The sequence below is a fragment of the Hoplias malabaricus genome, chromosome 7 (genome assembly GCF_029633855.1).
Source record: "Hoplias malabaricus isolate fHopMal1 chromosome 7, fHopMal1.hap1, whole genome shotgun sequence".
NCBI lineage: Eukaryota > Metazoa > Chordata > Actinopteri > Characiformes > Erythrinidae > Hoplias > Hoplias malabaricus.
This window is the reverse complement of record NC_089806.1, coordinates 16849064-16960801: the sequence shown is the minus strand read 5'-3', so window position 1 is coordinate 16960801 and position 111738 is coordinate 16849064. Positions and strand designations below refer to the sequence as shown.

Genomic DNA, 111738 nt, shown 5'->3' with positions numbered 1-111738 from the left:
TAGTAATAAAAGCACAATTTAAAATAAAGTTTATCAAAAAGATTAAATGTACAGTGATGTTTTAAAATTTAATTTCTGACAACAAAGACAATTACCAAAACGGTCCCCAGGTAATCAGTACAATTTCATCTCTTGCTTCTGATTTGAAAAATGCTATTCACCTTCTCATTGGGAGAGTTAAAATAAAAAATGCTTGTGTTTATTTGGACTTTGAGAGGAATGACTTGCCTCGAGCATCTATAAATCTAAACTTTGGGGTTGTTGAAAATTTATATGCATTTTTTTAATTTAAAATCTGACAGCAAGTCTCTAGAAAAGATTTATATCTGTATTTGTATACTTGACCTTGTGTCAAGCAGTTTTCTAATTTCTGACGCAAACAATGAAATACACCCAGTGTTGCACAGTAGGTTTTTTTTTTAAGTTGGTTGATTCAACTTTTTTAGGACTCTGAGGCACCTCTCGCTGTTTATTAACTTGTCTCAGGAGAGTGTGGGGTTAGAGACAGTGCGCTGTGTTACCGTTGGCATGACACGCCTCAATGCGAGGAGAAGTGACGGACTGAAGTTATAAAGGGTGGTGTTCGTTATTTACAAATAGACAGCGCTTGGAAACAACAACAGGCGCGGTTGTGATTGGTCGGCGGCGGTATGGAGCTCGGCGCGGGCGCCTCGCTATTGGTGCGGATGAAGTTGTGTGCAAATCGGCGAAGCAGGAAGAGGACTGCGCCCCCCCCCCTTCACATACACGCACGCACACACACCTCCGAGAGAACACGGGCTTTTCTATTTAAACTAATAAACCCAACTCTTTCGACGGACGCCGGGATAACGGCTGTGACCGTGAGTATGACTGCGGTGGGTGCGTGAAAATGCGACTTGAAAACAGTGCTTGTTTTTGTTTTGGTTCCTACGGAAGGCGATCAGGACGAATTGTCGTTCTCTCTTTTGGTGAAAACATTAGCGGTGAGGAGGGCGGGTTTCGCTGGCGACTGGAGGGAGTTGTGGAGGCTGAGGGAGTGTGAAGGGCTGCTGGGTTTAAGGTGGACGTGTGTGTTCGTGTCTCGGTCTTGTGTAAAGTGCTGTTATTCCTGCAGCAGTCCTCACTGCACCGAGGACCACAGGCTGTTATTTCTTTCTCCCTGTCTGATGTAGGCTGACGTCAAGCCAACTGTGTCAGGCTCAGAGAGGAGGAGGAGGAGGAGGAAGAGGAGGACACTGTACTAAACATCGCCAAAAACATCGCTACTGCCTCAACAAAACTTAGTTTTACCGATTAAACCTGCAGCTGGTCGACAGCAGCAGCGCTCATATGTGACAAATCTCACCTTTAATTGACTAAAACACGTCTTTTCAAGAGTTGTGTAGGATTAGGGCATAAGTGGATGTGAAGTGTTTCTGCGGGTTGATTCTGTGCTTAGTGAAATGTCTGGTTTGTTTTGGGGTTATTCAGAATATTAATTTAAGTCTACTTATCCCGTTTAAAATGCTTTCTTTTTTTACACGATTTATAGAGCCATTTTAACAGTGCATGGCTGTTATTTTGGATGGATGGATAATCAATGGTTGTCCTTCACTTCCTTTGGTTGTAATTGTACGTATGTTATTAACTCTGTCAGAAACTGTTAAGCTGTTTTACTGTCAAAACCAGCTAAATATTCAGTGTCTGACTTAGCACGTAGTATATGGTGTGATTACCAAAGGAGTATATCACAGCAAATTACTGTTTTTGCTAATGATATTTGTAGTAGAAGGATCCTGCTCTTGCTTTTATTAATGCCACCTGAAGTAAAATTTTCACCTCAATTTCTTTTTTTTTCATGCTTTGGCATAATTTGAAACATCCTACTCTGTTTTAAACTCTAGTAGAATATTCATGATAAACCAACTAATAGAAAATATTCAGAATTGGTTGGAATATAGGCCAATACCTTTACACTGCCTTGCATTAACCCCCCCACCTGCAAATTTACCCCTTTTGAGTTTGTGCAGCAGAGACGTGTAACTGTGGTCTTTCTGGAGCAGATGCCCTTGCCCACTGCTCTGGTTTATTATTCGCCTGAACTCCCTGATGCTCCAGTTCCTCGCTCTTTTTTAGCAGTGTTGTGTGTGATGAGCCGGTGCTTTGTGGCAGATGCACAGAACTGGTGTAAGAACATTAATGAGGTCAGGTTCTGACGGAGGATGATTAGTTCTGGATCGCAAGCACAACTCCGACTCATTGTAAAGGTAGTCGGCGGCGCTCCTACATTCCACGGTTCAGCAGATGGATAGCTTTGGTATGAATTTTGAGGAATGTTCATGCAGTTGAACACATGTGTCCTGAGTCAATGGATACATCTTAATGTACCTCCAGTTTCTTATGAATAGAAGTGTGTACAAGCGTTTGGAGGGATGTGTGTGTGGATCTGTGATGAACTCGAGCAGACCCAGAGTATAATTATTGCATTTGTAAGCTAATGTAGGGTGAACAAGAGATTAGAAGTGGCATTGCATGGGGGTTGCACAATGTACCTTGTTCATTAAAGTAGACCTCTGACAGAAACAAAGGGGAATATTTTTAAATGTGAGGCACCTCACTCACTCTCTTGCTCATTCTTTCATACTTACATACTGCACGGTCAACCTAAAGCCCTTCACACACTAGTGGTTCTCACATTTGTGATCTTGAGACCAAATGCACTTTGTGTTGGTTTTGTGCTGGTTTTTACCTTTTTCTTTTCTCGTTCTTACCCGAGCAAGCTCGTTCAGAGTTAGTTTTATGTCAGACCTTATTTTACATCTATTATACCTATTTGTTTAACAATTATGTGTTATCCTGGTAACGTTTGTGGCATTAAATACTTTAAACATCTGGTTCCTATATCCACCATTTTGACTAAGTCAGACTCAGTAAATTTGCCTAGCATTTCACATCAAAACAGGAAATATCCTTGGAATTTGGAAGAATTTCCTCTTTAATATGCTTTAACGTCTGACTTTTGCTTCTTTGTCGTATTCATCACAGAGCATTAGATTAAAAAAATAAAAAATAATTTTAAAATGTGCACACAGTGATTATGATTGTGACTCTCCATGATCAGATGAGGAGCTCTGTGATTAGGGAGGAGCTCAGAGTAGAGTCACTGCTCCTTTGCATTGAGAGGAGTCAGTTGAGGTGGTTCGGGCATCTGATAAGAATGTCTCCTGGATGCATCCCACTGGAGGTATACCAAGTATGTACAACTGGAAGGAGGCCCCGGGGTAGACCCAGGACACGCTGGAGGGATTATATCTCCCGGCCGGCCTGGGAATGCCTGGGATTCCCCAGGAGGAGCTGGTGGAAGTTGCAGGGGACAGAAATGTCTGGGCTTCTTTGCTCGCCCTGTTGCCACCACGACCCTGAAATAGATTAAGTGGAAAAGATGATGATGATGACTGACTATGATAAGGTTGTGGAAGAGTATGTCTGAAAGACTGGTGGTCTTCAGTGGCTTGTTCAGTCATTATGGTTTCATATAATAATTGGAAACTTTTTAAGGCAAATTTAGTAAGTAAGTAAAATTTAGATGTATAGGACTTTGTGAAAACAGAGATAGAAATGCTTTACAACAAACGTTAAAACATTTAATATAATAAAAAAGGAAAATAGTGCCTTAAAAATTAAGGGCAGTTTTACTTGGATTTTTGACAGTTTTACAGGACGTGACTGGACTTTGAACAGATTTTGATCTATAAATCACAGAATGCAGAGACTTTAACTTGCATTATGAAGAAAGATAGACTGAAGAGTTAAATTTTAAAAATAAAAGTTATATGGCCATTGCTCAGTGTACACTATTTGTATGATATTAATTAATGTATGTAATTATTCACATGTTTTAAAGAGAATTAGTTCAAAAATAGCTAGAGATAAAGTGGTCAGTTGAAATGTCACTAATAAGAAACTTTGTTGGAAGAGCAGGAATATCCTCTGTTTAGAAGCTACACAGCAAATTCCCCAGTGTTAAATCAACACTATTGGTGTTAAATTAACACTGTTAGTGTAATAATTTAACACTCAGTGTTAAGTTAACACTAATAGTGTTGATTTAACACTGGTGAATTTGCTGTGTATAAACTACACACGGTGTGGGGCAGTGCAGTTGGAAACTTCATTCATTCATTCATTGTCTGTAACCGCTTATCCAGTTCAGGGTCGCGGTGAGTCCGGGGCCTAACCGGAATCATTGGGCGCTAGGCAGGAACACTCCCTGAAGGGAGCGCCAGTCCTTCACAGGGCACCCCACACACCCTTTTGAGTTACCAATCCACCTACCAACATGGTTTTTTTAGACAGTGGGAATGTTTTTTTTTCTCTTTAACTTCCTCTTTTTGCTCACATAAACCTGCCATATAAGTAAGTTGCAGCACAAAATCACTTGTTTTATTCCATGATTTCAGATTTAAGCAGACCACAAGAATTGACCAGGTTGTTTAGTTTCAGTTTGTGGTTTGGTAGGAGATCCAGATCCACAAATTAATGCGCTTAAGCCTTCAGAAATATATATTTATTTTCATTTGTCCTCTTTAAAATGACTTTGCTCTTCAAAATTTCATAGAATCAGGATTCTAAGTGAAGTTGTGTGCAATGTACCACAATATATCATTGTCTGGTTGAGTCCCCTTGCCATTGCCGATCAATAATTGTGGAGAGCATGTGGTGGCAAGATTAATAAAGTCATTCCCTGTTACATCTGTAACAATCAATACAAATCATCTTACACATTTACACAGATTTGCTATTGATGTTGAGTGGGTTGGTAAATGGTACAAAATACTGTAAATGATGCAGAATGACCTGCGAATAAAATGTGTCCACATGCATTTTCTAGTGCAAGGCAACTGGTGTTTGGCAGGTAGCCTGCAGAATAAGTTAATAATAAAAGCACAAATATATAGATAATTGGATAATCAGTTCATTAATAGCCTACTGCATTTATTAACATGTATAGTAATTAGCCTGTAAGCGTACATTAATGTACAAATAATAAAACATATGATACAGATATTTACATATATATTTACAAGGCAAAATTAGGGGACTAGACCATGCAATTAAGCAACCTGGAGTGATTTACTAACATGAAGTGACTAAAAAAACATGAAAGTGCAATTAACTGCTAACAAGCAGGCTTGTCTTTAAAAATAATTTCCTAGATTATTTTTCTACTTTTGTATGAACTCCTTCCATAGAAAATGTGTGTTTTGCAAATATGTTTGAATATGTATGACAATAGCAAATTTATTTCGTTTTTTGAATGAGGGAGGGTGGCAGGTGGCTCAGCAGTTAATGTACATTCCAGTCACCCCAGTAGTCCCCTGTCAAGTGACCTTCGGAGTGAATTTGGCCATCTTAATTGAGATTCCATACCATAGGTAGTGAAAGGGAACTTCAAACTTTGTAGATAGAATAATGGTTTCATCCTGTTTTATGTCCATATAATCACATGTATTTTCATATAACATACACAATATGACACATTTCTGTAGTTTATTAGTTTAAAAAGCAATAATTGCCGTCAACATGATCACGCTGTCTTTTACCTTGACGTAGCTGGGCATTCCAAATGAATGGCTCTAAAAAACCGAAGTGTCCTTAGCCATTATCATGTGTTCAGTTACAAGGGAATACCAAGACATTGCTTAGGGACTCTGTGGAAAGTCGCCAGGGTCCTAGGGATGTGGGTTCAGTCCTTCGCTCTGGCAATCTCTGTGGGAAGATTGTTGTGTTCTCCCTTTGTCAGCATGAGTTTCCTCCAGGTGCTTCTGTTTCCTCCCACAATCCAAAAACACCTGTTGTTAGGTGGATTGGCTGTGAGAAATTGCCTAAAGTTGTGAGCGTGTGATGCACTGTGATGGACAGGCACTCTGTCCAGGATGTGTTTCTGTGTTGCGAGCAATGATTCCAGGTAGGCTCTGGACCAACTTGCTTGCAGGTATTTAATACATGGAGTGAATGAATAAAGATCTGTATGTTCTGTTTATGACATAGTTAATATTATTATTAATAAGTTTGCAGTACTTGGTTGGCAGTCACCCTACCTAGCCTTTTAGGCTTGTTTTAATTTTATCTGACATTTGTCAAATTTTATGTTTTCTTTTTTCCCTTTAGATTTTTTTCTGAAAGCATGTGATGACCCAAGCTCGGAAAAAGGGTTCCCTGAGCCAGTGCCGTGGTGAGGGCCGTGACTATGTAGACGGTTGGTCCCATGGTAAGACCATGGGAAGAGCTTGGCCTGAGAATTGTTCGAAAGAGGGCAAGACTCTGAAGGGTGTGACTAAAAAATACAAAAAGCAAAAGGGGCAAGAGCACAAGAGATGCATCCACGATGCACTCCAGAGCAGAACCAGACTAGAGAATTTCCCTAAAAAGAACAGAACAAAGAAAAATGTTGCTAAGAAAGGCAAAGCAAAAGTGTCCAAGAAGTTGAGGGAAGAGCGGAACAGGAAGCTTTACCCACTACGAGGACGGGGTAGCACCCCAGAGACTGAGGCCTTGAGCTGCCATGTTCTACTCACTCGCTTGGAGGAGGATGCTTTGGAACAGGGAAATGACTTGCCTGAGCAGGATCCAAACATGTTTCGAGGAAGAAATCCACAGAAAAAACGCATCAGATGTAACAAAAAGCTAGAAAAAGCCAAGAATTCATTGCATTCACAATTGAACACAAAGTCCAAATCAGCTATTGATAAAATCCTAGCTCAGGAGCCTCGTAAGCGTCGGCTTGCCTCTCTCAATGCTGAGGCGGTCAATAGCCTGCTGCTGGAAAAAACAGATGCACCACTAAGCAGCAAACTCTCCAAAAAACAGCAGCATGAGGCACCACCTGTTGATGTTGCAGAAGATAATGCAAAGATATGCTCCTTTTCCAAAAGGTCTGCAAAAGCCCACAAGACTGAACCGTGCCAAAGCCACAAACAGTCCAAGAAAAGAAAGTCGGAGGAGAAAGATGACAGTGTGCTGAATCTGTATACTCCCACTCCTAGACGCCTCGCTGGACTAAATGCTGCTGCCCTGTTGAAGCTCACCAGCTCCTCTACGGGAAATAAGCAGCGAGTAAAGGATAGTAAGGAAGTTGTTATTCCAGGGAAGCAGACAGTACGGTCTAATACCAGAGTGCGACAGCCTAAGAAGCAAGGCATGAAACAAGCTTCGGTACGAGGTGGCTGTGCGGTGTGCAAGAGCAGAGGGTCGCTGGAGTCCAAGCTGAAGTGGGATGGGGCCACACATCATCACCGCCTCATCAAATCAGGGTATCAGTCTCGCAGTATGATGGGATATCCACTTAAGATGGTGAAAGAAGAAGAAATGGAGACAGACGTCAGTCCTTCTTATTTCTGTTGTGCTCCAGAGGGGTCAGTGGAATACTGCCACCGGTTGGCACTGTTCCTGGGGCAGAAAGCCTTTAGTGATACAGAAGAACACCCTGTGCCCTCTGTGAAGCACGAATGCCTGGTTCCTCAGTCTTCACTGGCACACCCCACCCTCGCTCTTAGTGCTCACCCATGCCTGTGTACAGACCCTTGCTACTCTAGTTACTACGTTCACATTGCTCATCCTGGGCCTCCTTCTGCTAGCCTAGGTGCGCAGCCTCTACCTTGTGCACACAGCTCCCTTTGTGCCCGAAGAGTCCCCGCGTCCAAACTGCTGTCCTCTTCTGTATCCCATGCCTCAGGAATTCCACACCCTGCCTTCTGCAACTCGGTGGGGTCACCCTGCTACACTGATGGCTGCAGGGTCGGCAGCTATGCCTTCAGTGCTATGCAGCCAGTCACCAGCAGGGCATGTACTTATGCCACAGGCTGCTCCAACTGTAGCCATCCAATCAAAACAGGTAAGAGATGACAAAAAAGCAAAAGAAATTAGATCAGCTTTATACTTGACCTATTATACTCTATTTAGTTCTCTGTTAACTTACTATTAACTAATCTCAAATATTATTTGTATGTTCTTATGCTAATCTGGTAATATTTAATTGAAATACAGTGGATTGCAAATGTCAGAGACCACTTTTCCGTTTGGTAATTATCCGTATTGTTATTATTATGTTATTCATTATTCAGTGTCAAATGCAGAAAATGTATTTAGCAAAAATTACACAGAAGAGTTATAAAAGAATATTTGTGTTAACCATGTCCACTTTTCAGCTTCCATTTTTGTTTTCGGTAAGGCTTGACTTCAAAGGAGTCTGCAGGGATAATTTTCCATGCTGTCCAAGTTTCATCTTAGAAGATTGTAACCCTAACCCTGTTTTTCATAATCCAACTGATACCAACTTAATGTGTTTGGGTCGCTGCTAGTGTGAATGGTAGTGCCACTTTAAAGTGTAACAGTTGGTGTCATAAACAACTCAAATCTTTTAAATCGTAATGCATCTAAAGATTTACCATTTTCTACATTTGGGAACAGCTTTTTTGAAGGGTGATAGTTAATGTTGCGTTAGGTGCATAAAAGCATATTAGTGCTGATAGATATGATGTTATAGGTTTTTCTGTAATTTTCACTAAAATATATTTATGCTGCTCTACAGAATAATGACTAAGACTTTCTCAATAGACACTTTGACTGGTGTAAGTAAACACAAAAGGTGGTATCTCTGATTAGCAAAGGACTGCATTTAAATGATCCATCATAGCTGTGTCTTCCTATTAAATTTATTACAGTATTTACATTAGATTTTTCATTTATTTATCTTACTAGTGTATCTCTCACAAACCAGGTAGAACCATTTTGGAGATTTTTGTGGAGGCCTTTGTCGTGGTGCTCAGTAGTATCTTATAGTTGTGACTGGAACCCGTTTACCTAATCAAACGTCTTTACAATGTCATATATTTGTTACTATCAACATATTTATAGACACAATATTACTTGTTTTTGAGTTTGCAAGTCTATACTATAAAAATACTGTTTTAATGTTTCTGCAGAAGACTGCTCTTCACCTCAAGAGGATCACAAGCCCTCGCTGCTTGTGCCGCCTGCCTTGCCCCTCTCTGGTTGCCCATTGCCCAGGGTAACCCCATCCTCCACAGTTCGACCACGTCTCCTGTCGACCCTCTCAGATAACAGACAGACAGAGGTCAGGCTTCAGACAGAGGTCAGGCTTCAAGGGCCTAAACAATGTCCTCAAAGCACCAAACCATCCAACGTCTCTGTTGCTAGGGGGCGCTCAAAACTGTCTCAGAAGCAGCCAGTGCCCAGCCCTGTAAGTGCCAAGCAACAGAAAAGGGTGAATCGCCACCGAACGACAAATGGTTGGCGCCCTTTTGGAGAACCCACAGAAAAAGAAGTCTTTATTGCGGTGAGCTTTATTTTCCTACTGGTTATCACAATATGCCACATACAAACTTTCCTATATGTAAATGTGTTATCTTGCAGGGAGAAGACGAGACTGCCCTACGACAGTGTTATGAAGGAGTAGAGCGAGACGGAGAAGTAATTCGGGTCAGAGATACTGTGTTGTTGCGCTCTGGACCAAGAAAGAAATCCTTACCATATGTGGCCAAGATCTCAGCTTTGTGGGATGACCCTAAGACAGGTTAAATATATTTAAATACCGCTGATTTTAAGGAATGACAATTTGAAAATTTTTTTATATTATTGTGGTAAATTTTCTGAGCATACTGTAAAAATGGTCAGCACGGAAGTGCACCGGCCCACTGCATGTTCCTAAGAGAAGATTAGAGAGACTAAGAGAGCATAAAAGGTTGGTTAACTGAATTTAGTGCAGCACAATATGTAAAACTAGTGTTGTTTTTGATTATATTATTTGTTACCACTTTTGTTTCAGTTCAAGTTTTTGCAGTTCTCAGAAAAACTAAATATTGTGATGCATATAATGGATTGCGAAAACATCTATCATGAAGTTATTTTTGTCTTATCAACACTCATACAGTTAATGGAGTTTTTCCAGTGCTACAGTTCCTGTAAGACTTGTACAAGTGGTATGTAGGTTTTACAAGCTTGGGTTTGCTCATGTATATTTCATAGTATATATATATATATATATATATATACTTGTGGAGGACTTGAAAGATTGTTAATCTTTTTCTTTTTTTTTTTTTTTTAATTGTTCTCCATAAGCCATATGTTTATGAACTGAAGATCTACAGTAAATCATAGAGACATAGGGTCTTTTTCCAGACATGTCTATAAATTGCTGCTTTTGTCTTTTGTCTTTTTTGGTTCTGTTGTGTACTTCCGTTGTGTGCATCTGTGGTTCAGTTGCGCTGTCTGTAGTTAATTCATGATACTGGTTTTATCTTGTGTTTGAGAATGGTTAAAGGTCACTGTGCTTGATATTTGCTACTCTTGAACGTAGTGTCACAGACAGTAATGGCTGGGCTTGTGTAAGCCAGTTGATTATGTATTTTATCTGGTCTTGGTTTATTTGTTCACATATTTTGTCTATTCTTTTCCAAAGGTTTTTTTTTTACGTCAGTAGGCTACTGGTTAACGTATATGCTATGTTATGCATCCCTGGAATGTTGCGACCATAATCATAGACTGTTGGGTCTAGTATATGGTCACACCACTTGTCAGAACCACTTTTAAATGACTTGCACAAATTATGTGTTGTGTAACTGTCATTATTGTTTTGGTATTTCTTGTAAGCTTTATATTCTCTTTATTTTTTTTCTTTGTTTTTATATTCTCAAAAATGAAGAATTTAACTAACAAATCATTCTTAATTTTTTTTGTTAGTCAAACAACAAACCAGATTTTATAATACTCTTATGAAGATTTTTAAAGTGTTCTCAAGGGCTGCCTCTGACCTTTTCATTACTCTCTTCCAGGAGAGCTGATGATGAGTCTGTTCTGGTACTATCGACCAGAACACACACAGGGAGGCAGAGATCCCAGCATGCACTGTGAGGTGAGACATTCCCTCATTCCAGATGACCCTGATGTGCAGCTCACAGATGCAGCCCATGTAACACTGCACATTAATATGCATCCTCTTTTACATCACTCTCCAAGTTCCTCTCCTGTAGAACTGTAACAGTAAATGGATTGACAATAAGAGGCCAAACCAGGTTCTGAAACAAAAAGTAGAAGTCAGTCATTTTGTCCAACCATTCCTGTTAACATTACGAAACAGGACTTGTACTGACACCTAGGGCTTATTTTAAACATGAGCGCCTTCATTTGAGGGACCAACTCAGTAACTGGTTTACTCAGGACCTACAAACACGTTTGATTCTTCACTTTATAAAAATGGGAAAAATGATTGTCACATTCATTTCATGTTGTTTATTACCAATTGGTGATGAAAATGATGCATTGCTCCTTCAAGATGAAAGCTTTCAAACATTGAATAGAATATGTAATTTTTGTGTGGCCATAGCTAGTCTTTCTCATGTTGCTGTCACAAGTTAGCAGTCACTAATTTAACAATTATCACTAAAGTAAAAACTAAAGTTTGAATTACACACGAGGAGAAACATTTTATATAGAGTTTATTTGAACTTTGATATCAGTTTGACTTTTCTCTCTGCAATTAGCATTGTTTTATGTCCTTATTTTAGAATGAAATATTCGCCTCTCGGCATCAAGACGAAAACAGTGTGGCCTGTATCGAGGACAGATGCTATGTTTTGCCGTTAGCACAGTACTGTAGGTAAGACATGTCATTCCTGAATTTGGTATATGTCAAAACTGGGACAGTAAACAGCTTAAAATAAGTATAAACCTGGACAAATATAATGAGTGTTTTAAATGATTTTAAAGCTTGCATTATCACTAATGTTAAATTGAAAAATGGCCCCATCCAAATTAATGGGATTTCTTTATTTCCCTAAAGCCATTGTTGAGTGTGTGCTTCAGGGCTATGAGCCAGTTTAACAGAGAACAAAATGTGGTTGTTTAATAGTCAATTGTCTGTGTTTTAGATTTTGTGCCTTGGTAAAGCGCCGATCGGAGGGTGTGTCTGACAACACCTCAGTGGTGCCCTGCCCCTCCGACAGTGCCATCCCCTCTCACCGACTTGTGCCCGATGATGTTGACCCTGAGCTGGTTTACCTTTGTCGCCACGTCTACGACTTCCGTTATGGCCGCATACTGAAGAACCTGCAGTAAAGTGGCAAAACTGCATCTCACAAACCATATAGAGCCTCCATACTGAGAGGATCCCTGTGAAACCTACTAGCCTGTTTTGTTTGAATCAGTTTAATTTATTGTTGTGAAGAGAATATTTAATTTTCTTTCAAACAAATCTGAGGTTAGAAGAGGGGGTCAACATCCCCCATATCATTACAAAAGTGGCAAAAAGGGCTGCTTGGCTTTTTTTTTTTTTATATTTGGTTTTTCATAGAAGTTGAACGTTTTTAAAACACTCTTCGTTTGTAGACGTTTGTAGACACCTCTTCTAATAAAAGGTGCATCCATCTATTTTCAGATGTACGTATTGCTGACACAGCAGTTCACCTGCACATACGCTGTATTATCTCCAAGAAAAAAATTCACCAATCCAAAGAGACGTTCTACAACAGTGGCACATGAGCCTGAGATTATCATTCTTAAAATTAAGCTTTAGTTAGATTGGTTTAAAACCCCTGAGAATGAGGTTTTACAGAAGTGGATCTGTGTTTTCTGGAGTAACAGATCACAATAGAATAACAACTGTATGAGTTTAAATGATGTTCTTATCCAAAACTACTCATCCAACAAAAATACCTGACCTCACTGATGCTCTTGCAACTGAGCACCATCCAGTCTTTATAAAACGCTTCAATGTCTAATATAGAGCCTTGCAGGAGGAACAGAGGATGGTCTTCCTTTTGGAAGAACTTTGATAGTCTACAACTCTACAGACGTCTACAAACCTTTGTCCATATAGCTCTTCATTGATATGTCTTGTACACTGGACTGTGACACTGGCAGAGAGAGGTAGATGAATGTTCTGGATCATTATCAGATATTCTTTATTTAATGTGTAATTAAAAGGGGAACAAGTTTAGATAAATTTCAATTGGAGTTTGAAAAAAAATGCAGAACTCTGACATAGTAGAATCTGTATTTTGGCTTTTTATGTCAGAAGAACAAGAGGAAGTTGTTGCTTTAGAGGCAGATGTGTGTTGGTCATCTTTTCCTTTTCCCTGTAGGAGAGTGGAGTTTTACTGTTCTACAATTTAATGCAGTAGTACAGAAGTGGAGCTCAAGTTCATTATGAAATGTCATTTAGTGGAGTTGTCCTCCCTGTTAATTCTTCTGAGTGTTTTGCCTTATTACTTGCAGGTAGCTCTGTAGGCAGCTAGTTCGATCCAATCCTCTAAGAACATGACTCCGGTAATAAACCAAAGGTCAGCATAGTGTTATTCACTGTTCTCTCACTTGGTAATCCCTTCAGAATCTGCAGTATCTGCCTGTGCTCTCTAAAATGACATAGATTAGAGGAAATGATTCATGTTTGTTGTTAATTGGTTTAGTTTCTTAGAAGGCTTTTTCTATTATATTCTATTGTATTGAGACACTCGACATTTAATGACTATATTTTTAATATTTATTTGGCAATATCCTGCCTGTACCCCTTTCCCCTTGCTTCTAGTAACCCTAGTGAAATTGCACTAATCCAGTCGTCTGCTATATTGTTTTTTTTTTTCTTTACTTTATTAATCTCATTTGCTCTGCTGCTCGTTTTACTTTACATTGGCCCGTAGCTCTGATTCTATCAACACCCTTCATGGCAGTGATTTAATCAGGAAGGAAAATGTCTTGCAGCTCGCTTTTTGTGAAGAGCAGATTAAAAGTAGACAATAATAAATGATTAAATCTCAACATGATTTGGCCTTGCCATTTAGCTATGCAGCAGATTACACAGTTCACGACTCTCATGTTATCTGCACAAAACATGGAACATGTAGGGGCTGAACTGATGTCTCAGATCATTTCTTTGATACTCAGTATTCTGCAAATCTATTGCATTCTTCATATATATCTCTACATTTATCTTGGCATTTCTTATGAGATTGTTGTAAGAATATTATAAAGATAAGCCTCTTCTAGGCATTTTTTTTTATCCTTTTTTAAATTATTTAGTCCAATTCCCCAAATGTAGAATAAGCCGAAGTCTAGACAAAGTGTTACCATTGACATTGAAACTTAGTCAAATGTAACTCAGTCCATATCTGGAGAACCAGCAACCAGCTGTTTTAGATGCAAAGCACCTCAGCTGGCTTGTAACTCACTCTCTTATTTACATACGCATGTTTAGGAACTGCTCTACAAAGGGCACTATTGAGTGCATCACGTCAATGATAGTTTCCTTGTTATCTAGATAAAGTGTCTTATTCTGATGCAGATCATTTTACATGTTACATGACTTAGTACAAATGATCTGCCATTGGAACAAGACACTATCACTACATACAAAGTTATTGAAATAGATTAAATAATCTCACTTTTTTTTAACAATAATCTCATAGTGGGAAAGTGACTACATTTCAGATATTTTCACTTGCCAAGATATTTTCTGCAGTGACTAATTCTCTACATTTACATTCTACAGATACTCTTTCCATAACATATTTTATGCCATCACGTGGCGTTTTTCATACTTAAGACAAATCTTATCAATATAGTCTTCTTATGGAAGCTACACAATACATTAGCTCATTTTTTTCGTCTATGCATTTAAATCCTCTGTAGTACCTTTTGTAGTCTAGATTTGCCAGTTATATAATATTGTTGTCTCAAACAGTCAAATTTACACCCTTAAAGTAGCTTTCATAATCAGCTCCATAAGTGAATAATGGCCTTGAATTATAATGAGTTTATAAAGTTATGAATTGTGTTGACTGAATCAAGGCCAGTGCTTCAACATGGAACCGTGCCGAGTTTCTATAACAAAATCAACCAATTCAAGCTCTGAATGAAAGAGTGATAATTAATCAGCTCTCGTCTAGTAAATATTGCACCTTCTGTATCTGTGTACTCTGCAATCATAGCAAGACCCCAGGCCATTAGAATTTTTTTTCCATGATTGAAATCTACCCCAATGCTCTTGAATAGATTTTGTGTATTAAACCACTAACCATATATCATATCCATACTCAAATATTAACTACTCAAACGTTGAAATGGTGTCCAGTGGTACTAGAATTTTGTCTTTAAGGTAGATTAGAAGGCTTTCCAGTGTGTGTGTGTGTGTGTGTGTGTGTTTAATGTATGCAGAATACCCAGAACTTGTTTCATTCCTTTGCATCATTGACACAGATGTTGCAGCGGTTATACCTTGATCAGCAGGTCTTCTCAACAAAAGAAAAGAAAAAAAAAAGAAAAAAGAAAAAAAAAAAGGAAAAAAAATTCTAATGATAATATTGTGGATGAAATTAAATGAGATGTTTTTGATCCCATATTTGTAAACAAAAAATGTTTTCTCTGTTTTTCAATTTGTCCTGGAAACATGAGATATTTTATTAAGTCTATTTCTAAAGGTAGAATATGCAATATATTTTTGGGACTATTTTTGAGGAATCTATTTAAATCAAAGTCCTTATATTGTTTTGATGGATTAAAAATTGTTTTTGATGTGGATCATAAATTAAAAATAATAATAACCAAAATGGACGTGAGCTAACAACATGGAAAGTGTTTAATTTTATAATTTTATTAGGTTAGAATTCCAAAGTTATAGAGTACATGGGAGCCATCAATGGAAAAATAATGATATGTACATATATTGATTATTTAAATATCAATAGACCATCTTTCAAATGAGATAAAATGTTGCACAAAATGTTTTTAGTACTTATGAGACATGTAACTATTTAAAGAAGTTATTTAACATTTGAGTATAAAAACTATATAGATGATATATCTATATTTCAAGTAACAAGTCATTTTAGTTCAAAAAGTGTTTTAAAGTGCTGTTGCAATACTTGTGATCAACGAGCGCCGTAGATTTTCTTTCTTCAGTTGTTGATAATTGATTGGTTTTGCTTTTGTATTTAAGTTATGAAGTCTTCAGTAAAAGAATTCAAAGTTACAGTTGTTGTATTTAAGACTTTTGGCATCAAGGGGTAAAGACCAAAGCACACTCTTCTTCGGGTGCCCCGTTTGTGTGTGTATATTGCATAAAAGGTGGGGCAGCCATAGCAACTAGTAACAGTACAGTACTGCTGCTGTCACTGCAGAAGGACGTCTGTCAGCAGACCTTAGTCAGATAGAGGTACTTGAATTATCAGTTGCTGTGAATCTGTTTCATAGTATCACGTAATGTGCATTTACATGTGGCCTTTCCCATTCACTGTAAGCTGTCTTGGTTTGGTTTGAGGAAATAAGCCAAATATCAATTCATTGCTATTGTACATGTTAGAAAAACTGTATTCTACCTACACTCTGTGTCTAAAAGTTTGTGGACACTCCTTCTGGGTGAATTCAGGTACTACATCTTCTATAATGTCCAGTACGTGGAGCATTTCAGAGCAGTTGCGCATGAGCTTAAGGTCATCAGCCCAATGCCATGTGTCAGCTAGAAGGTTATAAAACTCCCCAGCAATGGATTGTGGAGTAGTTGAACTGTATTCTCTGGAGTGATGGAGCTCCATCCCGTATTTTTGGCACGAGTGGAGTATTTGATCGTGGTAAAGCCTCTTGGTTGATTGCAGTTCATTCCCCTCTGTAATGTTCTAAGGCCATTTACTGTTAATTCAGCTAACGGGGGACAGACCAGGTGCCTACAAACATTTAGCCACGTAGCGTACTGATTTGACCAAGAACAGCAGGTGACAACAAATGTCACTCTACAACACTGGTTATTTGTTCATAGAGGGAAACTGCGTCTGCTGTTTTGCTGTGCTGTTTTCTTAATTTTTCCATATTGCATAAAGAAACTTTCGCGTATTTTATATGTGATACTGGTTGATTAAGTACAGATAATTGTCTGTGTTATTTGAGGCTTGTTGGGCACTATGACCAACATGTGCCAGGAAGACCTTCAGAGCTAAACGGCTCTTTATAGAGGGGTTTTTGATCTAATCTTCTATAGATCTTTAAAGTCTAATTTTAAACAGGTCTCTTCTCATAAGGACTCAGATCCTAGGTGTTTACGAGGAGCCTTTTAGATTGGTGAAATTTTGCATAGTTGTATAAACACTTACGGTCATTAAACCCCTCTGTATCATGGAGCTCGACCACATCCCAACTCTGAAATTTCTTGATGTGGGTTTATATGGTTCAGAATACATGGTTAACCACAAACACAATGACCAAAATCAAGAGATGTTTAGGCTTCTTGGGACTCATCTTGATCTTGACCAATGCTAAGATTTCCTTTGCTTTCTGTGTTGTTATTTAGTGCATATTGCAAACATATATTTTGATAGAGTGGGAGAATGAATTAAAAGTTATTTTTGAATGGGGACCGGGGGATATGTTTTAATCTGTTCAGATTTTGTCACTTTGTCATGCACTCTGTTTCCTGTTTGTTTGTTTTTGTTTTTTAAATGACAAGAATCCCTGCTGATTATTGTTCAAATGAAAGAGTATTTATAAAAACATTCTTTTGTTAAAACCAGGCTGAAGTGTTTTTTTTATTGATTTATTGTGTTCCACAAGTGCCATTAAATATGAAATCTGGGTAAGAGTTACAGATAAAATATGTTTTTAACCAGCAGAGGTCATCAGTTGCTTTTGAAATCAGAATAATTTAAAGGCCTCATATCAAAGAAAACCACATTTTTATCATAGGATTAAGAAACTAGGATTTAAAAACAAATACCCATCTCCAGGCAATTTCACACAATAAGGGATTATTACAATGGTGAAAAAAGATCTAATTCTGTAGGCAAGGTTTGTGATGTCACAAAAAACACATTTACATATGTCAGCCTACGGCATGTTAACCCTGCCCATTGCCAAAAATATTTATTAGCTTCACCATTTAGGTAAAGTTAAGCCTGATTTATACTCGCCTTTTATTCTAGGTTGTGTTTTGAGAGAATAGAGAGAAACCAGAACAGAGGTGTTTTAATAACCAAAACGCTATGTTCTATTTCTGTTATTTCTATTGGTTCTTTAATTCTGTTACACTAAGAGATATAGAGAAGTTGCAAAATGGTCATACAACTGACTTCGGTGAATAAATCACAGACGGGGTGAGGGGGCATGAAAAAATATATGATGCCTTTATTTTTACTTGAGAATGACATAAGGCTTCCTTCTGGATTGAAATGTCTTAAAATCTTGCTCATGTTGCGCTTGGAGTGAATGTTTGCCCATGATGCTATATATGCACTGATTACATGCACATTTTTTGCATGTGTAATGAAAATACAGTTTGTCTGGAAGTTGGGATCTTTGAGTGTAAAATGTACTGTGCCTTTGGAATGCACTGTGTATACAGTCATATACAGCAGTTTTGGAGCCCTTGGAGAAATACATTGTTTGCTGATATTCTAAATCAAAAATTGCACACCTACAACGAACACATTTATGCCCATTCAGCACATAATTACTGCTTATTTGCTGAACTGAACTCATTCAGGTATATTGCCCTGTGAAGGACTGGCGCCCCCTCCAGGGTGTATTCCCGCCTTGGTTCTGGGTAGGCTCTGGATCCACCGTGACCCTGAACTGGATTAGCGGTTACAGATAATAAATAAATAAATTAATGTATATATATATATATATATATATATATATATATATATATATATATATTACCATTTAGGTCAGAAAATACATGTTTGTTTTAAATTAAAAAATGGCAAGTATACATTTGTTCCCTGTAGATTATTTTGTTAACTTTTTTTCATTAGAATTTCTGCAAAACCTGTGATTTCACTAGAGGTATCCTGACTTTTTGCACTTGACTGTTAAGCTGTGTCCCCACTGCATTATAAAGTGATTTGTTTGCATGTGCATTTCAATGTGTGTGGTTTGTTCTCAATCTGAACTGAATGCTGGATAGTATTCACCTCTTCTTATAGTGACCAGGAGCTGCGAATGGTTTTTGTGTGGCCTGAAACCTACATTGGTTTATCTCATGCTTGTGCAGTAGTACAGCCTGTTGTCCTTGTGTATATCTCTTGCCCCTGGGGGTGGATTCAGCTTTGGATTCTCTGATCCTCTTTAAAGTTATTAGCTGTGTGGAGCTGTGCTGTCTTGTTGTGGAAGGCCCCCAGCAGCAGGGAAGCATATTAAGACATAGTGACAGAATTGCATTTATGAAAAAAAGCACCAGGATGATCCTCTGTATACAGTATCACTTACAAAAAAATAATAAGTTAATTCAGGTTAAGCCCAGGTTAAAGGCACCATCTATGATTGTGGGGAAATGATGTTCTTTCTGGTTTGTTTACATTCAGTAGCTCTGGGTATTATAAAGTGGACTGGTATGTTAGAGGAAGATTGTTGTACGTGGCAGAAGTTTAAATTGTAAGTGAATGGTGGGGACCTGTGAATCTACCATTACCCACCTGTTTTTTGTTTTGTTTTGTATATGTTTTGTTTTTTTTCCCTTTGCTTTTCCCTTTGCTCTGTGATAAAATGTGATGACAAACTGACAATTGGCAGTTTGTTGTGCAGTTAATTTCCAAACCATGTTATTCATAGCTACAGATGATTTTAGCCGGCTGTTATTATGATGGACTCATTTCATTAGCGAACTTGACTTTAAGTGACTTACACATTTCTTTGAAAAATAGCTCATGTCCACCATCTACTCTTTTGCTGTCATCCTCACTAGCTTTTGACACCCATGTGTCACCCACAATGCACAATGCCTTGCACAGTACTCGCTTATGACTGGAAAGTTTTCCTTCCAGTTTTGGCGCTGCTAACAACAAAACTACAGAGACTCGCAGAAAGGCACAGCCAGTCACACTGGTCATATGTGTTACTAGGGAAGTAGGACTGTTTCTGCAGCTCTAGGTTAATGAGACGTTGACAGATCAGATTTTTTTGGAGGGGATTTAATTATTGGTGGGGACAATTCAATAATCACTGGATATTGGTGGGAACATGTCACCTCCATTCACGCTAATTCAACGCCCTTGATTTATTTACTAAATTACTAGAGAAACTCATTTGGTACTCGTGTTTAGTTTTGTAGCACTTTTGGTCTATGTTTACTTTTAGGCAATTAGCGCTCTCTCTAATTTAGAGTCTGTTCAATCTACATCAAAATTAAGTCAGTATTACCACCTATGGAGTAGGAATACAGACATTTCCACATCTTGGTGCATGCTTTTCAATGTTTGGAGGCTTCTTCCTTGTCTAAAAACCTCCTAATGCCGAGAGAAAGCCTTGCATACCAAACCGAGACCCTTTTTTTTTTTGGCTGACATTAGGGATTTCGTAAAAACATTAGACCAGTTTTTAGCACAAAAACAGACTGGATAATAGGCTGGTTTTTTTTTTAGTAAAACCTTTATTGAAATAGTGAATGCCTTAAAAACGTGTATATATATTTTTTAACACTTTGAAATTAGTCACTATTGTAGAGACAGGGTTTTCCCCCAGTACACCCCCACCCCATTATATCCCATCCCCATGCACTAACTGGATCTCCCCTACACACATTATGCTGCCCAGTTAGAAGGTAAAGGCAAGCACCACAGGATCTTTTTGAACTGTCACAGCATCATTCCACAGCTCAAACCACTTGGAGAAAAATACTAAATGCTGTTGCTGCTCTGTCAACTGATAACCATCTGATTTGGGGAGGAGGGAGAGCCAGTGCTTACAAGCCTAATGCTAGATGGCTGCACAACACAGGAGCCCTGCTTAAAGGATTTTAATAAACACTTGAGTAGAGTGAGTAGAGTGATAATAGTGGGAAGCTGACCTGAACACCTCTGGTTAATAATTATCCCAAGAACTGTAATCATGCTATGTCGGTGTGTGTTGAGCTTGTGTTTCCAGGAAGGCATTCTAAAGGGGTCTTTGGTGCTCTGTCAAAGCTGTATTTGTTCACACCTGGCCTTTTCTATTAACTAAACTCCCTTTGATGAGTTAATAACATATGTTTGGCCCCCTTCTGCCAATTCTTGTCTTCTTTGGGTTATAGAGCATGGTCAATTCACAGCACAAGCATGTGCCTCCCACCCCCCACCACCACCAGACACACACAGTTTAGAGATCTATGATATGTCTTATTTTTCTGCACTCATTTTCATTTCATACACACACTTAAATCAAATACATTCAACACATTCATTTTCTGTGTACATGGGGAACATCTGTTTTTATGAACCAATCCATTGGATGCAAGATAAACAGAATGAGAGCTTACCGAGGATACCATTACTTCACCACACTCTCATCTCTCCTGCCCCCTTGCTGTCTGCTTGGAGGCAATTAACTTCCAGAGCTTACTGAGATTTTAATGAATTCTCTTAAGCAGGTTTGCTACCTAATAAGCCCTTGGTTTGCATAAGCAGAATGTTCATCGCAGTCTTATTGAGCAGTTCTGGGTTACACATAAAGGGCTTTGGACCTCTAATAACCACCCTCCCAAAAAATAAATATATAAATAAATAAATACGTAAATAAATATAAATAAAAGCACACACTTTTTCCACTAATTTATATTGATAATAAATCAGTACATTATGAATTAACTTGGAAATAAACCGAATGAAAGGGAGAACAGATAACCCCCATTATAATGTATCATTTTACTCCATTTTCATGTACATCTTTAACTTAGTTTATTCCCAGTAAAATTTTGTATAATACACAGAGTGACCCTATTTGTATGAAACTCATGAATTTCAGTGAAGGAGGAGATAAATTGCCTCTTGAAAATGAATTCCCCACTCTGGTTTGAGTAGCCAGATTGAGAAGAATTCCTGCGCATTTCAGTATGCTTTAACATGCCCTCATCCACTTGGCTTTGCTATTTCTCCTCTGGGACGCTCTGATGCCATTTAAAGGGTTGTTCTATAGCTTTATGAGCTCCAGTGAAGTGTGTTGGATGATACCTTGGAGGGTATAACTGAGTGAATATAAGTGTCAACTACAGCATCAGAAATCATTGGGATTTGGCACACCGTTTTCCTTTTTTAACCGTGAAAACATGGAAGACAAAGCTGTTTATAACCCACAGCACTTTAAAATGCCTAATAAATAGAAATCACAACATTCAGTTTTCCAGGCATTATGTGGGTTTTACTGCAAGCTTAAAAAGCTACGAAAAGTCCACACACAACAAAAGGAAATGTAATGCACCATGGTTATAATTGAGAAAGTATTAAGATAAGTATTCAGTTACTGAAGCTGATTACTACACAAAGGCAAACAGAGCTAAGGGCAAATGGATTCAGACTGAACCATATTCTGTTCACTGTCCCCTCCTCCCCTTGTGCTGTGATCGGACACTTGGGTAAAATTTTGCATGTTTAAAAATATATAGAATCTGGTTGCAATACATTCTCAACTACATAGAATACATTAGATTAAATATAGAACAGCAACAGAATTAAATCAGTCTAACTTTTAAAAGTCATTTTTGCTGTATGAAAAGCATCATTCAGAGTTCCTCAATGATGCCTCTGTGACAAGCCAATTATATTTTTGGCCAAAATAGCAAAAGGTTTACAGGTCTCTGTCAACACCCAGGACATGCACCACCCCCCATGGCTGAGCTCTTCAGATGGCTTATTACAGACTGTAATCTGGGAGCAGTGACATCACCCGTTTCAAGATGTGTATGGGTGTATGTGTCCCTGTGGATTAAGAAGGTCACACAGTGAAGAGGAGAGTGCACTTGTGTGGCCCACCAGACAGTCTCCTACACACACAGTCACTTGAGAAGGAGCTGCTTTCTCACATGGAGGGAAGCATGGCGGTGGCAGGAGTAGACGATCACATGAATGAGCTACTAGAGGACTCTGGATCAATGGCGGCAGAAGTTCGAGGAGCTCATCTGAGAGAGCCATATCCCGTTGATGTACTTCTGGTTCCTGAAGCTGATTTCATAGGTCAGTGAGCGCTTCTTCCATCCTCTCAGTGAATACACTTTTAAATCAGGGGTTAAAATTAAGTCTAGGTCACTTACATGTGTGTGTGTCTATATATATATATATATATATATATATATATATATATATATATATATACATAAGCCATTCACTTACGATTTACTATTTAATCATTTTTTTGTTGGTATGAAACAGATGTGTAATATGTGACAATCAATAGCCAAAGATTTTTTTCTGCACTGACTTCATCCATCTTGTCATCCATGAAATAAATGAATAAAACATATGCGGAGTCAGTTTCTCCAGAGACCCTACGTGTAAATCAAGAAACCCATTTTGGGTCTTGACCCATACATTGAAAATTTGACATAAAAACCTGAGTGGCTACTTTCATAACTGCTGATATGAACTGGCTAATACTGCTTTGACCAATAATTCACAAACTGGAGCTCAGGGACCCCTTCATGGTCACAATATTTGTTCAATTCTAGCTACCATTGTATATAAATAAAGAAAAAACTGGATTGCCTTGGAAGCTATATGAAGCAGTTTGAATATTTGTGGCTTAAAGCATTAAAGCTACATGAAAATGAGGGACTTTAATGCTGAAAATTTCTGTAGAAACTCTGAGAATTCGGAAAGACAAGCACATTCTTCTTCTTTTTTTTGCATTAAATAAGAAAATACCCCCAGCCTGACCACTGCTATATAACCTAATACTGTATATTAAAGTTTGGATCTATTTAAGATATATCAAAAAGAGAATCAAACAGAATACAAATCCTTAAAGAGACAAAAAGTCTGCTGATATTAAACTTGCCCTGGAATTGGTGAACTGGCATTTCATGAGGAATCAATTAGTTCCTAATTATTCACTTATTAATTTGATTGAATCCTCATGTAGTGTTTGTTTTTACTACTACAATCTACATAAAAAATAAACCAACAAAAATGAATAAAATGATTTCCAGTAATATTTAAGAATAGGAGAAAAAGAGAAAAGTGATAACAAATGAAAATGGGAACTAGCTGTTTTAATTTCATAGAGCCCACACTATTGTATTGAATTCTGTTTATACCCCTTTTATTAGTTTGGACAGTTAACACATTGTTTTTTTAAGCATTAAAAAGTATTGTTCATGCTGCTGTATTTCTGAGACTGTCAGTTGCTGGTGATGTTCAGTTAATATAACGTGTACATGAATTTACTGACATGAAAATAAATAGCTTTTAAATTTGATTGCTTTGGTATGTGATGTTAAATATATTAGCAACTTCTATAACTTGATTTCTGTGTGATGAGGCACTGTAGCTGCTGTACATGGCACCTTTTGTTGCTCTGTTAATGTTATATACGTTGAGTGAACGCAAGGAAATCTTTTCTACTCCAACGGGATGCTAATTCTGTTTTACTGACCTGGGATTAAGTGCTATTCTAATCTCAAAATCCATAAGGGTTTTCTGAAGGTAGCACAGGCCTGTTCCTGGGTTTACTGCTGGAGAAAGGAATGGAGGAAACAACATATATATATATTGTTGTGAAATGTGAAAATACATTTTGTGATGTTAGACAGCTGTCAATACTGCTGTAGATTTTAGAATGCTCTGCTGTGTCAGACTCTCTTAAAGAGAAGTGATTAGTATGGGTTTCAATTAAAGCTATTGTGTGGGCCAGTTGGACCAGTATAAAGTTCCTCGGCTTATGGAAATTGAGCAGTGAAACTGTGTTTTTCAAAGTGATGGAGCTTCATTCAATACCTATGACTCTGTAAAATATTAGAAACCCTCTGGGTAAACAAGTCCTTTAAGGTTCTGTGAATGTCCCTTTACAGCATACAATTAGTTTTAAAGGGTACATTGTGTTTACTTTCCTAAGTTTATTTATTGTAACTGTGTTTATGTTGTGGGTTCGATTCCCGTTCCGGGTGATTGACTGTGAGGAGTTGGTGTGTTCTCCCTGTGTCTGTGTAGGTTTCCTTCGGGTGCTCCGGTTTCCTCCCACAGTCCAAAAACACACATTGGTAGGTGGATTGGTGACTCCAAAGTGTCCGTAGGTGTGAGTGAATGTGTGTGTGTGTGTCTGTGCTGCCCTGTGAAGGACTGGCGCCCCCTCCAGGGTGTATTCCCCGCCTTGCGCCCAATGATTCCAGGTAGGCTCTGGACCCACCGCGACCCTGAATGGGATAAGCTGTTACAGATAATGAATGAATGAATGAATGTGTTTATGTTAAAGCTATATTCAAAGAGAACTTGATAATATAAGTGTCTTCACCTTATGGAATCAGGATTGTTTCAAAGTCATTGAACATCATTTCTAAAGATTTCACAGCAATAAAAAGTTAGAAATTGGTACATTAAACTTGGGACTTATTTTCTTTTACAAAAAAAAGAGCATAGATCAACAACAGGCCCATAAGTTGGTAACACAGGTATAAATCCTTTCAAATCGTAACATTTTACCTGCACAGGTGACATTAATATATAAGGAAATCTGATGTGGTGCAACTTATTCCACCAAAACTGACCTGACAGCTCTGAGAGTAAAATGACTATTTGAGGCACAGCAAGAGGACAAAATATTGGCATTCCTTTATATCAACCCCCTTTTTAAACATGACCCAGACAGATAAATATGTTTTCAGTTAGGAACATTTTCATTGAGATCTTCCTCTGTGTGTTCAGACGACCATGGCTCAGCTCACAGCAATATGGAGGTGGCTGACCGGCTCACATACCTTGAGCAACGCATCCAGATGCAGGAGGATGAGATCCAGCTACTGAAGATGGCTCTGGCAGATGTGCTTAAGAGACTCAACATATCAGAAGAGCAAACTGCTGCACTCACAAAAAGAGGGTCTGCTAATGGTAACAGTAAGACAAACACACACACACACACACACACACACACACATACACAAGTGTTCTGCTTGGTGCAGTTTTGTTCCAGCTGAGTTAAAACATAATACTAATGTTTCTGATTGGTTTAAGAGATTTACTGTGTAGTTGAATGTAACCATAATCTTTTTGGTTACATAAATTGTCCATAATTTCATTTTTATCATTTGTGTTATTTTGTTAAAAATCTAGCCCCATGACCAAAATCCTAGGTCTAACATAAATGAAGAGATTGAAAACTTTTTTTTTTTTTTTTTACCTCATAATCAGTTTAAATATGAGATATGTGAACATGTACACTCATCTGTATCCTTGGGAAATAATAAGTGAAGATATGGAAATGAAAAAATTAGCATAGCTTAAAGTTAGGAATGTTTATTTGCTTCTCCTGTAAATGTATCACTCTTAAGATACAATCTTCATGATTACAGTAACAGTTTATGCCTAACTGCTCTAATACAGTCTCTCTCAATGGTTACCCTACAGCAAGACCTTTATCTTTGGCCCTGCCAATACGATCAGGCAGCAGTACTGCTTCGACACTAAAGAAGAGCGCCAGCTCCACACTGCCCTCCTCCACATCCTTCAGGAACTACAGCCCCTCACCCAGCAGTAAAAGGTAACATTGGCAAAAAGTTCACAATACCCTGGCTTTCACATTAACAGCAGATTACTGAACTAATCTTGTTTGTCTCAATTCAGAGCATCTATGGAATCGTTTATATGAATGAATTTTTTTTTCCTGGCAGTGCAAAAGATAATCCGAGTGTTCCTGCAGGCAGACGCACTCCAGCCCTTGTCACCACCGTGAGCACTTGTAAGAAACAGCAAGAGAGGTCAGTCTGCTCACAATAACGCATACAATAAATGGAAAATGTTTTCTGTTGGTACCATATTGCCTTTTAAGAGGTTCTTTAAACAGCAGTTGTAGTACATCCACAGAAATGCTTGAGCAATTAGGTAATATTTATCTACACTGCTAGTTACTTTGTCTTCTCTATCAGTCCATAAATCATACCTATTAGAAGTGTTAGATAGTGAAAGTGATAGTTGACATTTATATGCTATAAAATGAATTAATTTTTAACCTATGACCAGTCACATATAAACTCATCCATTTATCAACCATGTGTAAGGGTTGTCCACTTGCTCATGGTAATCAGTCATATGCTACTTGCTAAACTTCACACTGAAACACATGATGTTCACTTTCATTCAATAGCAAATCAAAAGAGGCCAGTGCCAGTGTTATAGGTAAGTGAAACATATGAAAAACACTGCATTATTGCTCATTTGCTCATTAGTAGCTCTAGTAATGTGTAATGTTTCATTAGCACCGTAGGATTTTTGATTACTAACTGAAATATGTATTGCCTATATATTAATATGAAAAACTGATTTTAAAAAAAGCTTTGTTTGTCTTTTACGGTCTTTTAGGAATACGCCGCGTGACACACTGCAAAGGTATGAGTCACGCCACTGTGCTATTTATTTATATACTATTAATTCTTTAGTTTATATCTTAATTCTTTAGTTTAATATTTTTATTTAAAAACTGTGTAACAATCACTGTAAAGCCTAACCTTATGAGACTTTATTTTTTGTATTCCTGTCTAACGACGCTATCTTCTTAACCCACTCCTTAACCCTTGATATTCCCCACCACCCCATACCGGCCTGTGTCCCATCATCATGTGCCCCCTTCACTTAGTGACTATGCAGATTTATCTGAGCCCCCTAGCAAAAAGGACTGGGTCCACTAAGACAGAAGTGGCCACAGCTATGCAGCCGAACGTGTACCCACCTGCCAGCGGACCCCCGAATAAAACAGCCCCAGAGAAGATTAAAGCAGGAAAGAGCCCTGTTGTCCCCCTGAAACAGAAGAGCCCATGTCAAAGCCCTTTTTCACCCACTAACACACCCAGCTACAAAAGCCCCATCAAATCCCCCAGCCACTACTTCCAGATCTGCTACTAAAGAACATTGGAAGTTCTTTGACTAAATCAGTGGTCATCAGGCCTAGACCTCCCCTGGACTTCCTCAGATTTTACCTCTAAACCTTTTCTAACACCTCATTATGATAATGGATCATCACTGTCACAAAATAACATTCAAGTGTCATAATTATCAAACAAAGAAATTAACTACATAATGTAATAGATCTTTTGGAGCTCTGTATGAAAAACTAATTTATCATTTTCCACCCAAATTCTCATTACTGCAATCAACCCAAATGTTTCTCTCTAACAATACAGTAAATCTTTGTTGAAACTTTACTTTAATCGCGGATTCATTTTAATTTAAACATTTCATTCAATACTGTAAGGAAGTGAATTAAAATAACAAAAAATTACGGAAAAAAATATGCATTTTTAAAGCCTCAGTTGCTGTGTTCTGTAAAATTTATGTGTCTTATTTTTTAGTTTTTAAATATAACATTTTTGAATTTTTATGAATGGATTACAACAACCAAAGTATTGACAAATTAATATTCACCCCAGCATTATTGTTGGTAAATTTGAAAGAAGAAATCCCTGGGTTTAGTCATTTTAATATCAAAGAGGAACCTTCTCAGGGGTATAGAATTTTAGAGGCAGGGTTGATGACCACTGCTTTATTGCATGCAATGTTTTCGCTTTTGGTGGAGTAAAAAATTGTCGTTTTCTGAGTGTTCATGTGAAATGTATGAATTAGTTTTTGTTGGATGAAAATAAATACAGAATATGGTTTGAATTGATAAGTAGGTTTTAGATTATAAGAACATGTACATCTATGTTTACCTGTCTTTTCCTTTGACACACTTTGTCAACTGTCTTCTTCTGTTGTTAGCATTTCGTACAAATAGCTCTTGTATCAGGTGGCATGTCTCTGAAAATAAAAATCCATTAATTGTTTTTTTTTTGGCTCTATGTACTTTATAAATATTTCAGACATTTTATGTTACATAAAGGTTACATGAATGCACCAATACACTCCCAGGATTAAGCAGTACATCATCAGTGACTGTGTGAGTGTGTGATGCCCTCAGTTCCTGCCTTGTGCCCAGTGATTCCATGTAGACTCCGGACCCACCGTGACCCTGATTAAGATTACAAAACCAAATTAATGAAATTCATTTAAATTGTTTGCTCCAGATATGACTGGAAGAGTCAGTGTGTCCTTTCAGAACGTAATAAACATTTTTACCCTGCTCTGAACTGTTTTCTCAGAATTGTGGGATAAATGTAACACAGAGGATGTTCTGGGTCCACACTACGGTTTGATGTCATCTACTGGGCAAAGATTAATTGAGCCTAAACATGGCTAATCACTGTATTTCTGAAAGAACTAGATTTCCTGTGTCCAAAAGTTCTGTGCTCTGAAAACAAAGTGGTTCCAGTGAAACAGCTCATTATTTTTAATTACAGGATAGGACAATAATATAAAGATAAACTATAAAGCTTTACTGTGATGGACTGGCATGCCATCCAGTGTGATCCTGCCTTGCGTCCAGTGATTCCGGGAAGGCGCTGGACCCAATGCGACCCTGTAAAAGATGAAGTAGTTACAGAGTATGAATGAATATAAATGATATAAACATTTGTATATCATTGAAGTGTGGGCCTCCACACTTTGATTTTTTCAGTTTTGCAACACTGTCCTAAAAGATCCAGTTCAGGATCACTGTGAGAATTCATTCAATGTTTTGGACAGTTCTTTTGGTCCATCCGTTGTGAACCTTTCTCAAAATTATACATGGTTCTTTGGACAGAAGCAATCTCCACAGTAGTTACAGATTCATTCAAAGTAATTACTGAAGTAATCACTCCAGATTAATAGCAGTCCTAATAAGATTAACCAAATAAGTCTGAAGATTAACTGAATAATTAGTGGTGGTGTCCCATCAAATATTCAAGCAATCAATAGGCTGGCCAGTAAGACCAGTAACAGACTGATGCAAATATACAAAGTTAAAATAAACAATGACATATTACCTCTACTATGAGATCATTAATTTTCTGTTGTATCCTACATGTAATCCTATTGCCAGGCTAATTTCTAGCTGCTGAGCTAAGTGTAGTGCTATACTGTACATTATGCTCTGTCATGTTTTTCACTGTGTTTAGCCCTGTGATTATGGATAGTTATTCATAACTGGTGATTAAGTTGCAGCTTGGAAAATCATTACATAACACATACTCCAAGGACAAAAATTAAGTACAGTGGTCAATGTCTCCTTAATTTCTCTGTATTTTCTCTAAGACAACAGTAAGATCAGATGCAAAGACAAAGGAGATTCCTGTATACTCAGAAAAAAGGCTACAGTAGAGGTACTTTATTGTCACTAAAGTTATAAACAGTGTAAATGTAGCTTTAATGGTACAACAGTGGTGTTAAAATCCCTCCTCGGGTTTGATTATGTCAGAAATAATCAATTTTAGATGAAGCTAATCCAAATGTGTCACCTGATACTTAGTCCTAACTTCTCAGTATATTAGTTGAAGATGTAGACTGTCAAACCCTCTTTCATCAGTGTAAGCAGTGGTGTTAATTAATAAATTATTTAAGGCAGATATATACTTCTTTGAAGATGCATGTAAACGTATCTGGAACGTCACTGAGAAACGTTGTGCAGGTAAACGTTCTTGAGGTCATGATATGTGTTACACTAAGCTCATTTTGACTAGCTACCTGGTGGTGTTGTGTGCATTATGAAATCCAAACCTTAACCTCAAACCATTTGCTTCACCTCAACTTGCACCTCACAAGAAAGATCAAGCAGAAATGATGCAGACACTCTGGGCATTGTTGAGGACCAGTTAGAGAAATGACACAATACTCAATCAGAACTAATGCAAAATCAAAACAGTGTATAATACTGATCTGAGGACTGTTAAATAATACCCATACAATGATACATATCATGTATCATAAAAGGTTTTTGGGTCAATGCCCCCTTCTGCAATTCAGGTATGTTAGCAGACCATTAGACAAACATCTGCATATGTTCACAGATTATTTGCATGAATGTAACCTTAATAAATAAGTCATAAAAATGTTTCAAACCCTTCCAAAAGCACTGGAGAGGCAGAGATTACAATTTCATTGAGATTCTGAGATTCCACCCCTGATATCCCATGGATGCGCTAAAAATAATCCTGAAGTTCATTAATTCACTCATTTTCTGCAACAGCTTATCCAGTTCAGGGTTGCCGTGGGTCCAGATCCTCCCTGGAATCATGGGCACAAGGCAGGAACACACCCTGGATGGGGCAACAGTCCATCACAAGGAACCACTTACATATACACACCTCTGGACACTTTTGTGTAGACAGTTCACCCACCAACATTTCATGTTCTTGGACTATGGGAGGGAACCGGAGCACCCGGAGGAAACCCTCGCAGACAAGGGGAGAACACACCAAAATGCTCACAGTGTCTTGGAGCAGGGCTCGTATAATGGGTTAATCAAATAGAACTTGAACTCATGCCTATAAGCCAAAAACTTTAGACTGGGACTATGACTCCATATGACACGTGAGGTGTTGTATTATTCAACACTGGTCTAAGATCAAGCCTGGCCAATTTAATCCTGATCACTGCTTTATAACAGACATCCTTATTCAGCATTAATATTCTGAGAATTGTGATAAATATGGGTCATTGGATATGGTCTGAGTAATGCTTTAGTAATTAATGCTCTTGTTTCGTAATAAATGCAAGGTCAAATCTGATCCACAGTTCTGTGTGGATGTAAGACGTTGCTGAGGATGACACTCGACCCCTCTATCTTTTTCTTTCCTCTGCACTCATCCCTTCCCCTTCCTCTCTCTCTCTCTCTCACACACAACCCACTCGAACTCTCTCCCACCTCTCTCTCCGTGTGGAAACATGGCCCCTGAGCAGCAGCCCTCAGTCTCGGTGTTCAGGGGTCTGAAAGACGCTGAGCGGACACGGTTTCTGTGAAATGGAAGTGAAGAGAGTGAAGAGGGCGGACAGTGAAGTGCGGGGCTTTTTTATATTACACCAAGAACAGAGGGGTCGTTCTGTCGTCTTTCCCCCCCTCTCTAGCATCTGTACATCTCTCTCAGGCTGCAGTGAGTGTCCTAGGGTAGTAGCAGCACCGTGCTGCTGAGGGAGGAACGGGAGACATAAAGAGAGAAGGCAGAAAAGACCGCAGCGGTGTTTGGCGCAGTCCTGCCCGAGGACACAGGAGACATGAGGTAAGGACCAAGCGCAGAAAACACAAAGCGAAAAGGCTGAAAGACAGACACGCGCCGCTCGGGAACCCTCGTGCACAATGCGCTGCAGCGGGATTTAGGAGCTGTGGCTTTAATAGGATTAGCTGACCGCATCTGTCTCACTGCCCCGTCTTTTATTTTTGACTTCTCGTAAAGCAGTTTTGACCGTTTGACAGTGTGCTCTGGTTTTGACCGGTGTTTCTACCCCCTGCAGCGGGCCGCCGAGGCGGGGCAGCGGCTCATCCCCGGCACCGTAGACTTGAGCTTACAAATGTTCCGTTCCACCTTAAATATTGCAGCAGTTACATACCTGGCTTAGCCGCCAGATTAACTGCCGCACAGTTTAAGGAGGAACGGAACAAGAGTCCAGTTCCGCTTTATCCGGGAGAGGGACATTAATAGCGCCCGAGGCGAACTGAATCACACGGGCACGGTTATGGACGTTTAACCGATACAAAACGTAAACGAATTCGTTTGCGTTCGGACGGGAACTCGCACGCAGGCCGAGCGGAGGGCGTGGCTTGGGTGGAACGGTGCTGTTGTCATAGCAACGAGACGGCACGTGCGTAACATGGTGATTAGAGCTTTCATTGAGGGAGCTGAGAGCGCGCGGGTGACAGCAGGCGGCGCAGTATATCGAGTTAACATCGCTTTATCGACATTACGATAATAGCCCTTTCAGAAGACTACATTATTTAAATGAACCCTGCCAGTTCTAGATAAAAATATATATATAAAGAGAGAGAGAGACTGGCTTAATCCACATTTATTTATTATAAATTTGTTGAAGCTGGAATATGAAGCTATATAGCTATATTGTCTGAACTGTGAACTGCAATCTGCGATTTTCTCAATTTAAGCTAATGGGTCCAAGCTTCGTTATGTTTGATGTTAATTCTTCCTGATTTTTTTTACTCAATAAATTGTGAGATTTTTCAAATATCATAAAAATGACTCTGAAATGTAATAAGATAGTAAAAAGGATGGTTTCCTAACCAGTTTGTCATTTTTGCCATGCATTTATTTGTTTTATTTCCATTCCAAAAAAAAATAAAAAAAAAAAAATCTAGGAAATACCACCATTTAAACTTGCAATTAATCATGATTAATCACAGAATGTTATTGTGAATAACTTGATTACATTTTTTTAATCAATTGACAGCACTAAAACACACATATTGGGTCTCAGTGATATGGACAAATTTGATATCCCAATAAAAATATATCACAAACACTACATAATTTTATATATTTCATGATAATTATCAATACTGATCAATATGTGACTGAGCTCACAGGTACATCCTACTGTGTCCTGTTACTTAATCCCTGTGTTTGTTTTCTGGGTTTGTCATTTATTCGTATTAGTTCTTCATGTAATTTGTGTGTCAGGGTTCTTTGTTTTAGTCTTTAAATTATGTTTTTAGTGGTTAGTGATCCCCATGGTTGTGAGAAATACTGTCCTCCTCTGTGTGACAATGGCAAGGCAAAGCAGCAGAAGCTTTTTGCAGGAAAGGAAAATTGTGGCACAAATATCTTAAATATTGGTTCTGTCATTTAGAGATTGCAAATTTGTTCCCATGAGAACCAAACAGCCATCTGTGGCCAGGAATCCAATAGAGCATGATTGGCCTTGCTCTCCTTAGGTTGGTACAAGGGCCGTCCTCCACCCGAGCATGATTCTAGCCAATGGAGGTCTATTAGCTAACATGCTAGCCTTCACAATGCTTTGTAGCACTTTGTGATGAGGGAAACCTAATATGGTGTGGTATTAGCAGATTACAGATACATTTCGATTAAAAAACAATATATAGATATACATTTCTGACTTTTAAAATCAAAATTAATTTTTTTGATAATGTGCAAGGTTTATTTCACTTGAACTACTAATATTTTGTTCAGGTTATGTACAGGCTCCTGCAATATCAGAAGGAAACACCCCCCATGCAGCCATAGTCTTGGCCAAAACCTCTTAATGAGATAGCATGATATTCCTGCCTGAGCTGAGAAATGTTATGTTGTTGGAAACTCTGTATCCCAGCTAGACTTGATGAAGTAAGCTGTCAGATCAAAAGTCTTTCAGAATGTTGTGTTTGGAGCTGTTATATGTTTTATATTAGACTGAAAAATCTATTCAAACTCTGAATAGATAAATCAAAATGACCTGAGGACACTGTGAAGTTACATCCCCCTTACTCACCCTTGCAATGTTTTCAATTCACCTCCAGCGCCAGATACAGCAGGTCTCTCCTGAGTGCCATGCTGAGGCCAATTGGTGCTGGCAGATCCTGTAACAGGCGGTGTGAAGATTCACTGCTCCCCCAAGGTCAGGGACAGTGGCTGCCAAGTCTGCCTGCCTCACTGTCCAGCCGGCCAGTCTACTCACTTTGGCAGGACTGGCTAAGGTTACAGGCTCATAGACATTCATATAAAAATGTTTCAATTGTATTTTATATATCCTGTACTGTAAGACTGAAAGATTAATATTTTATTGAAAATGCAATTAGGCATAATGCCATTTTCAAATCATAAGAGTCTTTTTTACAAGTTGCTTGGTCAGACATGCTAGGCCTCCTCTATCTTTGCTCATGGTAGAAAAACAGCAAAGACCCTCCAAACATTGAAAATCGTGAACCTAGATATTGTTATATATATAATCATGAAAAGAGTATATTGTTTTATTCTTGCTCCATAGTTAGGTAATATTTACTTATTCTGAACGTAATACTCTTCTGAACGTAAACATACCAGAGAGAACTGCAGCTCCCCACAATAGAAGATATTCCCTTTAGAAATCTGCATAAAGTTATTAATAATAATGACTAATGCAGGTTTTACTAATAGATGGAGATAATACATTTGAATGCAGATATATTACTGCATACCATCCACCCACCTCCAAATGCAGACATCTTTTCTGCAAACACAGACTCAGACTTTGCAGGATGAATGTGTCTGTTTTGAATGACCTGCTTCTATCTCTGGATGAGGGGTTTGTATATGTCTGTGTGACTGTGTGTTTAGTGTGTCACCCCTGGTCTACATAGATCTGACCTGTCTGCATGGAATGTATCAATAACCCTATTCATGTAATCAGACTAAGCCTGGAACATTACTAGGTCAGGGACATGTCAAATGAATCTGACTTACAAGAACAGGAGCTTGCAATATTTGGGTTATTCTATAATTTTTTTTCCTATTATATTTAAAACACATATTAAACATTTATTGGCCATACACCACACATCTGTTTCTCTGGATACTTTCATACCCCCATTTCACCCTGTTTTTCAATAGTCAGGACCCCACAGAATCCCCACAGAGCAGGTATGATTTGGGTGGTGAATATTTCTCAGCACTGCACCACCAGTGGTGGTGGTGCATTAGTGTGTGTTGTGTTGGTATGAGCAGATCAGACACAGCAGTGCTGTTGGAGTTTTTAAACCCATTAGTGTCACTGCTGAACTGAGAATGGTCCACCAGTCAGACATGTCCAGCCAACAGCGTCCTGTGTCCACTGATAAAGGACAAGAGGAGGATCCACACAAACTGTGCAGCACCAGATGAGCTACTGTCTTCAAGGTGTATCTATAAGGTGGATCAATGAGGTAGGTGTGTCTAACGGTGGACAATGAGTGGACACAGTGTTTAAAAACTCCAGCAGCACTGCTGTGCTTGATCCACTCATACAGGCACAACACACATTAACACGTCATCATCAAGTCAGCATTGCTGCAGAGCTGAGAATGATCCACCACCCCAGTCATACCTACGCTGTGGTGATCCTATGTGGGTCCTGACCATTGAAGGACTGGGTGAAAGGTAGACAGTGCAATAAATGGACTATAGTTACAAAGTGCATCTGTAATATATAAAAGAAGCAGACAGATGTCAGAATCATTGGGTTAACACATTCATTCATCAACTCCAGACAAAAAAAAAACAATACCACTCTCACAGACTGTGGTGATCCTGACTCTTCTGAAACCCTGTGGTATTGTTATGGTTAGCCTGTAAGTGTTGAATAAATGTGTTAACCAAATATTTCTGACATCTGTCTGCTTCCTGCTGCTAATCTGGGATTAAGTTTCATTTGGGATGTCTTTTCAGAGATTAATGTGTGTGTGCAGTATAGGGCAACCATTTGTTTGAGAATAAATTAGCTTATGTGTCCTTTGAGGCATGTTGTGAAATTTATTTCACCACTTCTGCGTAATGTTTTATATGCTCAGATACACAGTACGATTGAAGTTTCTCTTTTTTGAAGACTGTAAAAAAGCCAATGGACATGAAAGCTTGTGTTTACAAGGCACTTAACACATTGCTAATGATTCCACTCTAATGAAACATCTAAAAAAGTCTTGCAGCAGTAACAACACAAGAATTTTATTGACCTCATTTAAAACCAGTGGGGCCATACTACAATTAAGTGTTCTGATTTCACTTGGCGGTAGAGCACACAGTCTAAGCAGTTACAGGGCTATTTTAATTCCTCTCAGAGTCGCTGACTCAGACACCCTTTCACTCCCTCACACTTGCACCACTTCAGTGACTTGAATTAGTCAGATAGTGCTGTAGTATGGCTTGTAGGCCTGACATGTTTATCAAAATATATTTTCTTGTCGTGTACTTGTACTGAGCAATGGCAGTAATTGAATCTATCTGTCTAACACATAAAGATAACAGCAGGCAGCTAGTGGTGTCTTTTTTATTTGAGCCCTTGCAACGAAAAACAATACATCAGCCTAACATTTGCACTTTTTATAGTAGCACTTCTTGTCCAGTCTTGGCAGTGGAGATACAGAGTTTGATGGGCAGGATGAGCATGCATTAAAATAATAAGGTCAAAATGACGACTTACTTTTAAATAGAAGGCAACTAACAATGTCATTCCTGACGTGAGAGGTTTTCAAAAAAATATATATACATACAGTATATACAGCAGTCATAAAACTAGCATCATGTATATGTCCAAATATTTGTAAAAGTACCCATTTTTTGGTGCATGCATCTCCATAGAAAATGGAAAAGCATGGAAATCTTATGCTCTATGCATACAATATAAAGCCTCTTAGCATTCCTTTTCAGAGCAGTGGAACAGCGTTCGCTGGAGTGTTGGATCTCCACCCAATAACTTTAGGATAAGCTTGAGTGCCAGATCTTGGTCCAGAACAAATCACCTATCATCAGTGACTGATCTCATTATTGCTCTTGTTGCTGAATGCCGTCAGGCCTTCACAAATGTTATCCAGTTATCCAGTGTTAAGCTTTCCTAGAGGAGAATGGGCTGTCACTACAGCAAGTAGAGGCCCCTAATGTACCCCTGTAAGTGCCCCCGTTTGCTCCCACAGGAGTTACACTGAAGTCAGGCTTTAGTGGTGCAGGGCTTATAAACAGATGGTCCTGAAAGCGGAGAAGAGTGTCTCAAATTAGAAATGGACTAAAGATTTTATTTAAAAAACAAAGAGAATAGAGCATGCACATTAATGGAGTATAAGATTTGTGAAATGCTAATGTGTATTTTGTTTCAAAACTAACCATGCTTGCTGAACAAGAAAGAGGTACATATCATTGCTTTGAATCTCCATATCATCTACAATTCAGACAGCACTGGGAATGCTTTTATCTTTATTTAAGCAGACTCAGTTGTAAGACCTGTGTTGAGAGGTGTATTGCAAGCTGACCTCTTCTTGCCCAGACCGTTTGGTCATAACCCGAAAGGCTCAGTGCAAAACAGGAGATTGACCTGCATGCATTTCAATGATTGCTTTCACAGTGCAACGGAACATTGAACATGCACAGGGCTCTTGCTGCTAAAATATCTTTTAACATCAAGGCACTAAAAGCATGATGCCAGTAGACTCACGTGAGTGCATATTGATCCTGGCCAGTGTGTATGGATCTCTGTGATGTTGCTTGCCTGGTTGGCCCACATATGAGTTTGAAATAGAACAGCTCGTGCTGAATTCTCAGGCCCTGGTGACCAGACATGGCTTCAAAGACAAAGGAACCTGCTGATAATAGTGTGGAGGAATCTTCTGACCTAGGAGAGTATGCTGTATCAGTCTCTCTGCCAATGTACTTTCTGAGGTAACATATATGTCTGATTCTGGAAGGAGCCACTTGGTTGGTTTTGTTAGAGAAAAATCTACAAAGAATATCTTGAAATGAAATGGGATAAATATAAATATAAATATGACAAATGAAAAGTGTTGGCTAGAGGGGTATAAAACCCTTAGAGAACTGGGCTGTGGAGCAGTGAAACCATGCTCTCTGAAGTAATGGACCAGCATTATACGTTTGGAATGAGTTTTTTAAAGTCACCATGTTGGAAGTCAAGGGTTTATATTTTGTTTGTTGTTTTGACAGTGATGATTTAGGAAGAGTTTATTTCAATATTTTACACCTGTGATTATAAATACCTTTAGATTAAAATAATAATAATTTATTATTTTATTTCATTTATTTCTCTAATACAGTTACACTAATACTAATACACTCAGAGCCTGTCCTAACCTTTCTGGGACCCTTAGAGAAGTTCTGCTAAGGGGACCCCTTATCTGACCTTTGACCCATGCAAAGCATTTGCCAGTACCATAGTCAACATCATCAACTTAACTCCACTGTTATTTGTTAATATAGAACTGTGGGAAAACACGTGTTTTTACCTGATTGCTGTTTCCACGGGTCACTTTCTTTGTGTTTTTTTCTCTTTTCATGTTCAGAAAGATAGCTCTGCTTCATATAAATCAATGTAGCAGTGATATTTCTTGTATAAATTATGGATACAGTATTCTGGTATTTTACTGTATGTTATTTTTGGGAAATGACCAGAATGACCAGCCAAATATTATTTGGTTAGAGGTTTTACATCTAGAAGTATGCTTAGGCTTAGCCTTCAAAATATCTTATTTCACATACGTGCTTTCATATATACGTACATATTTTGTGTCCTGAGATTTTACAAACTCAAGCGTGTGTGTGTTCTTGGTGGGCAGGGCCCCATTTTGTCACTTATGGCCACTCAATCCTTTTAGAGGATGAGCTGAGAGACAAGGAAGTATACCACATGATCTTCAGCTTCAATCAGTCTCTCTCTCTCTCTCTCTCTCGCTCACTCTCTCTCTTTCTCCCTCTCTCTCTCTCTCACACACACACACACACTCTATCTCTCCTTCCCGCTATATGTCAGTATTCATGTAGAAGTGATGAGTGGACAACGTCTACTGGCTACACTAACAGTCATTTTACCCTCCACCCCCCGCCCCCCCTCTATCTCTCTCTTCTTTTCTTGCTCTCTCTCTCTCTCTCTCTCTCTCTCTCTCTCTCTCTCTCTCTCTCTCTCACTCTCTCTCTCTCTCAATCTCTTGTTCCTTTCCTCTCCTCCCCCATTTCCCTCCCTCTCATCGTATTAAGGATCTCTTTATCCTTGGCCATGCATGCAGTTGATGAGTTTGGGTAAGACTCTCACTCTCTTTCTGGTTGGTAGCCTTTTTTTTCTTCTGTAAGTGGCTTTCGACAGTTTTATGTAAAAATGTAACGGATTAATTTCTGTTTGATTCTGTTAACACTATAAAATGTGCAAAGTTAAATTCAACAAACACTCATCCATTAAAACATGCAGAAGTGTTTTCTCTGTAGAGAATGTGTGGTTATTTTCACTTAAACATTATTATTATTAAAAAAATACATAAAATAGGATCTTGATCAAAATTCCTAGAACTTCTTTACATTGCTTTAAGATGGTGTTTATATTTTAGAAATACAAGTTAAAGTGACGTTGTGTTGTATAGAGCTATGAAAGAGTTGGCGTCATTTTCAGTAAAGCTTTGCTTATACAGAGCCAGCGACTTGTGACACAGTGAGAGTATGAGGGTGAATACATTTGCTGTGTTATGGAGTGCATATGTTCGCTTTGGAGGCTGAAGTATTTTGGAAGTGTGCCACTCTCCCAATCCTGTGTCTGTTTGGTCACGGTGAGGACTTTTCTGTAAAGCTTTGAGGAAGAATCTGTCATTTTCCTCAATGAATCTTCTTCATGCTGTGACACAGCCCGTGTACTTCAGGTAAACTGTAGGTGTCTGCAGTTCTGTACAAAATCTATTTTATACATAGACGCCTCCATGTGGGAAATTGCTCCTAGAGCATAAAGCATTTGGGACTACAAACAATTTGATACTTATGTGGCTTAGAAAATGTATAAATGGTAAATAATTACTTTCATACATATTGGCGACTATGAGGGTGTAAAAGGATGTGTATTTCTTTATTGGTAGCCGTGGTCTCAGTAGAATGTAGCTTAATTTGCTTGTTGTAATAATGCCATGTACTGCAAGTTGAGCTCGCTGTCCTGGGAAAAACATGCATGTTATAATGAATATACACAGTGTGTTACAGTGTCTTTTGGTGACTGAGCTTCAGTAGCTATCACACCCTCATCCTTTAAATCCATGATTTCACTCTTTCTCCACCACTTCCTCAGCAAGTAAGTACAACAGAGTTTTAGGGCCACGGCATTGAAAAAGAAAAGATTTTGAGAATAAAGTCAGAATTCTCAAAATAATCTCTGAATAATTTTGAGAATAATCTTGGAATAATTCGCTGCATGTAGATGGTACAGATGTCAAGAATAAACACTCAGTTCTCTTCCACATCAGGACCAGATTGTGATTAGTTTAAACCCTGAATCGGTGAAAGAACCCGTTTATTCAGAAGAGGGCACGTAGTTTCACAGGATACAATAATGATCACGAAAATGATCGACCCCAGAGTGCTCATGAGACTTCATCGTATTAAGGCTTGTACAATAAACTATAGCCACATCGCAGTCAGGGGCTGCACTGACGGGGTTTAGTCGTCATGTCGTGTGGATGCATTTAATAAAGAATTCTGTTCACTTCACTGACTGCTTCTTTCACAACTCACTAATGGCGCATGACTGTGAGTCTGTCTGTCTACATATTACAATAAATAATAACCCAGTCAGAATAATAGTCCGAATGTTTTCTCTAAACATTCTGACTATATTCTCAGAATTATAGGGACCATTTTTACTCAATTATTCAGAGATTTTTCTCAGAATTATTCAGATTTTTCTCAGAACTATTCTGAGATTATTCTAAGAATTCTGACTTTATTGTAGGAATCTTATTTATTTATTTATATATTTTCAATGCTGTGGTCCTAAAACTGCCGTAAGTAAGGGACAAGTTGAATATGTTTATTGCTGTTAGCTTGTAGTCAGCCTGATTGGCTGCAGTTGCCAGTCTGACCTTGGGGAAGTACCACTCAACCTGAACAGAGATCGGCCTCAGAGACAGCTGTCAGCCTCCATCTCTCCCTCCCTCCCTCTCCCTCTCTCTCTCTCTCTCTCTCTCTCTCTCTCTTTCTCACTCTCTCTCTCTCTATTTATATCTCTGTCTCTATGTTGTATTTCTCACTTTTACATCTTTTTCTCTTTCTCTCTGTCTCTCTCACTCATGGTATCCCTCAGTTTCTAATATCTCTCACTAGACGTTGTCTCACATCTTTGTCTTACATTATCTCTGTCTCTCTCTCTCTCTCTCTCTCTCTCTCTCTCTCTCTCTCTCTCATCCTTTCATATATTTCTAAAATTGCTCTTTCTTCCTAACAGCTCTGCCTCTCACACCTATCTGTCTCTTAGTCTTATCTCCATCTCCAACATTGCTGTCTCTCCCTCACACACTGTTAACACAGTTTCATCATCCTCTTATTCTCAGCCAGTTTTTCCTACGTTCTTCCTCCTTCCTGCTCTACTTTATCCCTGCTCATTCCTCTGCGTCATTCAATTTTTTACTGCTCCCCTTCAGAATGAACAGTTATATTTGAAGGCTCCTGTTTCATTCATGTGCTTACTTAATTTCCTCTGCCTTCAATTTGTCCATCTTTATTTTTCATTAACATGAGTCTCAATGCAGTGGTCCTGCACTGATGGCAATGGATATTTATACAGTTAACCCTTTTGGCTGAGCACCACTAGAGGTGTTCTCCTTTAAGGATTAAACTGCAGTCTGCAGCTAGGCACCTGAGAGAGAGAGAGATATATGATGGGGATGGTGGTGGGGGAGGGGTTGCATGTACTGCTTCCTTAGCAGCCTCTACTCCTCCATCTCTATATGTCTGTCTACCTGTCAGTTCCTCAGTCCGCATGTCTGGTATGGTTTATGTTTGTCACTGTCTAGTGTTTTATTCATTTCCTGTCATTCAGCTGCGCATATAGAGTTTATATAGTTGTACACTGTATCTGTGGGTGATTATGAATTATTTATATATTTTTTCTGTAATGTGATTTTCAACTTACATGTGATGAAGAATCAAATTGTAGTCTCTTAACGAACTAGTTTAAGTTCCATCGTGTGGGTTCTCCACATGGGGGCAGCCATGTGTAAACAGGTGTTAGAACAGGATCTATTTGATACAGGCACATACTGAGATTGCTTTTCAGTTTTTATGAATACCTTGGTGGTGCAATAGTGTGGCTGCTACACTGCTCCAGGGTCCCGAGTTTAAGCCTCGGGTCACTGTCTGTAAGGAGTTTGGTGTGTTCTCCCCATATCTGCCTAGGTTTCCTTTGGTTTCTTCCCCTAATCTGAGAGCTCATATTGGCAGGTCCACTGGATGTTTGAAACTTTCCACAGTGAGAGTGTTTGAGTGTTTGAGTGACTGGGTAAGTGTGCAATGCCATGGACTGGTGCCCTTTACGAGGTGCGTTTCTTGCCTTGCGGTTTCACCTCTCTACCAAATAGCTGATGTGTGGTGAACATAATAGAGCGGGATACCTGCTGTTACATCATCCAGGTGGATGCTGCACACCGGTGTTGGTTTAATTGATGGCCCAAAGTATGTAATGCTCTTTGTGAATTAAAAATATTTACAATAAATAAAGGATAGGTTAGCAATGACCAAATTTAAATGATCTTTAATTATCACCAAACTCAAAGCAGGCTGGGGAACTAAAATAAAGGAAAGATATAGAGAGAACAGATCTGTGGCTAATCTGCAGCACAGGCCTGAGAGAATTAGATCATACATTAAATTTTCCATAATTCATACAATCTCCTTTGACCAAAATAAGCAAATATGTTCACTGACCCAGTACTAATGTAAAAGAAGGGAGATTGAATAGATTGAAATTCAGAATTTCTGCCCTTGTTTTCACTGGATCTAATGTAATTGTTGCAGTTTAATCTTTGATCAGTGTGTGATGTAGGCCTGCTGAGATAATGCCACAATAATAAACCACACATAAGCCACAGAACTATTGTTTTGGTGCCAGCGCTTTGATTCCTGATAAACTTGACTGATGTCAGGTGTTAACCACATGTTAATTGCATTTAGCTTAATTTTAAGAGAAGATCCGGATGAAGCAGTTAAATCACAACTAGCAGTGTAAGACTTGTAGTGACACACAGAGTGAGTAACACTTTACTGAAGGTCATCATACATAAGACATACATGACAGCATCTGTTGTCATTAAAGCTGCTTTATTCAGTTTCACCCCAGGGAGAGTTATGATATCTGAAGTCTATTAGTAGGACGAATTACAGAAGGTTTTTATTATGTCACCTGTGATGAAAGGATTATGTAGGTGTCAAGAAATTCATATTTGTACTTTGTGCTTGATGTCTATTTTACATACATTAGCTATCTGGGTTTTTCTAACAGTCAGAGAGAGAGTGACTCATTTCGATTCCCTGTAGTAGATACATGTTTCATCAATGACCAAACAGGACCCTGAATGAGAATGACATTTCCTTATTCTCTAGAGGTGGAACAATTCACAAAATCAGTAATTTGGTTCGATATAGTATGTTAGTGCACTTCATATATTGTGGCTGTCCAATGAAAATCATATTATATATATATAATTACTACTGATTTTTAAACGTAGTATTATCCCGTTTTGCCTGATCCACGCAGGCTGGATTCTAACCCCCCGTTCACACTAGCAGGTGAAAAAGCGACAAGCATCTAGTCATTTCCTATGGTTTTAGCTGCGATTCAGCGACATGGAGACAGCGACAAGCGACAAATCAAATTCAGATTTTCTCAACTTTATGCAAATGAGTTATGATGCGGGGGAAGCAACATTCTAAATGATTGACTGCAAGAAATAATTTGAACCAATCATAATATAGGGTCCAAAGTTTGCCCAGTTTCTGCTCTCTGAACCGCCCACCCCCCGAGACAACAGAAGACTTTATAACAAAGAAATAATCAAATAGCATTTTTATTTGAGGCAAAAGTTTTAAAAAAAGCTGTGTGAAAAGAATATTTCCACATCCAACTGTCTGTTTTAAATTCATAAATAATTTATTATTGAATTTTATTAAGTCTCTTTTGATTTGCGTATGTCGTGTTACTTTGATGTGTTACACATGTTTAGTAGCCAGTGACTGACTAGATGCCGATCTGAAATTACAGCCAAAAATCAAACGAGAAGCTTTTGCTCCTTTACACCTTACTGTTAGAGACAAGTATCTCAGGATGACTCCGTGAAAATTTATGAATGTAAAACGCAAAATTGATCATTTAATTTGGAAATAATTTTGTTAACTAAACAAGTGCTCTTCTAGTTTTGTTTCTTTCTATTTTACTGTTGTTCTAAATCCTTAGAGTTTTGCCTGATTCACTCAGACTAGTTTATTATAGCTATAAAGGAAAACTAAAAAATGTAACTTAAAAGAGACTTACTTTTCCATCGCATGGGTCTGGCTCTACACGACTCGACTCGGCTCAGCTCGCTTAAAAACGTCGAAAAACCCCATCTCTAACAGGAATCGCTAACTTTGAAACCACAACAATGTCGGCAGTAAAGTTAGGTGCTGTTTACTCATTGTGTATTCGCGTGTTGTTTTTGTTTTTTGGACTAAATACGGCTCTGCACCTCAGTTCTCACAGATTAGATTTACTAGTTGCATGATCGACTTTCACTGGAAATTTTCATCAGCCATCGACCGAGGGAGCACGTAAACCTCTTTAAAACACCTCAAGGTAAAGTTACGAGCTGCCGTTGGGAGTCTGATAAAAATAAATGTGAAAGCTGCTGTAACTTTCACTGGATTTGAATGAGCTCTGCATTTCGTGGTGATTGACATGGCTCTGGCCAATCAGCATTCTGCAGGGTTTACACATCACCATCTAGTACCTATTCAGCACGGTTGGAACCCCGAGTGAGCTGGGACTGAAAACTTACCTGGTTCCAGGGGCCAGGTACCAGATTTGGCCATTGCAAAAGCAAAAGAGCCGTGCCAAGCTGAGTAGAGTCGTGTAGGTTCCATGCAGAGGAAAAGGACCAACAGCCACAGGCTACTATGCCACAGGCTATATGCTAATATAACAAGCTCACAAGCCAGACTGAGGGACAGATTCAGGACTGGTTTTGAGGGTTTGTGCAATTTACGTAGGAACATATGTAGAAAAGAAGTTAGATAGAGGAGGAGTGGTTAGATTCAGCAAGAAAGAGAATCAGAGAAAGAGACGGGAAATGGTAAAAGAGGTGGTAATGAGCAAAGGAAACAGAGAGAGAATGCAGCACAGAGGGGAAGAAAAAAGCAGAGAGAAAAGAAAAGACTCGTCAAAAGAAAGAGGCAAAGAGAAATTTATGATGAAGGAGGAAGAACGAGAGAATGAAACAAGAAAAAGAATAGATGGAGAAAGAGTGAAGCAAGTGGGAATAGATGGAATTATATAGAGTGGGAGAGAAAGAGGGAGGAGCCATGAGCAGTGGTATGGGGGAGGGTTTTTTTGGCCTATGGGGCTGGCAGACCATCTCTCATGTCACAGCTGGAAGGGGAGGAGGAGTGAAGGATAGAGGGAAGGAGGGAGGGTAGGATGGAGAGATAGAGGGTTGGGGGAGGGAGCTGGTAATCCACTAGATGAAGCGAGAGAGAGAGCGAGGCAGAGTCAGTGTGAGGTTGATGCCTCATAGCAAGCATCATTCCATTCAGCTGAGGATTGCGCTCTCTCTCTCTCTCTCTCTCTCTCTCTCTCTCTCTCTCTCTCTCTCTCTCTCTCTCTCTCTCTCTCTCTCTCCTCTCCTACTCTCACTGATGCTCTTCTTCAGTGTTGCCTTGTCTGCCGTCTCACCAAGGATGAGATTTCATATTATATTTCTGAGAACTGCTTAGAATTTGATTTTAAATTAATTTTTAATTCTCTACCACTGGCTTCAAGGACTCATTCCAGGAGTGTGTGATTGGACGATGAAGTCTGGCCTTTCATTGACTCCCGCTGTGGATGAGGCTGCTGAGATGCTCTTCCAGTTCCTGAACCTTTAACATTACACGCTACAGGGGCGAACAGAGGGAAGGGGGAGGGAAAGAGGGGATTCGTGTGAGAAAACGAGGGAACGAAGCAAGTGCAGAAGAAGAAGAAGAAGAGAGAGTGCAACCTGTTCCACTCTGCTATGACCTGAAGTGATGGATATTAACCTCCAGTCACACCGTTTCTACTTCCCCCAGATCTACTGTGATGCTGGTGCTCAGGTCACTGAGTATAAGATCAGGTAGGTTCTGCTGTTGTGCCTCGTCCTCTGTAGCTCGTGCGAGGTGTGGAGTGGAATTCTAATTGAGTCGCTTTTATGAAAACGAGGAGGCTGGAGGATGCCTGATTTATGGTTTCCGCAGCAGCCTGGTGCGCTCTAAAGCTCTTAGCGCGATTGAAGCCTAGTGACTGGCTCTTTTGTTCTTTCCGGGTCTCACTCTGTCTTTCTCATGAAGGTGATTCCTCAGAGGCCTTGAGAAGCTGCATCAGCAAGATTCTCACAGCTAAAGCCACTGTATGGTTTTGAAAGGTCAGCTACACAGCTACTATTCCCAAGCAAGGTTGTTGTTGTCTGAGACAGAGCTTTGCTTTCTGGAGAAGATGCACTTTTCAAATAGAGCATTAGTTATGGGCTGTAAGTCTGTGTGTTATAGGATATTGTGATAAATTAGACCCTATCAAGGTTTTTCTGAGCAAAACAGGAACACGTATCGTACATTGACTGCATGATTTATTACAAAGGGAGCATTATTAGAAATTTCAAAACCTCCATCCTGGTATTATTGTCATATTATCACCCATCTCTAGCCAATATTAGCTTATTTAGCTTTGGCTGATGTATTTTCTATGCCCCAAAATGTATTGTCAGTACCACTTTCTTTTTAAATTGAAGCACTTTGCTTAGGATGAGCATGTAGTAATAAAATATCACAGTGAAACCACTGAAGTGCCATTGGTGTGATGTCTCTCTCTAACCTAAGAATGTTTCTGAAAGGCTTTGTTACAGCATTTGATTCATTCTTCATTTCCCTCTGATATCTGATCTTTCTGCTCATAAATGTTCTGCTGACAGTGATGGTTTGAAATGTTTCTTTACACCATTTGAAAACATCAGCTGCTCTTGACATTGTTGGAACAGTTTGTGATGAATAGATCTATAAAAAAAGGCCACAGTTGTGTGAAGATGCCTGTCTAAAACTTACGTTATTGCATGTTAAATAGCTATTTTTATTTAATTTAGTTTACTACTATTTTCATTTAGGTTTTTTTATGAAAACCAATGACATATCCAACTTACTCCTATTATAGCTTTGCTAGAAGGAAAAGTTTGAGAGCTGAGGTTGTGACCCTGCATTACAAGGAGAGACTTTACTGCTCTCAGTTGAACACTGATCAGATTCTGATCTCAGATTCCTCTCAGTTCTGGATTAAACTGAAGTGGATTTTTGTGGAACCCAGTGAGCTGGAACCATGACTTCTGTTCCCAATACCCCTGTGTTTTTCAGAGCCAACCTGAGTTTATCTCTCCATTTCTCCACTTATCCATCGTTTCAGATTTCATCTTGTCCTCTAATCTCTTGTCTCTCGGCAGGATTCGTCTATTTTTTCTCCCAATCGCGCGATTAGAGACGATTTAAAGACTCTGGCTGTATTTTTGGTTCTAATCAGATTTTATTTCTGTGATGGCTCAATCCTTCCATGTGGGTTGTTAAAGAAAACACACCCACACACACACTCACACACACAAAGTGGACCACTGGATTTTGAGTTTGGCGCGGTCACTCGCTTGTTCTTCCAGAAAGTGTTTGATTCGGGTCCACTGTCTCTTTTCTCTGGTTTGGGAGATAATCTCTGCGTGTGTGTTTGACTTGGACATGGAGCTGGTGGTTGTTCCTGCCGAGTGAGGATTGTATTACCGGCTCCAAATCCTCTGTCCTCTCAGAGAGGAATGAGGGCCAGAGAGAGGAGAGCTGGTATTTTTTGTGTATCCAGAGGGACACTGATTTTAGTACAGAACCTATTTTAACCAATCCAGCCACACACACATTTTTGAAAGAGAAGTTGTTTGGAAATTTGCTGAAAGAGTATGGTCTATAAAGAAAGGCATTGTTGTCTGCTTGGATTTTAAAATTTAGGACCACAAGTTAGTCATTCTTACATGTACTTGGACCTGTATTTTAGATGGAAAAGTGGTGATAATACTGTTAATGATATGATGAACTGTATAGACATAATATTTATGTCATTATAGATGAACAACACCAGAAAACCCACTGAGCAGTTGTTTTTAAGAGTAAAGCAGACAAGTGAATGCTGACCTTGGCGAAGCTGCAGGGTTTGTGGTGAGGGTTTACTGGCTGTTTCCACTGCTCTGGGGCCCTGTGTGCTGGGGCTATTGAAGTGATAATGCTGATCAGCTGGACTTAGTGTGACAGAAAAACCACAGCTTCAGAAAAATGTTGCACATGTGCACTGGTGTACTGTAGGATCAATAATGTTATTAGTGCAGAGGGAGAGGGGAAACAAAGAGGAGGGAAAGAGATGGTCAGGAAAGATGATGGAGAGAGAGTTAAAAGCCAGATCAAGTAATAAATATCTGTTGGAGTATTAGCATACTGCCTTGTCCCAGTGGATTTTCCACATAGGACACGGATACAGGTATTACCATTAGTAAACTGAAAGGCCAAGCTATAATGGTGCAATAAGTTGTTGCTCTCCAACGAACACCCGCCCCCCCACTCACCCCAACATTCAAGGTCAAAAGGCTCTTAACGTGTAATGTAATTTCATGAAAGAGACTAATTTCCAAGTAATAAGGGAGCATTTCCTTTGGTCTGTAGCTTGTGGAATTTTCACACAACATGATGATGTAAATCCAAATTGATTCATTTTTATGTTTACAGCTTTGATGTGTTTTCTGTGTAGACTTGATGTGAACATTTGAAATGAGTTCCATTGCCTTTCCACCATGAAAGGGACCTATATGTGAATTAAAATAATGCAAGAATGATTTAAATAAGAAGAGAGAGAAAGAGAGAGAGAGAGAGAGCAATAAATGCTTGTGTGTATGTGTAATATCTGACACTGGAAATTAGGGTTTGACTGGAAAAAGAATGGATGGGTGTGTGTATGCTGAGCAGTGGATGCTACAGAAAAGCCTTTGTGTTTGCAGAAAGCCTTCTGGATACCATGGAGACATGGTGCTTCCCAATATCCCATAATACAGCCAGGCAAAACACCATGGCAACCACGCCACAGGAGAACACTCGGTGGATCCTGTCAGTTCTGATAGTGAGGGGCTGCGAGACCAAACGTAACCTTTTCTTAAGTGTGAATGTCTGTGTGTGCATTTCTGCAAAAAGAAGAGAAGCTTTCAAGCTGTTCTGGGTTTATATTTTCCAGACCAGACTTCAGAGTGTCTGCTCCATATTTTCAAATTTAAAAATAAGTAAATAAAATGTAACTGAACAGAGGCAACAGAAAAAGAAAAAAATAGGTTAAAACTGCTTAAGGTATTGCCTTAGATAAATAAATAAAAACAATAAATAATCCCCATTTATATATCTCTATATATATATTGCTACTCATTTTGTGGTAAAAAAGACTGCTTTCACTGTTATATACTGTTATCCAGTGTAAATATATAAAGAATTTGGTACCTTTCTGCTGTTTTGTAAAGCTGGAAAGGACCCATGTTTCTGTATCTGATGCCTGTAGGTTTCCTGATAAAATAAGGCCAGAGTAAAACCGTAGGGCAAAACAGATTGAAAGCTTGCATACTTTCAGGGTGATTGAACTCCAACAGCAAAATCACTCCACTTTATGACAGAAGTGTTAGATTAGCTGCTCAAATATTTCTTTGCTCACAGTACTGAGCAGAAAACAAGAGTCAATCTGCCCCTCTTTCCCATTATTTAGGTACATCTCTGTTATTACATGAGATTTTCTGTCTCTGAAAATAAGCCTCTCTGAGCTACATATATCCCTGGCCATTACATAGATGACATTCCTTGGAAAGCAATACTTCTCCAGGGTTTAGTGTCTGAATGACTTTGTTCATCAAATGAATGCCCTACGGCAGATATATATTTATTTATTTTTAATTTCAAAGACCATGCTGAAAATAGTGTTGACTTTCAAAAGAATAAAACAGACTATGCTGTATGCCAAATGCTGATCTTAATTCCTGTATGTAAGATATATATATGAAATATGCTTGATGCCGTGTGCAGTTCTGTGACTGGCATTAGCAGATGTCCAATGGCCGTACTAGTAATTTCTTATTTCCATATTGTGTAATCCCTCAGATTATTGCACAGGCTCTTGAGATTTTTCATAATGGAAATATTATTTGGGGGTTGTGTAAGTATTGAAGGTCAGTGATGGTGGCATAGATTTTTAGATGCTAGATGAAGTAAAATAATACAAACAGGCCACCTAGTCTTATTTAGTTAAACACTCCCTGAAATTCCCATTAAACTGAGCTACATGACAATCTGAAGCATACCACTGTTTATTGTTTGTGGATAAGTATAAGATCACTTGTGGCAAGAAGGAAAAAGAAAACGTGGGTATGAAATGTATTCATGTAATCCCAGTAATCACACAGACTTGAGAAAGGAAGAAACGTCTGATTGTTTTAAATTCGTGTGCAATAATTTATGCCAAACTGCTTTTTTGAACCAAGTGTATTTTGTGTCAGAAACTTTGTCACCAATAAACAGACACTATTGTGTACCCAGCTGTAACTGTTGAATAACTAAATATTCAGTGTCCAGCTCATACCTTTGGCAGATTAGAGACTTTACACTGCATGAATTATTTGATAGTAGAGTGAAGGTTTGAAGCTGTGTTGCTTACTACAACATCACAAAGCTCATTCATTCTTTTTCTTTTCAGCATTTCTTTCTAGGCCAGGCACATATTCCACTCCAGTTGTCATGCCAACAGATTAGTGCGTTCTTGTAGTCTATGCAGTGAAGTGAGTAAGCACGAGGGTGCCTCTGAGACTCCAGACTTCACACACACACACACACACACACACACACATACTCATTTATGCACTTGCAGGTAAAATGCTCTGTCTCACAAGCTCTTGACTAGAAGCGATAAAAGGGAAATGCAATGTGAAGTGAACACAGCTAAGGAGCCTCTTCCTGTTGTTGCCTACAGACTACTGTTCTTTAACAGTTTATTATATTGTACCATCTTATCTTGACTAGTGTGATATTTTGAGGGTAATGTAACACTAAATGTTAACAAAATATTGTAGAAATTTTCTCTTCCAATATTTCTGGAATTGTGGCAATTAATATTAACAAAAACAGTCTGCACTCTTCTGGAAAAGCTTAAAGCTTTCCAGGTAGGTCAGAGCTGCAGACAGGTTATGGAGGTATGAGTGGATATAGAGGCAGAAGCCTTCTCAGGCATAGATCTGCACATACTGAATGAAGGCACAGGTGCTGATTAATATCTTAACAGCTAAGGCATTGTTGGGATTTGTTTCTTCTAAATCTGTAATTTTCTGAACAGAAATTAATTTTTAGGGGTTTAATCAATAGCCCGAAGAGGAACTTAACTCAAGATGCTGGAAAATATCTATGAGGGTTTGGTTGATTTAACTGTGAGAGCATTAGTGAGGTCAGGTACTGGTGTTGGGTGATTAGTTCTGGATCACAGACACCACTCCAAATCATCCCAAACATATTGGATAGGGCCTCATCATTCCTAAGAACACAGTCACCACAAAGTAAGATCACACTGCTCCACAATCCAGTGCTGGTGTTTTAAACCCCAGTAGCTGACTTTTGGCATTGGGCCTCGTGACATGATGACAGACTCATGTGTAGTTGCTTCATAATATTCTTTTGCATGGAGATTATACAAACTGCATGTGCAGTTGAATTCCCATGTCAGCGGTGGGTGCACCTTAAAATAGTTGTTGTGTTAAATGGTTTTGACATATAGTGTAGCTTGGGGTAATAGATTAGGACACAATAAAGCACAGCTTTTGTTAAACACTGTATTTTTGACCTGTAATGAACTATTACCTTGTCCAGGGTGTGTTCTTGCCTTGCACCCAGTGATTTAGAGTAAGGTCTGGACACTGCGACTCTGAACAGGATGAAGCGGTTACAGAAGATGACTGACTGAATAATAGAATGAATGAACCATACGTTTGTATGCTGAAGGTCCTCATAAACCTGAAATTAACAATGTACTGAAAGAGCTACAGAGTTCATTTTTTACATTTATACCTAATGTACATATTGGCATCATGTTGGAAAAATGTGCGTACAGATTTTGAGGAGAAAATGGCCAAGAGCTTAATTTGTAGAAAACAATGGGGGTATGAATTGGTCCAGAAAAAAACACAGATAAACACTTTCAACTAATTGTTCAGCCCTGGTATCAGTGCTTTACTCAGGAGATTACACAAGCTGTGTTTGCACCACTCAGTGTCTAGACCAGCAATAAACCTTAAAGAAGCTAGATTGACTAATTAGAAGTGGTCGGTTTTGCTTAGTGGATAATACTACTGCATTCCACATGGCAGACTGGGGCTTGATTCCCAGCTTGGGCATTAACATCACAATATACCGATAATAGTCCTTTGGCAAGACTCCCTAAATAAAAGTGTCAGGCACCAAATAATGGAAATTTAATTATGAGAGGTGTCCTGATACTTTTGGACAATGAGTGTTATCTTATTGTAAAAAAAGCAGACTGCTCTCAGGGATGAGGAAGCATCTTTAATGAGAGGAATTCAGAAATCACTTCAAGATCCATCCCTCGGAGAACATCCGCTCAGAGTGTAAATTATTTCACACAGCTGAACCATCAGCTCTTTCTGTTTCTGTGTCAGGACGTTTGAATTCTCTCCATCTGAGCCGAGAGGACTTTCTTCCCCTTCCTGCCACCAAACCTCAAATGCGCAGCCGAGCGAGCTGCTTATGTAACATTCACCCAAAAAAAGCCTGACTCATAATTTTTGACTGCTCATTTCTTCATGCTGGAAAGCTCCGGCCTGAACTGTTTTCCTTGGCAGTAGATGCTGCCCCTCATCTCCAAATCTAAACCTTTTCAAACACTGAACTGTAGCTCAGAACAGTCTCTCGCTGCATTTAAATCTGCCAGACGTCTGCTGCGGTTCTGCTGAGCTCAGCTCTCTGCTCCCACCAGCTCAAATACGCCACCTTTGTGCTGGAATGTCCTGAACATTATCACTCTTGGAACAAAGTGTCTTATTTCCATTTTTGCCATTTCCATTATTTGACTTAGTATGAAAACACCAGCTGCCGTTACGTAAAGATAAGCAGACTAATAGAAGCAGCCCACACCTTTAATGAACTAATTATTTGCTGACAAAGCACACTATTGTTAGCCCATCACAGGCCATCTCCCACTCACTCAGTCAGTCACAAACTGTGGAGAATTTCACATTTTCATTTCACCTACTGACATGTGTGAACAACGTAAAACACTGGAAGGGAATGCAAACTGCCCAGGTCTGTCACATCAGCTGAAAAATGCCCATGCTGGATAGCGCTGGGAGTAGAAAGGTGAGAGTGAGGCAAATTTTGCTCTTTAGGACTCCTGGTTTTGGATGGCTGAGGCATTACCAGGGATTGAACTAACAGTCTCCTTATGAGAGGGACAAAAAACACTAAACACTTCTCCACTGTATTTTTTCATGTGGATAGTATAGTGTTTTGTAAGATGGTTTCAAGAATGGTTGTTTTTAAAAAAAACACTTATCTAGTCTGAAAAGGGAAAGGGTTTTCTCCTTTTGGAGCCTTTTTTTCGTGGAGGCTAAAATGTTTGGCAGGTCCTCACATTGAAAATGTGTTTTTTGTTTGTGTCCTTGTGTTTCCACAGTTTAAATTTGAATTACACATTGAATTACACACATTTCACTATTTAGCTGAAGGAATTAAGATATTAATGTAAATATCCCACAAAGACAATACAGGTGAGTGTGTGTGTGTGTGTGTGTGTGTGTGTGTGTGTATGAAATGTGCCATGTCCTGAGTGTACAGATATAGTGTGGTGGCTGTGTTCTCTCTGGAGAATGTGGCCCCATAGGGAGCAAAATTTTGGTGCTAAACTGGCTCTGTGTAAGATATTTATCCTCACTAGAGATTTAACGTGCTGGTGTGTGTGTGTGTGTGTGTGTGCGCACACGCATGCATGTGTACACAAAACTGCCAGATGTGATGTGATATAACCGTTATCATTGCATGGCAATGATTTTCTGAATAAATGAATGTTTTACTGCATTTCAAGCTTTAAAGCTCTGTTCAGCTACACTTCACTTGACCAAACACTTACTTTTGGAAATGGTCATATGTTCAAATCAAGTTGCATGAAATCCACCCCCTGCTGTGTGGAATTAATGCATGGCTTTAGCAGTTTGAGCAAAACATGTATAAGATTACAGACAGTTGCTTTAATAAACCATCTTGCAGTCAGGAATGGTGGTGGATGATGGCGTGATATCATTATTAATAAGGTAGATTGTGGTGTGTTGGCGATTAAAATCAAGCAGGCAAGCTCAAGCACTCTTGCAGATAATACACTTGTGTGCAGGTTCATTCACTGCACTGCAGTCTTCATCATCTCACTCTAAATATAGCCTTATATGTATCGTATGCATTATCATATCCACATGAGTCATCACTCATTCCAGTGGTGCTGAGAATGTTTAACTTGTGTTTTCATGAAGTGAAAGCATCTCGCTTATTTTATCATAGCTGAGTGCGATCACATTATCCCAGCAGTGGTCCAACACCTAGTGATTTGGTATTTTAACAAGACAATGTATATGCAAAATTTACATTAATTTGAAGTATAAACAGCACCCCAAATTTTGATTTATGCACTTAATAACTGGTCTAAATGTTTTTTTAAGAAGATCCCCCAGTATGTGCTACTTTAAAAATTGCACTATGATGAAACTGATCAGAATCATGGTAACACAGCGTTATGTAAAACATATCTCAGATTTTAGCTCTGGGCTGAATTCTACATTGTGCACATGGCTGAGGCACTGTTTTCAGAATGGTTCGGATGGCTCTGTTGCACTATTCTGTACAGGACTGTGTAGTATCTCACGGTGAGAAGAGATGCTCCCTGACAACGCTGTCTCATCTGTTTGTGTGTTTGTGGCTCTGTAAATGCGTCATCCGCTCTGCCCACTCACCTCACTGAGCCATGCTTTAATTCTCAAAAGCTGACTGTGAGACTGCAGCATTACACAGCTAATAGTGCAGTGGAATTAGGACGCCTGTGTGTAACTCACTGCTGTGAGATCATTAGCTCATGGCGGTGGAGGCACTGATGGAGGTGTGTCTTCTCAAAAAAGTCAAAAAGCCTAGAGCAGGAGAAAAAAAAATACAGAATGTAAATATGGACAATGTGGCAAAAAAAACAACAACATATTTTCACAATAACTTTGAACAGCAGTTAAGTTTAGCAGGGCCATATGTGATTGGTTTAGCATAGTGGTTAACATCACTGACATGTTGTTCCATTTCTAACTCAGACTGAAACACCAAGCTGAACAAATAAGAAAACCCTGTGCTTTCTCTGTATGAGAATATCTGCCAATTGCCACAAAAATTAAAAGTAATAATTTGAAACAGATTCTCAAAATTATTAATATAATTACTATTATTTAATGCTTCATATGTCTGTCCAATCAAAAATATGTGTCTCCCAAAATAGCAACTTTAAAGGAGAAGGAAAAAACTTCCTTAATTTTAATGGAAGTCAATGTAAAAATATTTTGGAGCATTTCTATTATATGATACATTTTCACAATGTGAAGTGCAGGTGTTAAGTTTCAATGATGTAGTAAAATAAAAATTTACATAAGTGGATATACATGTTTTTGATTGGACCGCGAAGATATACTGTGCTGAACTGTTTGTATTAAAGGCCTAATTTTGCTCTTTTTATTAAAACATATTCACAGAAAACTGCCAAAATGTAATTTATTCAAATAACAATCAACATTTTCACATTACTCATCCCTAAACCAGACTATGGAGCAATCACCCAATTAATAATGATGAAGATCTGTAAGCCTGGAGGGGATCTTGACTGACTTTATTGCTTGTCTTTTGTGTCTTTATTCTAAAGATTTATTACTTTTTATAAAATCACTGATTTTTTTTTGTTTGGTTTTATTTTATGTTTTTATCATTTGAAGTACAATTAATTTGAAGTGAGATTGCTGTGCTGTGTGAGCGCTGTCCAGTGGTGATGTGTGCAGTGTATGTAGCGCAGGGCAAATGAGATGAAAACAAAGCGAGTGATTATTGTGATGTGTTCAGTCAGCTGTGATGCAGTGGGAGAGTGAAAGAGAAAGGGGAGGGAGAGAGAGAGAGAGAGAGAGAGAGAGAGAGAGAAAGAGATGCAGATGCTTCCAGAGCATTTCAGATTTCAGTCACCACATGCTTTCACTAGATGCAAAGAAACAAACCCACACATTAACCTGGCTAAGCCTGTCACCTGCCCCACTGCTAAACCCTGTCTGTTTACTGGAACTGCAGAATATGGTAGCACTTGCGCACACATACACATGCACACACAAAGCTGTACACTCACTCATTTTGAAACATGATCCAGACGTCTATGCTTTGGTGTAAACAACACAAAGCCAAAGAGCATGCTATCTGGTGAGTTCATTTAATTATATTAAATTACATGACTATGGTTTTATTGACCCAAGCACGTGTAAAAATAAATTTACAGTGAATTCATTTCCAGTTCATAGGACTGTCAGCCTTTATAGAGACATCAGTGTAAATGTATCTCAATGATGAAGTCTTTTAGGAAGTGATTTATTGTATCATGTCAATGTCATGGGTAAAAAGACACTTACTCCATGTTACTTCACTCATCCATTTAACAACACTTAATAGTTTAGAGATTGAAAACATAATTCAGTTTGGTTGCCCTGACATTGTCACCTGAACATTTGTCTCGTCAGACCACAGCATGCCCACTGTGTGTTGGCCCGGTGTTAACTCATGGCTTCTGCTGTGCATTATACAGCTAAATCTTGCATCTGTGATTGATGTGATGAATTGAGAAGAGTTGGTAAATGCTCTGGTGATGTTTGTCACAGTAGGATGCCTGTTTTTAAGGCAGTGGTGTCTGAGGGATTGAAGGTTTTGATAGACTGGGATTGACCTGCTTGTTTTTAGTATCATTATCAGGACAGTCCACATCACCAAAGAGACTATGAAGAGTGGTGAGAGGTATGGTAGAGGATGTCAGGGTTTCTGAGAGCTGCAAAGACGTCCTAAAGCTCTATATCCTGCTTGTGCTTCCAGGAGTGAGATATTGAAAAGGGGTTAGAGGAACGAAGCATGTGTCTGAGGGGCCAGGGGGTTGGGGTGAGAGTGGCCTGAAAGAAGGATGAGAGGATGGTACAGAGAGAGAGAGAGGGAAGAGGAGAGATGTGTGCATTGACATTAACATCAGGCCAGCTGAATTATCCATGAGAGGTGCAGGCATGCAGCTGGGCAGAGCAGCTTCAGAAGCAGCTCGTGATCTTCAGGGGGTCTGACAGGCCGCCTGCTGGCTGCACTCACACTGCTTCCCCCACCCCCTCCGCACAATTACACACTGGGAGCTTAAAAAAGGAATGCAGTCGTCTTAAATCTGATTTTTTTTCGGATGTAAAATTGAAAAATATTGAAACAGAAACTGAACTGATATTATTGACCAAGTAAGCGTATATGATATGTAATATTCATCAGTATTTGTACATTTACATTATACCTTCTACTCAGATTTAACAGGTTTGTCTGGATAGTTAAAAGATAGTAATGTGACATTTCATGTGTGTGTGTGTGTGTGTAGAGCAGAGATAGAAATGCTCTGGATTCCTCACTTGAACCCTTTCTATCTTTATTTAGTCTTCTGTCAGGGTGCATTCCAAACTGTGATTTATTCATATTTCACACAAATTTTTTAATTTTTCAGAGAGAGAAAGAAGCACTGTTCACCATCCTTCTGTGATTTTTCTTTCTCCTGTTTTTTCTGTTCCGCTCTCTCTCTCTCTCTCTCTCTCTTTCTCTTGTGCTGATGCTATTTCCCTCTGATTGCCAGAGCTTTAAAAAATTAAAACCAAGTCTGAGGAAATAAATGAAGCAGCTCTGCACTCACTTTTCACATTGGACGATTTAACAGCTATTTGGAGGAGCGCTGCTAATGTATTGTGAGTGTTGTATTAGTCTCTAGGCCTCAGATGTGGTTATTTTTAACTAGGGGACATGTGTGGAGCTGGAAGATGCAGAGTACAGAAATAAGTAATCATAGTCTTCATTCTCTTCTTCTCTTTAAAATGAACAGGACTGTATTTTAAAACATGAAAGAGAAGACCTGTAACACTTGGCATGGCATTGGGTTTCATGTCCTTTAACAGTTTTCAATATATGAAAGTACGAGAATATAATAGAAGGTGTGTTTTGCCCTTCGTTTAATCTTCACTTTTTACTAATTTTAAAGTGCACCTATTGATGACTCCATAGAAAAGCACTGATTATAGAATAGGTCGCCATTCCCATTACAGTCCTTTCCATTTTCCCCCCAGTGCTGGCCTGTGGAGCAGTGGAACTGTGTTCTCTGGGCTCTTGGACCTACATCTAATGGGATAAATTAGAATGGTGTTTATGATCCAGACCTAATCTACTAACATTAGTTCATGACCACTCTAATGTTTATGTTACAACAGCAATAAGAGCACATACTTCATATTAATACCTTTAATTTCAGACAAAAACCTTGGGCAAGCCAGTCTCTGTAAACTCTTAACACCCTACTAGCTTACTCTTGGTACTGGGAATGTTGAACTTAGATACTTGTGTAGCTGCACCCCTGATCGTCATATTCTGCCAGTTCTTTCCTATGGAAGTTGCATAAACAGTTAAAACCTGTGTCAGCAATACGTTCCTTTTAAAGGTAGCTGGATTCACTACTGAAAAAAGAAGCTTCAATCATTGCATGAATATTCACATGCAGCCTTCTGTGGAATAATAGTGAGACTATAAATATGGTTCTAAAATTAGTCCCAGAGTTGTAATTATTTTTGGAATACCTCAGAGTGTGTGTCAACAGCTGTGACTGGAGGTCAGAGGGTGTTCTCCATGACACTGGAGCACTGAAACCAGTGGGTAGATCTCACTTCTCTAATTCCTGCCGCTTGATTCCTCTGTTCTACCTACCCCAGCCAGTGCTCGGATCACACTTTACCATCTTTAAGGACGGGTCAATCCTCTAAATGTCAGAGAAATTGAAGAGAGAAGAGGCTTCCTGAGCGAGGAAACACAGCTGTATCCTATGCAGGAGATTTCCTTTTGGACACTTGTCTGATCCATTCATACCATCACAACACGCTAGTGTCACTGCAGCTCTAAGAATGATCCATCACCCAAATTAGTTCTGTGGTCCTGCTGGGGTCCTGACCATTAAAAAACATGGTGAAAGGGGGGAAAACAAAGTGTGCAAAACAACATACGGACTACAGTCTGTAATAGTAGAAATACAAAGTGCTCCTGTCTGGTCAGTGGAGCTCAGAGAAACACCTCGCTTCCTAAAGATGAGAGAAAAGGAGACACAGGAAGATATTTTAAAGAAATTAACACAACTCAGCAAATTTCTGTCCACGTTGTAAGTTTAGAGAGAAAGATTCCAATGGAAAAATTATGCTCTATTCCCATGTTTTTTCTCAATACTTATTCAGTGCCTGAAAAACAATGGGAGAAAATTTCTAATTGAAATGCTAATGATCAGTATTGGGCGGCATAGTGGCGCAGCAGGTAGTGGGTTCGATTCCCGCTCCGGGTGACTGTCTGTGAGGAGTTTGGTGTGTTCTCCCCGTGTCCGCGTGGGTTTCCTCCGGATGCTCCGGTTTCCTCCCACAGTCCAAAAACACACATTGGTAGGTGGATTGGCGACTCAAAAGTGTCCGTAGGTGTGAGTGAATATGTGAGTGTGTGTGTGTTGCCCTGTGAAGGACTGGCGCCTCCTCCAGGGTGTATTCCTGCCTAGTGCCCAGTGATTCCAGGTAGGCTCTGGACCCACCGCGACCCTGAATTGGATAAGCGGTTACAGATAATGAATGAATGAATGATCAGTATTGCATGATTATTTTCCATAAAGATACATCCAGCGGCCACTTGCATAAAACATTTTAATATCATGCTTTGCTTATTGTTATCAAAAGAGAGGAACATCAAATCTTAGTTTTCCAGCCTGAATTCTGAACCTGTTCCTAGGCTGTATTATGTTATGTTTAATATATATTACAAATGCATTGATATTATATTTTCCTTATGTGAAATAGTGTAACATTTAAAATAAATAACAGCTCAATTTGTTTGAAAATGCCTCTTGGATTACATTTGTGATTTCAGTATAAAAACAATGAATCATTCAGTTGTAACAATGTGTTCATATCTGTACTCACACACTTCTTCATCTCTCTTTCTCATATAAAACATGACATTTCCAAAAAAGTGCAGTGAGCAACGTCCCTATTATTTTCAGCACTTTACTAAACATTCTGCCATTCTTTTTTGCAAGCACAGTAATGCATCAGGGAGGCAGTTTCACATGTTGGTCTGTGTGTTGTTGAGCATGGTGGACAATTCTAAAGAGCAGGAGGGAAGGCCATTCTTCCCCTGTTCTATGATGTTCTTACAGAGCCCTTTATTGATGTTTTGTTAAAGGAGCGCTAGGTAGTATTTTTACAGTTTACAGTTTCAAAATTATTGTGATGCTTCACTGACCTGTAACATGAAGAATAGGCTCAGCACTGCAGAAACGGCATTATCTAAAGCTGTTTTCAATTACGAACTGCAGAGAAACATGTAAAAATCAGGTCTGGAGATTTTCAGCAGTTGTCCCTTCATACATGCTGTGCATAGCGGGAGATTTTCTGTGTCAGGTGCATTCTTGCAGCTGAGGGAGCCCAGGAGCAAAAATACCAAATCTTACCTAGTATTACTTTGAAGTTTTTTTTTTTAACACATTGTACATTTGTTTGTGTGTGTTGCAGTGAACAGAGCATTTGCCAGGCACGTGCCTCGGTGATGGTCTACGATGACACTAGTAAGAAGTGGGTGCCAATCAAGCCAGGCCAACAAGGCTTCAGCCGAATCAACATCTATCACAACACTGCCAACAACACCTTCCGTGTGGTGGGGGTCAAACTGCAGGACCAGCAGGTAAAACCTTTGTCCATATTGATTACATACACCGTACTACACTACAATGCATTTCTTAGAGTCACTGGACCCATCTCTAATGACACCCTTAGCCCTGTAGCCCTTCCAAATGAGATTTTGGTGATGTCAGCAACATTTAGATATTCAGGGTAGAGAGGGTTCAGAGTTTTTTGATATACGCACCATCCAAATATGGTAAAAAAAAAAAAAAAATAGTATTTAGTGCTTTCAGAGTTAATGTATGTGATTAATCTGGAAACTTTAACATGTTGATTTTTTAAACATATCGGGCGGGGCAGTGGCACAGCAGGTAGTGTCGCAGTCACACAGCTCCAGGGACCTGGAGGTTGTGGGTTTGAGTCCCGCTCCAAATTACTGTCTGTGAGGAGTTTGGTGTGTTCTCCTTGTGTCCGCGTGGGTTTCCTCCGGGTGCTCCAGTTTCCTCGAATGGTCCAAAAACACATGTTGGTAGGTGGATTGGCAACTCAAAAGTGTCCGTAGTTGTGAGTGTATGTGTGAGTGTGCGTTGCCCTGTGAAGGTCTGGCGCCCCCTCCAGGGTGAGTTCCTGCCTTGTGCCCAGTGATTCCAGGTAGGCTTTGGACCCACTGCGACCCTGAACTGGATAAGAGGTTACAGGCAATGAATGAAATTAATCATATTACCGTATTTCCTTCCATAATTCACACGATTTACAGAGTCTAGTGATTTAGTGGTTTTATTAGGAGACGCTATTATTGAGTTCAGAAGGTAAATTACATTATTTTTATGCTGAAATATGGATTAAATATCATCTCTCTCACACTCTCTCTCTCCCCCTCCCTCATGTGTGAACACAAACAGATGAGATGATGCGACTCATGCCTGGCTTAATCCACACATTTATCTCATATAAAGTTGTTGAAGCTGAATATGGAAGTTTTATTTTCTGAGCTGTGAGCTGTGCACTTCAGTTTTCTCAATTAAAGCTTGTGTCTGAGCTTCTTTGTTTTTGATGTTAACTCTCTCCCTGAAACTTTTACTAAGCAATTTAAAAGATTCTAAATAAATTATTACAAAACCTACTCTGAATTGTTATTATAAAGGAAAAAAGTATGGTTTCCCTCTAACTTGTTTGTAGTGCATACCACTCTACACATTTATCTCCCTTCAAGAAAAAGGGAAACACTAACATTTTAACTTGTGATTAATCGTGATTTATTGCAACTTCACACTTAACGGAAAAGCCATGTAATGAAAATGGCTTGCTAATTTGGCAGATATTTATAACTAAATTAGGAGTGGCATGGCAGACCTTGCTGCAAAAATTACACTGTACACAATCAGTTTTGTATATCTGCAGAACTCCCGAAGGCCACATTTACTGATTGTTGATTGCTCCCTCAGGTGGTCATTAACTACTCCATCGTAAAGGGGTTGAAGTACAATCAGGCGACTCCTACTTTTCACCAATGGCGCGATGCCAGGCAGGTGTACGGACTCAACTTTGCCAGTAAAGAGGAGGCCACCACCTTCTCCAACGCCATGCTTTTCGCCCTCAACGTGCTCAGCACCCAGGATGGAGGTGAGCACATTTTTATGACCCACCTTTGACCCTGTTGGTCTTGTTTCACAACTAATACAGGAAAGATATAAGATGTAACACACACGGAATTAAGGTGCATTACCAGTTCATCTCAAGGGCATTTCTAGAAAACGCTTACTGGTTAATCTCTAATTTGAGCCAAAGGGAATACAGCTACAGTCCCTGAGGACAAAGCAAGCCAAAGCACACACATTATAAACTACACATGCACTAAATCCCACTGTTAACATTATATAACCAGTCTGTCTGCTCTTGTCTTTTGAACTCAAACTACCCAGAGAGACAAGAATAGCCACAAATCAAAACACATCAACAAAAAACATTCATGTCAGAGGACATGTTTTTCATGTTTTGATGTAGTGAAATAGTGTAAGAGGAAGAATTGGACTTTTTCTGCTGGCTGTTCTAAAACTCGTGTAATATGGGTAATGAGATAAGTCTGTGGAGGCTGACAGACGGTGGAGGCAGCTGGGGACAGGGGCAGGGCCGTGGGGATTAAACCCTCTACTCTAATCAAACCATCAACTCAGGGTCTCACATACATCACAGCAAACATCAACAGTCAACATGAAACGTAATAATAATAATAATAATAATAATAATAATTTATGCATGCACCGTGAAGGCTACACTGTATGTAACTTATATCATCGCTGGCAGAACAAAGCCTTATTTTAACATAATTAAATGAAAATTTCATATAATTTAAATGGGGAAATTTTCATGCAGAATGGGCCGATAGATACGCGTGAACATTGCTTGTAATTTTTCCATTAACTTCGTCAATGTATTGAAGTCAGTGTAAGATGTTATTCCAAGTCATTTTGGAGCATTTCTATTGGTCCATTCTGCATGAAAATTTCACTCAATATTAAGGACATCTGCTGTTTTCAAATGATGTAGTAAACTAAAAAAGCGTGAAAAATGGAAATGCATAGACAATACACAAAACACATAATTATATAATTGTAGTAATAATTAAAGGGAATGTCTACAGTTGTGGGGAAATGTGGCTCTAAGCTCAGCTTCTTTTAAGGTGGAATGGTATGTTTGATGGAAAATAATGACTGTTGCTTGTGACTGAAGTTTAAGTTGCCTGTAATTACTTTTCACTGTTTGAATTACCACTGAAAATTCAAAAATAGAAAAAGGAGCAAGTAAGTTTTTACCAAAATGTTAGGATGGGAGCAGAATTTGTGTATTTGCACTCAAACAAAATAAATAACCGAATGAAACATTTGGTGTTGACCCAGGACGTGCTGGCGGAACCCGGATTAGTGGGAGACGATGGCGATAACCACTTGTGTTCATGTACAGTGGTACTCCAAAAAGCAGTTCCTTTCATCTGAAAAGCTTTGCAGTCCCAGGCGTTCATTATGGCAAAGATGATGGTGTGCCAGAAGATGTAAATGTACCAGTGGAGCGATTTCATCGGGAAATCCACACCACCCATGTATTTATTGTAGGCACTGACGATGTAAGGCCTCTTACCTCTGTGTAGAATTTAGTGGCTTTGTTCCAACCTTGAATCTTAGTAACAGAATCTGGGCCTGCAAAGGATGGCACAAGGGTGACTGCCCTGTTGTCGTACCATCTCACAGCACAGATGTTGTGGTTTGCCTCCACCCTAACATCAAAGCTTCCTCTCCCCTTTTTCTTCAAGCTCTTCTCGTGCCTGGCTGTTCCCACATAATGCAATCCGTGATCGAGGAGCTGAACTACTAATGAGACAGAGGTGAAGTAGTTCTCAGCGTAGATTTTATAGTTCTGATCGTCTGGAAGCATAGAGGCAAGCTTCATTACAACATCACCCGACATTCCAAGTTCAGATCTGGCTTGTCTTCCGTCGATGATGCCTTGGTACACATTAATGTCACAAAGGATGCCAGAGGACCCAGTTCTCACCCACAATTTGAAGCCTCATTGGTGGGGATTGCCTCTCATATATTGCTTTATGCCGTTAAATCTCCCCTTGAATGGAACCATCATCTCATCAACTGAGTTGTGCTCTTCAGGGACCACCAGCAGGCATTTCTCTCTAAAGGAAGCTAGCCATGGTCTGAGTTTCCAGAGTTGGTCTTTCTATTGTGCCTCTGACACTGTGAGGTTGTTGACAAAATGCAAAGATGTTAACAGAGATTGGAATCTATTGTGTGACATCATATCCCAAACGGGGGTGTACCGTGTCTGTCTCCCAAAACATGGACTCCAGACATTTGCATCAGGCCCATCTTCAGGTATATGGCAATCATTTGCTCAGTTTCCTTGTTATTGGTATTGGAAGCTGTACTTATTTTTGTTTTCTGTCAGAGCCTGGATCATGTCTTTTGACACAAACCTCTGGAAGTACTCTAGTGGTGTGTGGAGGGAAATATCACCACTGGTGACATCTGGACCAGAGAAATCGGTGCATGGACTAGTGAAATCCTTTTTCAGCCAGTGATATTGGTCCCTGGGCATAGTTCGATTAGTTGTTAGGGTTTTGTTTGGTTGCCTTCAACAATCGGTTGGCCAATCAATGGGTGTCTGATTCTGTTTGTCCACTGGACCTGCATCCTCATCCACCTCCTTGTCACTTGATTACATTTCAAAGTCACTCTCTATTTGGACAGCTTCAATGATGTCTTTCACAGTGGAAACATGTTTCCTTGAACCTTTCCAAGGTGCATATTCCTTTTTGACTACCATCCTTACCCAAAGTTGTAAAACAACAGCAAAGATATAACAGGCTGAGAATCTAAGTTGGTGCATGCATTCAACAAAAAAAATTGTAGTTACATGTTCTAGACATACTAATAATCACAAACAACAACAAAAAAAAATTTTACTTATATCAGCTTTGAGATATCTACTTCAAAGAGGGAGATGTGCGTCTTGGAAAGTTGTATGACTTCATGGCCTGATGGTCAGACCTATTTACACACACCTATTTTACAACAGTGGGCCTTACAGGAATATGAAGGACATCTGCTGTTTTCAGATGATGTAGTAAACTAAAAAGCGTTGAAAATGGAAATACATAGACAATACACAAAACACATAAAAACACACAAATGTTGGTTGTTATAATTAAAGGGAATGTCTACAGTTGTGGGGAAACATGGCTCTAAGCTCAGCTTCTTTTAAGATGGAATGGTATGTTTTTGGTGGAAAATAACGACTGTTGCTTGTACATGACTTAAGTTTAAGTTGTATGTAATGTTTTTTTTCTGTTTGAATTACCACAGAAGCTTATTTGTAATTTGAGTTGTTCAGTTTTGTAGCACTTTCGGTAATGCAGTTTGCCATCTCCAGAGTTTTGAGAAAGTCCACTTTAAGTAATCCGAAACAGCAAAAAAAAAGGGGGAAATTCTCATTTCGGTTTGTGCTTTCCATGTTTGGAGTTCTTTCCATTGACTAAAACAAGAAGATTAGGGATTACAATTGTAAACTATGCCTTTAAAAAGGCAGTGGTTTTAGAACTAGACCTAAGATGTTTTCCACTGGGGGTAGTCAGTAACAGGCTCTTCATTTTAATTTGAAAACATCTTTTTAAACATTTAATTTAAAGTTCATAGACAGAAACATGAGGTAGGCTAATTAGTCCCAAATTACCACAACTCTCCCTGCAGCCTTGCCTCTTTGTGATCATGTTTCGTTGCTCATCTAATGTTCTTTCCCCGTGAGTGCTGTAGAAGAAGTTGTTCTGAACACTTTGAACCCAAACAGATCCACTCAGAAATTCATCGTTTGTATCTGTGGTTAAGTGTTGAGCAATGAGAGCATTGCAACTGAGCCATTGTCTGGGGCCCCGAGCCTGTGAGGTCATATGGGGATTGCCGCGCCCTCTAATGGTCGCCACTTAGCACTGCATTACCACTGCTCACTGCACACCAACACTTGGAGCCTGCCAGAATATCTTACATGACCAAAGGTTTGTAGACAGCCTTTAAAGTGAATTCAAATTAGGAACATCCATGTTTTTATATTAAGCCCTCCAGCTAAAGGAGTATAACCCCCACCCCACCCCCAGCATTGGACTGTGAAACAATGGAACTGTGTTCTCTAGAGTGATGCAGCTCCATCCAGTACCTCTGGGAATGAGTTTATGAATCTATCAACTGTTTTTCAGTTAATCAAAAAGTCTGCTGATTATGTTCCTGTTTCACTGCTATTCAATTTAAATAATGCCAAAAGAAAACATGAATCTCCAAAACAGTAACTTTATAGAAGAAGGACAAAACCTTAAATTTCAGTAGATGTCTATATAAAAAGTTTTTATTCCAAGTAATTATGGAGTGTTTCGATTGGTCCATTCATCATGAAAGTTTCACACAATGTGAAGACAAGCTGCATTGTTGCAATGATGTGGTAAACTGACATATGTTGAGATAAATGTTTTTCTTAGGTCAGTAACGATATATATTTTATTCCTGATTTCTTAATTCCAGCACTTGGGAAATATGTATTTCTCATTTAGGTCTCATTTATGATTCTGAGATTAGTATTACAGCCTAGGTGACACTGAACACTGGCTAAAGAGAGACCTACTTTACATAGAAGTATGTTTATGGCTGGCACAAAGAATTTTCACATACAGGATTTTATGGTTAGGGTTAATGCATGTGACATTACAAGCCTAAATTATTATCCCAGCCATTATTTTGATCCCTCTTGTCCCTCTAAAACTTGAGTCATTAACTGATAGCTTTTTCATATTTTGCCCCCTTGGTGTAGACATTGTTTATGATTTTTGAGCAGTTACATTGCATGATGCACGGGGTTGATAGTAGTCATGATGTCCCAGTGTGAAGAGTGTATGGAAATCTGAAGTCAGAATGAATCTATAGATATCTGGAGTAGATATGAAATCCTAGACTCATACACTTTTAATAGAACTCATTGAAACTAAAGTAATGGCTCATTGCCTTCTATTTTCAGTCTTTTATATTGTCTGTTTTTCTATCCTTTAAAGCAGCACTATGTCACAATTCACTTTATAATTACAGCTTCAAAATAATTGTGATACTCCACAGACCTGAAATATGGGAGAATTATGCCTCTATCATTGATACTTGCACAGTGTAACTTTGCTGTATATATGAAATACACTTTGCAGCTGAGGGGGATCCCAGGAGCATAAATACTAAACCTTACCTAGTGGTCCTTTAATTTTTTTGTCCATGGAACTCAACTATATGTTTCAGATAGACATTGGGTTAAAAATACAGTATTGTTTCTTTAAGATTATTTGTAAATATATACATTTTCTGGGATTTACATCAGAATTTATAATTTCATTCATGACCATACATCACCCCACACACCCACATTAATTGCATGAACACAACTCCCTCAATGACATGTAATGAGAGAGACAGAAGCACAGAGAGCATATGTACGGAGGTAAATGAGACTCTGAGCTTCTAAGTTATTAACCGAGAAATGTGTTCCCAGTACAATGCTAATCTTAATTAAACTCAGTCGTTGAGGAGTGCTCCCTCGGGGTCTGTACTAGAGCATGACTCTCCAGTTTTCCTTTCTATGGTTGAAAAAGAATGACAAAGAGAGATAAAGAAGCACAGAATAAGGAGAGGGAGAGAGAGAGAGAACAAAGACGGCTCGTCAGCCGCTGGTGCTGTGCTCTCTGTGTTTCTGAATAGCAAATGGCGCAGAGTTTAATGAGTTCAGGGAAGCCGAGGACATGGCACAGTATGAAAATTTGGTTTGGTTAGTGTTTCAAATACAGTTGATCAGTCAAGATGTCTTGTTTTCTTTGGTTTTCTAGTGCACCTGTGCAGCTAATCAGTAAATTGTTTTGTCTGTTTCATATAAACTACAGGACCGACAGATTGTTGACACTCACATGCCCGGTATTAATGGGAAATTAGCTCCTGTGAGTTGCAGTAACATATCTACCTTTCTGAGAATGCCATGCACTAGATGTTAAAGCATTACTATCAGGATTTCATTACATTCAGCCACATTAATGTTAGTGACAACCTGAAGAGTATGAAGAGATTACCGAAGATGAATGAATGAATGAATATTTGCCAAATAATCACAACTCATAGACTGGTGACTGCATTGGACTGTTTGTCTTGTTACGCCTTTTCATTTGAGTGACCTGTAGGCTGCTAAGTTAAGGTCTTTGTAGGACCCACTCTTGTTCATCTGCATCCTAGTTTTTGGGCTGCACCTGTTGTTACTTACGCATAGCTCTGCTCTTCTGCTATATAACTGCTAATAGCTCCTGTTTGTTGAGAATTACTGTCTGCTAAAGATGTGAAAGTGTGTGAGTGAGTGAACTACAAGCCAGATCCATTAAGTGCTTCACATCTTAAAAAAGTCATAGTGACCCCTGTTGTCTTGGAGGTGTAATCGGCCATGCAAAAAATAAAAAAACACATGGGGCATCTGTGAGAAACCTGAGCTTCTGAGGGCTTGCTAGCCTGCTGCTTCCCTGCAGGTATGGGGTTACCCTACAGAGAAACAGGAGACCAGCAGGGAGGAGTGTGAAGGAGTACTAGAACAGGAGGAGAAAGACAGAGAGAAAAAAAAGAGAGAAGGGATGAAGGGCCCGGAAACGCTATGATCAGCAGAGAGTGGGTCTGCCACTGTCTCTGTATCTGCCACAGCCGGATCCTCTTCTTCAAGATGTCCTGTAGGTACTGCTTGCTCGTCCTTTTTTCTCGCCTCCCTTTCCATCCCTTTGATCATTATAGCCTTCAGATAGTCATCATACAAACAGTTAAAAGGACCTTTAGATCAAGTGGGTGTAGTTATGATGACAACAGGTGCAGGGTCAGTGTAGAGCAGCCCAGGCTTCCGTTTATGGCAGTTTTAGCCAGAAAGCATATTTCTGGTCACAGAATAAGCTTTTTGCACCAATGTTTTGGAAAAGGTCTATCTTTGTTCTGCTCCTTTGTGCCAATTTTTTTTGTTATTCTAATGCAATTAAAATTATAATGTTAAAGCTGAGATGTAATAAAATGAATACTTATGAAAAGTTACATATACAACTAGAATCTGGATAACGTGCATATCTGCTATAGTCAGGATTAGGGGCGCACAAGTTATGAATTGTATGGATCAGACAGAAATGTTGGCTGATGATCAGACTGTGAAATAATGAGTAATGCATATAGGTGTAGCAGCAGTATTCCAGTACAGTGCGAATGAACTCAATCATATCATTTGTAAAGAAATTGCAACATAGATCAGCCACAATGTATTTAAAATATATATTGATTATCAATAACAATGCATTTGAAGAATGGGCAAATTCAGGTGTTGGCTGATTCTGATCTTGGCCAGTTTTGATTGTTCATCCCAATAATAGACTACAAATATCTGTGAACAGAAGCTAAACTATACAGACATTTTCCATGAAATACCAGCAGTATAGAAACCACTGTTGATTCAAATAGTGATAGAAGTTAATGTTATACTTTCAGCTAGCAGTGAGGAACACCAGCATGAAACCACAAACACTACCCTCAGAAACAAAGGTACAAAGCTTTGGTATCCCTCAGGGCTCACACTCCTTCAGCACCTTTAGTTAGAAAATAACATCATGGAATATACCTTTCATGGTTCACACACTTCATACGACTTGTCATGACTCCACCTGAAATGCACATTTCTCCTGGGACAAAAATCTTTTTAAGCTTGAGGAAAATTTATTAAACAAATAATTTTTTTTTTAATATTTGAACAGCACCAATGTTTTTTTTGCTGTTGTTGTTTTTTTTTTTTTTTTTTTTTTTTTTTTTTGGAGAGAGTATAGTCACTCAGGACCGTTCATGTCAGAGTAGTGCACATTGAGTACTTTTGTTTACTGAATTAAAGTCAGCTCTGATTGTAGTATTGGGCTGGATTAGTTGTCATATTTCACAAGGATTACACAATTTTCTTTTTCATCTGTGTTTGTTTGCTTGTATATGTATATGTGTGTGTGTGTGTGTATTTCCACTCCTTGTGTAAATTAACAATGAAAAATGAGTCAGAGCTGTGGTGTCTGGCCCTGAGAGATCAGATCAGGTTCTGCTGTGTGTTATGCGTCAGTTTAGGGAGCTGATATTTGAGCTGAAGGAAACACTAGTGCCCCTTATTACATCTTTACACCTAAACACGATCAAATCATTAGTTTTGTTTTTCTTTTGCTAACCACACAAACAACACAGATATTTTAGATTAATATTTTATACTTATTTCCTCGTGTAGGTTTAATGTTCCTGTTTTTGGTTCAAATATTCAGAATGGCTGGCCATAGGTGTTGTCAGTGTGTAGCAGTAACGAGGTGTGTTACTGTCATTGCTCTGAGTGTTCATTTACACTTCTGATGTTTCTGTTTCCCTCTTCTCCCCAACACATGAGTTTCAAGCCAAATTTTTGTCTGTCTACATCTGACTATCTGCTGAGCTTCTTGTCTATTTCAGTCTTCTTTAGCAACCCTTCAGCACTTTACTGGCTGTGAATTATTCAGCCTGCATGTTTTACTTGTCAAATTGTCCACTTAAATTGGATGTGGGAAGATTCATCTTATCTTTCAAGACAGGTTTGGAAATAATCTGATAATTAACTAGATATCAGTAATTTCACACAGACTTTAGACAGTGTATGATACCTTGTGGAAAAGAATAACAGCACATTACAACCATCAGAAGCCATACGCTATGGATGAATTTCTGCCAAGCCTAGATCTTTATCCTGCCATACAGTGTGACAGCCAGAGGGCACACCACGGTCTACAAGACGCTGAAATATAATAGCTAACCATCTTTAACTCTGTCTTAGGACACACAACAGGTCATTAGAAAAAAGGAATGAGTGGCTTAAAAAAGATACAACTGAGTACAACTGAAACTTTACAAATGTATCAAAACCATACAGACCATTAAAACAGTTTCGTCATATATAAAAATGTTGAAGTGTACAGTACAGTTCAGTACACACACACATACGCGTGCCTGCGTATGTGTGTAAAAAACACATTGAACATGATAAAGTTTTCTTCTCAAACAATACAGGCTATGTTAACCAGGGGACGATATGATATTATCATAATATGATAAACGTCTCTGCTAGGTTAGTCTCTTTGTTTCTTGTTTTGTATTTTTACTGAACCATGAAGTCCAAATTATGATTCTAAATGAACTGTGAATTTTTTTTTCTTTTTTGTACTGTTACAACCCTACATTTACATACTGCCTACAAACCTCATCAACTGTAATGACATGGTATTGGTATTTGCATTCTATAGCAGTAATCATAGTTTCAATTTAAAGAATTCAAATGGCATAATAGAACAGCTTATTCCACTGTTTCAGAAATAGCATGATACAAGTGTCTTGTGTGGCATCTGTTAGGCTTGTGAAGGGGCAGGAGCTCAGGTGTGTCCTGCCTGGATAGAACCGTGTAATGCATGTCTCAGTGGAAGTTAATGGAATTAAGAAGGCTGACAGATAGTATATCATAGCTTCAAGTGGTGCACAGAGGCACCCAGTCATGCAGCACACTAATGGCCTTTAGACCTATCAAAGATCAGCAGTTCAATCTAAATTAAAATAGTTGTTTAAGCGTTTATTTTATTCTGTACTTAGTTCAATGTTCAAGCAGATACCTTAAACACATAAATCATTATTGCATTAATTAGCTTTTGTACCACAGAAGAGTGCCAACATCACCAAATGTATTTTTTCTAATAAATATTAGTCTGAATAAATTAAGATATAATTGATATTAATATAATATTAATAAATACATGCTTTAAATAAATGAATGTAAATGGTTAACTTTTGAGAGAGTTTCATAGAAAAATTTTGAAAGCCTTTGGGGTGTGAATCCTATTGAATTCAAATTTTGATTGATTTTGAATTCCATATGCATTTATGCTGCAAGTTAATGTTATGATGCTCTTTACATTTACATTGTGTACATTTGGGTCTGCACTTCCCTTTTTTATTTTTTAATATTCAAGATACATAAAAAAGCTTAAATGTATGATATTTTTTGTTTTTAATGTCTATATCCTCTTCTATCCTCCTCGATTTACAGGTTCAGTGTAATAATCGATTTAACAGACTTTTGAAATGGCTCTTTTTATTCATGCACAGGTCCAGCTGTTCAGCGGCAGGTACAGAATGGACCCACCACAGATGAATTGGAGGCACAAAGAAGGTAAGCTCAGGCCTTAAAGACTCAGTGTTTGATGATCATGAGAATAAAATGATAACGTTTTTTGATAATGTTGTCAACATACAATTCTGTTAGGGTTAAGGTGGTAGGGTTGTGTTAGGTTAGATATTCACACTTTATGGATCTACACAGTGTCAAGGCTCAGAAAATAAATTTTAATAGTACAGGCCTGGAAAGTTTGTGAAGACAAGCTACCCCTTGTGGTAAAAAGATGGAGTGGCCTATATCTAAATTACCCACAGTGCATTGTCTGCTGTGTCAGCTGTTCTTCAACAGCATGGAACTGGAAAATTCCACCTCTCTCTTCTCTCTCTCTCTCTCTCTCTCTCTCTCTCTCTCTCTCTCTCTCTCTCTCTCTCTCTCTCTCTAAGATATGGATCATGTTTTTCCTCACTGAGGCTTAGGATTTCATGCAGTATGAAAGTACATCATGTCATCAGTACATTTATAAGTGCCCATGATACAGCAGCTACATTCCAAAATCTGTGTTGCAGCCAAAAAAGACAAGCACACAAAACAGTCTGATAAGGCTACATGTACCTGCAGTTTGTGGATTGTGAAAATATAGACACTGGCTTCATAGAATTATGAATAAATGAACAACGAACAAAACAATATTTATGATAACATCATTCATTTGAACATGATTTCCCCAGATCTGAAAGGCATTGTTTTTACTTAATATGATAGGTAATACCATTTTGACATTCATAGTAGCATTATAAAACCCAATATGTATATATTAATTAGTAGGCACTTAATCGTATTGATGAATTCAGCCAGAGCTCCAGCAATGGGCTGTGAGACAATGGCACCATGCTTTCAATAATGATACAGCACCATCCAACACCACAAGGCTGACTTTGAGTAACAACTGTGATTCAGAATATCCAGCATCAGTACTTGTCCCTAGAATTGCTTTTGTCACAGAATACATTCGACTCGTTTTTAATTCACTAATGTTCCAAAGAAGGCAGGATGGTGGCGCAGTAGGTAGTGTCTCAGTCACACAGCTCCAGGAACCTGGAGGTTGTGGGTTCAAGTCCCGCTCCAGGTGACTGTCTGTGAGGAGTTCGGTGTGTTCTCCCTGTGTCTGCTTGGGTTTCCTCCAGGTGCTCCGGTTTCCACCCACGGTCCAAAAACACATGTTAGTAGGTGGATTGGCGACTCACAAATGTCCGTTAGTATGAATGTGTGAGTGTGTGTCGCCCTGTGAAAGACTGGTGCCCCCTCCAGGGTGTATCCCTGCCTTGTGCCCAGTGATTCCGGGTAGGCTCCGTACCCACCGCGACCCAGAACTGCATAAGCGGTTACAGACAATAAATGAATGAATAATGTTCCAAGGTTTAGTTTAAAGCTTTTGCAGATGATCATGAAAGCAAAACACAAAAAGATAAGAGTATAGTGAGCCATTCTGTGTGTAGACGATAAAAGCATCTCACGTTTAGTCACGGTGACACTCCACATTGTTATTGATACCACCTGGAATCACTGCCATTCCACAGTACCATTAACAAACTGTTGTAGTAGTAGTAGAAGTGTCACTTTTCAAGCATCTGCTCCTTGGAGCTGTGCTGAGAGCGTTCACTGTGTTTCTGTTGATTGCATGACAGTAATGGCATGGTAATGATCATGCTTGTGTGAAGGAAATTATACAGCCTGTTCTCTGAATGTGTGTATTGTTGTGCACTCTGCAGGCAGATGGAGATGCAGCAGCAACAGCAACAACAGCAGCAGCAAATGCAGGCTCATATTGAAAGAGAGCGTCGATCATCCAACTCAGGTAAGAACTTAACACTTGAACTTACCATGGATGCATTAACCCTCTTGGAATAGTTAATAAATTACTGTGCAAAATAATTATGTTTCTTGTCACTTCAGATTCGAAACACTATTATTATTATTATTATTATTATTATTATTATTATTATTAATGTGACTGTGTGTTTTTTACTACACTGGTACCTATCAGTTTTTCTGTTAAGTGACTGTTCTTGTCTGTATATCATTTGTAAGCACCATAAATAGTAACTGTGCGTTCACATTAGCAGGCGACAATTTGCTTATGTTGCCCCAAGTTTGTCTCTTGTGTGTGTGTGTGTCAAGACTGCTCCTGTTGACCTGGGGGGTGGGCGGTTCAGAGACCAGAAGCTGGCCAAACTTTGGACCCTGTGTCTACAATTGGTTCCAAGAATTTCTTGCAGCCAATCATGTAGAATGTTGCATCACCACATCATAACTCATTTGCATAAATCTGAGAAACTTGGTTTGTCGCTTGTCGCCTTCCAGTGTGAACGGGGGTGAGATTCATCCTTTCTGATTCTCATTTGTTCATGATGTGTCTTTTTCTCCCTCTGATCTTTCTGTCTCTTTCCTGTCCTGGGGTAGGTTCCCCGTTTCAGGGTCACCCCGCCGTACTCTCCGTGGCACCTCCAAATGTAGCTCCACCTCCTATGTCAATGGGATTACAATGCCCACCTCCCCCTCCTCCTCCTGCACCTCCTGGACCTCCTGGGCCTCCTCCTCCTTCAGCAGGAGCGCCTCCTCCACCCCCACCCCCACTGCCTGTGGTTGGAGGGGGTTATGGGGGCCACGGTGTGCATCATGAGGAAGCACAGGCACCCACCGGCCTTGCTGCTATGATTGCCGGAGCCAAATTGCGCAGAGTGCAAAGGGTTTGTTTCATATTCTCACCTCAGTGTCAGACATCATTGTTCAAACGGCATGTTTAAGTCATAACACACTTACCTCTAGCTGTGTTAAATTGTTAAAGGGCTGCTCACACAAACAAACAAACAAACGTTGCTACAGCTGTTGTAAATATGCCTACTCTCACATCTTACAACAGTACCATAGTAGTCTCTGGAGGGATATTTTCTGCCAAAAGACTAGGAAAACTCTTCTGTTTACGAAAGGTGAGAGAAAAATCAGTGTGTTTGTGGTGGATTTTTAAAAGTGGTGAATAGAGGAGGAATGCAGGAATATCTGAGTAGAAGAAAAAGAAGAAACATCTTTATAGATCCCCTTTGGGAAATTTCTTATCTGCATTTGACCCATCCGTGGTAATGAACACACAAACACACACTAGTGAGCAATTCTTTACAAACACTAGGGGCAGGGGGCTGCCAACCACCTCAGTGCCCAGGAAAGAGCTTCAGGTTTAGGTGCCTTGCTCAAGGGCACTTCAGCTGTGAATTAATTTTTCGCTCCTGTTCCACAGAATTTAACCAGCGACCCTCTGGCCTCAAGCTTGTTTTTCTAATCTCAAGGCCACGGCTGTACAGAAGACTTTGATTTGATTCCGAAGTAACCTGTGCTACACCAATATACCTATTAGCCACAAAGTTAAAACCACTGGCAGTTGAAGTGAATAACATGGATAGCTGTCAAGATGTAGGATTCATGGAAGTAGAAAATATGGCAACACATTACGGAACTTTGACTGGCCAGATTGTTGTGCTGTTATTGTCCTCAGCATCTCCAGAATGGCAAATCTTGAGGATTGGTCCCAGAATACAGTGGTTAGTGCTTACAAATATTGGTCCAAGGAAGGACAACCCATGAACCCATGGGACAGGGACATGGGTACCCAAGGCACATTGATGCACAAGGAATCAGAAGGGTCAGCTTTAACCTCCAGCCCTATACGCAACAGGCTGTGATGCAATTCTACCTTATTCCGCATATTTTCTGCAGTTTTTTTTGCTCTTCTGTCTGAGCCTTTGCACTCTAAGTGCATCAGTGATCATTTTAAAGATTTTCCTTTGACTGTAATTACTATTTTACAGATCATTTGCTTGACGAGCAGTCAGGATTGGATTACACCACAGCAGTGTAATTATATACACAGAGTTTTTATTATGTTTTTACTTAAGGCATGATGTCAGAAAAATTATGAAAAAGTTCTGACTCAAAAAATCAATAAAGAGAAAAATATAAATGTATTAAAACAGTAATAGTGTTTGTGCACTTTTGTCTGTTTTTGTAGTTAACACTGTAACATGGCACTTTTTAACAATACATTCTAGTATTTTTGAGATTACTCTACAAACCGGAATTTCATGGCAAGTGTGTAGTCATTTGGGCATGCAATTTTAAAGAGTAATTAGTAGTGTATTATCTGTTGTTTATTAGTGACATTAGCTTCTTGGCTCCAGTGGAAAATGAAAGATTTGTAATGATGTACATGCCATGCTCAGAGTACCCAAACTTCATCCTTTGTCCTTGACCTCAATATAAAATATGTAAAAACTAAAATGCTCCAGTGTTATATATAGATAGACATATATAGATAGAGCTTGGAGCAGATGTAAAATATATACATTTTCTCAGACCTGCTTGTCTGTAGACGGCAGCACAGTAGTGTCGCAGTCACACAAATCCTGGAGGTTGTGGGTTCAAATCCCGATCCGGGTGACTGTCTGTGAGGAGTTCACAGTCCAAAAAGCACACGTTGGCATGTGGATTGACGACTCAAAAGTGTCCATGGGTGTGTGTGTCACCCTGTGAAGGACTGGCACCATCCTCCAGGGTGTGTTCCTGCCTTGTGCCCAGTAATTCCAGATAGGCTCCAGACCCACTGCGACCCTGAACTGGATAAGTGGTTAAAGACAATGAATGAATGAATGCTTGTCTGTAGAATGAATGAATGTGTCCTCTTTCTGACTGGCCCATGTGTCCACAGCCTGAGGACAATTCAGCATCTGGAGCCAAAAACGATGCTAACCGGACGAGTGGAGGCAGCGGTGGCCTGATGGAGGAGATGAATGCACTGCTGGCACGAAGGTCAGCACTTCTGAGCTTTTGAGGAAGAACAAGGCTATGTCAAGTTTCTTTAGGAAACTACTGTTGACTGTGGAGCAGACTTGGGATCTGTTTGTGTTGGTCACACTGCAGTATCAGCATCAATGACATATAATCACTTCATCTTTTTCACTCTTATCTCTAGGCGAAAAGCTGCAAACCAGTCTGAAGAAAAGAAAGATGGAGACAGCCAAAATGTAAGTACTGGGAATATATACGACATGAAATTCATTTAGAAGAAAACATACTTATTTTTTATGTACATGATCATTATTGGCAAATATGGGCCATTTTTGTTTAGTTTCATTCATCACAAAATGTTCACACAATTTCTAGACCAAGAGCTGTGTTCTAATAATGTCCAAATGGATTATATAATAAACAAGATTTTACATTTAAATTTCCTCATAATTTTATGAGTGGATGGTGAGAATGAATTCAAAAGCCTAATGTATTTATATATTTCAGGATGATCCAAATTCCCCTTCTCCCATGTCTAGAGGACAGAATGCCTCAGGTAACACTTCAGCTCTTTCTTTATTTAATGGAACAAACCGAATAACCAAATTACCTTAATGATATTAGCATTATTAGTAATGCCTTGTCTGATTCGTCTTTTACATAAGTTCATTTAAGTTCAAACATTAAGACACAGTGTGAAGGGTTCTGTTTTCAGAAGTCATCATAATCAACCATTGTGCTTCCGTGTTGGAAAAAAAGCTGTTGTTTTTATTCTCCCCGGCAGATGGCGCAAAGAAACCATGGGATCGAGCCAACTCTGCCGAGAGATCATCACTAGTATCTAAGTAAGATTCTCATATTTTTTTAAACGTATTTTTGTGCTGCATTCTCTCATGCAGTTAGTGTTGCCACACGTCCTGGTTTTCCCTGGATTGTTCTCTTTTTTTACTGTCTGTCCGGAAAATTAATCATCCCTCTCGGGACGCCTATTGTCCCGGCTTTTCGTGAAAACGCACTTCCATTCACATATTCATTCACATTTAAATAAACATATATTCTGCTGTCGCATCAGTGTTCTCTTCCTACATAGGCGTGGCGTACTGGTTTCTGTGACGTTGTAGCGGACGGATGCTTTTATTTGATTGGTTGTTATGTAGGACGGATGTTTTTATTTGATTGGTTGTTATGTTGTTTACGTAGTGAAAGTCGCTCCCTAGACAGCTAGGGTTAGTCTCCAACCTCTACCCCGTGACCTCTATCCTACACCCCCCCCCCCTCACCACCACCACCACCAGGCGTCCTGGTTTCTCACTACTCAGATGTGTGCAGTATACTACAGAACGTCTCTGCAATCACAATTTCATATTTCAGCAATTCAAAACAGTTTGTGAAATGTGGTAAAGTGCTGAGAGATATCATGAGTCATGGACTCTAACACTTATTGGTTAATTTAACTGACATCACTTTAGTCTAGTGCTGGATATTGTGATAAAAATCTTAGTTTCATCTGTTATATATTCCATGACTAGGCATAATTTCTATCAGGGAAACCAAACAGTCTTACCAAAAACTTTGAAACTTCTGTTTATAATATATAGCTTATTGTTGGTTTCATATTTTTTCTAAGACGTGTATAGCATTTACTGTTACTGAATAATAATAATAATAATAATAATAATAATAATAATAATAATAATAATAATAATGATTGTGAGTACTGTATAGTAACACTAAAGTTTGAAGGAGAGGTTTGGGTTTTTCCCGGATATGTGGTAAACTTAATCTAATAGATTTAATTATGAAAAGAAAATTACTATCTGTTTTAATATGTAGTCAAGAGTTATATTTAATCTAGGCCTGGATAACTGGCCCTAAAATGATTACACATCTGAACACAAGTACTGTACATCAGAATAGTTATGTTAGTCACTTTGTTATTATTATCTGCTGCCAAAATGACACATTTTACACATGTAACACAGTTCAGGGAATTTTCACAATAAAAGTATATACTGTAATTTTCAAAAGAAAATCAGGTATGTGTAAATGTGTTTCACCTGTTTTTTTTTTTGTTTTTTTTTCTTAGGGTTCGACCTGTGGGAAGTGGTAGTGACACAGACGCCTTAGACTTTGACAGAATGAAACAGGTAAGTTAAACCTTGTTAAACTGATATAGAGATGTATAGAAAGGCGGTTTTTATTTATTTTTATTTGGTTAATCTTTTCTGTTAACTATTTATTACCTGTTTGAATTCTTAGGAAATCTTGGAAGAAGTTGTTCGTGAATTGCACAAGGTGAAGGATGAAATCATTGATGGTATGTTCATTAATTTTCTACATGTTTCCCAGTATACAATGTGGACATATTTTATACTGTATAATGTAGGGTATTATTATTGTACAATGTATCACAGGAGGCCCACTGCTCTGAATCTTTTAGTGTTTTCTCTGCTCCCAACTCCCCAGATTCAACTGGAAAGCTCATTAACAAGTTCTTACTATGATAAAGGGGATGTACACAAATATAATAAAATATGCAGGATTTTAAGTTTCCTGGAGCAGGAATGGGAAACACTTTACAACAAATTACATCCAGAAGACCACACATTCCAAGATCATACTAAAGCCTAATGAAACGCAATAATGATAAGTGTATAATGTTGAAAGTTATAATTGGAGATATGTGACCTTACTTAATGCTAAATGAACCATGATTTATTAGATGATCCACTAATACATGTTTCTCTCTCTTCCAGCCATTAGACATGAACTTAGTAGAATTAGCACGACATAATCTCCTAGACCCATGTGACCCATCTTTTATGAGACCCAAACCCCTGCAGGATCTGCTGTAGCTGAAGAGAGGATGAAGCCTCTGCAACGTTACCACCATGTTAAAGCAAACAGCGCTACTTGCTCTAACATGAAGAGTACATGTGCTAACCCTCAGATATGAAAAATGATGGAGGACACTTGCACTGATCTCTTTGTTTTTTGGGTTTAAGTTAATACTTGGCAACTGTCTTTTCAAAGTCTGTAGAGAAAAAAAATGTTTATATGATTTAATTATTTTTTTGTTCATTATTATTATTATTATTATTATTACTGTTATCATCATCATCATTATTATTAGTGGTGGTAGTGGTGTTCATGTAAGTGGTAGTAGGTTAGTGATAAAATGGTAAAAAATTATAAATAATAATGATGATGATGATAATGATGTCACTGATCATTGCACATGTCTAAATGTTAGCATTTTATATTTTTATTTACCTTTATTTTCCCTTTTCTTGTGTTAAAACATTTATTATAAGTATCTGCACACAAACACTACCAGTTTATTGTTCAACTATCTTTTTTTAAGATTTTTTTAAGAATCCTTTTGGCAACACAAATGTGTATGTAATCACGGACAGTACGATTTTTAAAACAAGGTGGAACCAATGATGTGGAGACAACAGACGAACTATTGCTTTTCGAATATTGGAGTCTTATGAAAAATTAAAAAAAAATCATTACACCAGAGTATTTGTGACCATGTTGTTAATAAAATGTTTATTGGCTGCAAGGATATGAAGTATTTTTGTTTTTGTTTTTTGTTTTTTTCCCAAGTGCTTCCTGGTTTGGAGGAAAACAACATATACATTACATTTAAAAAGAACTGAAATAAAACTGAAAAAATGTCTTGGATAAATGAGGCAGTGTGTTTCCTTGTGAGAGACTTTTATACTAAAGAGGCAATAAGACATTATCTCCAATGAATTCTTCTCCAATGATGCACCAAAGATTCTGTACTAAATGTATTTTTAATATGGCCACCTCCGAATATGGGACCCACTGTGTGGAGCATAAATTAGTTGATTTGTGGGCTACAAAGCAAATTGATTTTAGGTGCAATACACAGAAATATATGTAAATAAATAAGTAAAAAACATATATAAAATAAATTACTTTTATAAACACCATTTTCTACTTTGTGGTGGTTAAAATGACTGATTGTCCATTTAATCTTCCCATTCAATGATTAAGTATAACACCATCTAGGGGCAGTAGCTAGCAAGTTCAAACGGTTTAGATCATTGTATTTATTCCATACCCTGTTCACCAAAAACAATAATTTACAATAATCTTAATTTTATTTTAATCCAGCATACATAAATCAGCAAAAGTGTTATAACAACTAAACCTATATACTTAAAACTATTGTAAAAGTGTCAGATCTTTATTAGAAGCATTTTAAATACTATGGTTTATTTTGATTTTTTGATTTACATATTGCCCTGTGAAGGACTGGCGCCCCCTCCAGGGTGTATTCCCACCTTGCGCCCAATGATTCCAGGTAGGCTCTGGACCCACCGCGACCCTGAATTGGATAAGCGGTTACAGATAATGAATGAATGAATGATTTACATATTATTCTCCTTTAATATGAGGACTTTTTAAATAAATAAATACAAATAATTGCATAAACTTGTATCCATCCATCCATTATCTGTAACCGCTTATCCAATTTAGGGTCGCCTGGAGCTGTGTGACTGCGACACCTGCTGCGCCACCGTGCTGCCCATAAACTTGTATAATAAAGCTGTCTGCATATCAGTAGAAAAATAAATGTGACCAATTAGAAAATTACATATGTACGTAAAGCATAAATCCCATACAAATTAAGAGAAAAATATAGATATAGAAGATATAGAATACAAGATTTTTCAATATCTGCTTAAATCCTCAGAGAGTTTTTTTTTTTTTCAATCTAGTCAGTAGACATACTGAGCCAAGGCTTACAATTTAGAATAGCAGGCTTGGGACTATAAGGTCAGCAGTACAATAATTTGGACCAGCAGAAAAATGGGGGTGTGGGAGTGAAATGAATAGCACTTTTCCCTCCCTCAACATTACCAACTGCAATGTACTTGAGCAAAGCACATAACCCCCAAATGGGTGGCTGTAAATTGAGTGTAAATTTATGTTTAACGTTTAATTTTAAATGTATGTATTTCTATATTCCATCAATAACTTTGCAATAAATATTTTCATAATTAAATATTTTGCAATTATTATTATTAATTTATATAATACATATGAAATATGTCAGAGTGTTGCTGTCACAGATCCTGGGGTTGTGGGTACAAGCCCTGCTCCAGCTGACTGTGAGGAGTTTGATGTGTTATCCCTGTGTCCGTATAGGTTTCCTCTGGGTGCACTGGTTTCCTCTCACGGTCCAAAAATACACAGTGGTTGGTAGGTTGGCTACTCAAAAGTGTCCCTAGGTGTGCGTGTCAGGGGTCACCACAGCGGATCAACTGATCCATTATCGATTTGGCACAGTTTAACGCCGGATGCCCTTCCTGACACAACCCTTCCTATTTATCCGGGCTTTGGGACCACCACTACAACATGATGCTTTCCAGTGGCTAAGTACACACTCACACCATGGGCACATTTGAGTCGCCAATCCACCTACCAATGTGTGTTTTTGGACCACAGGAGGAAACCGGAGCACCCGGAGGAAACCCACACGGACCTGTGGAGAACACACCAAACACTTTGTTTTTTCCAAAACAGTCACCGGGGCTTGACCCTACAATCCAGAGAAAGCTGAACCTGTGTGACAGCAACATTACCTGTTGCGCCACCATGCCGCCCAGATAATGAATTAATGAATATTAAATATTCACAAACAATATATAGCATTAAGTTGAGGTATATGAGTCAAATGTTATAATCATACACAATATAAGATGTAATATATTCTATGACAATCCATTAGAGTTTCACATTGGGCATACCTCACTCTCTTCCTACTGGTAGCCACACAACTCCACTGTTTCAAAGCTACAGCTAGACCCTAAGGCTGCTGTGGCCGTTTATGATCCGATCAGCAACCAGCTACCCTTAACAAATACAGTTACTCATTGAGCCCATCACATGAGTACCCAAACCACCCACCATATCACTAGCTGTTCACAAGGATCATCAGGTTGGCACCTTCCCTTGTCAGTATTTTGTTGAATTAAGCCCATGACACCTCCAGAAGGCTCAACAGTGAAGTCTGGCATTCCAGAACCACCCCACTCCAAGCCAGCTTTACAGTCCTACCTTACACTTAAGCATCAACAACCCTAAATCCACACTGGCCTCCCTGGTGACTAAAGCTGTACCTAGTCCCACTGGCACTGTTAAAGCAGTGCCACCAGTTTTGTGTGATCTTTATTTGCTACATCACCAACCACCACAACAGCACCTCTGCAGTGCATTTCCCCAACTGGTCTGTGTTCTCCTTATCCACAACCACTGGCTAGACTTTTCAGCTGTTTCTGATAACTCTTTCACAGCTGTCCTTAGTTTCTGTCCCCTGATGCCAAACTGCACAAGCAGGGAATGTGGCAGATTTGGCTATAAATCCCCTAACACCTATCTACACAGGTCTTACATGTGCCTGCCACTCACGTTCCCTCACCTCAGCTGCCAAGTCTGCCTGCTTCTACTACTTACTTTTGAATTCTTCATTTACTGCATCCTCAAATGGAACTGTTAACTCTATGAAATAAACTATATGTTTACTTTTATTGTAAACCATATCTGGCCTCAGTTTAGTTAACACAATGCACTCTGGGACCTGCAGTTGTTGTTTTTTTTTACCTATGTCCACCAGCAATTTCCAATCTTATGCTTCATCCCATCTACCAATATTTATAGCCGGTGCACTCTCTCTAATATGTTTTTAAGAAATGTTTTATTTATTTTTACAGCATTTATAATATTAATGGAACTGAGTGTCCTGGGACATTTTATGTTTTCCAAAACCATACTAAAGCCAAATTATATGAAATAATGTATATGTTGCAATTTACAATAGGCAATATATGACCTTAGTTAGTGCTAAATGAAACATAATTCATTAAATGTAAATTAAATATCGCCCTTTGACGAGCGCGTGCGTGTATTCGCATACCCCAGCTTCCCGGTGATCTCGCGAGAAGTGAAACCGGAGCGTAGTGGCGACGTGAGCGCGTGGAGTTATTTTGTTTTATCGGAGAGGGAGGCAGTAGCAGCTATCACTTCAGAGAAGGGGGTGTGTTTCTGGGGAAGCGAGCCCAAGAGAGAGCCAGGGAGAGTGTTTTTGTTTGTGTGTGTGTATGAGCAAGAAAGCGAAGCAAAGCTGGCGGAGTTCAATATGGCATCCGGCGAGACGCTGTACATAGAGACGGACGGCTCGGAAATGCCGGCGGAGATCGTGGAGCTCCACGAGATCGAAGTGGAGACGATCCCTGTGGAGACGATAGAGACGACCGTGGTCGGGGACGACGACGACGACGACGACGAGCAGCCTATGATCGCACTGCAGCCGCTGGTTCCGGACGACCCGCAGATCCATCACCACCACCACCACCAGGAGGTGATTCTCGTGCAGACCCGCGAAGAGGTGGTCGGTGGAGACGAGTCCGACCTCCGAACCGACGACGGCTTCGAGGACCAGATCCTGATCCCGGTCCCCGCGCCCGGAGCCGAAGACGAATACATCGGTCAGACCCTACTCACGGTGGCGGGGAAGAGCTCCGTGGGGCGGATAAAGAAGGGCACGGGTAGCGGCAAGAAAGCGGGGAAGAAAAGCTACCTAAGCGCAGCCGAGGCCACGGGCAGAAAATGGGAACAGAAACAGGTTCAGATAAAGACTCTGGAGGGAGAGTTCTCCGTCACCATGTGGGCGTCAGGTGAGTGAGATGAACTTGGGCTTCATACTTGAACTCTCAATTTCCACCTTAAAACTGCAAGCGGCTGCACCATTTAAGGTGGTAATAGAAAAGCAATTAAGAAACCACAGCCATTAATACAAGGCTGCGCCTTTGAAGATGACACGGAAGAGTCCAGTTAAACCGTAGTATATGAACAGAAGCACGGTTGCAGCTCTTCGGGGCATCTCGGTGTCAGATTGTTGCTGTATGGGTTTGTGTATAGTTTTCTCCCGGAGGGTCGGTGGACCGACACAAAGCGGGGCCTGGAGGGCGTTGTCCGCCGCGGCGTCTCCTCCGAGAGCAAGTCCCGCAGCCCGCGACACCTTGCTCCCACTGAAAACACCGTGCGCATAAATGTCAAGCTGTTAGACTGGTGTGTTTTTGTTTTGAAGGGAGGCCATGTTTTCGGCTCTCTCTGGGCGCCGCCATATTCGCCGAGTCCAGTATGGCGCCGTAAAGATGGCGAAGATGGTAGAAGAGCGCGCCGCGGCTCGCGCTACAGACAGGCCGCGGAGAGTGCTAACGGACTCATACCGCTGCTTAGGAAACTTTAAAATGAACAAAAGGCGTCCTAGCCCGCGCTGTTACTGTAGAAATGCGCACAAGCGTTGGTTTGATCTTGTAAGGCGTCAATTCGTGTGAATTTTTATGTTGTTAATGTGTTTTTCTTCAACTAGTTGAGCATTAGCTTAACGAGCTAATGTACAGGGTTTGTTGTGTTTTGACATGTTGGCCGTGATTCAGGAACAACTGAGCCATCGACATTAGATTTATATCAACACAGCTCTGTGGCTACTGACCCCTTAAAATGTAGGATGCTTAGTGTGATGGCTATATTTCTTAATCCTGAGGAATTCCTGCATTTACTATTTAGGCCTAGTTAAGGTATCGATTCAAAGAGTCGATTCCAAAGTGTGGGTGGGTGGGGGAGCTCAACTGTCAACTGAAGTTTAAGCTTTTGGAGTCGACTCTCCCTAATCGTCTGTCAACGATTACCAAGAGAATTGATTCTCTTTTAGCTTCGATTCCCAGCTCTTTGGTAAAAGTTGTTGGGATTTGTAGAACAACTCAGTGATACCACTGTGATTATTCATTCATTGTAACCACTTTTCCAGTTCAGGGTCGCTATAGGTCCGGAGTATACCCTTAATCGCTGGGCGCAAGGCGGGAACACACCCTGGAGGGGGCGACAGTCCTTCACAGGGCGCCACTGTGATTCATTTAAACATTTGTAGTATCTGACGTCAGTAGCGATTTTATTAAGTCCAGCCATAATATCAGCAAAACGATTAGAGTTGGAAATTCCTTATTTATTTTAATCCTACATAGACCATATTTACCAAGTTAGTCAAAGCCAAGGGCACTCCATTTCTGAGGAGGGTTTTCCTGACTGGAAATAATTGCATCGTTACCTGTTCCGATCCTAATTCTGTAAAGCTGCTTTGTGACAACGTCAGTTGTAAAAAGCTCTATTTCAATAAATTTTTAAGTTAAGTTTTTTTTATTTTTTTTTTTTATTGTTTGACAGAAAATACATTGTAAATAATGTGTTACCACTGCATTTCTTTCCTATACAACTTGGTGTTGGTTATCAAAAACTAATCATCCTATATTAGCACATACATATCTAATGCCATTAAATCATCAAAAGAAAGTTTCAGCACTTGAGTTCTTGACCTGATTATATAAGAGACGAGAGAAAGGGAGGACAGGGCCCGGAAAAATGTATGATTCAGAAGCATTTAACACTGCTGCATTAAGATTTATGTGACGGAATCTCATCATGTCATTACAGCAGTGTTACAACATCGAGCGTGTCTAGCAGGTGTCCAAAACTCTTGTCCATGTAGTGCAGATGTGAACATCAGCCTGCAGTAAAGCTTTGTCTCTTGTTGCACTAAAACGAGTGCATTAACGTGACAACAAAACACAAAACCTATAATGGCAGACATCCAGTTTCAGCTGTCTTGTTAGGTTTGTAAGCATGACAGATCATAGCATAAGCTCATACTTGCACAGTATTCATGCTCATGATATCTTCCTTAATAGACATGCCTGCTGACAAACCCAGTGACTAAACTGACAGAAAGCAGGCATATGCAATCCCAACACGTCATTGGCTGAAGCAGTTGAATACCTGAGATGAAAAGGAAATGCGTTTATTAAATGAGATTTTTGTGTGTCTAGAAGGAAACATGATTTGTTTATTCATTTCTTGCTTTCTGCTCCAATCACATACCCAATGCCAAACTTGTTCTTCAAACTTTGTCATTATCTGACACATTGAATCTAGGATTGGTTTTTTTTTTTTATTTAATACATCAACTGATACAGCATCTGTTTTTCATAAAGTTATATATAACTTTATACAAGCACCACACTTTCTGAAAGACATTCGATTAAATATATATATATAATCGTAGGTGCATAAGACATCTATATTGTTTATATTATAAGCAAATTCATAGTACATGTGTTTAATTTAGTGCTTGTTGGATCTGGCATGTTTTCATTTGTCAAACACTGACAAAAAATTTGTGTGGAATGTCATGCAGTGATATTCATTACACAATTTAATTTCAGATGACAAAAAGGACATTGACCATGAAACTGTGGTGGAGGAACAGATTATTGGAGAGAACTCTCCTCCAGACTACTCTGAATACATGACTGGAAAGAAGCTCCCTCCTGGCGGCATCCCGGGGATTGACCTCTCAGATCCAAAACAGCTTGCAGAGTTTGCCAGGTGTGACCCTCCCTCTTTCACACACTTATTGTTTACGGAGAATATGACAAATAATGGGTATGAATTGCCATTTTCTGATTTTACTGAATCTTTATTTAAAATATGTTCACAAGGACTTTTAAGTGCTGTTTAGTTAGACTATTTTTCAACAGATGTTTTTCCCTGCATGAAATCCTGTTAAAAATCAGGCACTGGGTGGAATAATTAAGCATCATTCCAAAAATGTATTTATTTTTTTCCCCCCCATTTAGATTTGCCAAAAAAAATAAAAAAGGAAATAATAATAATTATGTCACAAGCTGCTGTAGAAATGATATTATTTAAATTGCATAGATTTAATAATTAAATGTAAGTAAGTTTTCTGAGGAGAGGAACTATAGAACTCTGTAGTATATGGTTTGAGTGCAGTTGTCTCTGCTAAGTGTTTCCACAGTATGTGTTGTATTTTGTTCCTCTCCATCAAACAGTGGTTATTTGTATATATTGTATATTATTTTATGTCCAAAAATCCAACAAGATCTTTGTTTATTTTCTGTTGAGATTGGTTCTGTACAATCAAATTGGATCCGATGATCATTATTAATTGGTGGTGTTTTTTAGTTCCTACAGTGGCGGCCCTTTTGGTCGCAGCTCAGTACGGTAAGACATGGATCTGTGATTGACTTCTAAACGTATTGGTCTCAGAGTTTGTAGCTTTTTGAACTTTTATTATACTCACTGAAGGGGTTTAATGGGCTGAGCTCTTTAGTAGTAGTGGTGATATAACTTTCAGAGGACACACTTTCATGTATTTTCATGTGTGCACAAATTTAAAAGAGCATCTGTAAGTGGATACAAGTTGTCTTTGCTAGTAAATTGAATATTATATTTCCTTGTGCTTTAATCACTTTAAGTCTCGTTTTATTTCCTTTTTTTTTTTTCCCCCCCAGAATGAAGCCACGGAAGATCAAAGAGGACGATGCGCCTAGGACGATAGCCTGCCCACACAAAGTGAGTGTGTTTCTCATCATCTCAAGTTTGAGTCAGACATAGTGAATTACTTAGCATTTGAAATGTCCTGTCACAAATGTCTCGCTTTAATTAGCTTGCTTTAATTAGCTTTGTTTGTACATGTTGTCTTGCTTTGATTTTTTGTTATGTACGGTGACCTTGAGAGTCTTGAAGGGTGCCAAAAATAAAATGTATTATTATTAAAAAAGCATTATTATTTGTCACACCAGAATACAGTTAATTGCCACTAGGTGGCAAATCATGAACTCGGGCCTTAATTGATTTTCGTCTGCTTTATTGGCTGTCTGTACCTTGCATTAATATTCAGTCTCATCTGATCCCAACAGGGCAAAGAATAAATATAAAGCTGCAAATAAAATCACTCTTAATTAATCTGAAACTTTTTTTTTTTTATGAAATCACTGCTCGGTTATTTTTTGGTTTATTTTATTACATTTATTTTTTTTCCCCCCAACAATGTCGCCTGTTTTAAGAGTTTGATCTATTTATTTATGCATTAATTTCCAAATGATTTTGCAGATTCAAAAACTGTAAAATCCTATAGTGTGTCTTTGTCAATGAAAACACAATAATGCATTTCAAAATCCTCTATTTTCAAAAGTCTCTAACCTGAACAGCTAGGTATTAAAATACAGTTTTTTTTATACTTGACCAAAGTATTTCAGTGCGGGAAAATAGTAAAGTAGTATTTCTTTACCCACATAGTCAGTTAGTAAGCATTATCTTCCACATAATTAAAAAAAAAGTGTTTTTTTTTTTTTTCTCCTGAGGACATTGTGGTTATCATTAATCCTTAAAGAGCACTAACTTTATGATGTATTAAGAAATACTGGTTTCCCAGACATAGATTACGCGTAGTCATGGACGAAATTGCATTTGCTTTGGTGAATCACTCTGGAAATTTGCTTTAGTTTAAGTTAGGTCTTAAACTGTCTCTGGGGAACAGGTCCAAACAGAGAGCTATTTGATCTGTTTAATTGGATTTGGTAAAGTATGTGTATTAAAATATTTTCATAGTGTTTTATTGTTCTTTAAAGGTGACACTATAGGGACTTTTAGTCTCTGAAGTTTGATAAATTTAAGAAAATATGATTCATGTTGAAAATTGTGAGAATTTCCTCAGTGTATGCAGACCTAAAGAACAAAATATTCTGGTTTTGAAAGCATTCAGAAAATGTGTGCCTTGCTGAAACACATACTGACTTCATTAAAATGTTTATCTCCAGGGATGCACTAAGATGTTCAGGGATAATTCTGCAATGAGGAAACACCTACACACCCACGGGCCCCGAGTTCATGTGTGTGCAGAATGTGGGAAAGCCTTCGTGGAGAGCTCCAAATTAAAGCGCCACCAACTCGTTCACACCGGAGAAAAGCCTTTCCAGGTTAGATCTTTCACTTACATCAGTGAGATAAAAGTTTCACTTGAAGAGAAAAGCATGCTTATATATATATATATCCTTAAACTCTTTATTCTTACTCAGCCTCGAAGCAATAGCATCTTATGTACAACAGTGTGCATGTTTTCATGTGTGCATGCATATACAAACTTCTTTTCTGGAATGGTTGGGACATTATTTTAAAATGCAAGTAAAATATCAGAATCTGTGGTACTACAGAATACTTTCTAGCTCACGTGGCTTAATACATCTCTGTAGCATGACCGTTTTTACTGACATCTGACAGTTCATTTTTTTAGTATACGGATTGCAATTACTCCAAATATTATGTGCAGACAATGGTGAAATATCTAAATTATTTGCAGCCTTGTTCTGAGAATTGTTCCTTTTGAACTGTTTAAGAGTTCATTCACAAAGTGGTGAGCCATGGCCCATATGTGTTTGCTGAGATGGGGCCTATGGTAGATGCTCGTTTTGTACCCGATCATAACACCCTCACCTGTTACCAGTTCACCTGCTTATTGATGAATATTTGAAAACATTGCAACTTAATTGTTATATAAGCTTTTAATTCGTATTGTGACCTCTCCCAAGATGTCCGTGTGTGTTACAGGCATCAAATACTAAATTTATATATATTTACAATTTACAAGCAAGTTGGTCAATATGGGGGCAGCTGTGGCCTGGTGTTTAGAGGATCTGGATTGGCACTGGAAGGTCACTGGAAAATTAAGGGCAGGTGGAGTGAAGAAACAGTACATTCTTCTCCCTCAATCCACATCTGAGGTGCCCTTGAGCAAGGCATCTAACCCCAAGCTGTTCCCCGAGCTGCAGCTCAATGTGTGCGTGTGCTCACTGCCCTTAGTGCACGTGTGTTTTCTACCAAGTATGAGTTATATGCAGAAGACACATTTCTTTGTATGTTGTACAGTGATAAATAAATGAACATATCACAAACTTGGGAGAGAAATCTTTTCTTTGTGCTTTTGCAAGTAAAATAAATGGTAAAGAGAAAGAACAGTTCATGTATTCTGGTTTTAATCACATTTTACAAAATGTCCCAGTTTTCCTGGAAATGGGGTTTGTGCATATACAGGCATCTCCATTTTACTATTCCAACTTACCTTATATGTGCATTTTAGTTGTACAGTTACTGTCTGTAATTCTAATTTTAACCACTACATCAGTGCTGCCCTATAACTTTATATCTACAGTGTGGACCAAACATTTGTGTCAATTACAGTGGCCAGTGAGTGGGCACAGTGTTTTTAAAAAATAAAAATCCAGCTGCACTGCTGTGTCAAATCCACTGGCACTAGTGCACACACAAACACCCCACCACTGTAGTTCTGAGAATGGTCCAGCACCCAAATTATACCTGACCGTTAAAGATCAGGAGGAAAGTTAGCTAACAATGTACGCAAAGCACAATATTAAAATGGGCCATACACCTTTTTGATTTTCATTTCAAAAACCATTGTTGAATAATTTTTTCATTTTGGCTTTGATATTGTCAAAAAAAATTGAGGAATAGCTTTGTTTTACAATTTCACAAGCTGATCTTAAAATCAAATAAGCAACCAGAAATTATACAAAGGTGTCATATTTTATTAATTCCAATTTGAATGTTCATATCGCTTCTATAAATTTAAAACATAGGGTATAATATTGGTGACTGAAGCACAGAATACGTACAAGTCTGAGGTAAAAAGAGATCGGATGGACCAATAATGATGACACATACTAGCCAGGTTCCATCGGGAATTTCGCAAGTGTTTGATCAGAATCACATTTTCATCTGTTCACAATCTGTTTATGGCTGCGATACAGTTTAGAGATGCTGGGGAGGATGAAGTTTCCAGTCCATTAAAACAATTAAAAAATCAGTTCAACCTGGTGCTATGATTGTTGTGTGGTGTCCGCTGGTGGTATGAATCAGCTGAAATTTCATTTATACAAAAAGCACATTTCCATCTCTCAATTGCAAGTTCAGCATTTCGATATTCTAACTTTTCCACCTTGTCCAAACACAGATTTAAAAAAAATTGCGAATCATTTTTTGTATCAGATTGTCTTGTTTTAATATTCACTGTCAGAATTCTCAAAAACATGGTGAATGGAAAACCATGTAATTTCTTTTGCTGTGGACAAGAGCAGACAGTTGAAATTTAAATATGGAAATATAAAAATAATATGCATTGCTGAGAAAGCTCTTGAAATGGTAAAATTGAGCTATTTCATGTTTTTCCACTGACAAAACCAAAAATGAGAATTATTTCCATAATGGTTTTTGAAACGAAAATTGAATAACCAAAGGTACACCAACCTAGGAGTACATCTATGTTAAGTGGAGCTGATGAAATTGAAGTGTAGAAACAAGGAGGTGGCTTTAATGTTATGATGTGTGTGTGGGTATATAAGGGCTGTCAAAGTTAACACATTTAAAAACATTTTCATAGTTTGTCTCTGTGAACTATCCATAAATCTTGTTTAACTGAAATACTTTTGCTACAGAGAACCTTCCCAAGTAGGAGACTGCAGTTCTCTTTTTAAAACCTGTAGAGAGCCTGTGTTGTCAGTGTGTGTATATATAGGAAAAATATAAGTATCTCTGAGCTTAAACAAATAAAGATATTTTTAAAAAATCTGTCTTATAATATGTAATGATGTTTAAACTGGATCATTAAATATCATTTTATCAGGTTAATTTATTTTCTGAATTTAATGAAACATTCATGCAGAAAGTATCATTGTACAGTAAATGTGTATGTAGTCTAACTGTAGTTAGGAGTAAACATATGTATCTTGTGTACAGTATTTCACTGTATTGTAACTCCAGAAATGAATATTCCTTCATTAGAATTATATTGTAAACTGCTAAATTAATCATTGAATTTAATGAATGAGTGAAAAAGTGCATTTTGTGTACTTCCAAGTTCGTAATATCCTCTACAGAGAACCTTTTTTTAATGAGACACATTCACAAATGGTTTAAATTCAGTAAATAAATAGTAATTGTAAATATTAAATTTACAAATTTAAAATAATATTATTGTGTTCCCTGTAGAAGATATGTTCTTATTAAATAATAAAGTTAAAGTACGCACAAGCAACCAATTGAATGCATGACTCTATAGGTCTGATCTACCATCTGAGCAAGTCCTTTTCATGTCTATTCATTTACAGGTTTAATAGCTTTAACATTGAACATGTAGTCAATACAGGACTGAGTACTGTTCAGATCAGGTGCTGACTCTTGTGTTTGTCTCTCCTGGTCAGTGCACTTTTGAGGGCTGTGGGAAACGCTTCTCTCTGGACTTTAACCTCCGCACACACGTCCGGATTCACACCGGAGACCGCCCATACGTCTGCCCATTCGACGGCTGCAATAAAAAATTTGCTCAGTCTACCAACCTCAAGTCACACATTCTAACACATGCAAAAGCCAAAAACAACCAATGAGCACCTCTGTTTTTGTTTTTCCCTTTTACACCTGAACCCAGCCTCAACGTGACAGCATCTTAACACTGGAGGTTTGAACTGTGCTCTTCTGTAGTTCTCCTAAGGAGTGGGGGCAAATAAAAATAACCTTGAAGGTCTTGGGACAAATTATGGAATTGTAAAAGACCCAGAACGTAAACATTAGGAACCCTTCTATCCTCAAAGCAGCCTGCTCTGTGTGTGACCCTTCCTGAGGGGCAGAGCGGAGCTGTTTGAGACCCAGCTGACCACCCCATGTTTTGATGGCATATCGCAGCCAGAGGAATGATGGAACTCATGAACACTCATAGACATTGCTTTTTACCACAGAGGTGAACAAGAACATTTGGACAGTATGCTTCATTTCTTTTCACTTTTACTTAAGTCTCACCAGTCTGCATAGATACAGCTTTTAATTTTGTATTTCTCCAAGTGTGCATATTGTACACTTATTTCTGGGATATGCTTAGTAATGCAACTTTGTGATCATTATTTATCCCTGAGGATTAAAGGTTTTGCTTAGGACATGTTCTTGGAATGGTGGATGATAGTTACTGTAAGACAATACTTCAAATACTTAAAGTATTTTATGTAAAAAGTTTTTTTTAATTTCTTTTTTCCCCTTTCTTTATAATCTAACCATTGAATAATCTTGTATACTTGTATTGTATGGCTGTGTGGAGATCATGTAGAAATGGACAGCGGCGTGATTTTCAAGTGTTTACTGCTTTAAAGCGTTTAGTCATCAGTTAATTTTTTTTTTTTTTTTTTTGTCACATTTTTGTCTCTCGCTGCAAAGAGCGTTAATTCACTTTTAAACCCATCTCACAATAAACCACAGTGTGACCTATCATTTTTCCTTTGTTTCGAATGTAAAGGACTAAATCATGACATATTATTTGTTAATATTTACATTTCCATGTATTTCAGTGAGCTGCAATTTAAAAAAAAAAAAAAAAAAGAACTAAAATGTGTCCCAGCACTTTTTCAATGGCTTGTTTTATGACTCTTGGAAGACAGGTCTTAAAAATGACCTGTTTATTAGTGCCCCTGTAATAGATCAGAACTAGTGGTGTGTGTAGGTGCCTGTTATACAACATATTTGTAATGCTATTATTCCTTGTTCAGGTTTCAAAAACTTGGATTAGGCATAGTTTTTATCAAAGTTTTAAGCATTAATCTGGGTCTGGCAAGCTGGCCACTAATGGTTTGGGTGAGCTGTTATGACTTTAGATTACGTACTGACCTCTTGTGGTCAAGATGTGACAATCCTTTTGGGATGTAACAAATCATATTCAAACCCCGCTAATTTACTTATAAAATGTTTGGTGTCTTCATGGTCTTTCTTTGAAAATGTGTCAATGAGACTGTGATAGTGGTCAAGGAACTTCTTTCACAGAAGGCTGTTGAAAAACTCGTTGGTTAACATGAGGACTACTCTCCATTGACACTTACTCTCCAATGTACTTTACTGAGCTTTTATTCAATTGGCAATAACAGACCAGACCATTTTAACATATAAAACCACTAGTGTGCAATCCAGCCCTACTAAAATTTTGCCACATTTTCTGGCAGATTAGACTCAAGTGAAGAATCATTCACACAGTGTGAGGGGAAAACCTACATTTCTTTCATACTGCCAGTAACCCTCTGTTATGCACGAATTCAGTGTATGACTGTGGATACAATTAAATAAACGATATTGCCAAAAGTATTCGCTTGTCTGTCTTCACATACTAATGAACGTGAGTGATGTTCATGGAAGTTTTTACCGTTCTTCTAGAAGCGTATTTGAGGTCAGAAACTTATTGGACAGGAAGGTCTGGATCGCAGTCTCTGCTCTAATTCAGCCCAAAGGTGTTCCGTTGACTTAAGGTCAGGGCTCTGTGCAGACCGGCCAAGCTTGCTCATCCCTCGACCTTGCTTTGTGCACTGGTGCGCAGTCATGTTGGAGCAGGAAGAGGACAAGTGTCCAAAATCTCTTGTTGAATCATTAAGAACAGCATAAAGAGTTCCTTCCACTCAAACTAAGGGACTGAGGCCAACTCCTGATAAACAACCTCACACCATAACAGTGAATACTTTTGGCAATGTTGTGCATATGTTTGAAGTAGTATTAACACCCTCCAAAATGGCCGGCACCCTTGGTTAAAATTCTGTTAATTAGTTTGATATTGACACTGAAGTTATGAATGTCACACAAAAAATGTATGTCCACATTTTGCTTTTAACAGTTACTGTCAAATTTAGATTATTGTAAGTGTTGGGTTCTCCATTGGTTTTCAAGCTCCACTGACCATACAGGAGTACTTTGTAGTTCTACAATTACAGATTGTATTTTATCTGTTACTCTGCATAAATTGTTAGTCTTCTACCACCCTGTTCTTCAATAATCAGGACCACCAGAGAGCAGGTGTGATCTGGGTGGTGGATCATTCTCAGCCATTGAAGAACAGGGAGGCAGAGAGCAAACAACGTAAGCAGAGCAAGAAATGGACTACAGTACAGTAGTGCTCCTGTATCGTCAGAGGAGCTGAGCTGAGTGTAGAAGCAAGGTGGTGGTCAAAATGTACACGCACACATTTTCAATCATTTATTCATTCTTTGTCTGAAACCACTTATCCAACTCAGGGTCATTGTGGGTCAGGAGCCCACCTGGAATCGCAAGGCGGGAACACGCCCTGGAGGGAGCCACACACATTTGAATGTCTAAATTAGTCTTAAAAACATTTAAAAATAATAATTGCAGTAGTTTTGGCAGCCATTGTCGTAATATGACATATAATATAATAACTCAAAACTTTGAAAGGCAGTAAATTAAAGTTGTGGTCTGTGCAACATTTTCTAATTTATGTTAAACTAAGCAAATAAACTGGTTTTGCACTAAGATTGTGAAATATTTTGGATGCCAAGTTTATAATAAAACAATTTGGCCAAGAATGTTCAAACCTTTGCAGCTGTATAATGAGGGAACATGCAGGCCAAAATTATTATTGTCCATTGCTAGAGGGAGAATAGGATGGTACACAAGCAAGGAGCAAGAAGGTTGTTCAGATAATAAAACCAGACAGTGTCTATAAGAAAAGTTTTCTCAGTTAATGTAGCTATATCCCCTACCATGAGGACGACGTCCAAGAAGCAGAACTTTTGCCAAATATCAGCTGAAATAGTAGGTTTTGACCTTGGGTCTTTGTATCCCCAGAAAGTCAGTATGAAAGTCCCCACCTTCATGCTTACTAACAACTCGGAAGACTTTCAAAAAGAAGACTTCTGTTGTTATCAAATCAAAAGTGCTGCTGGAACTACCAGGGCACTTATCATCACTAGGACTTTGTAGTGTTTTGGCAAGAGACACCAGAGAGTTTGACGCAAACTGTCCAATCTTCAGAGTACAGTGTGGTGGTGGATTTGTGATGCTGTGAGGCTGCTTTTCTTCAAAAACCCTTCAATATTTCTAGGATGCTTGGTTTCAAAGATCAGGAGATTTAGATCACATTCCAGCTGTTTCCAACAGGAGAATAAAATTGGGCCATGGATGATTCTTCCAGAACGACAGTGATCTAAAGCCCTTCTCCAAATTCACACAAAAATTTAGAAAACCAAGCTCCTGCAATGACCCGCCTGGTCCACTGACCTAAACACCACAGGTAACCTGTCAGGAGCTGAAGAAGAGTCCTTAAATGTGGACCACTGAGAAGATGCTCCACATAGATATGCTGAGAAGATGTACTGAGGAATTATGTCAGATAATTCATTTCACATAATTCCTAAATAAGAAAAGGGTCAATGCAGAGGTTAGAGTTGGTAAAAGGATTAAACACAGATTAAGATTGTTTTTTTTTTTTTTTTCCTTAAGGATTTTAAAATTTTTACCAAAGGCCATTTTTCCTCCCCATTTGTATTTATCTTCACTATTAACTTAGCAATTCATCTGAAGGACACTGAGTAATTCTTTCAGAAAAGGCTATTTTTATCCAAACCCACAGCAGTTTTTTCCAGATCCAACATATTTGAAAATTCCACCAACTGTTTTAAATCTCTGCGGATAAATCCCGAAGATATGTCTCATTCAGAGTAATGATGGGAGCTACAATGAAGCTAGAATGAAGTCCATTAGTACTCTACACAAGCTATTGTGCTTTACATTCAATCAGTTTTTAATTCATTTTTCTTTATTTTCTCCCTCTATAGAACCTTTTGTCTTTTGAAAAAATTGCATTGTGTGCAACTACTGCTGGATACAGATGAAGTCTCCTTTGTTACACTGAATTGTCAGTGAAGGTGTTTTATTGAACTAGGCCTGATCTAGGCCTCAGAAATTGGCCTGTCTTAAATTATGAGGAGGAATATCCATGGTGCATCTATTAATAAGTGTTTTGTGGTGTACCTGCCATATTGATTTTGAAGCACTGCTTCTTTTGTCATGGAGCAATATGCCTGCGAGTTAGAGAATGCAGATGACTTCTGACTGCCTGACTAGGGTGGATAATAAAGGTGGAAAATTTGGGATGTTTATATTCATTTATTCAGCTGCATATTTCGCGGGGCTGTTTTTAAGGGCCTCTCAGATGCCAGCTTCACTTCTGCGTGGCTGTGAATTTGGAATTCTGACAGTACATAAAGCTCTCATGTGAAACCTGCTGCAACACAGTTTTCACATTGTCCCCTAAAGAGCTGCCAACAGGGAGCACTTCCTAAAGTAAGCTCACGTGAGAAAGAGTGAGGGTCCGAGGAGTGAAAGGGGGTGGGGTGGGTTGGTTCTATGTCACCCCTGAGCCTCCTGGTGCATGGAATTGGAAATTGAACACTGCGAGGACCCTGCATGGCCGCTCATGCATTTGTTTAGATTTGGATCATTTATTGGAGGCAATTGCTTGTTTGGATTTTCAAAGGCATTGGAGAGCGTGCATGCTACTTGTTATGCAGCCGGTGTCAGTGGAGGCCTCCTGCCTGCTGTAAGCACCTGAAACAGGGATGTTTTCTGCCTGATTATGAAGTGTTTCCCCACCGTGCCAAAAATCTCGATTCCTCCTCGCTGTGCCTCTCTGTTTGTTACTAATAATGAAACGGAAAATGGATTTTTGGTGAAACAATTTGTTTGCCATCATGAATTATTTGCTTCCTTTTATGATGTATTATTCATTTTATCTAATGTAAATTTTTCATTGAGTGGGAGTTGGGTGGATCTGCATGAAAAAAAGAGGGCATACAGAGGGTGGTGCTCCAGCTTTGTGTACTTTGTGAAAACCTGTGTGTGCACGTGTGTGTGTGTGTGTCTGTGAGACATGAGCAAGCGGCTGTTTCTGACATAGATGAAGCCTGTGCGTCTTTGCAGTGAGCAAAGCCTGCATTTCACATATATTCATGCAGAAATATGTTGCCAAGGTAACTGAGTCATGAAGGGCTGTGTGCAGATACCCTTGAATTCCATGGAGGTGGAGAGAGAGAGAGAGAGGGAGAAGGAACTGTGTACAGCCCTGATTGATTAATGCATTGATAAGAGGATGATTGTGTCCTTTAGCCCTTGAACTTGCACTGAATAGATGACTGAGAATAATATCCAGTACAGTGCATTCCACTGGTTTTATTGTAATGTCAAACTCTTTCTATTACCAATACACGTCAAGCATCATGGCATCCGAATGTTAGTGCTACATCTCAAAACGCTTCCTCACATTAATGAGTCAGTCCTGAACCATTCAAATGAAATATCATATTCTTATGCAGCTCAATTAATGTTAATGACTAAAAAAACAGAAAGACTATTTATAGCCAAAATGGTAGAAAAAGACAGTATTCTGCAAAATATCTTATAGATATTTCATATCAAAAATTAAGTACCACTTAATGGCAATTTTCAGAAGCTATTTTTTTAGGAGACTAGATGTAGGTTTGTTCCATGTGCTCAAGAAAAAAGTGAAAGAGCTGGCGTGTAAATAAGAGTAAAAGACAAAGTGAGACTGTTAAAACAAGGTCTACAAGACCTGGTAGACCTCCACAAATGTCACCATGAATGCTTTCATCACAGGAGATAATCAAGCTCCACTCTTGTTTCAGGCTTGAAAATATCCACAGGTTTCTGTCCATTCCTAACCCCTGAGAACCCAGCTCAGTACCATGGGTCTGAAAAGATGTGTAGCTGAGTATAAAAATCATTACTGAGACCAAACAGATGGAAATTTGCAAATCAAACAAAGAAGCTTCTGGTGTGGAGGACTCAACATCACGGTATATGTGTGGGAAAATGCAAACTACTTCTAAGACTGAACCTTGGAGGTGTGGAAAGTGGAGGTGTTATTCATGCAGATCCTTTTAAAACCTGAAAGCAAGTTTCTTAAAAAGAACGGAAGCCGTAATTAAACCAGAAAAGGGGCGGCACAGCGAGGTAACCACACAAATCCAGGGTCTCGGGTGGCTTGGGTTCAATCCTCGCCTTGGTTCGCTGTCTGTTTCCCTTGCTTCTCCTCTGGGTTCTCTGGTTTCCTCCAACAGTCCAAAAACACTGGTTGTTAGATGCAGTAACTGTGTGAAATTGTCCGTGAGTGTGATTGTTTGAGTGGCTGGGTTAGTGGGTGATAATTGCTGCATGGCTCCAAGCCCACAACCACCCTGATAAGGATGAGGTGTGAATGTGAACAGGAATGAATGGGTAAATAAAGGCAAAGAGTGGATATACTCAATCAACATTCATTCATTATCTGTAAGCGCTTATCCAATTCAGGGTCGCGGTGGGTCCAGAGTCTACCTGGAATCATTGGGCGCAAGGCGGGAATACACCCTGGAGGGGGCGCCAGTCCTTCACGGGGGCAACACAGACACACACACACACACACATTCACACCTATGGACACTTTTGAGTCGCCAATCCACCTGCAATATGTGTTTTTGGATTGTGGGAGGAAACCGGAGCACCCGGAGGAAACCCACGCGGACACGGGGAGAACACACCAACTCCTCACAGACAGCCACCCGGAGCGGAAATCTAACCCACAACCTCCAGGTCCCTGGAGCTGTGTGACTGCGACACTACCTGCTGCGCCACCGTGCCACCCACTCAATCAACAGTGTATCCAAAAACTATAATGTTTAGTTGTTGAGGTTTATGCATCATTTGTGTAATATCTGTTTATTCTGCTGTTCTTTGACAGTGAAAATGCATAACTTGTGTTTAATGTCTGTTTTGACTGGAAACAATAAAATCAGTTAAAGGGTGATCCCTGACATTTGCACAGTACATGAATGCAGAACTCGTGCACAGATAGACTGAGAGGATGCACTCAGGACTGCATTTTATTTCTTTCAAATTGCATATAATTGCATATTAGATGTGACAGCTATATCTGAGCTCTGTGACAAGCTGTTGTTGCTCTGGTCTTAAGTTTTGTTTAGGCTTTACCATTTCAATTAGCCTACTGTATTCTAGACAGCACTTTCCCAGAAGGAGTAATCACATTCAATATTAACAAGGATGTTCATTCAGAGCACATTTTCCTGCATTAATAATGCATATGCTTGAAATTGCCTGCGCATACATTATATTATAATTCTGTTTATAATCTCCCCAATCCACAGGTATGCAATGTCCTGTGATTTGGTGTAGCAGCAGTCAATTCCAGCACATTTCTGCTCGGCTTGTGGATGTTTAATTGGATAATGAATAATAAAAGAAAGACAAAGTCTGTGTTCTTGATATGACAGAAGAGTAATCACAGCTCATAGACTGATTTATTGCCATCTATTTAGAGTGTTTCATTTGGGGAAATGTTGAACTTCACTTTGCAACATACAATAAACATCCAAATGTCCAGACAGTCCATCTAATGACTTAACTATTTTAAAGTTCAGATCATTAAATGTGCGGTACATTTCCAGTGTTTTATATGCTCTCCATTGAAAAACATTGCCAATAGAACAGGATGCTCTTGGAGCAACCACACAAGTCAACGTTCACCAGGCTCAGTGCCAAGTCTCAGCTAGTGGGGTATAAATGCCACCAGCATTGGGCTGTAGAACAGTGGAACTCTGTGGTGATGGTCTCACAGATGGTCTCTGTGGTGATGGAGCACATTCCAATACATTAACGATGGGGAGTGGCGTAATCATCAAACAGTATCTGTAATGTTTAAAAGAGGAGAAAATGAAGATCTTTATTCTGTGGGAACTCAACACTATATTAAGGATATACAGCCATTAAGATATTACTGAGAAAAGGAAACAGACAAAAAAGAAAAATATGCTAAGAACACTGGACTGGCCTCAGAGCCCAGACCTCAACTTTGTGTGTATCAGAAAATGCATCCTACTCCTAAAACTGAATTTTGGAGAACTTATGACTTTGAAGAACTGATATCATGTTTCCCCAAAAGAGGCAGTATAAATTATGGCAGTATATTTAGTTGTCGGAACTTCTGTGTAGGTGGTGATGGTGCAGCAGGTAGTGTTGCAGTCACAGAGCTCCAGGGACCTACATGAGTTTCCTCCCACAGTCCAAAAACACACATTGGTAGGTGGATTGGTGACTCAAAAAGTGTGAGGGTGTGAGTGAATGTGTGAGTGTGTGTGTTGCCCTGTGAAGGACTGGCATCCCCTCCAGGGTGTATTACTGCCTTGCGCCCAGTGATTCCAGGTAGGCTCTGGACCCACCGTGACCATGAACTGGATAAGAGGTTAAAGACTATGAATGAATGAATTTCTGTGTAATTTTTGTTAAATATATATTTGCTGTTTTTTTTTCTGATTGGACTGTTCTACTTATTCCTTTAAATGAATGGTCTCTGCACTGTGTCCTGAACATCATTTGACTACAAAACAGGTGGTAGGGTATAGATTTCCTGCTGAGGTAAAAAATCCTAAATGCTTCTTGGCTTGGATGTACAGTTACAGGAAAAAAATCCATTGATATATAACCTTTACATTATGCAGGGGTTCTTTAAAGTTTAAACAGGTTTCTGTCCATTAAAAGGCTCTTTAGGGAATCCGGCTGGCTCTTTTCTGGCATCACTCCACAAAATAGTCTTTAGCACCCTTATTTTATTCCCTGGAGTGCAATTTCATTGCTCGAAAGTTGCTCATTGATGACTCAAAAGCCTTAATGGAGATTTCCCTAAAATTCCTTAGACAAAAAAATATAAAGTAAAAAGGAACTATGAGATACTTCTGGCCCAGAGACAAATTCTAATCATTATTTATAGCATTAAAACACAAGGTTCTATTCTAAGTTGACAGATGGTTCCTGTCTTGATTTCACATGCAGAGCAACATCAGTGTAATGGTCTCATCAAGCCTGAGCAATGGCTGAGACATGGAGGGGACCTCCACTAAAACTCAAAAGGAGGCTTGTGAGGACAAGTGTTTTTAGCTTAAGTCTCATGAATCTTTCCATTTGATGCCATTACTGTCTGAGAGAAATTATGGAGATATTTCTTGTTTTTCTTTTATCTGGTTTGAGGAAGCTGAATGGTTGAACCATACTGAAAGCATCCATTCATATCTGCAATAAGGTACAGATGGTCAAAACCATGTGACATGCGTGATATTTTGCCGATGATTCATAGTAAATAGCTGGCAGTTGGTAAGCATACCTGTTTAAAACATAAATAGAACCTACGACTGCAACGGCCTTGGCTCGGGAGAGAGAGAGAGAGAAAGAGCAAAAATGAAGATGGCAGAAAGAGCTTGTAGAGCTTGGAGAGGCTCAGAAGTGGTTGACTCCTCTCCTGTATGAGGGGAATTAAACCCAAACTCATATTATCTTGGCCTCGGCAGATCAGCATTGAAGTAGCAACACACCATATGGCAGGAGTAGTCATTATTGACCCTTCGCAAACACGGCCAGCTCTGTTTACCCACAGCTGACTACAACGTAGCCTAAGAGCTAGGGAGCTCTTCGTCGCATTTCAAGAGATGCTCTTGCCACAGATACTCATCTTTTATTTATGTGCCCTTATGGGACCCACTCGAGAACTGCCACATAGCGAGCGAAACTTTGCAGCCTTCGGAATATCGATAATGAGCAGAAAGAAGGACAACCTTGCCTTCTTGGTGTGCATGAATTAATCAATCATTAATTGACAGCACAGCTATCAGCCTCTCATTATAATATCTTCATCTGTTCGGCACTGTGCTCATCGCACCTGTGCAAAATCACTACTCAAAATGGTTCTGGAGGCAGCACAACCTTCGAGGCAGAAGGAATGTAAATAGTTACCAGCCAACAAGCGGATATTAATGTGATTGGTTAAAACAGACTGGGTGGAGATTTTCAAATACTGTGCCATAAGCTCCGCCTCTACCCTGGTGTTTGGCCTCTCTGTTTGTGGGAAATGTCTCTGGAAGTATGAATATAACTTTCTTTTCTGTTACTTAGATCTGTTTCACAATTTGTTGGAAGTGCTGTAAAAATGTTATTGAATGGAAGCTAATGTAACTAACTGCCTCAGTGGAAGTTGCAGATTGTTATAATGATGTGCTGCCTCTGAGGCAGATTCTATACATTCCTGCACATTCAAGTCATTTTTGCTGCCTCTGAAGCAGGAACATTACTGTGTTATTCTGCAGCTTCTTCAGAGGCAGCAATCATAAATCAAGTGTGCAAAATGTACTTTTTTAGAATCTGCATCAGATTTTATTGTCTAACATTCTGCAGCTTCCTCTGAGTCTGCAGTTATAATTAAATGTAGTTATAACACAAATCTGCCTCAGAGTAAGCAGAGCATTGCAACATTCTGCAGTATTCTGAAACTGCTGAAACACTTATAGCAAATTATGAAACAGAACAAAGTGTACAGTATATTGCACTCTTATTTCTTCCAGAGTCATTTCTGTCAGTCAGAACAGGCCAACACGAGGAAATTCTCCGCCCAGTACGTTTTAACCAGTCACCTTCATCACACAAGACATTTTTAAAATCCAGATTCTTCAGTTTCATAAGTGGTAAAATAGAAATACTGTTTTATTATGTCTTCCAAAAGTATAGATACAAGTGGAAAGCTATATTACACGGGCTCAGAATGATGTACAATAGAAATAATAGGGCTTTCTGGTGTGAGGGAACTGGTTAAGCTGCTCAGGAAAATAATCTGATATACATGGTATCCTCTATTGATTCGAAATAAAAAAATATATATGTATGTTTATTCATTGCCTTTCTCACCTCCAATGTCATGTAACATCAACTGGATATATTTCTATATAAGGCAAATACAGCTTATACACAATATATTTCTCTCTACACACTGTACAGTGCAAAAATCACAGACCTCCCTCACATTTATCCCAGGCAAACAGGCCATTGTTCAGCATCAGAAAGAAAGAAAAAAAAAGCAAAAGCCTCCAGCATGAAGCGGAGCAAATCTATCAGTATTTAGCAATCCACTCTTTACATTTGTGATTCCTACTATGCCTGTTCTATCCTTCAAAACTTAAAGCCAATATGCTACCACTGTGGTCAACTAAGGCTGCTCCCAAAGGAGTTAATGACATCTTCAAAGAGAGGCTTACATTTACACATGCATCTGCTCAAACACACATTAGCATCTGAAACGGCTAAAATAAATATCACGCATAAAATAGTCCACATATGCAGAAAGAAAGAGGAAGTCAATATTAGTCCTCCAAACCCAAGCCATCATCATCAGAACTCAACTACACTATGGGTTAGAAAGAATATGTAGCTCTCAAGAAAACTTTACTACTGAAAGAAAATGTAATAAACAATATATAATAAAACTGACACTAGAACAGTGGATGTCTGAAAGTCCCCCGCAGGACCCGCAGATCAAAATTTAAGCTCTTTCGAAGTAACAAGAAAGTATGTCTGCCGTGTTTTAAACCACGTCTGCAACCACCAGTCAGTGCTTAGAGGTGTATAACAACATTGCACTGGGCCGTATGTTTTTGACAGATGGCATCATAAAGAATGAAGCCCTGGAAACCTTTGATAATGAAGAAATTATTCCTACAGCCAGATAACGACCCAAAAACACTGCTAAACAGGTCAAGACATACTGATCTAACAAAGAAGCATTTGGTGCTCTCTGAAATTTGGACCAGCCACCCCATAACCCAGACCTCACCGTAATGTAATGTGTCTGGGGTAACTTGGACTGAACTGAAATACACACAAGCAGCATGGAAAATGATCCCTGCAAGCCCTCTGTGAAAGTAAGTCTCTGAGAACTCAAGGGTGGTAATATTAAACATAAAAAAATAATTATATTTAGGTGTTTTGGCTGTGTAATTTCCTGGTAACTATATTCCTGAAAAAGGAATAAATTGAACATAATGGCCAGTTTAACTGTAATTAAATAAATGAAAGGGCGTTCTTTGACCTGCGATAGTTATATCCATCTCACGCAGGGTCCATTAATGAATGCTATCTGCTCCATGGTGGATGCAGGCTCTCTGGCTCTCTTTCTTGTGTGAAATTTAAGGGCAGCTGCTTGTGTAAGTATGAAGGCTAGAGGGAAGGGGAGGGGAGCAGAAGCTCCTGGGACTAGAATGGCCTCTTTCATTGCCTTCTTGCCATTCCTTTGAACAAACAGAGGAGCTGGGAGAAGCCAAGGCTTGCGAGAGATCCCCTCTCCTACTCTGTGCCTCGGAGGGAGATGAGGATTAACACTTCTAAAAATAATTACCGCACAACCTTCGCTGCTGCAGGCTTATTCAGCCATGAGATATTCCACTTCATGAAATATATTACCTCCGCCCAGTCAGCCAGAGAGAGCAAGAGCCCACCTCTGGAGATAACATCAGAATTAAAGAGCATTGACTCTCTCTGCAGTTTTTTGATCGCTCCTTTGTTACGTGCTCTGATGTATCGATGTCTGTCATGTCGTCTGCAACCTCAGGACTTGGCGAGGGATCTCATGTGACAGACACAGCTCAATAGCTCAAAGCACTTAAAGGGACACCACAAATGTAAATAGGGAGATTAAAATGTTCTTACAGAAAGTGTGCCCTGTAAACACGTCTCAGTTTCTTGTTGAAAATTAGTATCGATAGCCATTATATTAAAAAGGCAGCCATTGCAAGAGTCGTATCATCACTGCTGGAAAAAAATCTATACAGGAGAGGTAAAAAAACCCCCAAAATAACCCTTTTTATTGTAATGAATTTAATGCAACAAGATGTTTTGTCCATGTCATTCTGGATTGTTTTGTAAATAATGTAATTCTAATATAATGCACAGAACAACTGGAATTTATTCAAGGTTTTTCCACAGCAGTGATAATATGACTGATATTTTGCATCATATTTCTGTACTAATGGAAGCTTATCTGGGACACAAGCAGTGATCTGAACAATATACTCACTCAGTGAGTGTTGACAAAATAATTGTGGCTATTCAGAACATATTATAAATCTTAATCCCATTAAAATCAATCTTGTCTCAAAAGTATGTGGTACAAATAACAGCTTAAATTTCAAATGAAAACAAAGAGGCTTTTCACATTTTATTTTACACAATGTAACGTTTGTACACGATGTACCATATGTATTATTCCATATAACAAAGTAATATACATGTCAATGAGATTATTTTAGATTATGCAGAAAATGCTATTTTACTTGTGCTTAAAAAACACTGGCAATTACCAGTTCAGTATGTTACCTTTTTTTTTTGTATATTCCACTTAATATAAGAGTGCCACGTCCAAGACGGATACCGAAGACTTTTTTTTTTAATTCCCAAAAGAACTGTAGTCTGTGCTATAAGACATCAGATCACACTAGGATCTGGAAGTCCAACAAAAAACACTGTAGTAAGGTTACAAAAAATTCCTCATTATAGTGTGCTTTCTAGGACCCACTCAGATCTGGACAGCGGGTCCTTCCCGTGGAGTCTGGCTGGAGTGTCCAGCTGGGGCAGGTCACCACTCATGGACAGGCTGCGTTTAGAGCGCAGGCTGCCGGACTGCTGCAGCTGCTGGTAAGTCATGTAAGCGGGTTGTTTACAGGAGTCTACATTCAGAGAGTGCCTGCGACTCACTCTGGCACACCCCACCGGAACAGTCATGTAGTTATGCAAAGACTCTAGCTGCGCTCTCCTGGACATTGGGGTCACCATGGTGGAGTAGGCTCGCAGTTGGGCAGATTTGGGACGAGCCTTGCTGCTGGAGTTGTTTTTGTTGCTGTTGTCAAGCTCCATGCTGACCGGGCTGTCCTGCTTGTGCGGTGCAGGGGGTTGGGAGGCAGTGACATGTGCTGGACGTCGAGTATTGGGTGATGCTGGATGCCAGCTGTGACTGGCAGCAGAGGTAGTGACGGTGCAGTCAGGAAGGCTGGGTTTGGGAGGAGGCCGAGGCACGGGGGCTGGAGCTGAGACTGGAGCTGAGGCTGGAGCTGGAGCTGACTCCATCTGTGGCGACACTTTCCGACACGAGTCCCTCTCAGAGCCCAGAACCTGTTTGGACATGGACTTGATGATCCCGCAGCCTTGGAGCTGCTCACTCCTGGATGGAGAGCGCATGTCACCTAGCTCCACCCCCTTATCCCCTCCCTCTTGGTTGCAAACCCTATAGCGCACAATGAGGAAGATGATGAAGGACAAGACAGAGGCCACGATGACGCCTCCGATTATGACGACAATTGTGCCCCCAAGGAACTGGGACTGCATGAAGTGGCAGCGGAGGTACTGTGGCTCTGTGGAGAAGTGAACACAACCCACCACGCGTGTTGCTGTCAGAGTGGTGACTGCATCATCGTAAATGGCCAACACACACAGGTCATACAGAGTCCCAGCCGCCAAGTTGTTGACCAGGATGCTTTTACTTGTCGGGGGGATCATTCTGCAAAGAGGAACATCAGGAAATGAGCAGTGATCTGTTGTTAAGCCTGTAAAGAGCAATTCCACTGATCTTCCAAAATTCTTTTTTCAATTTTAAAGCCTAAAGCATGATTTGACATAAAATATAGCATTCAAGAAACATTTCCTCAGTTAAAATTGCTCACAGTACTTGCTCACAAAATCAGAACCATATGCCCAAAGCTTTAAAAGTCTCTGTGAACTACCTCTCAGAAATCTATTACACGAAATGTTTATACGCAAAAATGCTGGCTGATGTCTGAGATGCAAAATCGTCCACAAAGATTTATTACTAAACGACTGTATAAAAGAAACTCAGAAGACACATAGAGCTTCACAGATTATGTGGGATAAATAAAATCTCTGTCTCTGTATTGTAGACCTGAGTGCCACTGATTCCTGTCACCACCACGGGGAAGAAATCTGAGCTGGTAAAGCATCGTTTCATATCACTCTGAAACACTGTCTAAATCCCAATAAGTGAATGCACATGTTTTGGCAAATGGATGGACGTCCTTTTTAAACCATAACAACTCTTCAGCGTCTACACTATAAAAATAAATAAATAAACTGCCTGTACAGGTACATTTCTGTTCAGTAAAGTACATTTACATACAGTGTAAATGTATCCTCAAAGGTGCAACAGATGTCTTAAAACCACCCTAAATGTACATTCTCTTTTCCAGAAGCTTTCAGATAAAAGTGCTTTTGATAGAAAGACAAAATGAAAAACTCAACACTTAATTCCACACTTAAAAATATAATTTTGTAAAATGATTTTCTCTAAGTGAAGACACTGAGGACATATCCTTGAGGATACAACCAGAACTGTACAACAGTGTATAGTCGTTCTTCATTCCTCTTATAAACATATTCCTTATACATTAAATAAATCATCTACAAAATTACAGAATTATTTCAGCTTAAACAATACCACTAACACCACACTACACACTAACAATAACACTAGGCTCAAGGGTTTATATATGTATATAAAATGTAAATCTATGTAATGATTTCAGTTTCTCACTCTTGAAACTCCATATATAGACAATAAAATAAGATTTTTTTAAGGAACTATTAGTTTACACTCATTGGATAAATGTTGCTGTCTTTCACAACAATTTCTCATGAAAGATAAGGCTCCCTACAAGGCTCATCTGAAGCTGTGCAAAGCATAAAACATATCTGACTACTAATCAAATGCCTTTGGTCCATAGCCCAAAAGTTCCCTGCTGGCGTAGATAAAACTCAAGGCCTTTTTGCAGCTGAATCTCCTTTCATGAGCCACTTAACCTCTACAGTGGGTTTAAAGTACTGCAGTTGAGTTAGTTCACACTCCTTCATTCCTCCATCATCTTTATTCTCTGTGTAGCCACAAAAGCTGCTTAAGGAACCAAGGAGGCCTTTTTGAAGACTGTTTAAATTGATACGAATTGTGTTTCTGCTTTCTGCCAACAGAGCTTGGTGTTGGGATCTACTTCCACTCACTCTGTCAGTTACTCCAACATGTTTTAATCAGAGCACCAACATGCTGCATATTGCTTACAATAGTTCCAACTGCTCATGACTACCTCCTTGTTTCTACATTTAATGTCCATTCTCTCAGATGTAGGACTACAATTACACAGTGTAGTCCATCTGTTGCTCTGTATACTTTGTTTGCCCCTTTGAGCCTGTCATTCAATGGTCAGGACCACCACAGCGCTTGTACTATTTGGCTGGTGGATTATTCTCAGCACTGCTGTGACACTGACAGTGGACACATTGTTTAAGAACTCCAGCATCACCGGTGTATGATTCACTTGTATCAACATAAGACACTGTAACACATCAGCATCACATCAGTGTCAGTGCAGTGCTGAGAATGATCCACCATTAAAATCATACCTGCTCTGTTGTGGTCTTGTGGAGGTCCCTGGGAGAATCAGAGTGAAAGTGTGTTTTTTGCAAAACAAATTACACATCATTTTAAAAAGAAGGGAACACACTATTCCCCAGTTATTTGTATGTAATGTATTTTCAGTGCATATTATCCACTTCAGATTTATACACATACATATTTTGATTATTTTCTATTTACAAATATGAACATGAAGTACTTTTTTATTTAGACAGCAGATTAAGCGATTGCTGGCAAATGGAACAGAGACATGTTTGGTAAAAAGATATTTGCTTTGTGCCTTTCTTTTGTTCATTTTTAGCACATTACTCTTGACAATTGTCCTTCTGTCCCCAAGGTTATAACAGTCCTTCTGATAGACTTATATTTTCAAATCAGTAGCTTGGCCCAACAATACAAACATATTCACTGTCTTGTTTAAGATCCAGATTTAAGATATTCTGGCTGTTTGTTTAGGGCCCTTGATTAAATGTCCATCTTCTCTCTAGACTATTTCTTGGCTGAGCACATTGAATTATCCACATTCACATTGCCTTCAGTGA

The 111738-nt window shown here is 39.0% G+C and overlaps 4 protein-coding genes and 1 pseudogene across 10 annotated transcripts in view; 4 read left to right on the top strand and 1 right to left on the bottom strand.

The window, feature by feature from the left end:
* Nucleotides 1–17509, top strand: part of LOC136702235 (bromo adjacent homology domain-containing 1 protein) — a 31227-nt gene extending 13718 nt beyond the window's left edge. Inside the window, exons 2-7 of the mRNA XM_066677205.1 lie at nt 6133–7855; nt 8946–9319; nt 9397–9556; nt 10815–10894; nt 11547–11638; nt 11910–17509. Coding sequence (XP_066533302.1) covers nt 6154–7855; nt 8946–9319; nt 9397–9556; nt 10815–10894; nt 11547–11638; nt 11910–12096 — 2595 coding nt within the window. The 5' untranslated portion in view covers nt 6133–6153 and the 3' untranslated portion in view covers nt 12097–17509. The remainder of the gene's footprint in view (nt 1–6132; nt 7856–8945; nt 9320–9396; nt 9557–10814; nt 10895–11546; nt 11639–11909) is intronic.
* A 5283-nt stretch (nt 17510–22792) lies between these two features.
* On the top strand, nt 22793–28064 carry LOC136702236 (echinoderm microtubule-associated protein-like 1; annotated as a pseudogene).
* Nucleotides 28065–31683: 3619 nt separating this feature from the next.
* evlb (Enah/Vasp-like b) lies at nt 31684–81945 on the top strand. 2 transcript variants are annotated; one of them, XM_066677154.1, is made up of 13 exons: nt 31684–32041; nt 61420–61588; nt 62973–63150; nt 73269–73332; nt 75048–75133; nt 75739–76025; nt 78035–78135; nt 78299–78350; nt 78622–78670; nt 78899–78959; nt 80201–80261; nt 80374–80431; nt 80871–81945. In XM_066677154.1, exons 1-13 carry the CDS (start codon nt 32037–32039, stop codon nt 80906–80908), a joined length of 1209 nt encoding a protein of 402 aa, XP_066533251.1. In that variant the 5' UTR covers nt 31684–32036; the 3' UTR covers nt 80909–81945. The 2 variants fall into 2 exon arrangements, with proteins under 2 accessions (XP_066533251.1, XP_066533250.1); XM_066677153.1 differs by lacking the exon at nt 31684–32041 and adding an exon at nt 46474–46587.
* A 3177-nt stretch (nt 81946–85122) lies between these two features.
* yy1b (YY1 transcription factor b) lies at nt 85123–96683 on the top strand. Of its 6 annotated transcripts, none has more exons than XM_066677338.1 (6): nt 85123–85829; nt 88434–88596; nt 89197–89235; nt 89526–89586; nt 90834–90992; nt 91665–91955. In XM_066677338.1, the coding sequence occupies exons 1-6, from the start codon at nt 85292–85294 to the stop codon at nt 91950–91952; spliced, it is 1248 nt and encodes a 415-aa protein (XP_066533435.1). In that variant the 5' UTR covers nt 85123–85291; the 3' UTR covers nt 91953–91955. The 6 variants fall into 6 exon arrangements, with proteins under 6 accessions (XP_066533435.1, XP_066533431.1, XP_066533433.1 ...); XM_066677334.1 differs by lacking the exon at nt 91665–91955 and adding an exon at nt 94287–96683 and having other exon boundaries at nt 85143–85829; XM_066677336.1 differs by having other exon boundaries at nt 85143–85829; nt 91661–91912.
* Nucleotides 96684–107928: 11245 nt separating this feature from the next.
* Nucleotides 107929–111738, bottom strand: part of lrfn5b (leucine rich repeat and fibronectin type III domain containing 5b) — an 11060-nt gene continuing 7250 nt past the window's right edge. The window contains exon 4 of the mRNA XM_066676709.1: nt 107929–109276. Within this exon, the coding sequence (XP_066532806.1) occupies nt 108274–109276 (1003 nt within the window). The 3' untranslated portion in view covers nt 107929–108273. The remainder of the gene's footprint in view (nt 109277–111738) is intronic.

Coding starts and splice junctions, on each gene's coding strand:
- evlb (XM_066677153.1), top strand. CDS start 46,502: ATGGATATTAACCTCCAGTCACACCGTTTCTACTTCCCCCAGATCTAC. Junction 61,589..62,972: donor TCAAACTGCAGGACCAGCAG/GTAAAACCTTTG, acceptor TTGCTCCCTCAG/GTGGTCATTAACTACTCCAT. Junction 78,671..78,898: donor TAGAGGACAGAATGCCTCAG/GTAACACTTCAG, acceptor TCTCCCCGGCAG/ATGGCGCAAAGAAACCATGG.
- yy1b (XM_066677338.1), top strand. CDS start 85,292: ATGGCATCCGGCGAGACGCTGTACATAGAGACGGACGGCTCGGAAATG. Junction 88,597..89,196: donor CAGCTTGCAGAGTTTGCCAG/GTGTGACCCTCC, acceptor GGTGTTTTTTAG/TTCCTACAGTGGCGGCCCTT. Junction 89,236..89,525: donor TTTGGTCGCAGCTCAGTACG/GTAAGACATGGA, acceptor TTTCCCCCCCAG/AATGAAGCCACGGAAGATCA.